Source organism: Pelobates fuscus, chromosome 1 (assembly GCF_036172605.1).
Source record: "Pelobates fuscus isolate aPelFus1 chromosome 1, aPelFus1.pri, whole genome shotgun sequence".
In the NCBI taxonomy this organism is placed as follows: Eukaryota; Metazoa; Chordata; class Amphibia; order Anura; family Pelobatidae; genus Pelobates; species Pelobates fuscus.
The window spans coordinates 33403533-33547711 of record NC_086317.1 but is presented as its reverse complement, the minus strand read 5'-3'; the positions used below and the strand labels follow the sequence as shown (position 1 = coordinate 33547711).

The 144179-nt window shown below is 42.9% G+C and overlaps 3 protein-coding genes and 1 pseudogene across 3 annotated transcripts; 3 read left to right on the top strand and 1 right to left on the bottom strand.

The window, feature by feature from the left end:
• Positions 1 to 63856: 63856 nt before the first annotated feature.
• On the bottom strand, positions 63857 to 83026 carry SETD4 (SET domain containing 4). The gene is made up of 11 exons (XM_063442588.1): positions 82864 to 83026; positions 79613 to 79734; positions 73805 to 73900; positions 68810 to 68847; positions 68543 to 68631; positions 67835 to 68264; positions 67511 to 67685; positions 66661 to 66742; positions 65915 to 65995; positions 64918 to 65041; positions 63857 to 64025 (listed from the first exon to the last, which is right to left on the bottom strand). The coding sequence occupies exons 2-11, from the start codon at positions 79683 to 79685 to the stop codon at positions 63891 to 63893; spliced, it is 1323 nt and encodes a 440-aa protein (XP_063298658.1). The 5' UTR covers positions 79686 to 79734; positions 82864 to 83026; the 3' UTR covers positions 63857 to 63890.
• Positions 83027 to 91717: 8691 nt separating this feature from the next.
• LOC134586768 (carbonyl reductase [NADPH] 1-like) lies at positions 91718 to 97216 on the top strand. The gene is made up of 3 exons (XM_063442575.1): positions 91718 to 91820; positions 94397 to 94504; positions 96692 to 97216. The coding sequence occupies exons 1-3, from the start codon at positions 91733 to 91735 to the stop codon at positions 97126 to 97128; spliced, it is 633 nt and encodes a 210-aa protein (XP_063298645.1). The 5' UTR covers positions 91718 to 91732; the 3' UTR covers positions 97129 to 97216.
• Positions 97217 to 99944: 2728 nt separating this feature from the next.
• On the top strand, positions 99945 to 115485 carry LOC134602485 (carbonyl reductase [NADPH] 1-like). Its single transcript, XM_063447413.1, has 3 exons — positions 99945 to 100308; positions 113562 to 113669; positions 114782 to 115485. Exons 1-3 carry the CDS (start codon positions 100023 to 100025, stop codon positions 115216 to 115218), a joined length of 831 nt encoding a protein of 276 aa, XP_063303483.1. The 5' UTR covers positions 99945 to 100022; the 3' UTR covers positions 115219 to 115485.
• A 5159-nt stretch (positions 115486 to 120644) lies between these two features.
• LOC134602493 (carbonyl reductase [NADPH] 1-like) lies at positions 120645 to 136820 on the top strand (annotated as a pseudogene).
• The last annotated feature ends 7359 nt before the right edge of the window (positions 136821 to 144179 follow it).

Genomic DNA, 144179 nt, shown 5'->3' with positions numbered 1-144179 from the left:
CCTCCATTGTGCTGGACAGGCCATGCGGTCAAGCAGGAAGTTAATTCTTATTTGTATTGATTGGTCAAGAGAATGTGCGGGTGGAGCTTAATATGGGAGGAGTTATGTGCCTATATAAGGAGCCTGCACTATTGTCCGGGGCTCAGAACTTGTTGTATTTTGGTGACGTTAGTCCCTCTGAGTCCCGATCGGTGATCCAATAAAGAATCTCTTCCTTCCTGAAGAAACCTGTGTCCATCTCTCTGTGCTTCGCTTCCGTCAGTTTCTCCGGTATCAACGTGGTGCCTTTCACACCCAGGAACGCACCAGGCAATGAGTGAAGAGACCCTGATAACCCAAGCCTAACCCGGGACGGTCAAACACCTCTGCAGCGTCTAATGTTGTAACCTGATTTTAGTTTTATCATTGTTATGTTAAGTTTGCGTTTTCGCTCTCTTCTAATGCATGACCTCAATTAACGAGGACCTACCCGAAACATCTCCCCACTAAGCAATACACGATGGCTGTGCCCACCTATAATACGACCTCCCCCTCCCCCAGGGTAATGGGGCTCTAAAGCAAGCCGGTCATTTAATTGAATAGATTAATATCCCTACAAACAGCCCACCTACCGGTACAGGCCTAAACTGAACGCCAGACCTGACTTGATTAACGCATCCTACCACTCCTATGACTACCCTAGCAAGTGCCAGCCTGGTATTGTTCCCATACCTCCTGTATTCAAAAATTTGTGCTGTTTTCTTATTTCGTTTGCTGGATAACCGTAAATGTGATTTATTATCTTAAATATGTAACCTATCCATGATATCTTGCTGCACGTCAAAAATAAAGAATTTAAAAAATAAAAAAAATACATTCAGCAAATTTAGTAACTGAGATTGTAGTATATCAATAAAGATATAAAACAGAGACCAGAGTAAAAAGCAAAAAAAAACAGGCAACCATGTGGTTACACCTCCCATGTGTGAAAATAAATAGTACAGTAAAAATCCGAATAAAAGGATGTTAATATTAATTAGCCTCATCTTTAATAGTATAAAAGGTATGGATACTAGTTAGAATCCAGATATATGTTACTCTTATGGTGTATTTTGATAATATTTTATAACACTAGGGAGTATTGCCACAAAATAAAAATCTCTTAAAGGGAATATCCTAGTTTTCAAAGATTAGGAGCTAGAATATTCCCCTTTAAAAGATCTGGGGCGCCTGACCAGACCCCTGTTTAGAGATACCCATTGGGAATCGGAATACTAATTTTGTTCTTGCGGAACGCTAAGGGTTCTGCGGAACACTAATTGGGAAACGCTGCCATAGAGGATTAGGGAAGTATATACTAAACAGCTGAAAGAACATCATTAAGAAAAGCTTGAGAATGCATAATTTGATTCAGTAAAAATAAAAAAAGTAAACGTTATTGGACGATATTAATACAAGCCGAATTTCTCAATGGACGAAATTCGGTTTGTCTGAAACAAAATGTTTTTTCGGATGAATTTCATTTTTTTGCTGTGTCCCAGTCTGTTAGGTTAATCAAGGCAAAACAGTAATGTTATAAAAATCACCAGTACAGGTATAGTATTCTCAGAGAGAAAGGAGAGAACACACAATGGCCTATCTGAATTTTAATGACTGCTGCTACATCTTTGGGTACGCAAATTGAAGACAATATTAACAGTATTAAGAGTGAAGTTTTGGTAAGATTGTTTATCTGCTAGTTTGTTTTCTCTAAGATATTTTGCCTTTTGCTACTTTGATGGCATTCCAAACACAATAGAAATAGTATCTATTTTCATTGGTTACAACAATCACGCAGGGACAAATGGGATACAGTTGGAACAATTTATTGCAAAAGTCTCAAATCAATTTCTCATCAGTAGTCTCGCACATATACAAAACCATAAAAAAAAATAACATAAAACAAATCACCAGATTTCCCCCAGATTTACAATTTGGACACTATAGTCACCTAAATTACTTTAGCTAAATAAAGCAGTTTTAGTGTATAGATAATTCCCCTGCAATTTCACTGCTCAATTCACTGCCATTTAGGAGTTAAATCACTTTGGTCCGGTTTATGCAGCCCTAGCCACACCTCCCCTGGCTATGATTGACAGAGCCTGCATGAAAAAAAAAACTGGTTTCCCTTTCAAACAGATGTCATTTACCTTAAATAATTGTATCACAATCTCTTCTTTGAACTTTAATCACATACAGGAGGCTCTTGCAGGGTCTAGCAAGCTATTAACATAGCAGGGGATAAGAAAATCTTAATTAAACAGAACTTGCAATAAAGAAAGCCTAAATAGGGCTTTCTTTACAGGAAGTGTTTATGGAAGGCTGTGCAAGTCACATGCAGGGAGGTGTGACTAGGGTTCATAAACAAAGGGATTTAACTCCTAAATGGCACAGGATTCAGCAGTGAGGCTGCAGGGGCATGTTCTATACACCAAAACTGCTTCATTAACCTAAAGTTTTTCAGGTGACTATAGTGTCCCTTTAAATATATAGAAAGAAATCAGAATTGTCTGGAATTAGAAGTGAATTTTATATTTAAGACCAAAATAGCTCATTAGAAAAATTATCTAATCCAGAAATGCTTCCAGTTCAGATATTTAAGTCTAAAGTTTGACATTTACTTTGAACTTTGAATTTTCTCTGAATGGGCACATATACAGCACAACATCTGGTTTAGAATATGAAATTCACAGCAAGGAATCCACAACAAAGTATAGAATTCATCAAATATTGAAAGAGTTCTAAATTCCCTCAAATATGTTCCAGTAGGTGGAAGATTCGCAAAATAAATTCAGGCGAAATTATAGAAATCTGTAATATTTACACACTGGCAGCACAAAAAGCCAGAGAACAATTTGTTAGAAAATAAATTAATTAATAAAACTAAACAAATCGGGACCAACAAACCACGTATTGGCATGAGGGACCCAAAAATATGGTGTCTTTTAGTCTCTTACACCACAGCAGCAACAGAAGGGCTAATATTAGATCAGGAGTTGCTTTAATAATTACCCTGATGTCGCCATTTCTTTCTATATATTTAATAATATCTTTTTAAATGACTTGCGTTCTGTATTGTACCGTAATCGAATGAAAACGTCATATTTGTTATATGTTGTTGCCATTTTCAATTATAATAATATAATCTTTTGGTAAAATGCGGATGTAGCCAACTGTAAATTGGGAAATAGATTATAGCACTTGGTACTAAATAACCGAACTCCACATGCTGGAGAAAACGGCGGCCATCTTGTCACACGAACACAGGCAGCGGGACTTGGTCGTCGAGTGTCTGGAACTCTGTCGGACACTTGACCTTGCAAACACCGGTAAAATCATACGACCGCCTGCTTCTTTCCGCGACAAGCCAGGAGAGCGCTGTTCGATAAGTTTGTTCGCACGAACAAGGTGAACAAACGCTAGCTATGAGCCAGGGGAACCGTTCATCTTTTTGTTCATTTTGGAACTCCTGAAATTGACCGACCGCTACCACTGAATCTCTGGACTGATTTGGGCAGACGCCTCATGTGCGGTCGGTCAAAACTTTACCCAGGTGGCAATTCGGCTGTATTAGTGGAATCTGAGCGCTATTTGGACAACTTGGGCGCTCAGATCCAAGCTATCCGGGAATATAATAGTTGTGGGGGTTCCTCTATGTCTTAGATGTATTTTTAATATTTCATGTTTTATGCTTAGTCATTCTGACACAGAAATTCAGGGGAGTGTTGTGGGAGTGTGCTGGGCGTGTTTTACTGTATCTTGTCTTTGTATATAAGCTGGCCACTGAGCCATAATAAACCAGGCTTCTTGTACCCTTCATCAAGTCTAGGCTGATGTTTGGGTAGCTCAGAGCTTTAATCACTGCTTCACTTGGGATTTGGGAGAACTACAGCGGATATACTCAGGCGGAGTATAGGGGATCCATTACATATCATATATATCAGAACACTAACAAACAAAATGGCCCAATTATAATAAACATTAAATTGTGCAGAACCCATTTCTATTCAGTCCTACTGTTGAGAATTCCAGCCATTGTTACTGTTTTTGTAAATTACGCTTGCGTTCAAAAGTAGTAAAATTAATTATCCCTTCTGCTTGTTTAAAGGACAAACTGTCACCTCAAAACAATACTTTAATACAATAATCCCTTCATCAAATTTTGAAAGGAAATACATTAGTTTTTAAATGAAGTATATGTTAAAAAAAAATAGGAAATCCCCTCCCTACCTTAAGTATATAACAGGACCCTTCAGCCATATACATGTACCTTAGGTCAGACAGTGCTTGGCATTGGCATTTAATCTCTATGGTCTTCTCTGCTTCACTCCCTGCACAGACACAGGGAAGACCATAGAGACTGACTGTCGGAATGTAACCAGGGTTGGACCCAATTTGTATGTATATGGCTGAAGGTTCTTGTCATATACTAAAGGCTGGGATGATTTTTTTCGCATTTTCTAATTTTTAACATACACCTTACTTAAAAAAAAAAAAAAAAGACAGTTGACCGTTAACGTTTTGTACTTCTATATTCTGCAAAACCCAACACATAATTCACCCCATGGTCCTGTTTTGATACTGGAGAACCTAACAAATAAACTGGATGGCTGAGGATGCCAAGCTACCTGTGTCTAGGGGCATTTCATGGGTAAATCCACCCCAGTCCAAGAGGAGGAAATCAGTAAGGTGCAGTGAATAGACACTAACTGCATAGCTACAAACCTTTTACAGACAACACCTGGTGTTCTTGGCAAAATGCACAGTCTATTGTTGTATCCCTGGCTGCACATGAGTTAGGTATTAGTAACAGATAGATACAGCAGAGCTAGCTCAAACAGATACTTATTTGAATCTTTGAGTACCAGGAATAGGCAGGGCTGTGAACTCTTCATGACAGATTATTCTGTAATGTTGGTACAGTGTGTCATAAGCCGTTACATAAGTGTACTTGGCACGAACCACAATTAATGTACACCTTTTTACTTTACCAATACCCAAGAGAATTATTCAAAATATTAAAGGAAATGTTAAAAACAACAACAACAAAAAAGCAAAAGGAATATGGATTTTTATACATTAAATTATAACTGAGTACCTTTTCCTTTCACCCGTCTTCCGACCATATTCCATATTGAGGAAGGATGTGTAATGTTATCAGATAACAAGACGCCAGTTATGGATTGTAATGAAAACCATTTTTAATGGGATAGAAAGCTAGAAACATAATTACCATTTCATAACATAAACCTTAAAACGAGCACAAAGAACACATAAGATATATCAGAAAGCACAACGAGAATAAAAAAAAAAAAAAGAAAAACAACTATTTTAATTGTAATGTAAGATAGAGGGATGAATACATGTCAATGAATTTATTACACATCCATTATAATATTGTGGTATAATTAGAAAGTGCAAAGGGCTATTATGTCCAACCGGGAAGATGGTTTTGTAATATTTTAATTGTTTTCCAGCTAATGCAACACTTTCCATTAGCATTGGTCTGTTATCAATGAATCATGCTTCTGATAAGTTCTTTTTCTGGTCAGTATACAAATCATCTATAGTGTACCCGTAAAATAGAAATGCCAGTTAGAATAATATGGAAGATGCACGTACAATCCTCCTGACAGTCGTCTTTGTCAATTTTTATTTTACATTTTTTTGTGTATTGTCTCTGCAAACGATGAGTCTGTCTTTTGATACGCCAGTCATTTGGCATGCAAGTGGATAAATAGTTCGATACGCCTTTCAAATGATTTAATATTTTTGGATAAAATGATTTGATGATGTTACAAATAATTAAATGTTGATGTTTTTTTCATATATCAATATATTTTTTTAATATGGCATATTTTTATATTTTATGATCTTGAAAAATATATTTGAAAAATGAATGAAAAAATATTTAATTTAAGTCAATTTTATATGCAGTGTGCCAATATTTTACTGTAGGCTTCTCTATCCATGGGAGATGTTGCAACACGGCACTTAAATATACACTATTCAAATTGACTGTATTATCTAGAACAGGGGTAGGCAAACTTTGACATTCCAGATGTTGTGGACTACATCTCCCATCATGCTATTACAGCCATAGTGCTGGCAAAGCATCAAGGGAGATGAAGTCCACCGCAGTGCTGTTCTAGATACTAACCTGTGCTTGTCTGCCAATGACTCCAAGTTTGCCTCAATAGGATTTAAAAAGGTTCTCCCATATTATCTCACAGTCATAAAAGTACTAAGTCTACAGGTTTCTTTGGTAAAAGTTGCATAAATCTACAGCTATGTCTTATAGGGTTATTATTCACTGGGATGACTTGAGTGAATTTGGTATGCCCTATTCTGGACATTTTGACTTTACTTTCAAGGTGAATTATAGGAAAATGATGGTACACTGGGCACAACGTTTTGTGATTTTTTTGTTTTGTCAATCTCTGTTTTGCGTCAGACCAGTGGGGCCCGGATAATCCCCACCGGTCCAAAGGAGGGGGAAACGGGACCGGGGAGACCTTTCTTTAAGGAGCTTCACTAGGGCAGTCAGAGGGTAAGCGAGGCGGCGGCCATCCATCTCATCTCTCTATCTAGTAGGGAGCAGACTCCGGGTGCTCAATCTCCCAGCAGGGCTACACAGCGTCTTAGTAAGGTTCTTCCAGGCGTAGCAGAAGTTTTGTAGGACTAGGCAGTCAGCATTGGAACCCAGAAAGTGGTGATTTTTCACATTTTGTGAATTATGAGAAATCCATCTCCCTCTTTAGGGAGACATTCCACACATTCTGTCATTTTCTGGTCCTTGGCTCCACGATTATCTCTTTTTATTCTCAAGTTAATATAACTCTTTATCTCATTCCAAATTACCTCCCAGATCCCTTCAGCTAAATGAACAGTCATATCTGCATATATTTAAAAATACCAGAAAACTAAAGCAATAAAGACGTTAATTTTGTGATTCCGATACCTTTGACTGATGATTTCACTGCTTCGTGTCACAAATCTCGCATGAGCCTAACGTCTGTCAATTTACCATTTTAAAAGGTTTTATTTCTGTTATGTTCTAAGCATGATTAAGCTCTGTTCTTGTAATTATGATTTGCTTTCTCCACCGGGAGTTTAGCCAATGCCCAGAGAGAGGACCAGTGATCATAAGTGGTAATGTCAGCAAACCAACCAAATCCTCTGACAAGAATTCAGCTTAAAAAGACTAAATGGAATAGATTATTACTCTATAGCATTTTGCGATACATTTCGATACTCTTGAGATTTGGAATGCTCTGAAAATGGAGTAAAAACCCCATAGAGTCTGGGTGTATGGTGCAATTTACAGAAAGAATGTCTGTCCAGAAGCTGAGAGAGGAGAGCTTAGAGATGCAATGATGTCATTGTGTATACATATGTGTTTACTAATTAAAGTACATTACAAAAAAAAAAGATGAAAGCCGTATTTGAAGATGCTATCTGAAAATTAAAGTTCAGCCAAAAAAAATGCTTAAAAGGAATATTGAGGGAGAGATGCAATTACAAGAATACATAATAAAATACATTTGAATAGCCTGGAAATATCATTAAAATACTTGTAGCTGAAAACTGTCAAAATAATAATAAAAGTACAGGAGAGAACTGGAATAACAATAATAATAAGAAACACCATTGTGAACAACATCAACAACATAAGAATTCTTCATCAATGTGTAATTAGACTGACATGATATGAAATATGATATACAAGCAGGACATCTAAAGCGGAAAACACGTATTTGCATTTTTATGCATGGCATTCTGGGAATGTTAGGAAAATCCCTTTCCGAGCTGCTTTTTTGAGAATTTACACGCGCGTACCAGTCCTAAACCCATCACAAGCTCCAAGAGAGATGGAGAATGATTGCAAGCTTATTCAGAAGAGAAGACAGACAACATAGTTGACTAGAGCTGTCTATGTTAGGAGAAGGAGGTCATAAGAACATAAGTAGCTTAGAGTCCCACGTTTTCACACCAGCTCTGCCTGGATCCAGTTTCAGTGGCCAAATAAGGTAACACTTTACCTCCGTAGAAGCTGAAGAACCTGGTGAATTCCCTATTTGTCAGTTATCTCCAAGCTTCCTCAAACTTGTCCACATGAAGTCCCCATTCACTTTAATAGGGACTATGTTCATGGCCTCCATTGCTTCGTAAATGTTTAGTACTGTTATGGATACTTCCTTTCTGTCACATCCTACTCTGTTCTGTGGAGATGTCTGGCCTTGGCTTCTAGTATCCAGTACTCTTGTTACTTGTTACTTCTTGTTCAGGTTTTCTTGGTTTTTGGTTTTCTATTCTATGTCTGGTTTTCTTTATGCTGGGATTTCTGGGTTCATTCCTGTAATCCATCCCTGGATTTCCCAGTCTCTTGGATTCATTTAAATGTTTGTTTTATGTTGCCACACCCGTTTGTTTTCCATCATCAACTCTGTTTCAGTGTTCCTGCAGGCAGCTCCTCAAGGCTTCTGCCCTTTCTTGCAGGTAAGTGCTATATATGTCTTTTGGTTGTTTTAGCATACATTAGGCAGTGTAGGACCTGCCAGATATGGGGTACATTGGTGTTGTTGGCAGGCTTATGCAATGTATGATCATATAGTGTGACTAAATCCCCATAATTTCCATATGTAGTACTTAGTTATTTCTCCTCTTGTTTTGCCTATGTTATCCTGTCTTGTTTTAGTTTGTATACCCAGTCCATGTACAGTCCTGTTCAGTCATGCCCAAGTTATGTTCATGTTTTCCTCATGTCTTGTGTATATGTTCTGGGTTTAGCTTACTATCTTTCTCTGGTTCCGGGTTCTTTTAGTTCTGTCTTGTTTTCATGTTTGGTGCCTATCTCTAGTCTGCCTTGTTTCTAGTACTGGATACAATCTTGCTGCAGAGCCTCCCTATTCAGCTCCTGGGAGTCTGCTAATTTCCATGCTCCTAGTTCCTGGTATCCGCTTAAGCTGAATCAGGGTCTTGGTATGTGGCTGTACAAACGCTGGTGCTCAACACAAGGGGGCGTGCAGTTACCCTGCACCAGACCCTGCTAATCCACCTCCATACTGTGACTCCTACTCTGAACATCAGGCATACTGGGTCCCGGTCCTGCACCGCCGCCCGGACAGCGTCTGGGTCCCGGGCACCGGACCGCCACCCTGACAGTATGGCCATAGGCCCTTGGAGTTCGTGGAGTGGACCCTGCAGCTTTCCTGATCTGTTCTGTCTGTATCCTGTCCTGCCTGGATTATGCAGCATACAAGAGTACCTATATCTGGACCAGTCTGCTGGAGATGGCTTCCTCATTCCTGTTCAGTCTGTCTGATTTCTGTCTTGGAGGGGGGCGATCTGCTAAGCAGTTTGGTGGTCTCTGCAGGTGTCATCTTGTTCTGCTTCTTGTTCTAGTTCCTGTTTCGGCATGCAAGAGTTCCTGTATCTGGACCAGTCTGCTGGAGATGGCTTCCTTATTTTTGTCGTGGAGGAGGTCGATCTGCTAAGCTGTACAGTGGTCGCTTCAGGTGTTCTCTTGTGATGCTTGGTTCCTGTTTCATAGTAGTGCTCCTTTTCTGGTGGTTCCTATGCAGGAGGCCTTTCGTCCGGCGGGGGATCCTTGCCTTTGTGGAAGTCAAGAGGACTTCGTTGCAGGATCCGCTCGCCATTCCTGGTCTCTGCCTGGGAGCTGTTTGGGGCATCTGGAGTTCGCTCCTTAAGAGGGGCGTTGGGTCACAACCTGCTCTGATTCTATTTCCTGGTAATGCTTCTGTTTTTTAGTGGACCTTCTTTCGTTGCTGGTGGTTCCTATGCAGGAGGCCTTTCCGGTGGGGGATCCTTGCCTCCGTGGAAGTCAAGAGGACTTCGTTGCAGGATCTGCTCACCATTCCTGGTCTCTGCCTGGGAGCTGTTTGGAGCGTCCGGAGTTCGCTCCTTAAGAGGGGCATTATGTCACGTCCTGCTCTGTTCTGTGGAGATGTCTGGCCTTGGCTTCTAGTATCCAGTACTCTTGTTACAATTCTTGTTTAGTTTTTCTTGGTTTTTGGTTTTCTATTCTATCTCTGGTTTTCTTTATGCTGGGATTTCTGGGTTCATTCCTATAGTTCGTCCCTGGGATTCCCAGTCTCCAGGTTTCATTTAAATGTTTGTTTTATGTTGCCACACCCGTTTGTTTTCCATCATTCACTCTGTTTCAGTGTTCCTGCAGGCAGCTCCTCAAGGCTTCTGCCCTTTCTTGCAGGTAAGTGCTATATATGTCTTTTGGTTGTTTTAGCATACATTAGGCAGTGTAGGACCTGCCAGATATGGGGTACATTGGTGTTGTTGGCAGGCTTATGCAATGTATGATCATATAGTGTGACTAAATCCCCATGATTTCCATATGTAGTACTTAGTTATTTCTCCTCTTGTTTTGCCTATGTTATCCTGTCTTGTTTTAGTTTGTATACCCAGTCCATGTCAGTCCTGTCCAGTCATGCCCATGTTATGTTCATGTTTTCCTCATGTCTTGTGTATATGTTCTGGGTTTAGCTTACTATCTTTCTCTGGTTCTGGGTTGTATTAGTTCTGTCTTGTTTTCATGTTTGGTGCCTATCTCTAGTCTTGCCTTGTTTCTAGTACTGGATACAATCTTGCTGCAGAGCCTCCCTATTCAGCTCCTGGGAGGTCTGCTAATTTCCAAGCTCCTAGTTCCTGGTAATCCACCTCCACACTGTGACTCCTACTCTGAACATCAGGCATACTGGGTCCCGGTCCTGCACCGCCGCCCGGACAGCGTCTGGGTCCGGGGCACCGGACCGCCACCCTGACACTTTCAAGATCACCCATCTCCAATGTAGCAAGAGAACCTTTGAAGTTGTTTCTCACAAATCTGACCCTGACAACATTTTGTAAAGTATGAAAGAAAATTTGGTTTGTATATGAGTGAGCACGCACTTTTACACGAATATTGCATAACCTAAAATTTTTTTAAAAATAATCAAAATCTTCTTTTTTTTTTTCTTCTTCCAAACTGTTTGCCACGTTTCCCTTATTAAATTATTGTCCCACCGTGGGATTCAGCGAGAATTGGCAAGATTCTCAGACGCAATTAATTTGGTAAATATTAGCCCTGTGTTTAGTTAGAGGGATGAGTCTAGCAAGCTGGTCACAAGTTCTGGCTCTGTGAGTGACAATTGTATGGTAGGCTCAAAGCTGCGTTTCAGTGAAATTTATATTTGTATCTGAATGGAAAACAAATGTTTTATTTAACATATTAATAGCAGCATTTACAAAAGGAGCCAAAGGATATGGGTTTTATAAAGAAGTGTATAATTCTTTCAGCAGATTTGCCATATTAAGTATTACACAATTACTTATTAAATTCTGGTTATATTAATGTGTTTTTAAGTTTATTAATAAACATATTAAACAAGGCTGTATCATTGATTAAATACAGACAGTACAATACAGACATTACAGTTGAAAATGAACACAGGGCCATCTCTGTGAGCTAAAATTGTCAGGACTTTTCTACAGAGTGTATTGGAAGAGGTCTTGTGAGCGTACTCATATTACCTACCAAGTGTCTCTATTTAGGAGAGACAGTGCCTATAATTGGCCCAAATCTCTTTTCTAGGAGCTCCATATTGTTGTAGTGTCTCATTGTATAACAGTGCTCAACAGAAATTATACTCCCAGTAGTGTATCTTTAAACTACTTAAAGGGACACTGTAGTCATCAGAACTACAGCTTAATGTAGCTGTTCTGGTGTCTATAGCCTATCCCTGCAGGCTTTTTTAATGTAAAGGCTACCTTTTTAGAGAAGCACTGCATTTTCAGAAGGCTACTAGAGGTGCTTCCTGGGTCAGTGCAGCACAATGTGCAGCACTGACATTCAGTGTCTTCACGCCCTGCCTGGAGGCACTAAACACTCCCCATAGAGATGCAATAATTCAACACATCTCTATGAGGAGATGCTGATTGGTGCAGCACGGTGTTTTGCAGATCATGCGCAATAGCCTTCCTATGCTTTCCTATGGGAAGCATTTGATTGGCTGAGATCATCAAGTTTGATGATCTCAGCTTTGGAGGCGGAGGCAGGCAGCGAGACCGGTGTGACATGGGAGAAAAGGTGAGGAAAAAACACCTTTTCAAAGCAACTCAAAGAGGACCTGGCTCCTAAACAGTGATTTTACCACTATTGTGTCAGGAATACATGTTTGTTTTCCTGACACTATAGTGTTCCTTTAACAATGTGTTTAGAAAGTTTCTGTGAACATTAGACACATTGTTCTTGGTGCTAAATTGCATTTTAGTTGCATAAATAGTTTTTAGTATGAGATCTGAATATTCTCCGAACAGCCCCGCTCCTGGCTTCTTTCAAACCCTTAAAATTAAAGTGTCTCTCTTTGTCTATTTGAAATGCTGGGAGGTATACTAGTATGGCCAGTGTGAGTAAGACTGTGTGTATTAGGAGCTAGAATACCATTACCATCTGTAAGGGCCCCGTGAAAGATCGTTTTCAGCCTCCCTCATCTACACAAACGCATAAATGAATAGCTACGCCTACATAACAAGCCACTAACAAACAGCTAATTATCAACACCAAATCCATTTTTAGAAATATACATTCACACATATCAAAGGTAAATGTACGTTTTTATAAATATTAATAACTAGCAATTTCACACGCATAACTGTCACACACCAACCTAATTAGAAAAACATAAACATATTTAGCACATGCTAACATAGACCAATATAGATACACGTTACCACACAGATGCATGCTAGCACACACATGTAAACACACACACACACACACAGACAGTGTTATTGACGACCAGAGGCAGAACTGGAAACCAAAATTGCCCTGTGGCCTCCCATATACGTCTCACCCCCCCTATCTCCCACCACCCCAGGCCTTCCATGTGTCACACTCACGCCCCTCAATGTGTCTCATTCATAAAAACACACACTGACATACACGCAGATGCGTACCATATAACACATACAGTTACATACACGGGCACACACGCTGCTGATACACAGACACACATACACACACGCACATGTAGACACACAAACTAACACATAGGTACACAGACATATATATATATATATATATAGTTTCTGCAAGTCTGAGTTTTAAAAGATCACTTCTAGCAAACCTGAACAGTGCTCAGATCACCGACAGCTGGAAGGAAAAGGCCTTATGCATGTCTGAGTTTTTGCAAGGTAGACTATGGAGGAAACTATCTACCCTTAATACTGGACACTATAATTGTATTGAATTCTAACCACTTGCATATTTTTAAACTATGTATCTCTAACCTCCATTTATTTGTCATTGTATCTTAACTGGGTGTGCGTGTTCTTTAATATATGTCTGTGTGTATATTTATATATATGTGTGTGTGTGTGTGTGTATGAGTGTTTGTTCATACATACATATATTCTGCAGTTTGTCTTGTCCTGCATGCTAAGGCTAATTGCTCCCTGCCCTGCTCATCACTGTTTTTTTAACTTAAATGTTATTCAACATTCTGCTTATCTCTAAAGACTTTCTCTGTTATTTCTGCTCCCCCCCTTATTTTATTGATACCCACCCGAATGTCTTGCTTGACCAATCCTCACCTCCTCTGTGCATCTCCATTCCATAGCTTTTATTGCAGTCCTGTTTTGACACTATCATCTCTGTCTTCCACAGTCAGAGTTTTAAAAGACCACTTCTAGCAAACCTGAACAGTGCTCAACTGTCCTGCAACTGTCAGAAATGACCTACCAAGCACTCAATAAACCCTTCTCTAACAAACTATTTAATTCCCCTACTTTAACCCTTTGTGTCACTATACCCCACTCCCTCTAGCATGTAAGCTCATCGAGCAGGGCCCTCAACCCCCTCTGTTCCTGTACGTCCAGTGGTCTGATCTCAATTAAGTGTCTGTTAGTCCACCCATTGTACACCGCTGCGGAATTTGTTGGCGCTATATAAATAATAAAATAATAATAATAATAATATATGCACATACACAGACACACAGAATTACACACTTTGAGATACACAGAATGACACTCCTATAGATACAAACACTGACACAAATACAGATATACAAACACACACTGACACATGTGGATACACAGACACATACAGACAGATACACAAACACTTAAGGACAAACATTCAAATACACAGAATGACACTCATACAGATACAAACAGTGACACACATACAGATGCGCAGGGCACACACTGACATACAGATATGCAGACATACAGAGTGAATTTCAAATGTAAGGAAAGAGTAGCCAAATTAAAAGCATACCTGGCTTAGAGATAGCTACTTTTACCTTAAATTTGAAATTCACCTTAAATTCTCACTTTTGTAAATAACCCTTAGAGACGTTTTAAATCAATTTGGAAAACACAATATATTGTGTAAAAAAAAATAAAAATGTATAAGCCAAAATGGAAAACACATTTATCCTTCAAGAAACTGCATTATCAGTTGGCAATTACTGCAAAGTGAAGGAAATTCTGTTGACCTCTGTCGATATTGATTAAGAATGACCATGTGGCAATCACAACACAAAGCAAATTTAGTGGCTATGGGGTTAACTTAGAGCCAATTGCTGTTGAACTTGAGGTTATTAAGCAAATATGAAAATGAATATCATTTAAAAAGGTAACACAGATTCCATTATCAGTACGGTTAACCGCGGCCCAACCATTCTCCTGAATTTGTCATTCTTTCCTTGCTGTAACGCTAAATGTTTGCCTGTCTCAAACAAACAGAATTCTGCAGCAAGAACAACAAATGTTCGTACAAAAGAAAGTTTCATAAATAATCGGTGATATTTATCTAGGTATTATTTTCGGACACCTGCGCTAGATTGACAAAGACGAAGGGCGGGTTTAAAAAAAAAAAAAAGAAAAAAGCCTTTTGTATTTCCAAGCTGAAATGTTGCTGAGATACCAGAAGCTGTATTCAGCACAGGGGATGGACTTAATTGTTTCCTTTCTTGCACTAAATGCCAGGATTTTCAAATCAGATCATATGTCTGAACAATGCTAATGAACTTTGTACACTCCAGCTCTTTTTGCGGTTAGCTAGAAGCAGCTATTAAAAAAAGAATCAGAGCACTAGAGATGCATGCATTGCAAGGAAACAAAAAAAACAATGTTTCCAAGAAATATATAACATGTATTAAAATGTAACATCTATTGCCTTGTTTTTATAATTTATTTATTTTTATACGAATAGTTCAAAAACAAAAGATAAGAGCAAGTGATATTAAAGGGACACTATAGTCACCATAACAACTTTATCTAAATGAAGCAGTTTTGGTGTAAAGATTCCCCTGCAGTTTTACTTTTATAAATTAATCTTGTTACAGAACCTAAGGTTTCTTATTTTATGTTATAATAAATGCTGTGGCCTGTTTCATCCATATTAAGTTGTCTGTTATTATTGGGGGGGTTGAATGGGGTTAGTTTATGTATTATGCTGCATCGAGATTCCCCACTATGTACATACAAATCCTGCTACCCTTGTTGACTAGAACTTTAGACCATACTTTGATATCCACATTAATGAATGTCCTTCCCTTCTTTATGAATGACTAAGTGGGGAACTCCGAATCCCAAATTAAATTATTTCGGCCATCAGGCTATTCATTTGCTTGGTTATATGTGAGAATGGGGCTTCGGAGATATGGAATTCGACTGAACCATCGATTTGAAGTGTATAATCTGTAAATACATTTTTATTTATTAATACCATCTTCTGGACTGGGGGTACCAAGATTTGACTATTTACTACATAGTACAATAAATTCTTAATTTAAAAAACAGCATTGCTTTTATTTAAGGTAGACATGGCAGGGCATTTATATAATAGGTAACCTCATAACAGAACAACACTCAACCAGCAGGAAGGATAGCAAATGTAAAATTGTGATCTTTAGATACAATATTATATAGTAATATGAGGGGCAGTGGGATAACATATAAGATGATATAATTTGCACATATATGCCCACAGGTTTTCTCTTTTGTCTGTGCCATGATGCCATGTAGTGGTCATCAGACCTGGAGACACCCAATATAAGCTATGTGTAAAGTGGCGTTGGTTTCCATATGTTAAATCTAGACCTGTTTTAGATGAGAGTCTAAAGCTATATCTCAAGTAAACCCACCATGTCCGTGCTTCAATGTAATAATAATATATATTTCAAGAAAATGTCCAATTAGGTTAATCAATTCATTAGATATACGTTATTTACCCTTTTGAAAGTCTTTTATAAATAATAACATCCAATTCTATCCACCAGAGTAGACTTTGGAGGAAACTATTTAGGACAAAAGTTGATGATATTGGAACATACCCCAATATCAAATGCATATTATTTTTTTATTTCTGCCTCTGTCCAGTTCAACTCAATGACTCCAATGGGAGCTTGGCCAGCAGTTCAGCTGAAAAAAACCTTCCAGAACCAGGTTTAGTAACAGAAAGCTTTAAATGTATTCTGCATTGAATTTCCAGGTTCAACGTTTGCAAACACCATGACAGTTGGCCCATTATAGACTTTAATAAATAATCAGGATAATAAATCCTGATATATCCTGTTAACTGTCTGTATTTTCATATTGACATGCTACTGCATACACTGCCCATAATGTGGAATCATTTCAGCATAAAACATATACCGGTATATGAAATTACCCACTGATCATCAAGCCTTGAAGTCTTCACTGCAACCCATGTGACCCAAAGCTTCTTAATATCCAAACTGTTGTCATATGTTTAATATATCTTTAACTATGAAGGAAACTGAGATGACACCCTAGATTTGCCAAGTTGTCTCATTCATAAAGATGTCACATACTAACGTACGGATGGTCAGCAAGATTGTTTGGTTGGGTTGAACCATGAATATAATTTGACAAGTCAAGTGCAAAGATTCACAATTAGACAATTACCTAACCATAGACATCAACAGAAGGATCCCTAGGAAATATTACACTTGGTAAACCAAGTGTATGGATGTTGGATGTTGGATGGTTCTTGCAGTCAGCGACATGACTAGTACGACCATGGGATAATTTTATGTTACTGCTTCCGTGAGGGATAATGTGAGAAAAATTACATGGAAAGCTGACTCCCACATTTTTGCAGATCTATGTAAAGCAGTCTCCAATTTCACATACATCAAACAAATCAACAGACTCCCATGGGGTGGAATATTTCAGTGAATGATAAGTGCTATAACACAGAGTCACGCAGAGAAGTGAGAGGTTGCTCGCTCCCGAGAGACATTGAGGAAGTAACAATTCTACTAAAAAGGTTATAGGTCACATTTGATATTTTCTAATTGGAACTGGTAAAGATTAAGACAGTATGGAAGTGTGCAGACAAAAAGAATAGAAGTCCTGTCCCTTTTAAACATGTAAGTAGGATCAGATTACACGCATGATAATGGGAAGGTCAGACACTGTTGATAAGAGATGTCCAAAGGCTAAACTAATAAAGGCCTATTGGATTTAAATATATGTATTTAGACAGGATTCGGTGAAACTAGCAACATAACTTTGTAATAAATGCAGAAAGTATTTTTATTAATATGTATATATATGTGGCGAAATTAACCTTGCCACTTGTGCCTTGAGAGGACTACTTTCCAGCCTCTTGCCATGTGATTATGGTCCCTGGGAGGTTTAGCCCTTTAAATACAAAATTTGGGCATAATGGATTTGTGTTGTGCTGCTGCTGGCCCTTTAAGAAACATCTGGGGACATACTGTGACTTTTGGGAACAATGCCCCTTTAAAATTATTTTAGCAGATTGGATTTTAAAAGACTTGCTGCCCCTTTAAATTGTATTGGAGCAGTTCTGCAGCTCTAAATTGGCACTTCGGATGCAGCCGAAGTAGTCGAAGTGGCCGCCATTCGACAAACGAACAGGTGGCGGCGGCCATCTTTGTTCATTCGAACGAGGTCAGCGGTATGTGTAGCCAAATCCATGGAACTGGAATCGGCTACACATTTCAACGAACACTGCTGACCCTTACCTTCTCCTACACTCCGTTTTCAGCTGCAGAGACTAAGTCCCGTTCGGCAGTTTGAACTCACTGCTATACTAAGCTAAATGCACAAACGGCCCCGTTCGTGCATTCGAATGGGACTTAGTAATTTTTCTGTGTAAAATAGACCGACCGCACAGCCCAAATCTATGGAAGGACTCCCAGCTAACTTTTTATCTACTGGGGGGATTTGTATGATTTTTGGTTATGTTTATATTTAAAGTATGCTGATTTTGAATATGTATGTTTTCTGTGAATATGATGCATATTTTTAAAGTTACAGTGTATGTATAAAAAGTGTATTTTTCCTGCCTGTGATAAATTACATTAACCCATTGTGTTCAGTAACTATATCACAGGCAGAGGGGAGGGATTGTATGTTGGTGCTGGGTGTGTTTTACGGTTTTCCTGTAAATTATTGGTTGTACTGTGTCCCACCCTGTGGGATGTCCCCTTGCATGGGGACTTGCATAAAAGCCAGTGTGTGGTCATTAAAATCAGATCATCTTGTACCTTTCTTGAAGCCTTGGCTCATGTTTGGGGGATTGGAGAACTACACTCTGGGGATTGCTATAATCACTATACTCCCCAGGGTATGATCACTAAGCTCTTCTAAGAGATTGTTCCTTTTCCTGTTCCTGCTCTCTGGGGAAAGAGAGGTTCCCCCACTGGAAGCTGGACCCAGGCCTTGGGTCCAGGGTGGGTGAAGACGGCGAGACACCGGCGCAGCTGCATCGCTGGAAGTGGGGTCTGCAGTGCTGATGGTGTCGGTTGGAGTGCTTGGAGTCCTCAGCGAGCACTAGGCGCATCGATTGGCGGAGGTACTCAGTCGGAGTGCCAGCGGTCCGTCACAATATATATATAGTAATCATTAGTCTTTTAGGTATAGTCTCCTCCATAATGGAGAGTAGGTCAAGTTACCTGCTATGTTTTATCCATCCTCAATGTTTTTTAAATTCAGTTTTACCTTGAAATTATTCTTATCCTGAGGGTTAAAAAATGCTATAATTTTTTGAAAAAATGTAATGGAAAATGGATTTAGGTGTTTTATTTCGGGGCAACGAGTTTTATTTCGAGAAAACTTAACAGAAGGATCTCACATATAGTATGGCTTGTTCATACAATGCATCAATATTAGGCGCTACATAACTGTTAATAATAATAAGTGTATACTTCGGTTAATATTTGAAAAATATAATATGCAGAACAAATCAAATGCATACCTGTCACCAGTATTTGCCCATAGCTGCCATGCAACACTTCGTTATCAGAAGACTGACATAATTTTATCAATACATCTTGCCTAACAATAATTTAAAATAATTGAACTGTGTGTTTTGGCTGTTCTTGGGCGCTGATTGGCATCTGATTTTTAGCTCTGTGACAATAAAGTAAAGAATGCAGTTAGCAAATTCCTGTATAGTAGGATTTTATCATACGTCACTACGAGAAGCCCCAAGATAGTTCCTTTAATTGGAGTCAATTCAATCCAAAGTACAGACAGCTGGTTTTGCTCTAAAACAACATGTCACAGATAAACCCCTATATCTGTCAAAATAGTGAACTCAGATCTGTTAACTTTACAAGTAATGGTTTTAGTTCTTTTCTACTGGGTGACAATCATTTCTACTACTGTTCCACCTGAATTCAAAATTAAAACATTGTTTTGACTCGTGGAGAAAGTAGTGTTTTGACAAGTCATGAGTTAGAGGAGGACATCTTCATGATGGCCAAACAAGTCGGAATATTGAAAGCATCGCCGAGGTAGAATGTGGAACTTTGGTGATAGCAATAAAATGTTACATTCAGGAAATAATTTCAGAGTTATATGTATATATATCTTTTTAGATATTATGTATTATTCTAACAGCTTTAAACCCATTAATTGCATAAAAGAACCCTTGTTGCAGAGTACCATTCAGTAACATATCACAGGCTTAAATAAATTGTAGTTAGAGTAGTGGTCATAAGCAAAAAGAGAAAATGAGGACTGAAATAAAGAAAACAATCCCACTCAGTGGGTGTAATCCAATCTCGTTCTCAGTTATATACCTCCAATTGTAAATGTCACATGTAGAGAAGGGGGGGGGGGGAGAGGGGAGGTTTTTTTTGTTTAAAGCCTTTATTACAGTATAATAAAAATTAGCAACTAGTTTCCCAATAAGTAATAGAACCTGAAAGGTGGGTAAGTAGAGTATAGTCAACGTATTTTAGTTCGTGGAGCAACAGGTATGTCCAGGATGCAAATGCCTGGATAGGTAGTGGATGGGAGGAACGATAGTAGGAGGGGAGAGGGAAAGGGGGTATCTATATACCGAAGTATAGAGAGATGCCTGGTAGCGGTAGAGGTAGCTCAGGGAGTCGCTATATAAAAAACCAAATGGTGCACTTGTCCTGAGGGAATATGGAGCATATATATGTAGGAAAATACACTTAGTGTTTCCTGGTATTCCTGCGGCTCTGTAACATTAGCCGTAATATCCCTTGATATTAGAGCAATACCCTCTTACCTGCACAAATCGTATGCAGGAATACCAGGAAACACTAAGTGTATTTTCCTACATATATATGCTCCATATTCCCTCAGGACAAGTGCACCATTTGTTTTTTTATATAGCGACTCCCTGAGCTACCTCTACCGCTACCAGGCATCTCTCTATACTTTGGTATATAGATACCCCCTTTCCCTCTCCCCTCCTACTATCGTTCCTCCCATCCACTACCTATCCAGGCATTTGCATCCTGGACATACCTGTTGCTCCACGAACTAAAATACGTTGACTATACTCTACTTACCCACCTTTCAGGTTCTATTACTTATTGGGAAACTAGTTGCTAATTTTTATTATACTGTAATAAAGGCTTTAAACAAAAAAACCCTCCCCTCTCCCCCCCCCCCCCCTTCTCTACATGTGACATTTACAATTGGAGGTATATAACTGAGAACGAGATTGGATTACACCCACTGAGTGGGATTGTTTTCTTTATTTCAGTCCTCATTTTCTCTTTTTGCTTTTGACTTTATTTGGGGTCAAGCCCCTCTATACCTCTGGTAACCTACTCGGAGCCTGTGAAGCTAGCTAGTCTACTTTCACTTCCTCCTCCTCTTGATCTAGAGTAGTGGTCATGTCAGTGTCTTGGAACTTCGAATAGAGTCCTAAAAATGTACCTTGCTTACATTATACACTCATGGTTTTAATCCAGTCATTGTACTAAAAATCTTTGTATTGTATTAAAGAATCATTTTAACATGTTTTTAGCATTAAGGTTTCCCCTGCCTATTTAGATTACCACCCCCAGTAAGAGTAAAATAAAGAATATTTACTTAAATTACATGCTAAACTGCTCTCGTCACATCTGCTGCTACACTCCCCCCCCCTCCCCCACCCCCCCCCCCCCCATAGAAAAGCATTGGGGTCCTAATGCGTGTCAATCGTTAATTCAGCACCTCCCATTTGAGATAACGAATTTTAGTGCTTTCCTATGGGGGGCTTTTGTTGTCTTCATGCTGAAGAATCACAGACTAACACATTTGCTGTTGAAAACATTTTAAAACTTTTTTAAACGTCAGTAATGGCGGGTAAGCGGGACGTAGCTTTGTTTTATTTAGCAGTTACCATAAGACATTATGCGTCCCATTACTCCATGAATTGTCCAATCATTATTTAAATGCCCACTATTCAGATATAAGTCCACCCCAACACCCCCAACTTGTAGGTCTTCTATTCTAATGCTTCAGTGACAGAGGTATATCTGGGAAACTTGTTTTCTAATTGATTTAATATCTTCCATATAATCCACAACCCTTTTTGCAATTTTATTATTTTAGTTTTTTTTGTATTATTAGTGTGTTCCTAGTAAATATAAGGATTATTGTAGTCAAACCGTTTATTTCATCCTCTTTACTAGTATTATATGCAGATAGTGTACGGATAAAAGTAACTAAAGTGATGTTAGCGATGGCAAACAATTGCTTGGGTAATGGAGGGAAAGTGGGGGGGGGGGGGTAATTAAGTCAGTTTTAGGAGTGATACATTCCAGGAGAGGATATTAGGACGTGAAAAATGGAAAAGGTGGCTGATAATATTGTAAACTGTTGCGGAATAAGTTGGCTCTATGTAAATGCCAATAATAATAAAGGAGGGAGGTGAATTTGACTGTCTTTAATATAGATGTGACAATTTAGGCCCTTTTCAGACTTAAAACTAATTAAATTTCCATACATATCTATCAGAGGTTTATCTGCTAAATAGTTGAGTTGACAGCATTTTTAATGTAGGTTTTTCTGGAACACAGCAGCTCCCGATAGAGAAAAGTTATGTGCCCTCCTTTGCACACTAACCCTGAATGACTGAAGTTGACAGACAAGAATTTAGATTTTAGACAAATTCCTTCGCCATTATACATTACATCTGATTGTCTCATCCAGAAATATGTTGGAACACGTTGAAGATCCATCTGCAAGCAATGCGTAGCCTCCCCGCTGAATGCTCAGCAAAACGGCTACAGACAGGTAACAATATCATCGCTTATCGGAATCCTGAGTGAGCGCATTCTATGTATCCTGTAGGTAAAACACTCTATCTGCCTGAGGTTTTTGTGGTAAGCCAGAATTAAATGTTTCTACAGTGTTCTATCAAGGTCTGACCTCAGTTTATTTTGTACCAACGTGCTTGTGGTTTGATGTCTAAACAATCCCGTAGATAAGCAAATATACATACGATCTACTTCCACACTTTTTATTATTATTTTTTTCAGTTTTGTTTCAATGGCACCTGTTTCAAAGCACACACTGCTATGACATGATTTATATTTTTCTCAAAGAAATGATGACGTGCAGGTATAATTCACTGGCACTTTAAGGATCAGTGTAGGCACTATAACCACTACATGGTGCGATATGGCTAATGCTGCCATTAGGCACAATCTGACATTAAACAGTTTGGCCAAAACGGGGGTCTTGAGGCACCCATGACTAAGCTCCCAGATCGTTTATTTCTTTTCAAATATTTTTATTAATTTTTTTGATACACCATATAATATAATAATAAAAAAAGTATATAATAAATTGTATAATTTGACACAGTCGATCATATATGAATAAAAGAAACAAAAAAATACAAGAACTAAGGAATATTGACAATACTATACATGTATTAAAGAATTAAGGACACAACTTCTGAAATAAAAGGGAATCATGACGGAATATTTCCGTCATGTGTCTTTAAGGGGTTAAAGAATTAAATAAAGATTTCCACTTTCACATTAGCAATCTCAATTTAATCCAGATTTTGACAGTATAAATAGGCTGAGCAGGTCATTTGATGCACTCGGCCAATAAAAGGAGTACCGAAATCGACTGCAAAGGCAGAAGTGTAAGCCATTGGTGCCTGGGGGAAGCCCAGTTTTGGTCAAGCCACTCAAACACCATTCAATCCAGACCCAGGTACTTGCAGTCAAAAAGTACCATAATCACTACGTTGGCATATAGTGGTTATAGTGCCTACACTGACCCTTTAAAAATGTACTCTTTCATTTGTGGTTATTACAAGGCTAATCGCAAATTCAAACCTGTGCTGAAAACACATGATACAAGAACATTCTAAAATAAATAAATGTATGATTTTTTTTTGATTTTTTTTTAAATGTCACTGATACATTTTGAATTGACCTAAGAGGTTTTGAGTAACATCAAGGGAGTTATAGTACAGAAGGGCTGTTTTGGTCTAGCAGTATTAGTAATTTCATTAGTATCAGTTATTCGTTCACAAACGGCCATGTTGAGATGTTTTGGAAGCCATCATTTAATCAGTGACAGTTATTGGTCAAAGTGCCACACGCAGTTGTGCACCTTTTTTTGCACAATTTATTAAATCTGTTTATTTTTTTCCCCACATTTTTTCTTTTTCTCCCTAACAGTAATTTTTGAATATAAACCATTTCCATTTGTTAGTGACGTTAGGGATTTCCATGATTCATCATAATTTTTTTTTACCAGAAACGTTTGTTTCACTTTTCTTTTTTCCTCTATTCTAAATGTGGCGTCTTTCCTTGAATGAATATTTCTTTGAAAAATAGTAAAATATTGAGCACAAAAAAATGCTAACATGTTTGAGACTAAAGTTCACAAAAATTAGCGAATTACATAAACTAATTCTTATCTGCTAATGAAAATGTGGAAGTAATATATCATTTTATGGGTCATCTTTCTAAATTATGACATTTAAAAAAAATGAATGAAAGATAAGGATTCACATATATAGTGGAGATTTCAAGTCGAACTGATGAGTCCACCTGGATGTTTGATTAAAGGAACATGAATTACTTGAAAAAATTTTTTTAAAACCTGCAAGCAAAGCACCACTTGACGAGGTTAACAGACACATATTGGAGGACTCAGAGACACACAAGGGGAAATTCAGAGATACATGGTGTACAACGTACATTGGTGTGTTAGTAGGGGTAGGGGGTGTTAAGATGTAAATGAGAGGGTAAGGAGGCTTGTAAGCCTATGTATAACGCATTTCGAAATGGTACCATACAAAAAACAAATTACCAAATACCAACTTACCACGAATGGAAAAAAGAGCATAGATTTTCAAATTTAGGTATTCACGGCATTTCACAGAAAACATATTTCATGTGAATTCTGGCATGAGGCAACAAAGGTTTTCTCTTTGGGGTATAAAATTCTAGCCATCCCTAAATGTAATTATTAGCCCTTTTTCTCCTGTAAAAATCAAAATCTGATTTCTCACAATAGGGTATAAAATTGGGGTTTAAAATTCTAGCCGTCCCTAAATACGATATTTTATTAATTATTAGCCCCTTTTTCTCTTGTAAAAATCAAAATCTGATTTCTCACACTAAGGTATTTCTAAACTGACAGAAAACTTGAATTCTTCTAAAAGCAGAGTTGTAGATCTTTATCATATCCCATGACAAAACAGCCGTGATGTGACGTTTGTGTCATTTTGTTTCTTTGTATGATCGTACGAAGGTCAGATGTCAATCCAATATTTCCCAGTCTAATATGTCTAATAAGTGTTACTGCCTGGTTGTATGTGAGTTGGAGTGTAAAAACACAAACATTATACACTAGAAGCCAAAATATATCTAAATTAATAAAACCGTGTTTTGATCATCTTGAAACTAAACACCTGTCTGCTTCGAGATGAGGCTTTCAGACAGAGAGACTTCACCAGACCACTGTAATCCACTCAGGTCAGGTTTCCCCTTCAAAGGTTACACCATGTAAAATTATCTGCTTTTTAAGGAAAAGTAAGTTATTGGATGGCAGGCCTTCTAAAAGCATGTTTTGACTTTGATTAATTTGTGGCCACGAGAGAGCGTAGGTCGGGGAAAGTTTCTATGTTCTTAAATGCCAAACAAGTCCTTGAAATTCCTTGTCTATCTGATAAACAAATAGAAACCAGGGACAGGTATATGTATTCATTATTCATTATTACATTATACCCAGCATGTTAAACTGAAATAATATAACATGAAGGGCTGAGTCAGCAAGCTCAGACCAAAAATATCCATGTTCGTGCATATACCATATTTGTTTTTGGTGAATCAGAAATGTGTTGCAAATGGAAGGGAAGAATAAACAGATATAGTAACATGCTCATGTGGATTATAGAAATACCATCATGGAATTAATATTATTACTTACTTTAACTTCAAACGTAACCTTAAATATTGTGTAGCCCCACAGGTAGAACTAAGGAACTTTACAGGCCAGGACTGTCATGGACAGTTTGTTTGGTTTTTTTTTGTCTTTGCTGCCTCATGAAGATGTCTTAGACAAAGGATTTGTAATTGATGTCATGGTTTTAAGAGCAGGGGCTTTCCTATTCAAACATAGAGAATGTCCTGCTGGAATAGACAGGAATCAAGAGAATGCTCTGCATGACAATTCTCTATCCAGAGGATATGTGACACCAGGAAACTAAATCGGGACAGCTGGGCAGAATCCCAACATCAGGAATGTCCTGCCAAAATTGGTAATGTTGGGAGGCCTGAAATCGCTAGGTTTAAAATTTACATAGAATTAGGAAGTATCGGGGCTAGCACTTAAAATAATACCGAGGGACGGGCAAGACCAAGCTCAGAGTAAAAGTCAGGATTTCTTTTCTGACATTGGATAAAGTTACAGTATCACTTGATTTAATTCATTCTTTAATTCATTCCACATCTCATGGGACCTCATTTATGGATGCCCCCAAGTTCTTACGCTATCACTAGTAGTGTGATTAAAAAAACTATTTAATACAGGGAGACATTAGGGACTTGCTCGGTGCGAGAGAGGAAAGACCATGCTTCCTACAAGGGAAAAGATGACCACATCTGTCGCCAGTGTTATGTGTGCACTGCAGATAGACGTAAAGTTTGCACAGAATTAACATTTGGCAGTCAGGAACAGAATTCTAGGCTGCTAAAGTGTCACATGTGCCGGGGGGGTAACCAGCCAGTAACACAAAAGTACAAATATCTCGGTATATCTCAGAAACGCTGCCCATATTGACTCCTACCTTCAGAAGTGGTAATTGTGGTTGAAGTAACCCTTTACATTTTTAATTCACCTCTTTTGGACTAAAATTTTAAATTAGTTTTATACTTTGAATTCCTGACAATTAATACTTTAGAGAATTTCCCAGTCATTTTGCAAATATTTGGTGGGTTATAGATAGTATCATGTTACAACTCTCGTAAGTGTTAATTTCTTAGGTTTTGAACAGTTTTAACAATTGGTGCAATTAGCTATTTCAACAGCTAAGTAGAATGAGGTTTATAGTTACATAGTTACATAGGCTGAAAAGAGACATGTGTCCATCAAGTTCAGGCTTTCTCACATTAGTTTTTTGCTGTTGAAGGCAAAAAAACCAATTTGAAGTACTTTCGATTTTGCAACAAACTAGGGGAAAAAATTCTTCTTGACTCCAGAATGGCAGTCAGATTTATCCTTCGATCTAGAAGCTATTACCCCACTAATTAAAAATGACCACAACGTGTCCCTGTCCTCAAGTAGACATGTAGAAAGGAATTATGTTGCTATTAACAACAAGAGCAACTAGGTAAAAAAGTTCTTAGGGAGACGAAAAATTGGTAATTTTTTACATTACGGTATTGTACACAAAATCACAGCACAAACAAAACACATTTTCATAACAACCTTCCTTTAGTTTGTGTTGAAATCGATAAACATGGCCAATATAGGACTAATTTTACAAGAAATGGTCTGAGTGATGACAGGACAGGACAATGAATTAGATTTTACAGAGAGATGCTTATATTCCGAAGAGAATTAAATGAGTACTATTCAAGGCTCGCCAATTTTTTTAAAATAAAGTTCGTATAATCCTTACAAACTCCTTTGGCAGTTTGTTACACCTAGTGTCTTCTCTCGTTCATTGAACCAGCCCCCGCACACATAATCCTTTATTTCATCTAGATTTATTTCACGCCACTAGCCCCCGTGCTAAGGTGTTAGGAAAGAGCTGGACTGATGATGTCACTGGCAAATTATGCAGACTATGGAAGTAGCCAGAACAGAAATAGCACAAGAATGTAATACTACACGGCCTAGCTCTTCACCTGCTAACACAGACAATACATGCAGAAACCCTACCTCCAGCACTGTGTTAGTCACTAGCATCAATCACCTGTCCCTATTGTCAGCAGAATTTAGTCCAAGCTTTTTTATTATTTTAATTTAATATTTCTTTTTTTCTTGGTTAAATGACAATAAAATACAAAAACAAAACAAGTTCATTTCTAAGTCATCAGTTATAAGAATTCCATACTTCTCATTCTAAATGTAAAATAGCTCGTTTAAAGGGTTCCTCCAACCACTATAACCACTACCCTCTGCTGTCTTGGTTATGATGGTAGAAGTACACTGGCTCTATTCCCCAGTAATGGGGCAAACATTTTACAAATGGTTTGCCCTCTTATCTGGGTCCACACCAGGTGCTAGATCTTCTCTCCTGCTGGTTTACGACATCTGGCTTCCACAGACCTACAGAAGTCAGATGCCGATCCCGCCAGCCATTCATTGGCTGAGAACATCAGTTGATAGTTCTCTGCCAATGTATGACATTCTGTGCATAATTATACCTCCAGCAGCAAAGAGGATAAACTCAGTACGTACAGCGTTTCATAGCAAAATGTTGCACACACAGATTGCAGCACCGTGACAACTTCAAATCAATGATTGGCACTTGGAGTAACCCTTTAATGTTCCCCAGCTCTGTAAGTATGATATCTGGGCTAATGAGCTTGAAAACTGATTATAAGTAAATGTATACAGCATTCACCTGAGATTAAGTGCAAAAACAGACGTGTGAAAATCTGAACTTGATGGACGCATGTCTCTTTTTAGCATTGGTAACTATGTAACAATAATTGTGAGCCTTTTCATTTTAATGGGTTTTGGCAAGGTAAAAAAACAGTAATAGATATACATATGCTGAAACATGGGTAGGTGATGTCGCCAAAGTTAGCAATATCTGCTGATAATATAATTGTCAAAACTTTGGAATCGCCTTTCAGGTAACAACTACAAAGAAATGTATTTCGGCCAAGCCAATTTTTCCAAAAAGAAAAAAATATTAGATACGGATAAATTTCGTCCATATGTCAGTTTGACTCAGCAGAATTTCAGTAGCAAGAAACTGATTGGGGAAAACGAAGCTGACGATCCAAAAGGGAGTGAAAATGGACCAATCCGTGTACTGCAAAATAGAGACATAATATAAATATGATGTATTTACTGTATCTGCAGTCCACTGATAGGTGCATTCTCCAATCATTTGTTTCACAGATCAAGTGAGAAAAAGTAATCAATCGACGGAAAAAGAAGAGAAGCAGTAAAAATATATATTTATCTATTATATATTTTTTATTAACCTTCTTAACGCCGTTAGGGCGTACTATCCACCCCGCATTTAGTAAGCCTAAACGCCGTTAGGGCGGCATAGTACGCCCTAAATGAACGTTAGCTCCGCTGTCCCTGCAGACTTACCTGGACCAGTGATCTTGAGACAGGCAGTCCCCCTGCCTCCATTCCGGCCGTCCAGGGCCATGTGATCGCAATGAACGTCGCAATCACATGGCTGCAAAGCAGTCTATGAGACTGCCTGAATGGGGAATGCCTGAGTGTTCAGGCAGTCCCCCTAGCGCCTAAAATTAAAAAGAAAAAGTTAGAATAACACATTCGAATAATATATTATACATGTATAATATATTATAAATGAATTAAAACACCTGATTAGCATATTATGCATATATAAAACATATATAATTTAATAATAAGTGTATTTTGGTATTAATCTATATATTAATACCAAAATACACTTGGAATTAAATTATATATGTATTATATATAAAATATATATGTATATTTATCTACTATTTTTACATAATTAAGTAATTGTATTAATTAAAATTCAAGGGACCTGCCTGACAACCCAGGCAGAAAGATCGGCGAATTTAATTTACAAGCCCTATAAAACCTGTAAATATGGGGTACTGTTATACTTTTGAGACTTCGTTAAACACATACCGTATATACTCGAGTATAAGCCGAGTTTTTCAGCACATTTTTTGTGCTGAAAAACCCCAACTCGGCTTATACTCGAGTCAATAGTCTGTATTATGGCAATTTGCATTGCCATAATACAGACAGGGGCTGTGGGGGCTGCAGAGAGCGTTACTTACCTCTCCTGCAGCTCCTGTCAGCTCTCTCCTCCTCCGCCGGTCCGTTCAGCTCTTCTGTCAGCTCACAGTGTAAATCTCGTGAGAGCCGCGGCTCTCGCGAGATTTACACTGGGAGCTGACCGAGGTGCTGAACGGACCAGCGGAGTAGGAGAGAGCTGACAGGAGCTGCAGGAAAGGTAAGTAACATCTCTCTGCAGCCCCCACAGCCCCCTCCTACACAGTGCCCATCCACTGGACCACCAGGGAAGGAGAGCCCCCCTCCCTGGCCAGCTAGCAAGCAGGGAGGGGGGACGAAAAAATTTATATATAGCAATAATAATAAAAATAATAAAATAAAAATAATAATTAAATAAAAAATTATAATAAAATAAAAAAATAATAATAATAAAAAAATTTAATGAAACAAAAAAAATATTAAAATAATAAAAAATAAAAATGCCCACCCCCCACCAAGGCTCTGCATCACACTCTGCATTACACACACACATACACACACTGCATTCATACACACACACTGCACTCATACACACACACTGCATTCATACACACACACTGCACTCATACACACACACACTGCATTCATACACACACACTGCACTCATACACACAGCATTCTCATACACACACACTGCATTCATATACACACACTGCATTCATATACACACTGCACTCATACACACACTGCACTCATACACACACTGCATTCTCATACACACACTGCATTCTCATACACACACTGCATTCTCATACACACACTGCATTCTCATACACACACACTGCACTCATACACACACACACTGCATTCATACACACACACTGCACTCATACACACAGCATTCTCATACACACACACTGCATTCATATACACACACTGCATTCATATACACACTGCACTCATACACACACTGCACTCATACACACACTGCATTCTCATACACACACTGCATTCTCATACACACACTGCATTCTCATACACACACACTGCACTCATACACACACACACTGCATTCATACACACACACTGCACTCATACACACAGCATTCTCATACACACACACTGCATTCTCATACACAGACTGCATTCATACACACACACTGCATTCTCATACACACACACTGCATTCTCATACACACACACTGCATTCTCATACACACACTGCATTCATTATATACACACACTGTAAATAAATATTCAATTAATATAATTTTTTAAGGATCTAATTTTATTTAGAAATTTACCAGCAGCTGCTGCATTTCCCACCCTAGTCTTGTACTCGAGTCAATACGTTTTCCCAGTTTTTTGGGGTAAAATTAGGGGCCTCGGCTTATATTCGAGTATATACGGTATATGAGTGTTTTAGAACACTTGAACTTGTAATGATGATGATGTCATCAGTAAAAGTGCATTTTTTGTGTGACAAATGCAAAAAAAAGTATGTAAAATAACTTTGGCTAGAGTTTGTGACTAAGTGGCTACTACATAAGACCAGACTCACCAAATTCTGAATACCGTGGGTTGTCTATTTTTATAAATAGTATGCCATGATGGGTGTTATTCTCATTCCTGGGCTGTGATACGGTCTCAAAGGCAGCATGGACCCAGTAAACCAACCAGGCAAACAGAAATGGGAAAGACCTAGATTTTTCCCTGTTACTTTCCAAAACCTCATAAACCCTGTACATATGGAGTACTGTTGTACTCATAAGACTTTGTTGAACACAAATATAAGTGTTTTAGGAAACTAAAACTTGTAATGATGATGATATCATCAGTAAAAGTGTGAAAAATACAAAAAAACACAAATATAAAGGCTAACTTTGGCCAGGGTTTGTGACTAAGTGGCTACTACAAAAGACCGGACTTACCCCATTCTGAACACCCTGGGTTGTCTAGTTTTATGAATAGTATGCAATAATGGGGGTAATTCTCATTTCTGGGCTGCCATATAGTCTCAAAGGCAACATAGGCCACCTAACCAATCTGGCACACAGAAATGGAAAACCCCTATATTTGACCCTGTAACTTTCCAAAACCCCATAAAACCTTTACAGGAGGGTACTCTTTTACCCGTGAGACATTGCTGAACACAAATACTACTGTTTCAGAGCAGTAAAACATATAATGATATTGGTATCATCAGTGAAAGAGCATTTTTTTGTTTTCAGAAAAATGGAAAATGAATATTAATGCTAATTTTGGCCTGGGTTTGTGACTAAGTGGCTACTAAAAAAGACTGGACATACCCCATTGAATACTTGGCTTGTCTACTTTTGCAAATGGTATGCCATGATGGGGGTATTTCTCATTCCTGGACTGCCATACGGTCTCAAAGGCAACGTAACCAATGTGGCAAATTTCAATGTGTAAAAAATGAAATGGACAAGCCCTATATTTAACCCTGTAACTTTCCAAAACCCCATAAAACCTGTACATGCGGGGTACTATTTCACTCATGAGACATTGTTGAAAACAAATATGAGTGTTTTAGAGCAGTAAAATATGTAATAGCGATAATATCATCAAAGTGCTGTTTTTGTGTGTAAAATGCAAAAAACTAAAATGAACACTAACTTTGGCCACGGTTTGTGACTAAGTGGCTACTAAAAAAGACTAGACATACCCCATTTTGAATACCCCTAAATGTTTACTTATGCAAATGGTATGATGGGATTAATTTTCATTTCTGGGCTGCATACGGTTTCAAAGGCAACATAAGCCCAGCAAACCAATCTGGCAAATTTCAATGTGTAGAAAGGAAAAATGGAAAAGCCTGATATTTGACCCTGTAACTTTCCAATACCCCATAAAACCTGTACATGGGGGGTACTGTTGTACTCGTAAGACATCGCTGAACACAAATATGTGTATTTTATTGCATCAAAAACTACCATTCACAGTTAAAATGTCATGCAGAACTTAAAAAAATAACAAAATATCTTAATTTCTCAAGTTCTTAAAATTGTATTTCATATTAAATTATGTTTCAAATATAAATATTTTAAATGAAATGAAAGACCTGTTTCTCCTGAACAAAATGATATATAATAAGTGTGGGTGCACTTAATATGAAAGAGGAGAATTACGGTTGAACAGACATATAGCACAAATTCCAGGTTTTGCTTACGTTTTGATCAGAACGTGTACAATTTACTAAATTTTTAAGGAGTTAAATATATAAATATAGATTGTTGATTGCTCACTTCTCATTTGATCGGTGAATAAAATAAACATTGAGTGACTGTCCCCTAACCATCAATCATCTTGGGTTTTTTTTTTGCACCCCGGAATTCAGAATCACAAATCAAAATGATATGTTCGGTCACTGCAAGCTTCATTATCCAGCTACATTTCGGCTCAGAGTTTAGGAATTATTAACTAACTACAGCGATTTAAAGGGACACTGTAGTTACAAAAACAACATTATCTTAATGAAGCAGTTTTGGTGTATATTTCATGCGCCTGCAGTCTCACTGCTCAAGTCTCTGTCATTTAGGAGTTACATCACTTTGTTTATGCAGCTCTAGTAACACCTCCCTGCATGTGACTAGCACAGCTTTCCTAAACACTTCCTGAAAAGGAACCAAGGTATTCTAGTTTTTTTGTTTTTTTATTGCACATTCTTTTTAATTATTTTTTAACTCTTGTACTGTCAATAGCTTTCAATGGTCTGCAAGAGTCTGCTGTCTGTAAATAAAGTAAAAATTACTGAGCTGAAAATAAAAACTTCTAAAACAAGTTAGCATCTGATTAAAAATGTCATGCAGGCTGTGTCAGTCACAGCCAGGGGAGGTGTGGCTTGATCTCCATTAACAGAAAAAAAAGTGATTTAACTCATAAATGGCAGAAAATTGGGGCTGTAGGGCCATGATCTTTACACCAAAACTGCTGCATTAAGTTAAAGTTGTTTTGATGCCTACAGTGTCCCTTTAATCAGATTACAATATTTTACTTAATCTTCTCATCTGACCTCTGAATGACCATCTGAATGTTCTTTCTCTCAGCTTTAACTCAACTCTCTGAACTTTCCACTGAAAAGACTTTAAGTGTCCTTCATTTGTAGTCATTTAATAAATGCTCCCTAATGCATCCGGTTCTATTAGATAGAACAGTTCTCCACTGTGTTCATTAGAAAATGGAATGAAGTGATGGGGTTTCAAGGGAGGGAGGGAGGAAGGAAGGGAGGGAGGGAGGGAGGGAGGAAGGAAGGAAGGGAGGGAGGGAGGGAGGGAGGGAGGGAGGGAGGGAGGGAGGAAGGAAGGAAGGAAGGGATGGAGGGAGGGAGGGAGGGAGGGAGGGAGGGAGGGAGGAAGGGAGGGAGGGAGGGAGGGAGGGAGGGAGGGAGGGAGGGAGGGAGGGAGGAAGGAAGGAAGGAAGGAAGGAAGGAAGGAAGGGAGGGAGGGAGGGAGGGAGGGAGGGAGAGAGAGAGAAAGGAAGGGAGGGAGGGAGGAAGGGAGGGAGGGAGGGAGGGAGGGAGGAAGGGAGGGAGGGAGGGAGGAAGGAAGGAAGGAAGGAAGGAAGGAAGGAAGGAAGGGAGGGAGGAAGGAAGGAAGGAAGGAAGGAAGGAAGGGAGAGAGAAAGGAAGGAAGGAAGGGAGAAGTGATGGAGGGAAGTAGGAAGGGAGGGAGGATGGAAGGACAAGATGGAGGAAGGGAGGGAGATAGGAAGGGAAGAAGTAATGGAGGGACGGAGGGAGGGAGGAAGGAAAGAAGAAAGGAAGGATGGGATGGAGGAAGGAGGGAAAGAAGGTAAGAAGTAATGGAGGGAAGTAGGAAGTGAGGGAGGAAGGAAAGAAGGACGGAGAGACAGGAGGAAGGAAAGAAGGACGGAGAGACAGGAGGAAGGATTTTATATAACATATCCTCTGTCATTAAAACAAATATTACAAGTTAATAACCGATGACTTACTCAACATTTCACGCACTTAACTTGTTATTTTAAATAAACGATATCTATGTGATTTGTTAACATGTAAAAAAAAAACAAAAAAACCTTTAACTGATTCTACTTGTAGATCCATCTATCATTGCAGCCAGCGTTTAATCCATTAATCTCACTCAGCTTGATCACAGGTGTAAATGAGTAGGGCCAAGACGTCTCAATCTATCATGACACGACTCTTCTCCCCTACAGAGCTTGCCTTTATAAGCCATTAGACACCCTCATGCATGTACATATTTAATCACTGTGTCTTGACAGCAGGCTGTAAGCATTTCACGATGCCCTGAAGGTGTACATGACTTGAAGATATATTTATATATATATATAAGAGGGGAGAAGGTATCCATTATCATACGAACGTTCACCTGAACTCTGCAATGTTTGGAAAATTGCATTATGACAGACACTGTCTGCTACGTGCTCCGACACATCACTTCTAAGAGGTTACACATCACCAGAGGGGCCTCCAATAGCGAAGTATGCATCACGTATATCTTGATTTTAAATGTTTCTTTATTACAATTTAGTTGGTTTCTAAAACATTAAAAGCACACTGTAGGCACTGTAACCGCTTTGTCTGACTGAAGTGTTTATAGTGTGTGTAGACCCGTGGCGCTGTCCTTACATTCAGTGTTAAACTGTTTTAATGTTAATGCTATTCATACAGTTCAACTATATTATCCAAGAACAGGGGTAGGCAGCCTTTGGCACTCCTGATGTTGTGGACTGCGTCTCAGATATTGCTCTTACAGCCATAATGCTGGCAAAGCATCATGGTAGGTGTAGTCCACAAAATCTGTTGCCTATCCCTGTCTTAAAGCGTGCCATTTTTTTATTTAGTAAAAAAAAATAATGAAGAAAACCTTTGTATTTTATAAGTGATCCCTTTCTGATATTCTGTTTCGACCTTTAGTTCAACAGCCCCATACCACAAGGGGTATCACAATACCTACATTTGGCCCTCGATTTGGCTTGTTTGCCGGAATCGGAATCGTGGGTACTTGGATTCATTATTCAGATCTTTATATGCTCCTGATTAAAGCAAAATACAGTGCTTCCCCTTTAATCAGTTTGTATTTTAAAATAAAGCTTAATTTAAACATTTGGTTGCAAAATATTTTTATAAATGTTCCTTATGATAAAGCAGCAATTACCGTATTTTTCGCTCCATAAGACGCACTTTTTTTCCCCTCAAAAGTGAGGGGAAATGTCTGTGCGTCTTATGGAGCGAATAGGAAGCTTTACTTACCTGTCTTGCAGCGTTGGCCGGCAGCACAGGGCGCACCGCGGTAGTGGAACTTGAATTTCATGTTCCGGTTTCCGGCGGGACTGAAAGGAAGTGTGCACAAGCTGAGTGCGCACTTCCTTTCAGTCCCGCCGGAAACCGGAACATGAAATTCAAGATCCACTACCGCGGTGCGCCCTGTGCTGCCGGCCAACGCTGCAAGACAGGTAAGTAATTATGGGACAAGGGGAGGGGGACAGTATGGGAGAGAAGAATATGGGGAGGGGGATGAAGTCTATGGGGGGGGTGGATGAAGTCTATGGGGAGGGGGGGAATGAAGTCTATGGGGAGGGGGGGATGAAGTCTATGGGGAGGGGGGGGATGAAGTCTATGGGGAGGGGGGGGATGAAGTCTATGGGGAGGGGGGGGATGAAGTCTATGGGGAGGGGGTGGGTGAAGTCTATGGGGAGGGGGTGGGTGAAGTCTATGGGGAGGGGGTGGGTGAAGTCTATGGGGAGGGGGTGGGTGAAGTCTATGGGGAGGGGGTGGGTGAAGACCATGGGGAGGGGGTGAGTGAAGACTATGGGAGAGAGGAGAAGACTATGGGAGGGGGGGACACTATGGGACAGGGGAGAAAAAAAATATTCTGTACAAACTGTCCCATAGTAAGAAACACTATGGGACAGTTTGTTCAGAATATTTTTTTTCTGGGTTTCTTCCTCTAAAAACTAGGTGCGTCTTATGGTGAGGTGCGTCTTATGGAGCGAAAAATACGGTAACTATTTTAACTGGTTAAAAAATATATATATATATATTTGAGAAATATTGTGGGCACCCACCCTAATGAAATGTGTTGCAAAATGTCTGTGGAATGGCATGACAGCCGTGGTCCTGAACTCCCAGTAATCTGAGCCACAAAGTTATTCACTAAAGTCAAAATATCCAAAATTTCGAAGTGAATTCCAAAATTTAGGCCACAATAGACAAATTAATAAAATTTAGCCAACTCAATCGTGTTTTCAGTTCGGCTATTTTGGCCTTAAATTGTATAATTATTTAGAATTCCTGATAATTCTCTCTTTAGTAAATAATCCTGAAATGTTTTACATTAAAGGCACCCAGACCACTTCACCTCATCTCATTGAAGTGGTCTGGGTACAGTGCTCCTGTCTTCTTAACCCTGCAATGTCAATTATTGCCGTTTTTGAGAAACTGCAATAATTACCTTTAAGGGTTAACTCCACCACCAGTGGCTGTCTACCAGACACTTTGCATGTGGACATCCAGTGTCAGCTAAAACCCTAAGTCCTAATGTGATCGCGGTGTTCGTCATGCATGCGCATTAGGCCACCCCCATCGCCTGACGGCAGAGGCGGAGCCTGACCCAGCGCCAAGGGACATCGGCGTTGGAATCATGTAATTGATAAAGGGGTTTTAACCCTTTCAGCACTGCAGGTGAGAGCGGGCCACTTGGAAGGGGGTGGGCAGAGGGCATTATAGCGCTATAAAAATAACTTTGTATTCCTAGGACATTAGTTTCCCTTTAAACATTTTGGTAGCGTGCAGTGGATGCCTGAAAGTCGAAAATGTTTCTTTGCTCTGCACAGAAACTTCATTTGACATATGAAAAATAAATCACGTAACATGATCTTAGAAAACAGAATTAACAAAGTATACATTAATGTCTGCAATCACAAAGATAAAACATAAAGTACACATGTCAGCAGGATTTTTGCACTGCTAAAATATCTCAACCTATGAACCACAATTTGAAAAATGTTATTAAACAATTATATGAAGAGTTCAGAGTGTTTTTTTTTTTTGTTTTTTTTCTTGACCCACTGCTGGGGTTAATTCACAGACATAACTGTAAATTAATACGAAATTTCACTTCCTATAAGTAGGTCTTTCTGGGGGAATAAGTATCTTCATGCTAAAGAATGCAGACATACATCATGTCTCAAAGTACAATAAAAAGATCAAATGTAATATTTTCTTTCAACGCAGACAAATGCTTTGAGAGTTTCCATTCAGACGGCCTTGAATTGTGCCTGCAGCACTTGCCAATTACTTCTGACAAATACCATTTGGTAGAGAGCAATGTTGATGCTGAGAAAAACTGTGTGAGAGAAGATAGTCCGATAAAAGGAATTTTGTTTGGCGGCTCAGAAATTACTGGAAGTGTGGCGTGTTCACAAGACAGAATTTATGCCTTCTGTCATTGTGTCCATGTGATTCTGACAACGTCAAAGAAAAGCGTGACAGCTTTGAAGCTTTTATTCCCACGCGTTAAAGGGTGGTTCTAGATTGTAAGTGGCCCTAAACTATCAGATTTAGAAGGGCACAAATAGTGCTCACTGGTAAAAAAAAAAACTTAAAAAGAAATAAAATAAGCTACTCACAAAAGGGGAGCAAAAACATTTTTTTGCTCAATCCCAATCGCATAGGTTTGAAAAGAATGTTGTATTTATAATACAAGATTTAATATCTTTTCACACCATTCTGGACCATCCTGGAAGTTTTTTAGGAAGACTTTATCAAGAGTAAAACTTCAGCTATATCCTTGGCTTCGATTATATCACCTATGGGATTGAACAAAAAAACTTTTTTAGCTCCCCTTTTGTGAGTACCTCTTATTTTATTTCTTTTTAAGTTTGATTTTATACCAGTGAGCACTATTTGATGTATAATTTTTGTTCCATACAAATCTACCACGGTGACCCACTGCTTTCAAGTTTGGAGATACACATAATTTCTACTGCGATGAGATCCAGATACAACACCTGCCAAGGCCCTACAGGACCACCACATCCATAGGCAGGGATTATACCCCCCAGGCGCTACCATCTGTAGCTGATCTATAGCTCCTGATAATTGTAAGTGTGTTTTTATACTCTTTTCACCAACTTTCAGAAGATACTACACTATACTGTTTTCTCTTGGTTCTTTTCTCTCGACATATCCACTGACCATCTCCTGGATTATAGACTATCTACAAGGCACTACTCCCTCATTTCCACACTGAACTGTACTTTTTACCAGAAGGAAGAGACTCAGGTTTGGGTTGGTTTAGCTACCTACTAATACTCTTATTAGCGCTAGTAATCCTTTATTTGTTTTATTGTTCTGTATATAGAATGCTTCTTACAAAGAAGGATTGCATCCAGTACTTCTCTACGAGAATCCTTTGCATCAGCTTTGAGCGAGCATTCTTGCAAAGTGAGGAAGAAAATCCAACCCGATTTCTGATTAACAGCCCGGATGGTGTAAATAAGGAGATTTCTAAAAGTGCTATTTTTTATATATTTTTTTTTAAATAAGAAAGAGAGGACATCTATTTTACACATTAAGCACTTAGGAAGCTACGATGCTGTATGTGTTTCAAGTGCTCCTTTAATATTTTATTGTTGTTTTTTAGTAGATAGGTAATTGTTCTAGATGAAGAATATTTTGCAGAATTAATTATACACAAAAATGTTTTATACAAATGGATTATGAAAATAACATTTATTTTTCATCAATATCATTTCTATTTTTTATGCTTTTGTCCACTTGTTTGCCACACGGTTATTTCTATTTCTCAAACAATGTGATTGCAACTCACAAAACCAGATATTGTTCTTTTAGAAAATGCTACAAACCCAGATCACGAAAACTGAAAAAAATAAAACAAAATGCAGAACCCACCCAATGTACTCATTTACTAGGACAAACAGAACGATAATCAGTCTCTCGTCAGTCTCGTCAATCAGTCAATCGGCAATTCAAAGAGAATTCAAATTAAATGTCAAAATATCGGATTTAGAAAAATTCTCTAATTCAGCAATGCTTCCAGTACAGCTCTAATTATTTAATAACTGTGAATGTTGCAACATTATTGGTATCTCCCTCAAGTCTCGATGCTTCTCTGGTATCTTCCTCAGCACTAACGCCTCCTAGGAGGTTGGAGAAGCCCGGATACTATGGACTGTAACACGCATCACTCTTATGAAGAAAAAAGTCTAAATTATCTGGTCACATGCTGCTGAAATAAACATCTTATATATATATATATATACATATATATATATATATAACACCCAAAGGAATAAACACTGTTTGTATGTTACAAATTATTATGGTCCATGCAGGACAAATAAAAGAAAAATCTATCTATGATGGAAAATTGAATGTTATTATATTCCTGTTCAGATAAGAGGTTCTGCTTTTGTCTTTACCAATACTGGAGCAAGACTCTGAGATGTAAGACCAAACCTCTACCTGCTGTAGGTGCTTATCAATGGTGTCCAATGAACAACATACATTGCTGGACTGTCTTGACATATAAATACATATCTGATAGAAGCCACACAGCTGTAAGAGAGGCTAACTGCAGGGGTAGGCAACCTCCGGCACTTGTTGTGGACTACATCTCCCACAATACTCGTACAGCTATAATGCGGGAAAAGCAGCAAGGGGCAATAGTTTACTTTACAGCATCTTGAGCTTGAATGCCAAAGGTTTCCTACCAATGGACTAAATTATTTAAAAAGGAATTAACAATTCCAGTGTTTTTTAACCCCTTAACCCCTTAAGGACACAAATTCTGAAATAAAAGGGCATTATGACGGAATATTTCCGTCATGAGTTCTTAAGGGGTTAATATTATTGCTCATCCTATATTTAATAAATATGTATTTGTGAGGAATGAAAAATAAATTGAAATAAAGCACTAAGATTTCTTATAGGGAAACCCCCCCTGGGGGGTTCTGTTTATTATTTATTTATCAAATCCAATGGCTGTCAATGTATGAACGAATGAATCGATTAGTTAAGCCTTACTTCAGTAGTGGGGAAAGTGATGGAAACCATGTTAAAGGATAGGATTGTTGAACATCTAAAAACACATGGATTTCAAGATAAGAGACAACATGGGTTTACTTCAGGGAGATCATGCCAAACTAATCTTATTGATTTTTTTGATTGGGTAACTAAAATTATAGATCAGGGTGGTGCAGTAGACATTGCTTACCTAGATTTCAGTAAGGCTTTTGACACTGTTGCACATAGAAGGCTTATCAATAAACTGCAATCTTTGAGTTTGGATTCCAATATTGTTGAATGGGTAAGGCAGTGGCTGAGTGACAGGCAACAGAGGGTTGTAGTCAATGGAATATATAGGAAGCTTGGGCTTTTCATCAGTGGGGTACCTCAGGGATCTGTACTTGGACTCATTCTCTTTAATATTTTTATTAGTGATATTGCAGAAGGTCTTGATGGTAAGATGTGTCTTTTTGCGGATGATACTAAGATATGTAACAGGGTTGATGTTCCAGGAGGGATAAGCCAAATGGCAAATGATTTAGGTAAACTAGAAAAATTGTCAGAGTTGTGGCAACTGACATTTAATGTGGATAAGTGCAAGATAATGCATCTTGGACGTAAAAACCCAAGGGCAGAGTACAGAATATTTGATAGAGTCCTAACCTCAACATCTGAGGAAAGGGATTTAGGGGTGATTATTTCTGAGGACTTAAAGGTAGGCAGACAATGTAATAGAGCAGCAGGAAATGCTAGCAGAATGATTGGTTGTATAGGGAGAGGTATTAGCAGTAGAAAGAGGGAAGTGCTCATGCCATTGTACAGAACACTTGTGAGACCTCACTTGGAGTACTGTACACAGTACTGGTGACCATATCTTCAGAAGGATATTGATACCTTAGAGAGAGTTCAAAGAAGGGCTACTAAACTGGTTCATGGATTGCAGGATAAAACTTACCAGGAAAGGTTAAAGGATCTTAACATGTATAGCTTGGTGGAAAGACGAGACAGGAGGGATATGATAGAAACATTTAAATACATAAAGGGAATCAACACAGTAAAGGAGGAGACTATATTTAAAAGAAGAAAACTACCACAACAAGAGGACATAGTCTTAAATTAGAGGGACAAAGGTTTAAAAATAATATCAGGAAGTATTACTTTACTGAGAGGGTAGTGGATGCATGGAATAGCCTTCCAGCTGAAGTGGTAGAGGTTAACACAGTAAAGGAGTTTAAGCATGCATGGGATAGGCATAAGGCTATCCTAACGATAAGATAATGCCAGGGACTAATGAAAGTATTTAGAAAACTGGGCAGACTAGATGGGCCGAATGGTTCTTATCTGCCGTCACATTCTATGTTTCTATGTTTCTATGATATGAACGAATCAAAATGATCATCCATAGATCGAATGTCATTTGCTTTGTTTGACTAATAGGGATTTGTGCACAAGTTTGTTGGAGAGATCTACCCATTTCCTTAACACAGATTGTTAAGCTAGCTCATTTTTGCATTGGCTTGGCCCCTTTTTGGACAAGTGTCCCATCTGCTTCCACCCAGGACTGCTGTACCTCATGTCTAAGATTAAGTGACTTATATAGTTTAGGAAAATCAAATTTTTCTTACTTTTTTTTTTTTTTTTCACCAGACCATAAACACTTTTTTTTTCCTAAAACAAAAAAGAAACGGAAGCTGTAAAACTGTGGACAATTGCTACAGCCACAAATTAATTGTGATTTTCCTTATTCTTAAACAGTGAATTTACACTAGTTCGCAAGCATATCAGCAACCAGGTTATCCATCTCCATCAGGTCTGGCAGCCAAGGGGTTAATCTGTCCTGGGGTCTGTGGTTTTATGTCCTTACATTTATCACTTAGCTATAATTAGGTTTTGAAATATTTGGTTTTCCTTGCAATCTGTTGGATAGAGAGCCTACATGCTGCTACTGTGATCAACAGTTATTACAGCGCAAAGTGAGTGTCAAACGATAGCGACTTTTGACCCAAGTTATATTTTGTATAAACCACGAATTAAGAGGTCAGTTTATTCTGTGCGGAGGGGGGTGGGGGAGAGATGCATACATCACAAGCAGGGAAACAGGAATCGGAAAAACACGGGAGAACTAAAAGTTCCTTGGCAAAAGTCACTTTGAAGGTTTTATTAGCCAAATAGAAACACCCACAGAAGCGCTAGGCCATACATAAACAGAGTGTGATAACGTGATCTAAAAAAAACTATACTTTCTAAGGAAAAAAAAAAAGTCTAAATATTATTTAAAATGTGATCATATACCGTAAAAGAACTACGGTATATAGAAAAATGAGTAAGAATCGCAGAAGATAAGCTACACAAAATGTCTTCATGAGTGTCACCTTTTTAAAAACAAAATGCAAAAACATACATGGGCAATTAGGCATAAAATGGCTGCTCAGCCAGGAAAAAAAAGTTACATTTTCTCACAATATCAATATACATAATTTTACAACAAAAAAAAAACATTATTTCATTAAATGTAATAAACTTTTTTTTAAAAACGAGAAGTGGAAATTTGATGAAAGTTGTAGTTAAAGTAAATTTTAATTAACAAATATAATAATAATAATAATAAAGATGGTAACGTGTGCCATATCGGAGACAAACATTGGCATAGGGATGGAATTCATTGCATTTATTTTTACCAGCATTGCAGAAGGCCACCGCTAAATGACCTCAGACTGGGCTAGACTGAATTGGAACTGTCTCAAGATGGCAGCGACTAGCTCATGAAATGCTCTGGAACCGATCCCCAAACAGTTTTCTAAAGACTCCTCAAATCTCTTAAATAATAATAGAAAGTCAGACTTCTGGCTGCACAATCAACTAGCAGGCAACAGGTGGTTGAAAATAAATTAAATAATAAAAAAAAAAAATTCACAAGCTAAATAAAATTAAGCAATCTCCACCACCACTCATATAAAATACATTCTTATGGCTCTTGGAGTGATCTTTTAACTAAAATCAAAGAATGGTTAATCTTTTTTAACCCTGTACTTTCTAGTGGACTACAATTCCCATCATTTTTCATAGGTCTTCAACTGGCTGAGGTAGACCAGAATTGTCAATCGACAAATTCTGAAAGGTCAAATCGGCTTTTAATATGTCAGAGTCATTTCTGGATAATTTTTATTTTTTTTTAAATTCTTTATTTTTGGTGCAAAAGATTTTACATGCAGGCCCGTGTAGCCACGACAGCAGGTACAGGCAGGTTCATGCAGACATATTCGTGGTGTTTTACATTTGCACAATTATTTGTTAAAAATGAGTATAACAGGCTGATAAACATTGCTTAGATATAATAACATGCTAAAGTATTTAGGCATATTAATAGTTAAACGGAAGAGTAATAGTCCGCTTTGTCTATTTGGTATGATTCTAATAGGTTAATACAAGTCGAGTGTTCATTAAAGGTTAAACATGCTTATCGGTTAATTGTAAAATTACAAGCTTTGTGACATTAATAGTCGTATTAAACATTCTACGCTAGACATGCATGTGGTAAAGTTAATGATCGATGAACAATTTCAGTTACATTACGTTGAGTATGCTGGGATAACATTAGCAAGAGTAACATTAGTAAGGGTGGGGTAGACTAGGCTGCATACAAGCTAGGTATAGGTAACTAAGGTAGCAAGTTTGTTTGGCTGTTGCAGGGAGGATTAGGTTATGGCCCTATAGCCCCGAGTTAAACTCCCCTTTCCCAGTATCAGGCCACCACCTGTTGCTGTAAGTAGCTTTGTGGGTCTATGCCCCCAGTTAGTTTCAGTGGGCTGCTGATATCAGGAACCGGTTCGGTTGCCTTTAAATACTGCTTGGGAAAGCTTGTAATGGTGACTATGTGGCAGCGGTCTGATCAGAGGTTACCAGGAGTTTCCCTTCTTATTTAACAGTAATTCGCCTCGTCTAGTTAGCTAGGTGAAAACGATTAATTAACAGAGACATTAACAATTACAGTCAGGCTAAACAATCCTGGTGAAGGCTGGCACATGAATACCAGGCTAGGCGAGAACAGGCTCCTTGACTTGAGACATCAATCAAACCATATAAAACAATGCATGAGACCCCCCTGTGATCCCCTGTATGAGCCAACATAATAGAAAATAAGGAGTAAAAATTAAAAGTAATCTGATAATATAAACTGGTTGCGGATATTCACTTGAGATACAGTGAAAACGAGTGTCCGTGGGTGCTTTGCCTTGCCTTAGCCGATGCCTCGTCTTAGCTGGGTGCCCCCTTTCAGTGTGTGTGGGCTCAGGGCTCCTGTGTTGGGCGGCGATGTGGTGGCCGGTGAGTTTAGAGCCCGTCTGGCTGCCTGTTGCGCTGGCTTCTCATGCCTGGCGTGAGTCCCTGGCTGTGGAATCGTGTCTCGGTGGTCGGAGGTTTCCTGTGCAGCTGAGTGGTGAGTGGGCTCCCCCTGGTGTGTGTGGGGTCGGTTGTCGGCGTATGAGGGACCAGTTGCCTCTTCCTGCCAGTTTGTTCGCTGCTTCTGGCTGGAAATCGCTCTGGGGGCTCGAGGCAGGTATCTGCCTATGTGGCGCCGGATGGTCGGGCGAATCCATGCCGCTATCACCCTCATTGCTTGGTGGAGGGATTGGCCCATGTTGTTAAACTGTGCCTTTAGGCTGTTACTTAGCCGGGTAATGAATTCCAGGGTGTCCCTGGGTGGCTTGGAGAGGGGGCTTTTTGGCGCCGAGCACGCTCTTACCGCCATCTTGCCTGGGCCACAACCGTCCCGGTGAGGTGCAGGTTTGGTCATCCGCTTAGGCTGCTGTGCTGGGGTAATCGCCCCCAGTGAGGACCGGGATGACCCCCGCTGGTCCAGAGGGGGGGGGGGGTAGCAGGGCATCACTCAACGCTTGTTTTCGTGCAGGTCTCATGCTGGAGGGTCGGCCGCCTCCTGCAGGCCTCGGGTCCCGCTGCTTTGTAGGCCTCGTGTTTGGTAAGAGTGTTTGCATCGTGTAGTGGAGCTGGCTGAGCATCCTTCTGTTCCTTGTATGTTCCTGCACCTTTCTTGGGGTCGTTTGTGCAGCTATATTGGTTGGAGTAGTCGGGATTTGCAATTTTTTGCTCAGTTATGCTCAGTTATGCAGGTGCTCTCCAAGAACACGTCCGGCCATCTTGGCTGTTAGGCCCCGCCCCCCATTTCTGGATATTTTTGTGAATGAGCAATTAAAGGGACACTGTAACAGACAGCTGAACTACACAACCCATAAATCCATTCAGAATGCTCACATTGAACTGAATTGAACAGGTGTTCTATCAGATAGGTATACTTATCAGATTTCTATACAGACGTCACTTCCGGTGCACCGGCGTCACCGGAAGTGACCAAAGATCAGCTGCCCACATACTCTGTCAGATAGAGGATGTGAGGTTGTAGAGTGACAGTCAGGGGATCACCATCATTAAACCCCCATCCCTGTGTGTCACACCATTAAACCCCCATCCCAAGTGTATAACCCCCCTATCCTGTGTGTCACCCACTCCCATCCTCAGTGTATAATCTGATTAACCCCCCATCCCAGTATATAACACCCATTAACCTCCCCATCCCTGTGTGTCACAACATTATCCCCCCCATCCCAAGTATATAACCCCCATTAACCATTCTATATCTGAAGGACGTGCCGTGTGAATGCACGGTACACCTTTCAGGTTAGTGGACCAGCTGATCCAGCAGCATTTCAGGCAGCAATGGAGGCGGCGCCTCAGTCCGAATTCAATCAGAATTCTATAACCCGAGACCTGTTAGCGCGCATGCGTAACCCGTATAGAAATCTGATACATATAGATTAATGACACCGGTGTTCTATCAGAAAATTGTATCTATCAGATTTCTATACGGACAGCACTTCCGTGCGCTGCCAGGTTTCTGGGTATAGAATTCTGATAGAATTCAGACTGAAGCAATGCGCATGCACGCCACCTCCAATGACGTGGGATCTGCTGGGCCACTAACCTGAAGGGTGTACAACGCATGCACACGGCACATCTTTCAGATATAGAAATCTGATGGGCGTACTGCGCATGCGCCACGGCACATCCATCAGCTATAGAATGGTTAATGGGGTTATACACTGGGGATGGGGGGGTTAATGGGGTTATACACTGGGGATGGGGGGATAATGTTGTGACACACAGGGGATGGGGGGGTTAATGTGGGTTATACACTGGGGATGGGGGGGCTAATGGGGGTTATACACTGGGGATGGGGGGGTTAATGGGTTATACACTGGGGATGGGGGGGTTAATGGGGTTATACACTGGGGATGGGGGGGTTAATGTGGGTTATACACTGGGGATGGGGGGGCTAATGGGGGTTATACACTGGGGATGGGGGGGTTAATGTGGGTTATACACTGGGGATGGGGGGGTTAATGGGGTTATACACTGGGGATGGGGGGGTTAATGTGGGTTATACACTGGGGATGGGGGGGCTAATGGGGGTTATACACTGGGGATGGGGGGGTTAATGTGGGTTATACACTGGGGATGGGGGGTAATGTGGGTGACACACAGGGGAGGGGGGCTAATGGGGGTTATACACTAGGGATGGGGAGGTTAGTGGGGTTAATATACTGGGGATGGGGGGTTAATCAGGTTATACACTGGGGATTGGAGAGTATTGGGGGTGTGTGACACACAGAGGATGGGGGGGTTATACACTGGGGATGGGGGGTTAATGGTGTGACACACAGGGATGGGGGGGGGGGTTAATGATGGTGATCCCCTGGACGTCACTCTACAATCCAACATCCTCTGTCTCTCACCCCATGAACCCCCCAATTCCCAGTGTGTCACCCCCTAACACCTGCCACCCCATCAACCCCCCAATCCCCAGTGTGTCACCCCCTATCCCCTGTGTGTCACACCCTTAACCCCCCATCCCCAGTGTATAACCCCACATCCCCTGTGTGTCACATTATAACCCCCATCCCCAGTATATAATCCCCATTAACCTCCCCATCCCTAGTGCGTCACCGCCATAATCCTGCATCTCAGATATTTCCACTGTGTTATTACACAGTAAAAAGCTGTAGTATAGAAATCTGATTGATGCGCAGTACACCCATCAGATATCTATATCTAGAGGATGTGCCACGCGCATGCGCGGTACCTCTTCAGATTAGAGGAGCAGCTGATCCCGTGCGGCGCCGCCGTCAGAATTCTATACCCCAAGATAAGCATGCACACATACACGCAGCTGATCTCGCGTCACTTCCGGTGACGTGGGTGCACCGGAAGTGATGTCCGTATAGAAATCTGATTAGTATACTTATCTGATAGAACACCGGAACTGATTGGACCAGATACCTTATTAAAGGTACTACTGCTAAAATGCAAATCCTGGATATTTGCAGCAATTGTAGGGAATTCAAATGTGTTTCTGTAATTCTTTTAAACTCTTTTAAATGGATTATCTTTGGCATTCCATAAAATGTGAGGGGCAGTTCCCACCAGCCTGGAGAGACCACTTTACTTTCCAGGCCACCACTTACCTGAACCCATCACTTACCTGAACCCATCACTATTACAGCAGTATTCCATCTACAGCAGATTGGCTGACACTTCACAACATTTGCAAATGGTATACCGTGACTTCATGCCGCGTACAGTGTATATACAGCTGTAGATGAAGTGTTAGGTTCCAACTTGCCTTTTCACTGCCAGAGCTCTTCAGTCTGGGTGTGATTTATTTAACACATAAACTCTTGTCCCTTCAACCACAATTGTCTAAAATAGACCACCCATTGTCTCATTCTTTTCAGTCAGAGCTAAAATCACTCATAGGAATTAAGCATGTCACCTGAAGGCATCTATTAAACGTGCGTTACAATTCACAAATACGTTCTTGACTCTGAAATGCACTGCATGTTATGGTAACAGAGAGGTGTACACATGCCCTGCTTTACTTTATGGGGACTTGCCCGAGCAGTGTTTATAATCCGACAGTAAACTAAAAAAAGATATTTTGGGGATCAATTCATTAAACGGTGAGCTGTCAACAGAAATTTAATTTAAGGTGAAATAATTGAGTTGGAGGGAGACCCCACTTCAGCTGAACTGGAGAACTGTCCCGACTCAATTATTAATTGCCTACATTGTATAGGTCCGTTGCTAACACATCAAATCAGACTCACTAGCGTTATTTACTATACTGAGAATTCTAAGTGAAGCAAAGTGAATTTCAACCTTTAGGTACGAACACGAAGCCAAGCTGACTTCGAGAATTTTTCCAGGTTGGCTGTTTTGGCCTTAAATGTAAAATACACTTTAACCCCTTAAGTACCAAACTTCTGGAATAAAAGGGAATTATGACATGTCACACATGTCATGTGCCCTTAAGGGGTTAAATTCACTTTAGTGAGCAATGGTGTCAGTGAGTGTTAACGTGTCATCTGCTGGGAATTCAAGGTGAATTTAAATTTTTCGATTTCCGTGTATGCTGTTGACTTGATTTTTATGCTCAAATGTCCTGAAAATTCCATCGTAGCAGTTTTAGAGGAATTTAGCACGTATAGTTCACCGTCAAACCTAAACATTATTCCAAATCAGAATCGTTAAATGTTACCTATTTCGTGAACCACGCTCTACAAGCATACAGTTTACTTGGTGAAACAAATATCTTCAGTTGTGATATAACGTTCTTACCAACCCAAAAGCAAATGTTGGTCTTGCACTTCCAGCTATTCCTAGATATTATTCTACTGCTCACCTGAGCCAAAACCTAGATTGAGCGATTGCTCCTATCCATAAATTATGTATTGACATTGAGAACATGTTTGTTGGCTCTACCCTTTCCTTTTTGGCCTGGACCTCTCCCTCTGCAGTTCCCCTAATTGGCCCATAATCATTCCCTTAGGGATTAAACAGTGTATGGAACAACTATAATCAGTCCACCTACCCTTCTCTTCTGTTGTCACTCTCCAACATTCCAGAACTTGCAGCGGATGTTCTTCCAACATTGCTCAGAAAGCTAAATTATTCTCGGACACTATGTGCTTCGTACATGATGTTGGGTAATGTCATTCTCACACAAGATTGCATACAACCTAAGGAACCTCAGTCAGCCCTAGAGGCATTTGACATCCACACTACTTAAAACCAGACCATGCAAACACAATTTCTTTCGCTCTCTAACCCCATCTGAAGACTTGGGAAATAATGACATATTGTACCACAAATCTCTCACGGTAGTGATTTTGGACCATGGCCCACCATTTAAGGGTAGATGGGAAATGTCCCTCAAGTTTATTTTGCATCACAGCTCTATAGCAGTAGAGCATCCAGACATCAAGAACTGCTACATAAGCTGCTTACTTTTTGATACTGGTACCAATGGTATCTAGAGGGTAACCCCCACATGTTGGAGGTGTGGAAAGGCCCTGGGTACATATTAGATCTGTGCACAGCAAAAGTTTTAAGTTCTCTTAAAATAATACAGTTCTGAATTGTTTTAATTGTTTTGCTCTGAAGAATTTCGGTTGAACATTATTCAGTTTGATTCAAAACATTTCAGATCAAAACTAAAATTGCAATGAAGACCCCACATTGGAGGGAAAAAATACCTATAGCCTAAAGTGTCCCTTTAACAAAAAAGAAATCTCAAACTGTAACTTAGTGATTCAAAGTAGAACGAGAACAATTTATCATAATTCCAAATTGATATGGGTCGGACTTTAGAAATTTTTTATCTCCAAGTCTATTACATACCTCCGTATCTGATGGAATTGCCATTTAATCCACCGGTTTTTGAAAATGATCAATGACACTATATGTCAAGTATATGTAGGTGGCTTGGACTTTCAGGATGGTTCCACTGCAAACAGCTTTTATCACTCTACCGCCTGTTTTATGATGATTACGGCACTCTCTTTGTGGATGTCCCACATGGAGGAGTTGCGGTCTCTCTAGAAGCTTACTGCATCCACCAACGAAAGGTATGTCTAGATACACAAACACATGGACTCATTAGACACTGTGAAAGCACCTTCGTCATTGAGATTTTGGAGAGGCCTGCCTCTTGCACTGTGACTATGGACCTGTGGTGAACTTTGGGGCTAAAAACCCTGTTCTTGCCTTTTCCATTCCATGGTGCAGTATATGGAGCTTACCGAATAGATTAGGCTTATGGTTTTCATTTATGGTTTTTGAACAAACTGTCGAACAGCCGGACCACCCGCAAATGGAGAGTGCAGCCTGTTAACTTCCCAGAAGCGGTGATTAACCGCAGCTTAATTGACGAACGGCTGGGTGGTTGCCGTTCGTATAGTCGAACACGTGGCAGCGGCCTTCTTGTTTAATCAAACGCGGTCAGCTGTGTTCTGCCGTTGAGTTCATGGAACCGAAATCGGACACTTGATGGCACAAACACCACTGGGACTTCCACCTCCATCTATGTTCGGCTAAATATGCACGAACAGAGTGCCATTCGGTAGAAATAATCTACCGAACACACTTCAACACTGACTTTGTGCACGAACGGTCCCGTTCGTCTATTTGAAGTACACTTTAATCATTGAAAATCGAGTGGCTGCACAGCTTAATTCTCTGGAACTATTTTGGACATGAAGCCATGCTTGCGGCCGGTCAAAAAGAGACTTCCATGAAACTTTTGAACCCCTGCTCTGATCTGGTTGATTTTTGGATATGTTGTTCACCCAGATAAGGGCTATCAGGGGATATGTTGTATTTTGTGGTATTTATGAGACTTTGTAAAATATATGTTTTTTATGCTTAGGGATAATTACATTAATACATTATCTACCTTAATTGTATCACAGGCAGAGGGGAGGGATTGTGTGCTGTATGTGGGAGTATCAGGCATTGTTACATTGTTTCTATTTGTCTGTACAGTTTGTGTCCTGTGCCCCGTCAGGTACAGTGGGGGTTCTTCTGGCCTGAAAAGTTGTATAAAAATCCAACCTGTACCATTAAACTCTCAGATCATCTTGCACCTTCATGAAGTCTTGGCTCATGTTTGGGGGATTGGAGAACTACACTCTGGGGATTACTATAATCACTATACTCCCGTGAGTATAATCACTAAGCTCTTGTAAGAGCTGTTCCTGCTACGCTCTTGGGACTAAGAGAAGCCTGCCCACTGGAAGCTGGATCCTGGTCTTGGGTCCAGGGTGGGTGGAGGACGGCGAGACCCCAACCAAGCTGTGGCGGTTCGTGAGGTTTACAGTGGTTATGGTGTTCCAGTGCAGTGCTGATGGTACTCGCAAGTACTAGGAAGCAGCGATTGACGGAGGTAATCAGTCGTATTGCCTGGTGGTCCATCACAGACACTCTGTTCTTCCCCTAAACAATTCAGGTCCCACGTAGAACAAGTTATTCTCTTCTAATCAACTCTAACTTTTCTTTTTTTCTCTTCTCCACATAGGATCATGGGCGCCCAATGTTCACTGATGAACACGAAGGCTAGCCCATCTGGCCCAATCACACAGAAGAGCTACTGTAGCTCAAATTGCTGAAAATCTTAATTCTGGCCATGACAGAAAGATGTCTGAATACACAGTGCGTCGCAGTTTGCTGCGTATGGAACTGCGCAGTCACAGACCAGTCAGAGTGCCCATTATGACCCCTAACCACCATCTAAAGCACTTTCAGAGGGAACATGAGCATCAGAACTGGATCATGGAGAAAGGAAAGAAGGTTGCCTGGTCTTATGAATCACAGTTTCTTTTAGATCAGGTGGATGGCCAGGTGCATATGCATAGTTTACCTGGGGAAGATGTAGCAGAAGGATGCACTATAGGAAGAAAGCAAGCTGGTGGAGGCAGTGTTCTTCTGGGAAGCCCTTGGTCTTGTCATTCATGTCCCTGTTACTTTGACATGCATCACTAACCTAGAGATTGTTGCAGACCATGTACACACCTTCATTGCAATGGTGTTTCCTGATGGCAGTGGTCGCTTTCAGCAGAATAATGCACCCTGCCACACTGCAAAAATTGTTCAGAATGATTTGAGGAACATGACCAAGAGTTCAATGTGTTGACTTGGCATCCAATTTCCCCAGGTCTCAATCCGATTAGGCATCTGTGGGATATGCTGGAACAGCAAATCCAATCAATGGAGGCCCCCACCAGATACCACATGACACATTCCGAGGTTTTGTGAAGTAAATGCCATGGCACATCAGAGCTGTTTTGTCAGCACAAGGGGACATACACAGTATTAGGCAGGTGGTTTAAATGTTGTGACTGATCAGAATATCTTGCCGAGGGTCCTTACATATCGTGACAATTACCTTCCCCTCTTTCCTTGGACTTTTGATCAATATATTTGTACCTGTAGTTTAGACTTTTTTCTGAAATTTGTCTTACATTTTGGAAGGAAAAAATAGTGATGATAATGTGAAAAGCGGGCACTTTCTCTCTATCTTCTACAGTGGCCCTGGAACTACACACAGTCTTTGAGCAATGTTTTTGCTGGTTTACCAGGACTGTGCACCCTTTAATCCTCTCAAATACCCCCTTAACGTGCGTTGTTGTTGTAAAAAAGCACAGCTCCAATTTGCATACATAAATCTCACTGTTTTAGTCATTTACTTTTGCAGAGCTAGTTTGGCAGGAGATTTTCAGTTTTTCTTAAATAAAAGCCTTATTTGTTTAAAGATGAAAGGATCTGATAAAACAAAGTCAAGGTGCGATATGGCAGATCAAAAGAACACGACAGACTCCACACGTTTGCAGCTGATGTTCCTCTCTTAAACACAATACACAAGGAAAGAGAAGATTCTGTCAGGAAGAAAATAAATTTAACTTTTTTTTTAGAGAAGTCAAACATGACTTCATCAAGTTGCACGTAAACAATAACAAATCACAGTACACTCTAGCCCATGCCTCCAACATACATGTGCGCGTCTTGTAATATGTTGTATGTTGCTAAAATTTGATTTATTGGAAAGAGAATTTTAACATTTTTACTTGACAGATAGTTGCAGTATATTGAAGTTTTTTCTTGTATTATATGATAGTTTAAGCATTAATGTTTAGACAATTAAACACAAAAAATAGACAAGACAATTAAACATATGCTCTACTTAGTGTTACATTTTGATTTTGAGTGCTGAAAGCCGTGTTCAAAGAGCATGCCCCAATAAAATCTACAAGTTTCTTACACATGAGGACAGACATTGTACACACAATGCAGTACAAACAAGAAGTCTAAAGTGCGTGTATTTATTAGGGTTTCTTACAAACCCAGATATTGAGTAATATACCTAATACAGTCGCACAGAATCAAAAAAGGTATGCAAAACATTCTAAGTACATTCACTGGAGGTATCCTGGGATCAGAAACACAGTATGCATGTTATAAAACTGTATGGTATGTTGGAATTGTACACTCTCTATAAGTATGCACCTTCCTGCCCAGCACATTTTGTTAATGATGAATCTACAGTTTCAGGGCTCCTTAAAATAATTTCGCTAGATTTGTATTTGTCACCGAACAATGCTATAATAACTCTATTAACATTTATTTATACAGTGCCAGTAACGTGTGAAACATGTAAACTGTTCCAGCAAAAATGAATTAAAACCTCAGTATGGACTTCTAAGTACTGAATCACTGCGGTGTGGACTCCTTTCACTTCAAGTGAATTTTCAGTACAGGGTGAGTACATGCGAAATGCGTTGATTCTAATTTCTGATCGGTAGATGGCATTCAACGTATCTGTCTGAATTTAAGTGTAAATATTGTTACATTTAGTAGTGAAGTCATTTAAGGCATATCTAATAAAGCACATTTTTTTTTTAAGTCAATGGGAGTCCATACCAAGCAGATAATTCACTTTTATTGGAACAAGTTTTGTTTTTCGGGCAGGGAGGAAGTGTCGCTTGAAAGCCTGTGGCTTTACAGTCAGTTGGCAAGCTGTTAATACAATCATATTTTTGGTAACATATATCTAGTTACTTTGTCACTCCTGAGAGTATCAAGTAATTGGCACTATTTCTGGCAAGATGTTATGGATTTTCTCCCGCGCATAGGTTTTTGTATATTGTTACTGCCGTTCAGCTTGGATGTATATGTGCACTCATATGTGTATACTTTAAGGATCACTTTTCATTTGCAGTTCATGTCACCTCTTAATGTAAAGCAGCAGGTTCTAGACTCATCAATAAGTGGAGAATGCAAACTACAACAAATTGCGGAAATCTAGGAGTTACTTTCTTTTTTATTTCCTTAATTTCATGTTTTCATAAAAGCGAACATTGCCAAAACCACACAATTAAATTCTGTAGCACGTTGAGCCAGATAGACTGGATTCAACCATAATCTGGAGGCCTGGGGCTGTCCAAGGTCAGAAATTTGGAATCACCTTTTGACACCTTTGGTTTTATTCACTAAATAAGGATTGGTGAAGGAGTGGCAGAAATGGCACATTTCACATCAACATTTTTTCCAATTTGGCTCTTTTCCCAGTTCAGCTATATTTTGCTTACAATTTGCCCTTCATTGTCAATTCTTCACAATTATCGATGCTGTGATTAACTCTAACAGAACGTCCCAAGCTAATGGAAAAGGCTTTTTGAGATCTACCGAAATGCGGCCTTTTTATCAAACTCAAAACCATACCACGTTCGGAGCATGTTTTTCATGGAATGTTCATCAAATGTGAAAGTCTTTAATTCTATTCACTGCTTGTAGGAAGCTTTTTACATCAATTTCTCATCCACCGGTAAGACATATGCTTACTGTACGTTCATGCATGGGTTGGTAATTGCAGATGCTCCCATACAATTTATGATTCGGTATTAGTTTTCCAGTACGTAAAAAAAAAGTTTCAAAAAAACAACTAATCAAAATAAGAGGTGGCGTTTACAATAGCCAAGGGTCGTGGAGTAGGTCAGTGTGAATTCTGTACATTTTTCAATGCGTTCCAAAGATGAAATCCACAGGTGTTCAATTGTTAGTTCCTCTGGTTTTGCACGCACCCAGTTCTGCATGCCAAGTTGTGTATTTCTGACCGAGTGCGAGATTTTAGCTATCCAACAGATTCAAACTTATTGTCGTCTTTTTATGGATGGTTCGAACAAAGTTATGGCATTTATGTAAAAAATAGTAATTAAAAAAAATGATATATGCATCATCAATTATGTAAAATGGATCGAAATACTGATATTTGTTGTGTTTTATAAGTTATTTTGAATATATATTATTAATTTCACTTCAACCTCCTCCATGACGGTCATTGTAAAAAGACAAAAGTATTGGGCACTACGCTTAATTTTTGAGTTTGACTCGGTTCTCACAGCGGAAGACAGATATTTAAGGAGTATTAAAGGTGTTCAGCTTGCTGAACTTCTTGGATTTTTTTTCAGTCAATCTATTTTTCATTGAGGTATTGGTACGACAGAAGTATTGGTACAACAAATTCTATAAGTATGACAGAGCTATTGCAGGACATCAGCATATGGTTCTCACATATGTATGAACAGCACAAGAATAATGCAGAACATAATATAATATAATCAGACGATCTCCGACATACACAGAGTTATTACTCCGCATTTTAAATTAACGAAAAGGAAAATTACATCAGATTAAACATACTTAAGTAGGGGGGGCAGAGCTAAGCAACCAAGCAGCCCAGACGTGCTCAGCAAGAGCTCCCATGTCTGGGGACTAAAATCGGGGTAATATACCCAAAAATCAAGATGTTCGAGCCGCAGGCCACGACAACAGTAGCCAGGTGAGGCTGCTGCATCAAATGGTGCCTCTCTCAAGCGCCAGCACAGCCAACCAGACACACTGAGGCTTGCGGCCTACCAGAGACAAAGCCACAGAGAGACGGCCGCTCTCCGGGCACAAGTCCAGCGACTGGATCCTCGAACTCACCCTCCTCCCCCCCCCCCCCGTCCGGTGGGGGTTATCCCGGACTCCACAAAGAACGGCAGAGGAGAGCAAACTGCACAGATCGAGACACCAGACTCACACAGAGCACCCAAACACCTGACCACATGGCGCGTCCAAGATGGCGGCTGTCAACTCACCACACACTCAGAGCCTGCCTCCAAGCCACAGACCCCATCAAGGAACCGCCGCTGACTCCCTGCAATGCCTTGAGGAAATCTTCCTCCGATTCTGGGAGAAACTCGACCAGCGGGTACAGGCACGTGCCGGTGAGCAAGGGCGCAATCAGCGGGGAGCGGGGAGGATACCCTCGGGCGCAGCAACTATGCATCCATGCACCCCTACTCTCCATAGCCCACCTGGGCTGAAGGCCACCAGGGCTAATGCCCGGAAGCATCTTCCACAGCGGCGGAGGCTCAAGCGCCGTATACGGCAGCAGACCACCAGGCCCCCTTGGCACTCCCATGCAAGGAGGAAACTCGGACTCCAGCAGTCACCGAGTTAGTGGCACAGTGATGCAGGCCTGTTAATCAGCCTGGGGCATAGCCCATACACTCCAGACCGGCTATATAGTGTTATACTTATCACTTGTCTCTAACACACATGCAGACACGACCACACTTTAAACCACCCTGTCACTAACAGAACACAATTGCACACGCCAACCAAGCTCCTGATACACACAACATCTCTCATATCGAGCTAGTCTCGTTGTCAAACACTCTTGCTCTAATGTCACGACATTCCCGAAAGGCATAAACGCTCATACCATGCCACTACTTAGTCCACTTGGCTATACTCAGTCTGCCAAAAATGTTGTATTATTGTATTGATGTCCGCAAGTTTGCTCTCTAAGCGCTGGTTTCACGTTAAGATATATATGTCTAGCTTCACTCTACACGTATTACTATGAGCTACCTCAATATCTTATTATTTAAAAAATGTGCATGTAATCTTTCATACCCCTCCATTATAATCAATGAAAATAAGCGTGAGGATTGCCGTTGGGGTACCCCACGTGTGTTGTAATACCTTTATGCACTGGAAAAAAAAAACATACTTAAGTAAATAAAATAAAAAAGATAAAACCGCTGAAGGGACATAGTTGATACAGAGAATTATCACAAGAATCTGTAACATCACAAAAATGCCTATCCTGTCTATGGTAGATAGCAACGACTTGTTAATTGTCAGAAATAAGACTTTTGAGTGCTATCAGCATGGGTAAAGGTTCGTCATCCCCTTCCTATACCAAGGAGATTGACGGAAACAATGTCACAGTGGATCCTGAATTACCCTATTCTCAGGGTAGGGAGAAATGTAGGTGGAAACAGTTTTCTCAATCAGCCCAGGGCACCAGTGCAGCCCACATACTGTACCTACAGATCCTGTGACCAAATCTATGCCTATGTACATTGTGATAGTGTTGACGGGGGACCCTCCTAGATTGTGAGTTGCATTCAGCAAACAAGCCGCCTTCCAGCCCAAGAGATAGACTCGAGAGGTTCATGTCAGAGACCCGAAGGTGATTAGACGGCGTTGCATTACATCCTGCTTGGTCAGGTTTCGCCAAAAAGTGATCAATAACTTGGGACAATTGTATTCTGACATTGCAGTAGTGAGGAGCTAGCTCTGTAGTGTAGGCCAAGAGGTGAACACCATTTTCATAATCGGACCTCTTACTGTAACTGAGCAAAGAAACGAGATGCTTTGAGGTAAGTAGTAAAATCCACTTCAGTGGGGACTGGAATGACACAGACCGGTCCAAATGGTGTTGGGGACGTAGCCCAACCAAATGGTCAATCTGTTCAGAGCTGGGGATCAGCCGCCTCCACTTCTTTAAGTAAGTCAGCAGGCCACAACCTGAGCACTCCTGGGAAACATCCAACCTTTCTGGCAAGATTCTTTTTAGAGGCAATTCAGGGGCTGGCCTGGGCTGATAGATCTGCAGAGAACAGCTACAACTACTGGATTAGCTTGGAAAAAGAGCTTACTTTAATAAAGAATCAGAAGAGCTCATTAAACTTGCGACCGCCTGTTCAGGAGTCAGGCCTCTTCTCCCAACTTCTTTATGTTTATGGTGTCTGCCCTTTTCTTGACAATTCAACAGAAATCTGCCCTTTAATAACTGGGGGCAGAAAGACCAGCCATCTGCTATAATCGGGCGTGGAAATATCTTCTATCACTGTCACTCAGACAGCCGGAGAGGTACTACAGAGCTAATGTAAGCAGCAGGTGAGCTGTGATGGTGCTCGCCTGCCTTCCCCTTTCCCAATAAATGCATTTTTTGAACGGAGTGTTCCTTTAAGTCCTTTTCAGCTACTGTTTTGAGAATATTTTATTCAGTTGAAGGGCACCATCCAGTGGACACTTTAAGGAGTTAGACCAAAGTAGCACACATCGTTCCCATGTTACTCACTTGCAAATCAGGGGATTTCCTCAAACATGTGCAGCTTTAGATCACTTACACTTAATCATCACACATGAGCAACTAGTCGACGTGGGTGCTTAGATTTCTTTGAAGGTATCTGCTTAAATGTGGCGTGGTGTTCTTACTCTAGATGGGTACTGTCCAGATTTCACTCTAGAAGGTAAAATATCTCTGAGAATTGTAAGGAGGAGCACTGGTTGCAGTTAATTTGGTGATAGAAGATGGTGGGTTTTCTCACAAACTTTCCTCATGATCCATGTCATGAAAGTTAGAAAAAAAGAGAACGGTAGGATTTAGATACATAATTACCATCACTTAGCCATTTTTCCCCCAGGAAACTTGGACATTCTGTATTGTCCTGCAGTATGTGAAACGCGCGTGCATCTTTCTTTTTTTTTTTTTTTATTCTTTTTTTTTCTTGTGCAGTGGTAATAACACAGGTATGCAGTGACATATAGTATATCCATGAACAGTAGGAAGACAAAAGTAATTTACATGTCAAGGTAATCTGCACAATTTTTTTGTAAAAGTAAAAGGAAAAATAAACATTGTAAGAGATCACAATAATGCATCAGGAAGCACAGGTTTAGGTTGGATATGCATGAGTAGTCATCTGATGATTAACGAGATAAATCGTACCTAGATGTGTTATAAAGTTTAAACACGTCAGACCAATTATGCATAGGACATGAGGATTAACCACTAGTTGTAACATTTGATAACCAGAAAACACCCTTAGCTAGGCTGATTAAGTATGGTACAGATAATGCATATAGGTAGACAATAACTTGCCCGCAAGATTGATAAAACACGTTGCCTAATGAGACGCATATTCTAGTTTCGCGTTATATGGCGTTCTTAATGGTTCTGCACTATTTTATTATGGACATTCGTCTCAAGCTAGGTATACTGTCTGCACTAAATAAGTTATGAGTGTACAAAAGGTGAAATGTCCTAGTAATAGGGTGATAGTCTGCGAGATATATATTAAAAAGGTTTGTAGACATATGTTTATTGCTCGCTGGTGAATACGTTAATTAACCGCTGGGATACAGGCTAACTAAGACGGTATGGTATCGCATTATAAGAAGATGGTGTCCATCAATAGTATAGGGGACTCAGGGATTAGTTGCTTAGTCCTCTGTCCTCGGGGAAACTCCGGCTCAGCGAATCCCCAGGTTCGGGAAACTCCCAGGGCACACCGTGGGGCAAGTGGTACCTATGAGGGGTCTCGATGCTGGATGATTGTCCCGTTTGATGGAGTGGCTGTTTGGGGCACTCCGCTTGGTCTTTGCTTGTTCTGTAGGGTCAGAGGTAGGTCGGTAGCTGGAGCTCTTGTACAGGAGGAGTCTGACCTCCCTCCGCTGCTTCTCCGTTTTCCTCTGCTTTGTGGTACGTTGCTTGGTGGGTGGTAATGTGGCAGTGCCTTGCCCAACGTCTGCTTGGGTTTTGGGGCTCTGTAGCTTGCAGGGTGCCCTCTGGATGGTTGGGCGGCAGGGCGGGTGCACCTCCGTATGGATCCCGTGCCCGAAGTGAGTCTGGCAGGCAGCCTCTGGTGCATGCTCTTGCTTTTCATGTGGGGTTTGGGATGAAGATTTGTGCTGTAGTCGCCTCCAGAAGGCCCTGCAGATTTGATCGAACCGGGCTTCAAATCGCTGTCTCCAATGTTGGAGCCCCGGGTCCTCTGTAGTGTGTTCAGGATATAGCGTGGCGGCCATCTTAGGTGCCTCGTGCGGCTTGCCGTCGGACTGTAGTTTACCCTGTGGCAGGTAAGTGTGAGTCTCCAGCGGGGACCGGGATATCCCCCACCGGTCCATAGGGGGGGGGGGGGGGTAGCAGGGGAACAGCAGAGCTGCAGTGCGTTGCTGACCCTCCGTCGGGAGATCGGCCGCCTCTCCCGGCACTCAGGTTGCTGACCCTGTTAGGCCTCAAATGCTGATCCCTGTAAGCCGGTGTAAATTGCTTCGTGTGTGGTATCAAACTGTTCAGGTTAGCTTCATTTACCCGCCGGTAGCTCATTTTATCGCCTTTTTGGGCTAATTTGTGCCTTTTAGTCGAGTGAAAGGTTGTGCTGAGCAGGAGCTGTGCTTGCATGCATGCATCTTTCAAGCCATGACGATCAATTCATGTGTCCCAAAAATAAAACGGATGGATGCAGGATGTATCCTTGGGTTGAGCCTGTTGGGTTGCAAGGTTGTCCAGATGTCTCTCCAGATGTTGCTGAACTACAACTCCCCTGGTTCTCTGGATAGCTATTTCACTCAAAGAAGCATGGGAGCTGTAGTTCAGCAATATCTGGAGGTCCAGAGTTTTGAGAGCAACAGTTTAGAGCACTCAGCTGACGCTCTCAGTCAATGAGAGAGACCTTGTGTAGCTCAGTGATGCAAAACAGATTCTCCATCAGAAGAATCCAGAAAGCAGTGATGTATGGGACGGTCATGACCTAGGTAAGGTGTAAAACCATTCCTAAAAGATTTAAGAACCTTCTCTGAGAGCTGGCTGTAGTGGTTATGGTGCTTGGGGTGTTTATTATTATTGTGAAGGCAATGGTCTATTCTAATAGTAGTGTAGCAGTATAGTTCTCTACCAGGCTACTTAGGGGAAGCAGACTGCTCATGGGTAGAGAGATGGGAACATAACATTAAAGGCGAGGATAGAGCTTAACATATCCTCATCTGTCATATTGTAGGGGGTCTTTGAATTTTCCTTTGTTTGCAAGTCCCAGGAGGTCCTGGAGAATGACCGTTAAGCAACAAAATGTGAAAATCACTGCTTGCTGGAAGAAGAGGTTAAAAAAGAAAAAAAAAATTTGAGGAGGGGGAGGGGGGTTGTGCAAACATCCAATAGAAGAAAAAAAAATGGGATGAAATTAAAACAAAATGTGTTGGTTTAAAATATCTCTTTTAAGATTTTAACTTTTGACACAATTCTCCGTAACTGCCAAATTAGTAAATAAACCACAATTAAGTTAAGTTTTGCAAAATAACTTGTGATGTTGTTCTACAACTCCTACAATCCTCATCGAGATCGCGTTGAGAGGGGATGCTCATCAAGAGCTTATGGGCCCCTAGGGGGCCAGCCCTTTTATAAATAACATTAGAATTTAAAGAGGTAAGGCGCTGTTGAAGAATAGGAGTTAAATCCCTTCACTTCGATACATTTAATGGTGTAAGACAGATTAGTGACAAGATCTGTTTTTTTCCCCTATTACACGCAGGACTTCATGCATGCTACACTCACCAACAGACCAGCTACCAGTCCCTGCCAAGTACAGGCTTAGTCATGACACACTCTGCCGTGAAATACGGGAACGCTCAGCACAGTTTATTACTCAAGCTGACCTCATGGGAAGTCTAGAAGGTTTGCTACATGCTTTATAATGTGTGAACCATTTCCTCTCATTACTGCTCATAAATTCTAAGAGTTCAAAAGTTACACAATGTGTGTGGGTAAAGAACGAGTGAAAACCCTAGTGTACAGTGACATCTAGAGGACAAAAACATGACAGCAAGACACTAGGCCTTTTCAACATGTAATTCAAATTGTGAACACTTACTCAGTGTAAGGAATAACATCAAAGTTAAAAGAACACTCGTGTGTTAGGAATACAAATATGTATACTAGCCATTTAGATTATTGGACCACCCAGTGGTAATAAAATAAATATATTTACTTACCTTATTTCCCTGGAGGTCCAGTATGCAGAGTATAGAGACTTTGAACGTTGGTCCTGCAATGTTTGCAGGACTTTAAACAGGAAGTTCCTCTTGTGGCTGGCTGAGTGACAGTGACTAGAGGTGGTGTTAGAAAAGACTGTTTACTGTAAACCATGCCATTACATTAAAGGGTCTTTTTAATACTAGTGTATCCTCAACTGATACACAATGCTTTATTTAGACACAGGACTTGAAGAATGTATAACAAACAACTAGTGAAGCAACACAGCAGTAAAACACGGTTTATTAACTCCAAAATAGGTCAATTAAAGAATGCAGGGATAGACCAACAATCAACACTCCAGGACAAAAGTTTAAATTGCAGTCTCTGGCAGTCAGTATACGCACATAATTAAGCAAGAGTTTATTCACTCTACCAGGAATTGTGGAATATTGGAAAACATTATAATGGAGGTCTACGTTCTGAATTATCAGGGTGGCTACTGAGGGGAAGGGTGTACTGATTAGCATCCATTACCATCCATTACCTCTTGTTGCACCATAACCAGTAAAATAACCGGATGTTCAGCTGCCAAATACTGCATATAAATTTGTCAGAAATTGAGAAGATAATACTTCAAGAATAGTGTTAGTATGGAGTGTCAGAGTGTGAGAATGAAGTGGCGTATTTGAGAAGAGTATCAGTGTGTGCGTATACACAGCATCCTGTGAGTGTGCATGCATTGGTGTATTCTCTTTGGACTGACAATGTTCATCATTTAGTGAACACACATGGTACACCTGCACCTCTTTATTTTACTATCACCCCTCCTCCCCCAGAGCTTTGCCTCCAATTTGCTCCACCTGCCAGTTTATTGCCCTGCAGATATCACACGACTGAAATTAGGTTTAAAAAAAAATTATATATATATATATATATATATATATATATATATATATATATATATATTTATTAGTTTTATTTTTTGGTTTATGATCTTGTGTTGCTCACTATTACGAATGTACACTCAAAATTATAACACACAGTTCTATCATGTCATGTCCATGTCAATTTGCTCTACGCTTGTTTTATTTTATTTTTGTCCACACACATATTTTCCATAATCTGAATTTCTCTTCACCGAGAAGCACGATGCATATTCTCTAAGATATCTGCTGATGTTTGAAGAATTTTCAGTTCATCCAACCTTAAGGCCTCAACTAAAGCCAAGTGTTTTTCCACTAATATGTTCTTACTTGTAAAAGAAGAAATCTAAAATAAAAAAAATAAATAAAAAACATATACTATACAAACAAACACAAAAAAAAAGCTACAAAATTAATAGTTCATGGAGATCTCATCAATATGTATTATCACTGGTGGCTACATTTAATGGGCATAAATAAACCCCACTCCCGTGTTGCAAAAGAGGTTAAAAACCCTGTCACTTATTTGGGTCCATCGCCGATGTCCCTTGGCACTGGCTCAGGTTCACATTCTATCCTCTGCTGTCGATGTCAGCCAGGGCGGAAGACCTTATGCACGTGTATTAGCATTTCCCCATTGGAAAGCATTATCCAAGGATTTCCTATGGGATTTTGAGTGACACTGGACGTCCCCATGCATAGCGTGAGGATGTCATGAGTCAGGTAACCAAAAGTTGCCTAAAATCCTGGAAGTCCCTCTAGTGACTGTCTGGCAGACAGTCACTATAGGTAGAGTTAACCCTAGCATGTAATTATTGCAGTTTCTTTATAACTGCAATAATTACCTACTCGGGGCTAAGGGACCTGGAACACTGCACCCAGACGACTTCAATGAGCTGAAGTGGTCTGGGTGCCTATAGTGTCCCTTTAACCCCTTAAGGACCAAACTTCTGGAATAAAAGGGAATCATGACATGTCACACATGTCACACGTGTCCTTAAGGGGTTAAGCGTTTTCTGTGAAGCCTGGGGATTCCTTCCTAAGTAACAATATTTCACCTGTGGGTTGACAATTTTAAGTCTTTGCCGTTTGCATTGAATAATAAATATTGTAAATCAATGGACCTATTCCATAGGCATTGACCTGGAACTGCAGCCCTATGTTAATTCGGCCCTGGATAGAATACACCACAAGTACCACTGCATCCTATCCAGTGTGTACAGAATTGCTGGACTCACCTCTTTCAGGATGAGTGAGGTTTCCTCCAGAAGGTGGAGGCAGGTTTTTCTCACCAGTTCTAATCCAGAGTGTTCATTGGACACAGAAATTACATTTCCCAGGAGCACTTTCTTCCAACACATGCTAAAATGCCAAAAGTGAATACATCATTACAATTCACACAGACACAAAATACATAATTAGAATGCACACACACACACACAGGATCGGGCTGTTATTTTAACGTGCAGATCAGGTTTTAGACTCCTGTATTGCACATATAGTGATGTAATCCATGCAATTAGTCCTTGTTAAGATTAGAAATCACCTCCATACAGTCTGGGGCCCTAATCTCAAACATGATCAAGGCAGGCTTATGTCCAGGACTGCCTGAGATTAGTGGGAGTTAAATCCCAAAGGGGAACCTGCCGCCATTTTAATGACAGCAGATGAAAGAGCTGCTGCCTAAGATGCCAACTCACACTAATCTCAGGCAGCACTGAGACATGTATGTCAAGGTGCTGCCCTCACAGTAACGTCCTACCCTTAACCCCTACAAAGCATTAACCACCAAAACTATACTAGCACTAAACATTAACCACTACAGTACACTAACACCAAGATGAATACAAGATACAAGGGACCCTGTATTTCGAGGAAATAATTCCATCTTGGGGTTCTGGAAACATTTAGAAACCATGTGACTTTTAGTCTACTTAACCCATATCAATTACACATGTCCGAAAAGGATAAGGAGGGGGAGAGGGGGGAAAGGTAGACCAAAAACCACAACAATAAGAATTAAAAGTTCCCCAGAAAGAAGACCGTAATTGTGGACAATTTCTGACTGGAGGATGGAAAGGAAAAAGAATGGAAGGAGATCAGTCAAAACATCAAAAACCATCACGTTGTTCTACAAACACAGAGCTTTTTCACTAATCACTAAAATATGAACTAAAACTGAACTTATATCGTTACTCAATAAGGGAGATTTCCACCCAGGAACAAAGTACATACAATTCCTCGGACCCAAGACACAGTAACTTTGCGACTGTTAGAAGCCTCCAGGATGGACCGTCTAATCCAAATGTTAGATTCCTTGAGGGGAGGAAAAACAGAGAGAGAGAAAAAAAATGTAGGTTTTTGATTAGATTCGTCTAGAGACAGTGTGTACATCCCTATTCTCACCAACTTTCACTTTAATGACCTGAACTTCCTCTGTCAAAAGACATTAATAAAACCACCAGGAAGTGCATTGCTTTACACTTGGCGTGAGCATCTCTGCCCCACTCCTGGTAATACTGGACTGTGGTTCCCATAATTCCTGGAGAGCTACAGGAACTGTATTCTGACAGAAGGGTAACAGAGGTGCTTTAAACCCTTCAGCACATGTAGAGTAACATTATTGCACACAATAAGCCAGACAGGTCACGCTTGGAGATTCCAAGTATGAAAAACATTCCACAGCGCAGTGTCCAAATTATTCTTCATTGTGAAACAAACAAAAGACTATTTTATAGTCTATTTTTGGCTTGCTACATATGTTGCATCTTTGAGAGGAGCTGAAATCCGTTTGGCATTTTCACCCAAAATTAATCACAAGTATTCAAAAAAATTACAAAATAAATCTTACTATGTAGGAGGAAATTAATCCAAACTAATGGTAATGTTTGATCCAATATTAAATCAAAGGGCATCAACCCAGCACATTGTCCTCCAAAATGAACCTCGGCTCGAATACCAACAAATAAATTACAACTTACTCTAGAAAGCTGTTCTCATGCAAAAGGGAGAACTTTTTCACCATCTGTTTGTCTTTGCAAGAGACTTGCCGAAGGAGGACTTCTAAAATGTAAAAATACATAACATTTCACAAATTAAAAATAATCATTTTAAAGGGCTGTTCTATGCTCCATAAACCTCTTCCTCTTACCGGAGTGGTTATGGTGCAGTGACCCAGTACCTCCCACCTTTCTTTTAATTCTAGAGATAAATGCCTTTACCTCTGCATGCTGACCCAGAAGACCTGGACACGCTGACCATGGCTTGACCCATTACAGACAGTGTTAAATGTCCTACTGTTTAACACACATAAACTACACAATCCTCTCTGTTTGGAATTCAAGACCCATTTAATTGAGTGCAAGAAATATCCTAACTCTGTTAGACTACAACTCCTATCATGCTCATTCAGCTGAGGCTGGATGGAGTTATAAATCTGATGTAATGGGATAGCGAGGCAATCACTTGCTAAACAGCTCATATGGAATATAACTCCCATCAACCTCTACCAGTGGTTAGCTGAGCCGGATTACAATTTTAGTCGATAATGGCAAGTCTCGATTTTATAGGACATATACGATTTAATACAGCTTCCTATAAAACCCAAAATGTCCATGTTTGCCCCCCTAAGATTCCAGAATAGTTGATTAGAATGCAGAACCAATTCTAGTGAACTTTAAGTGGCATAATGCAAGCACGACATGAGTTAATACATTTACAAATCCAACATGTAAAATGTATTAAAGAAACAACCATCTAATCCAAGTTACAAATAGATAAATATACAGCCGAATCCAAGAAACAAGTTACATGCCATTATTATACACATACCTTTTGTTACATAAACACTTTGGTGAGGATTGCTAAGGGCCACAAAGCCATACTCAAGAAGGAGCCGCTGGTTATCGTGAGGTCCGTAACATATAAACACCTGCTCATATTTCCTACAACTGACATTAGTCCTAACCTCGTAACTCCGGTTCTTTAAATTGAAAGCAGCCTCGACCTTTTGGAAAAAAATGAGAAAGTGGTGGATCTCACGGAAAAAGGTTAGCACAAGATAGAGGTGATTTTCAAAGCTACATCTAATTATGCCGTTTATAGACCGTTGCCTTTACATGGCAGTCAACAGTTGGCTTTCAGATATGACATTACCTGTACCCCTGGGCTGTGATTCAACAGGTCCAAGTATGGAGCCAACGCATAGATGTCTTTATCTGATGAGAAGCAGTCCTTCTGCTCATGCTTCATATACACAGTTCTAGTATTGACTGTACACCAAGCCCATCGTAGGGCTTCATAGGTCAAAATATTGTCAATGTTTTCACCAAACAGAGGTTGTAGTGACTTAAAAAAAGGCAAGGAAGACATGTAAAAATCATGAAGTTCAGTCTTCTGTTCCATGGCTTTTTGTTTGACAGGTTGAGGTAAAAATGACACTATATCATCTTCCCAGTAAGCAGGACAGCTGTAGCTATTTGGTAGCAAGGTCAGATATGGCTTCCAACAGGACTTGTGACCAGCATGACGTTCCGTGACTAGGAAAGTGCAGAGAGCCAGCAGAGGAGAAACCGGCGGGCTCCATCTGAGGATGAAGAGATTGGAGAATAATATAAAAACTTATTTTTTTCTAATACGTTTACATTTTAATTTAATAGGTTTCTGAATTGGTGATAATGTTATATTAACGGAACACTAAGAAAAAGATTTTTTTTTTTTTTTTTTTTTTAAAAAACAATAAATACATATTTATTTTAAAAACGCCATTGTTCAAGTCTATTAATAAAGAACCAATCCATAAAAAAAAAAAAATCACCAAAAAAAAAAAATCAACAAGTTATTTGCTGTGCATCAAAAACTCGCCTTTTGATATATTTCCCAAGGTAACTGTGAAGGACAGTGTCTGTGGTGATCAAGCATTTTTCCGGCAAAGAAATAATCAGCTCACCAGGCTGTGGAAATCAATAAATAATATATCAGACTAAGGCAATTTTCTCCCCTTATATGACTTGCAGTATATTCGGGACATAGTTTACACATTTTACATCTTTATATTCACTGTACACAGAAGAAGTCAAATTGAAAAATTTCTGTAAAGTCTGGAGAAGGTGCCTAGACAGATTCACCAACCTGTAGCGATTGTGTTGTCGCCAACCCTCGTCCTGTATCTGAAAGAGCATAAAGAATAAATCTGAATGTTGCATCTTTATTCAAAAATCACTGAACTTTGCAGGGATCAGTCTGGCCATGTTTGCTCTCGGAAACCTGAAAAAGTGACTTACTTCAACGTTATGGACTACGTTACATAACAAGCTGAGAACTGGTTTACGGTCATCCAGTAGTTATACATATGAAGGTGACATTGTGTCAATAGAACCTTTAGTTAAATACGAAATAACAGTATTTTCAATTTGACAGTTTTTTATTTTGTCATACGCAGTATATTGGGGGTACAGAAAAAAAAAAAAAAGAGGGGGAGGGGGAGTTAAACAGTATATGTCAGCACTTGTACAATACTTATCTTTTGCCAATTGTGCATTATATAGTGATAACAAGTACATATCAGGGGCATGTTAAGAACATGCAACATTTTAAACATTTCACACGAACAAAAAACAAAAGAGAAGAACAGTTGTAATTCAAGACATTATAGTTTCATGTCTCGTTGCGTGTACGTGGTGTGGCGGGGTACTCTTCCCTGAGGCAAATAATGGGGAGGAGCTGCCTGTGTTGTGTGATAGGAAGGGGAGAGGGGAGGGATGGAGATAACTGGGGGGGAGGAGGGGGGAGTTATTGTCCAGCCGATTCCCGGTACAGAAGAACAGGAACTTACTAATATAGAAGCTTTAAGCTCTGTATTCAGGTCAAAAGACCGTCTCATATCCCTAAGCTAAGCTGAAAGCGACCTGCACTCCCATGTCCATCATATAAGTGGGATAAGGAAGTCACACCAGTCTCAAGTTGGGTGCTTCAACTCCCAGCTCTCCCATACTTCATGTCTCCAACCTTTATTGGGTGGGATTAGGGATAGGTTCGATTCGTATTTCCCAATTTGGGAGAGGTGTCGGATCAGCTCTCGCATTGACGCAATGGTGGGTGACAACCAATTTTTAGCAATAAGGGTTTGGGCTGCTATGAGTATGTGGAGAACCAGGTATTTTATTGGTTTAGGGTATTCGGCTTCAAACATGAGTAGGAGCAGGGAGGTCGGAGAATTCGGTATATTGATCGAGGTGTGTTGGTGTATTAGTGAGATAACCTCTTTCCAGTAAGGTTGACGTTTCGAACATTGCCACCAAGTATGTATAAACGTGCCCAACTCCTTTTTACAGCGACAACAGACTCCAGAAGCTTTTGGGTCTATGGTGGCTAAACGGGTGGGGATCATGTACCAGCGGTAGAAAAGCTTTCGGGTAGTTTCTAAATGGAATGCGCAAAATGTGAGGCCTTTGGTTGCGTTAGCCGAGGCTAAGCAAGTCTGTTCTGACAGAGTGCGGTTCAGGTCTAATTCTCAGGAGCGCACGCATGTGAGGGATTTTATACCTTTTCTGGGCAGTAGCAACGCATATATAGTGGATATAGGTTTTTTTGCCGGCTTGCCTGCCATCATGATATTTTCTAAAGGTGTGAGGGCAGTGGCAGTACTTGACATAGGGTGCGGTAGATGCGTTCTCCACCATGAGGATATCTGCATGTAAGAATGGTAGGCCGTGTTCGGTAGTGTATGGCTAATTTTCAATTGGTCAAAAGTGGCCAGCTGGCCTCTATCCAACAAGGAGTATAGGTGGAGCACCCCACATCTGTTCCATACTTATATAATTAAAGTCCGGTATGAAGTGCGCCAGGGCCTTAATAGGAGTCGAGAGAGGGATTGGGTGGCAGCCACACAGGAGACTACGGAATTTGTCCCAAAGCTTTAGGGTTGCTAAAGTGGCTGGAGGTACTTCCCCGTAGGAGAGGTGGCAACCATATGTCTGTATTGAGATCCTGAGTTCGCAACCAATGTTGTTCAATGGAAACCCATCTGGGAGTGGAGGCAAGTTGGGAGATAGGGAAAAGAGTGGCTAATACTGCTGCTTTATGATAGAGCTGCACATTAGGAAGGTCCATTCCTCCTGTCTTCACCGGCCTGTATAACGTAGACAGGGCTACCCTTGGTCTTTTACCCTGCCCTATAAATAGATTAATCTGCTTTTGGAGAGAAAGGAAATAAGTATTCGGTATCGTCAAGGTAAGCGTTCTAAATAAATATTGTAATTTGGGTAATATCACCATCTTTACCGCTGCTATGCGGCCTGACCAGGATATAAATTTATGTCTCCAATTTAAGAGGATGGTGTTTAGTTCCTTACCGAGTTTGGTATAGTTTAAATTGTATAAGTCGGACATATTGTATGGTAGTTTGATCCCTAAGAATGTGAGAAAGTCTTTTCTCCAATCATAGGGAAACTGACTGCGTAAGTCATGTAAATAGCTGTCCTCCATCCCCACCCCCATGGCCTGCGTCTTGGACAGGTTCAGCTTATAATAGGAGCAATTACTATATTGCTGTAAAATTGCATGAAAAGCTGGTAGAGATCTATGTGGGTCAGTTACAGTGAGCAAGACATCATCAGCAAAAAAAGAGTCAGTTTATGTTCCGTTTCTCCCACTCTCACTCCTGTAACTGCTGTTTATAAGCGGATAGTTTCAGCTAAGGGTTCTAAAGCCAAAATGTATAGGAGGGGCGATAGGGGGCAACCCTGACGGGTGCCATTAGTGATAGGAAAGGGCCTAGATTGGAATCCGGACGTGAAGACCCGGGCCTCCGGATTGCTATATAGAGATTTGACCATGGAAGTAAATTGCAGAGGAAACCCAAATTTAGTCAGGACGGCCTGCAGGAACGACCAATGCAGGCGGTCAAAAGCCTTTTCCGCATCTAATGAGAGTAAAAGACTATCAGGATGGTTTCTATGCATGGTATGTAGTAGTGCAATAGCTTTACGTGTGCCATCTGCTCCTTGTCTGCCCTGCACAAACCCGACTTGGTCCGGATGTACAATCGTCGGCAGGATTGTCATTAGCCTATTGGCGTAGATTTTGGCCAGGATATTCACGTCCGAGTACATAAGGGAAATTGGTCTAAAATTGGCACAGTGAGTCGGTGGCTTACCGGGTTTAGGCAAGGTAGCTACATTGGCCTTGAGCATGTCCTGCGGCATGGATTCTTGCGTAATGGTGGAGGTAAAGAGTGACACTAGACGGGGGGCAAGGATGGAGGAGAACTTCTTATAGTACAGATTTGGCAATCCGTCTGGGCCAGGAGCCTTGTTCAATGGTAGGTTTTGTATAACCTCAAGTACCTCTGTTTGCGATACGGGTTCCATCAGAGATTCCCGTTGCGAGGCTGAGATCATGGGCAAAGGGACTTTGTCCAAGAAGGCGGCTATTTCTCCTTTAGTGGGCTGGTGTACTGTAGGGTCTTTATTTAAGTTATAGAGTCCGCTATAGAAGTCAGCGAAACAATCACTAATTTCTTGGGGTTTTATGATTTTTTTTCCCATCTTGTGTAAGGAGGTGCGCTATTTTGGTTTGTGCTTCTCTCAATCGATTGGCCAGTAGTGAACTGGCTTTATTGCCTAGACTGTATTCCCTAATCTTCAGTTTCTGGAGAGTGCGGGTAGTGTTGGCTATGTTCATGTCATTAAGATCAGATTGTGCTTGGGCAATTATGGCAGCGTCCTTCGGGTTTGGGTTAAGTAAATGGGATGTTGATGCGTCCCTCAATTTCCTCAGGAGTTCTAAAAACCGTGTTTGGGAATTCTTTTTTAGGAAGGAGGAGCGTTGTATAAACAAGCCACGTACTACAGCCTTATGGGCTCTCCATACCAGTGTTGGTGATGCCTCCGATGTTTTATTAGTGGAGAAATAATGCTGGAGTTCAGATTCATATATCTGAACGAAATCTGTTGTTCTGTAGTATGGAGTATACTTCTAAAAGCAAATTCGTCCCTGAACGTGGCTATTACTGGTGCGTGATCCGACCAGATGATATCACCCATTTGACATGTTCGAAGCAAATTAAGAGAGGTTCCCAGTACAAGTATTATATCTATTCTAGAGTACGTCTTATGAGGCTTAGAGTAGTAAGAGTACTCCCTATCGGAGGGGTGGAGTGTCCTCCAACAGTCATACAAATTAAATTTCAACAAGAGTCGCGTTATGGCTGAAATAACAGTATTTTCAATAAGAGAATGTTATTCACTATCTAATTCGGAATAGATTCCTTACAAGGCAGTTACGGTTTAGATATAAAGATGTTCTATTTCGGATTGATTCCCTAAACTCCAAATTGTAGTTAATTAAAAATCAGAATGGCAAAATTAAGGCTAAACTAACCAGGTTGTAACTATAGTGGAGTTGGAGTTTTTTTCTAAATCAGATACTTTTGTCACCCAGATAAAAAATATTCTACTATTCTGAGCTTAATGTGAGTAACCGTGCCAGCATCTAAGATCTGAAAAGTTTTCTCCCGCCAGGGAACGAGTTGATTCCAGCTCTTCAAGCATTAAATCTGCTTTGCTTCAGGACAGATGTAAATCCAACAGTCACCATTCAGTTCAAATTTAGAACTTTCATCAGAACACGTCCTGGTGAAAGTTCTAAATTTAAACTGAAATATTGACTGTTGGATTTGTGCTGGGATAAAGAAGACTATTTTCTTAAAGTCCTAGAGTGCTAGCTTATCTTCGATTAGTATTGCTAAGCATCGGTCTGAATTCATCATATTATAAGATTGGTGTGCAGGTCTTTTTGTGCTGTGAGATATAGATATGGAAACACACACACAATCTATACCTAGATTGGTGTCAGCTACACCTCGCTGACGAGGCCCAAAGGTGGCTGAAACAATAGTCTGAGGTTGCTGTGTCTCATTCCAAGAAAGCTTGCCGACATTCCAGTTTTGGACTGTCCTTGTGGGCAGGATCAGTCTGCTATGTAAATGATATAGATGTACTCTGTAAGGGCACAAATGAGCAAAAACGATTTTGAGACCTGAGCGCGGATGTACCGAACCGTAAGCTTCTCTTCAATCTCAGAGTTCTCCTATTCTCGTTTTTGCTTCAAAACAAACATACCTACCTGTAAATTCTACTGGCCGTAGGTAGTTGTTCTGAAATCCTCTCTCTTTCAGCCACTTGCACAACTGTATGTACTCATATTGATGGCTCCGACTCTCTGCAAGTAGAAAATATAAAATATAAATACTGTATTTTAAAATATGCCTATTTATTACATGGTCTGTTTTCACCATTGTGATGTTCTCCTTAAAACACCAGAAAATAAATGAATAAATACAATTGTATACATACCCTCCAAGTTGAAATCTAATTTTCTGTGATTTTTTTGGTGCAATTTATTATATTTTTTTAATAAAATCTGCTACACTTTGTCTATTGCTTTTTTTGCATCCTAACCGTTATTTGTGACAGCTCACTTTAAAAATAAATATATATCAAATTAATTATATTTTCCTGATTATTATTCATGGCAGCATTTACTCATGGGTTAGCTCCTCCCCTCACAGCAAAAAGGACAGGAAACAGAACTCTGAAACTGGTATAAATAGATCCTCCCCCTTCTCATCAGGCAGTCATTTTTCCTGTCCTTCCCAGTAGTTTGGAGTCGGCTTATGCAGGCCTAGATTTTTATTTTATGCTCACCAGGCAATATTTTTGTAGCCCTGCCAGGGTTCAGCCTCTAAGCCCTGAAGAGCCAGCAATGCACTATTGTATAAGTGGCTAGCCTGGGTACCCCCTTTAGTGACCGGGGGTCGGACCCAATCTCTACCTGAAAGGGATGAAAATGGTCCACTGCATGCCAGGGTTCAGCCTCTTAGCCCTGAAGACCCAGCAACAGCACATATCTATGAGTCGCCAGCCTGGGTAACCCCTCAGGGGATGAATGTGATCTATTGCCTACATGAAGCCAGGCCAGGGTTCAGCCTCCTATCCCTGAAGACCCAGAAAACAGCACATCTGTAACAGTTGCCAGCCTGGGTTCCTACTTCAGCAAACAGGGGTCTGACCTATCTCTCTCCCTGAGGGGATGACAGCGGTAAACTGCATGCATGGTCCACAGCCGAGTCTAAGCCTTTATCCCTGAAGACCCAGCAAACAGCACATCTGTAAGAGTTGCCAGCCTGGGTACCTCCTTCAGCAATCAGGAGTCTGACCTATCTCTCTCCCTGAAGGGATGACAGTGGTCCACTGCATGCATGGTCCACAGCCGAGTCTAAGCCTTCATCCCTGAAGACCCAGTAAACAGCACTTCCATAAGGAGACTACCTGGGTATGCCTCTTCTATGTATTCCACCTTGTCTTGGGTTTGGTTTAAACCTTCTCCCACTGGTGATGACGAACGGCATATGGGGTACAGATGGAAGCCTATAGTTTACACAGTTTAGGCTGTCCGTTGTTCAAATCCCCATTTGGCCGCTGAAACACAGGCCTGCAGCTGTTCAGGTAAGTGCATTAGTAATTTAGATTAAAACTAGTACCTGGGTCTCTGTTCTTTCAGTCCCTCCCAGCTGCTTACATTAGGCTTCCTTCTAACAAATAGGTCACATTTAGGAGGTTTGTGTGGTGAACATTTAGGTAAGTTTATACATGAAAGGATGCATTGTACAAAAGAGTGCTGATAATGCAAGGAGGCATTGTGCTCTGGAATTGGTTTAGATTATTCTTTAGAACTGAGTAAATTTCTTTAAAGGGAAACGATCAGTTTTCCTGGCACTGGAGGGTCCCTCTCCCTCCCACCCCCCAATCCCCAAAAGCTGAAGGGGTGAAAACCCCTTCAGTCACTTACCTGAGGCAGTGGCGATGTCCCACGCCGCTGTCTCCTCCTCCGCGCCACTCCTCCTCTGTATTGCGTCGGCCGGTGGGCGAGACTGATCCCGCCCACCGGCCGAGGAGACCTAATGCGCATGCGCGGCAATGCCGCGCATGCGCATTACGTCTCCCCATAGGAAAGCATTGAAAAATAATTTCAATGCTTTCCTATGGGGAAATAAGCGACGCTTGAAGTCCTCACACAGCGTGAGGATGTCCAGCGACGCTCTAGCACAGGTTTCCTGTGCTATGAAAGAGGAAGTGACCTCTAGTGGCTGTCTAGTAGACAGCCACTAGAGGTGGAGTTAACCCTGCAAGGTAATTATTGCAGTTTATAAAAAAACTGCAATAATTACACTTGCAGGGTTAGGAGTAGTGGGAGTTGGCACCCAGACCACTCCAATGGGCAGAAGTGGTCTGGGTGCCTGGAGTGTCCCTTTAACCCCTTAAGGACCAAACTTCTGGAATAAAAGGGAATCATGACATGTCACACACGTCATGTGTCCTTAAGGGGTTAAAGCATTATCTTTATAAGTTGTTATATTCAGTATTCTGTTATTTCATCCCTTAGGGACCTGGAGTTTGGCAATCCTTTTAATATGTCAGGGGTGGCATGCTTTTGGTTCTTAAGGGGTTAAGGACCAGAATTGCCCACAGATTCCCCTGTTGTGAATGGGGACATTATAATTTCCTTTCTGCAATAAAATGTATTATTTTAGGATCATGTGCTCCATGTAACTTAGATGATGGGTATTGGACATTGGAAGGTCTTTCCAGTCCCCAGACCATTCTACCAGGTTTACTATTTCTGGTAAAATTCACCTGCTACCAGAATAAAGGAAATCCCGGACATGAAGTTCTATTATGGCCCTCTGATGTTCATGGGGATTCTTCTAGGTGTCCTTATATCTGGAATTTGCAACCAATGTGCGGTTTAAGCGGTTGCGTCATCCTGTATAATATAATATTGTAGTTTGTTGATGACAAACATTTGACTGATATGTTTTACATGGTCTCTGTACCTAGATCCGTATAAGTGATGGTGACGCGTAACATTGCATTGATGTAATACTTGTGGATTATATGCTTGGACTGGTGTTGATATCTTGCAGATAAAACCAGCTGCTTATTATCACCATAGGCTCTGCCATAAGTACTTCATCACTATCTGAAGATAAGGTCAGATTTAGTATACGGTTGTTGTTCTCATAAGGATAACTGAATACCTTCTACTATCCTGCTTATTATGTGTCTGTTGCCACAATGGATCATGTGCCTCTGGTTACCACCTTCTCATCAGTGTCCTGCCTATTCCATATCTCCTACTTATATTGCACAACAGTCTCTAATCGTTTTGATTCTACTGTTTGGCATTATTTGTACTATTTATAATATTTTTTACTTTCAATGTAGGTACTGACGTGGTTGGCTTACATTGCCTAGTTATAATTTAGTAGTTGCCACAATTTCTACGGTTCATACCGATGTGTTTTTTTTTTTTTAAACTAATCTTTATATGATTCTTCTTGCCTTTGCCTAGTAATAATATCTATTTGTGTTATTAGTTTCTACCTCTCCTGTAACTCCCGGCACTGGAGAAAGGTAAGCCTTTAACCCCTTCCTCCCCCTAGAGCCCGGCGCAAGGGGGGCCATGAGGGTGGGGGGGGACCTATTAACACTATAGTGCCAGGAAAACAAGTTTGTTTTCCTGGCACTATAGCGGTCCTTTAATTCCGATCTGGCTCTATATTTCTCCAGGATTTTTCAGACAATTGAATGTCAGGGGGTTTCTGACCTTGCAGCCCCTAGGGTAAATTAACTTATCTGAACAGATTTTATGACAATATCCTATTAAAGTCTTCTAAGGTTTATGCAGCCCAATATTGGTTTTATAGCTATTAGCTGTTTTTGATCTCTGTCCCTCCCTCTATATATATTGCTTGGGTATTACCCATGAGTAAATGCTGCCATGAATAATGGTCAGGAAAAAGGAAAATTTGCTTCATACTTACCAGAATTTTATTTTCCTGATCATTATTCATGGCAGCATTACGTTCCCACCCATGTGGGAAGCTATATAACAAAGACTGCCTGATGGGAAGGGGGAGGATCAATTTATACCAGTTTCAAAGTTCTATTTCCTGTCCTTTCTGCTGTAAGGGGAGGAGCTAAACCATGAGTAAATGCTGCCATCAGGGCTCGAGTCCTGCAGGAACGCGTGGGAATGGCGTTCCTGCACTTTTTCCACAGCAGGAACGCCGTTCCCATTACTATTCCTGCAGGACCCAGGGCTGGCACAAGCGGCTGCCAGAGCAGGGGGAGCACAAATCCGAATCCCCTGCCTCTGACTGGGGACTCGGATTTTTAAACTCACCTCTCCCCCTGCAGTCAGTGGAGTCGTCCGGCCTCTCCTAATGATGTCAGTAGGAGGGGGCGTGGCTTCCTCTGCTCTTCTCACAGGACCGCTGGGGAGCAGAGGAAGTCACGCCCCCTCCTCCTGACATCATCAGGTGAAGCCGGCTTACTCCACTGACTGCAGGCTGCAGGTTCCAGATCCTGTCCCACCCCTCCTGGCCCAAGGTAAGCCTCAGGGAGGGGGGAAGGCACTTTAGGTTTTTTTTTTATCCCTTTCCTCAGTCCCTGCCCTCCCTCCCCAGTCCCTGTCCTCCCTCCCCAGTCCCTGTCCTCCCTCCCCAGTCCCTGTCCTCCCTCCCCAGTCCCTGTCCTCCCTCCCCAGTCCCTGTCCTCCCTCCCCAGTCCCTGTCCCCCCTCCTCAGTCCCTGTCCCCCCTCCTCAGTCCCTGTCCCCCTATTTAAGGCCCTGTCCCCCCTCCTCATTCCCTGTCCCCCTCCTCAGTCCCTGTCCCCCTCCTCAGTCCCTGTCCCCCTCCTCAGTCCCTGCCCCCTCCTTAGTCCCGTTCCCCAGTCCCTGTCCCCCTCCTCAGGCCCTGTCCCCCTCCTCAGGCCCTGTCCCCCTCCTCAGGCCCTGTCCCCCTCCTCAGGCCCTGTCCCCCTCCTCAGGCCCTGTCCCCCTCCTCAGGCCCTGTCTCCTTCCTCAGTCAATGTCCCCCTATTTAAGGCCCTGTCCCCCTTCCTCAGGCCTGTCCCTGTCCCCCTCCTCAGTCCCTGTCCCCCTATTTAAGGCCCTGTCCCCCTTCCTCAGGCCTGTCCCTGTCCCCCTCCTCAGTCCCTGTCCCCCTATTTAAGGCCCTGTCCCCCCTCCTCAGTCCCTGTCCCCCTATTTAAGGCCCTGTCCCCCCTCCTCAGTCCCTGTCCCCATATTTAAGGCCCTGTCCCCCCTCCTCATTCCCTGTCCCCCCATCTCAGTTCCTGTCCCCCTCCTCAGTCCCTGTACCCCTCCTAAGTCCCTTTCTTGAGTCCCTGTCCCCCTATTTAAGGCCCTGTCTCCCTCCTCAGTCCCTGTCTCCCTCCTCAGTCCCTGTCTCCCTCCTCAGTCCCTGTCTCCCTCCTCAGTCCCTGTCTCCCTCCTCAGTCCCTGTCTCCCTCCTCAGTCCCTGTCTCCCTCCTCAGTCCCTGTCTCCCTCCTCAGTCCCTGCCCCCCTCCTCAAGTCATGTCCCCTTACTCAGTCCCTGCCCCCCGCCTCAGTCCCTGCCCCCCTCCTCAGTCCCTGCCCCCCTCCTCAGTCCCTGCCCCCCTCCTCAAGCCCTGCCCCCCTCCTCAAGCCCTGCCCCCCTCCTCAAGCCCTGCCCCCCTCCTCAAGCCCTGCCCCCCTCCTCAAGCCCTGCCCCCCTCCTCAAGCCCTGCCCCCCTCCTCAAGCCCTGCCCCCCTCCTCAAGCCCTGCCCCCCTCCTCAAGCCCTGCCCCCCTCCTCAAGCCCTGTGGGTGGGGAGTGGGTCTTGGGAGAGTTCCTGCACTTTTTTACCCAGGACTTGACCCCTGGCTGCCATGAATAATTATCAGGAAAAGAAAATTACGGTAAGTATAAAACAATTTTCCTTATTCCTGATCAATCATGGCAGCAAGTATGAAGCAATTTTCATGAACAATTAAAGCCATAAAATCCTGACGTATCCTAAGTGACTAACTTTCTCCACTGTACCTCCACTTGCATTGGATCCATGCTCTGCTTTATTCTTTCTCCGTCTTCCAGTCCGACCACATTTCGATCTCATATTTCAAGTTTTCTCTGATTTAACCCGGTTTTCTTCAAATAAGTCATATCTATAAGAAAACGAATTGGAATATGTTTCTTACAGGTGATAAAAAATAAAATAGCAGATCCAAACTGCATGATAGTATTTTGTTTGATTTTTTATCATTGCTCAAGACATTCCTTCGCACAATTTATTTTTGTGATATGAAAAATATTGTACAAACTATATATCCATGTATTAAAAAAATAATTTGTTTATCTATGGAATGTGTGCTATTTTTGAGGAAGTATTTCCATGTAAATTTTTCTAAAACAATGATCTTGAGATGCTAGAGAAACATAACATTTTTATTGCAAAATATGTGTAATTTTTTGTGATTGTATCAATTCGGAAGTATGATTTAACAAATAATACAAATTTAAAAAATAAAATAAAAGAGGGTGCGTAAAACATCAACACCAACACACTGTGAGATATACGTAATCAAAGACAATTCTTGGTGGTAAACATCTGATTCATCTGTAAAACAAAATAATTCACATATTTTTGTTTTAAAGGACCACTATAGTGCCAGGAAAACATACTTGTTTTCCTGGCACTATAGTGCCCTGAGGGTGCCCCCACCCTCATGGTCCCCCTCCCGCCCGGCTCTGGAAAGGGGAAAAGGGGTAAAACTTACCTTTTTCCAGCGCTGGGCAGGGAGCTCTCTGCCTCCGATCCTCCTCCGTTCCACCCCGTCGGCTGAATGCGCACACGCGGCAAGAGCAATGCTTTCCTATGGACGCTTGCGTGCTCTCACTGTGATTTTCACAGTGAGAATCACGCAATCGCCTCTAGCAGCTGTCAATGAGACAGCCGCTAGAGGCTTTGGGGGAAGGCCTAACCCATTTATAAACATAGCAGTTTCCCTGAAACTGCTATGTTTTTTAAAAAAATGGGTTAACCCTAGCTGGACCTGGCACCCAGACCACTTCATTAAGCTGAAGTGGTCTGGGTGCCTAGAGTGGTCCTTTAAAATACAATTATTTATCATCTAGGTAATGGGTTACTCACAATCCTTAGAACCTCATATATCTCTGGTTATGTTGGCATATAGATATTGTAGCTGCTTAGGTATTGATATCCAATCCTGGAATGTCTTCTCCCACAAAACCATAAAGGAGACTTCAAGTATGGCAATACATAAAAGACTATTTACTTAATAGTATAAGTAAAAGCAGATACAGGAAATAGCAGCAAACAAAAAATATCGCAATAAATAAAATACTTTTTACTTAAGAATACCAAATAATAATAATAATAATAATAAAAAACTAATTTTGCGGACACGATCCTTTAGAAATCAAACAGAGGCATGGACCAATTATGCACTTTGAAGAAGACCATAAGGTTGAAACGCGTTGTGCTTTTCCCTAATTGTGGAATGATTTATATCTTGATGTTTGCTGCTATTTCCTGTATCTGCTTTTACTTATACTATTAAGTAAATAGTATTTTATGTATTGCCATACTTGAAGTCTCCTTATTGGTTTTGTGGGAGAAGACATTCCAGGATTGGATACCAATACCAAAGTAGTTACAATATCTATATCTTAACACAGAGACTGGTGTATATGGCTCTGGAAATTGTGTGACCCATTACCTATATGAGTAATCATTATATTTTAAAACAGTATTATGCTATGTGAATTATTTTTTGTACAGAGTAAAGGGATTCTCCAGTTCCAGGAAAACAAACCCGTTTTCCTGGCACTAGAGAATCCTGGAGTGCCCCCCTCCTTCCTGCCCCCATCCCATGTCGCTGAAAGGGGTTAAAACTCCATTCAGACACTAACCTGAATCCAGCGCCGATGCCCCTCGGCACTGGGTCAGGCTCCATCCACGGTCTTCCACCGCTCTCGTAAGCTGGTGGGGGAGACCTAATGCGCATTCCCCATAGGAAAGCATTATTCAGCAGCATCAGGCAGCCACTGCACCCCAAGTAGAAAACAGGAGGGTGACTAACATTTTTAACAATTTGTGTGTGTGTGAATATCTGTATCTATATATCTGTGTGTCTGTATGTGTATCTATTTGCATGTGTGTCAGTGTGTGCCCTTATGTGTCTGTGTGTCAGTTTATATCTGCATGTGTGTCATTGTGTATTTGAATGTTGGTCATTAAGTGTGTCTGTATCTGTCTGTGTGTTCTGTGTCTGTCTGTGTATCTGTTTGTCTGCATGTGTCAGTGTATCCCTGTGTGTCACTGTTTATATCTGTAGGCGTATCATTCTGTGTATCTGAAGGTTTGTCATTAAGTGTGTCCGTGTATCTGCACGCGTGGCTATATGTGTCTGTGTATCCGCATGTGTGTCTGTGTGTTCATCGGTTTGTCTGCATATGTGTATATGTTTTACTTTATGTCTGTATGTGTATCTGTTTTCTGCCTGTGTGTCTGTATGTATATCTGTCTGCATGTGTGTCAGTGTGTGTATGTGTATCTGCCATTCTGTGTATGTGTATCTGCATGTGCCTATATGTGTGTCTGTATCTGTATGTGTATGTCAGTGTTTGTATCTGAATGTATGTCATTCTGTGTCTGTGTATTAGCATGTGTCTCTGTGTATGTATGTGTGTGTTAGATTATACAAATAGAGGGGCGGGGGGGGGAGGGAAGACGTATGGGGCTCTGTGGTTTCTAGTTACACCTCTGCTTCTACTTTACTAATATTATTATTATTATATTATTTATATAGCGCCATCACATTCTGTAGCGCTGTACAATGGATCCGTTTTATTCACCGAGGGCATTGATTAGCAGAGGTTGCTGGGTTAAGGCTAGTTGTTATTGTTATTATTGCCATTTATATAGCGCCAACAGATTCCGCAGCGCTTTACAATATTATAAGAGAGGGGGATTTAACTATAAATAGGACAATGACAAGAAAACTTACAGGAACGATAGGTTGAAGAGGACCCTGCTCAAACGAGCTCACAGCCTATAGATTCTACAACTGCTTTCTACATTGAGCTGGCATGCCCCAGGACACCTGCAAAAATGGCACACACACACAAAAAAAAAAGTTCTATAAATACAACCAGTGGAAAACATACAAAAACTGGCTATTATTATACTACCATACGTACTATTATAATTATTATTATTATTATTATTATTATTATTATTGCCATACCTACTATTATAATTTTTAGCATACCTTCACCACAGGGTGATAACCTTCAGAGAATGCACCAAAATAATAAGCCATGCTGTCCCAGGAGGCTAAAAGCAGAATTCTAACTAATTATGGAAATACAGTCCTATGGTCCCCAAATCAAGGTCTGTCATTTAAAAAGCAAATGTCAGAGACAGTGCTAACAGCCCACGTGGGACAAACACTGCTCACTTCCGGGTTCTTTAAACACACCCCTTGCCTTGATTGGATCTACTTCAGTGACATCACCAGCAGTTAACTGTTTGTCTGCCTGTCTAGGGGAGAGCATGCCTGTGATGGTACTGGTGGGGAAATACTAAATGAATGATAGTAAATGAATAATGATAATAATAAATAAATGAATAAAAATGGTAATTACATGTATGGGTTTATTTGGAATAAGAAAACATAGCCACCCCTATAATATCACTTATTTGCTGAAAAAAAATGTTTTTGCAGATATGTATTGTATTTTTTTTCTTTTGGTATGGCTAGTAATTTAGATTTTTTTTTTCTGCCAGTATATATTATTGTATTTTTGTTAGTTGATATACAGTGAGCAGTTGATTTGCTTGGTGGCTGATTTATCATGTGGGTTAGTTTGGGGATGAATTGAGGGCCCTGTGTGAAGAATTCAAAGAGCAAGTTTTGTTAGGGCTGCATGATCTTTATTTGCTATCAAGTTTGGATATTTTGTAGCATACAACTCCCTAAGCTAGCCATGTGGAGGTTACATATTTAGTTTACTTGTCATGTAGCTCTCTCTAACAGCCACTAGGTGTCAGTGTGAGACCTAAAGTAACAGCCTCACTGGAGAAATAACTTTATAACAGGAATCAGATAATCAATTTCACAAACATTTGAAGGCCAAGGATTAGGGCTCTAAACTGGAACGTCCTTACTCTAAAATCTACATACGCAAAAGTCATAACCCTAAAAATACTTGAAAATAATAATTAATAATAAAAAGCAATAATTCGTAATTAAACTCCTTAACCCCTTAAGGACCAAACTTCTGGAATAAAAGAGAATCATGACATGTCACACATGTCATGTGTCCTCAAGGGGTTAAAGGGCACTTAAAGCGATACACTCACCCATTCAATGCCATCTAAATGTGGATTAATGTTGAATGCGCTAATGTGGAAAGTCAACTTCTGTGTTAGCAATATAGAGGTCAATGGGCCGGAATTCAGGTGCCTGAAATTAACAGGTAGCCAGCTACTACCATAACCACTGTAATGGCAAGTAGATATTATAGTGCTTAGAGTACCACTTTAACTCTGAATTCCATAGTCTAAACAAATATTCCTAACCTTGCAATACCAAACCATATCAAGTTTAACTGTAAAACCACTAAACGCAAAGTTCTTAAATCTAACTACGGTAAATGTTTAGGGAGCTGAAAGTACATAATAAATTAAACATTTCATTAAAGAAATCTGGAACGTGGCACACATTGGAATTCTGGATACGATGATGCTTGTTTTTTAATCAAAATATTTGAAACTGAATCACCGTATAGATAGTAAATTAAAGTCTTATAGCAGCAGTGTCACTCCATCCCCTCCCCCCAAATGAGCATTTTATAAAGATAAAATCTTGAATGAATTGTTCAAAAAGAACTGTGTTGGGATTTCTAGAAATATCATAAGACAGAGCAGGAGCTTCTTGGTCTTATATATTTTTACAATGCTTGACAAAAAGGCACAGCTACTGCTGTTAAACCCCCTTCCATCACTAGTGACGGCTAAAGGGAAAAAGGCTGTGTCCACAAAGATTCCTGTGGTCTTGCAGCAGGCCCAAAAGTTCAGACCTGACATCGGCTCCTGGTAGATTAAGCAGCAGTAGCTGAAGAGGATGCATGAGATCAAGATGGGGGTGATAGTGAGGGACAGGTTTAGATGAGTAGCACCCACCTTCCCCTGCACCCCTGGCCACTGCATTGCAAGCAGCCGAGTCACCATCGGGGGTCTTTGCAAAATCTGTGATGACCCAGAAGGTGAAAGAGACACTTTAAAGGGACACTATAGTCACCCAGACCACTTTAGCTCAATGAAGTGGTCTGGGTGGCAGGTCCCCCAGGTTTGAACCCTTCAGATGTAAACATAGCAGTTTCAGTCAGTCTTCCTGACAGCCGCTAGAGGCGCTTCTGCGACGCTGGAAGCGCATTCCGCTCCACTCGGGAGATGACGTCAGCAGGGGAGGAGAGGTCACCAGCGCACAGGGAGCCTGGCGCTGGATTAAAGTAAGTAACTAAAGGGGTTTTAACCCCTTCAGCGCCAAGGGAGGGGGACCCTGAGGGTGGGGGGTCCTAAGGATGCTATAGTGATCCTTTAAAATTGCACCCTCACCACCATAAAACTAGTCTTTATAGAAAACAGGCTTATTTCCTAAAACAAGGATTCAAAGTGAATTTCAATTTCAAGGTCAGTTTGCCAAGTTTGACCTTAAATGTTAAATCCTGACAATTCCTAATTTAGTGAATAATTCCGAACGTTCTTTTCTGCTCCCAAGCACCCGGGTCAATATTTCCTTGGTTCTTCCAAGCAGTGACCTGCAGAGATCCTGAAACTGGAAGGAAGACAAGAGCTGCTATCGCCATTATTTATTTTCTTCCTCCTACCCAACGTTTCTCCAATTGGAGAGGACTAAAACGTTAGGCACACCACCTATAGTATACCTATTGCCAAGCACTGTACTTGGCAACATCTGGCATTCTTAGTGGGACTCACACTTAGGGACCCATATACAGCCCGATTCTGAAAACAATACAAAAGTAGGGGGTTATAGCAACAAAAAGGGAAAAAAAGAAGTTTAGGAAAAGTACATATTTTGAAAATGTATAAAACTCTGCAATAGTTACAGTTTAGCCATGGTGGCATTCATTTTGCTATTTGGCTTTCAATTTACTGCGATTTAATGGTTAAACCATTATTTTAAAAAAAAAATCAACTAGTTTAATTGCATGATTTTGCTATTACATGACGAAAAGTCATGATTTTATTAAAGACACGGAGGCGAGTATTGCATATCCCTTTCTTTACTGTTGACAAATAGCAGCAAAGGAAACATACAGAATGAAAAAAAAGAATGAACATGTGATAACGTAGGCCCCTCCCCCTCAGGTCCCAGTATAACAGGCAGCACTTCCCTTCCATTTCCCTCTTTCTGCAGATGCGACCAAAGAACAATGTCCATAACTAGAGTAATGCGAGAATAAAGTCCCAAGGTAATAACAGAAAAAACCGAGGAGGTATAACATCACAAACTGGGAAGTGTGGCCGTAGAATTCATAGGACCGATGGAGGACAGCGGGAGGAGGCCAATAAACCGGACCCTTGCTAGACGTCTTGCCAGATTAAGCTGTGGAGACATAAAGGACAGGAGCCAACAGGTTAAAGTCGATACTTGTAACTAGTACAAGGTTACGCCAGTGAGAACAAAGACCCTTGTATATACAATCCCACAAAACAATCAATGTTAACATATCCAGTAATATTGAAAACAACAAGTATAAGGACGGCCCCACTTACCGTCCCAAACTATAACATGTGGTGTATCGTGGTATGAGTAATATGGGTGGGGAGATATATACTTACCAGCGTGAGAGTAACAAAAGGGTGGGGCAATACTCGCCTCCGTGTCTTTAATAAAATCATGACTTTTCGTCATGTAATAGCAAAATCATGCAATTTTATAACAAGACACGGAGGCTCATATTGCAAGTTTAAAGCTGATCCATTATTACAGCGAATGTGTGTGGGGCCGGCCGAAAGTAGAATTCTCGGAAGGTAGATTCCCTAGACCAATCAGCTGTTCTCATAATGTCTTCTAGGCGGGCGCCCGCAGACATCATAGAAGAGGCCGAAGCCCCTCGTACTGAGTGGGCGCCGAACACTGTAGTGTCAATGCCCGCTTGGGCCAGCAGCCATTTCACCCAGCGTGATAAGGTAGTGCTGGAAACTGGGTGAAAAGGGGGGCGGAAGGATAAGAACAACTGACGGGAGGCAGTAGATCGGTGTGGTTCGGTGCGAGATTCGTATTCACGAAGGCAGGTCACTGGGCATAGCGAAGGAGAGGCAGGGAAACTAGGGTAGGATACCGCCTTGATGGAAGTCTTAGTGCGTCTGCTGATGTTAAAAGTTACCCCGTCCGGGGTGTATGACTTGGCATCGACATCCAGTGCACTGACATCCGAGACTCTCTTGCATGAGATGAGACAGAGCAGGCACACCAATTTGGCCGACAGCTGTTTGAGGGAGAGTCCTGCGTAAGCGGGCCAGGATGAGAGGAAAGTCAATACAACTGAAACATCCCAGGTCGTGGAGTAGCGGGGCCTGGGTGGCCTTGAAAATCTAGAGCCCTTGACGAGTCGGCACACTAGAGGGTGTTGTCCCGCGGGGCGGCCCTCGAAGCCTTGGTGAATCGCCGAGATAGCGGAACGGTAAAGGTTAATGGTCCTGTAAGCCTTACCGGCTTCGAAGAGAGACGTCAGGAACTGCAGGATCGTTGTTACAGGGGCCGAAACGGGATCCTCGTTCCGAGCCATGCACCAGCTAGCCCAAGCTCGCCAAGCTGACCCATATGCCCGTCTAGTGCCGGGAGCCCATGCTGCCGCCAATAAGAGTCTAGTTGCGTCCGACACTCCTTGGATTTCCCAGGGTCCCCGGAGATTCGCCACGCCAGAAGTGGGAGAGAGCCCTCCAGCCGGAGGGGATGATAGCGACCCGTCGGGTCTTGTAGCAGGTCGTGGCGATCCGGCAGGAGTCGAGGGTAGTCCAACGTCATCTCGAGCATTTGGGGAAACCAAGACTGCGTCTCCCAGAATGGGGTGACCATGACTAGCTCCGCCCGGTGTTTGCGGGTCTGCAGGAGTGAGCGAGGGATCATGGAAAATGGGGGAAAGGCATAGAGGAGGCCTCCCTTCCACTCTTGTAGGAAGGCATCCACTGCCTCCGCCATTGGGTCCGGCCTCCAGCTGAAGAAGCGTGGGAGTTGAGTATTGAGCCGGGAGGCGAAAAGGTCTATGGTAAATGGCCCCCAAAGAGATGATATGTTGGAGAACACCTTCCTGGCTAATCTCCAGTCGCTGGTGTCTGAAAGATAACGTGAACCCCAGTCCGCTTGGACGTTGTGCAGGCCAGGTAAGTACTCTGCGTAGACCATCAGGTTCCGTTCCAGGCAGAATTCCCAAAAATCTTTCGCCAACCTGGCCAGGACCGCCGACTGTGTACCACCCAGGTGGTTGACATATCTCACCGCCGAAACATTGTCCATGCGGAGCCGAATACATGATAGGGCACGGTCCTTGGCGAAGCTGCGGATGGCGAAGGAGCCTGCCAGAAGCTCCAGGGCATTGATATGTAGTCGGGTTTCGGACTCCGACCACCGGCCCCCAGTTGAGATGCCCTCGCAGTGGGCTCCCCAACCGTGTAGACTCGCATCCGAGTCGATCGTGAATTCCGGCGTTAAGCCGAAGATGGCTTTGCCATTCCACGCAGACAGGTTGAGAATCCACCATCGCAACTCGTCTTTCGTCTCGTTGTCCAGGGAGACTAGGTCTGCGTAGGATGCCCCGGCTCTTAGGTGAGCGATTTTTAGGCGCTGTAGCGCTCGGTAGTGGAGTGGGCCTGGGAACACGGCCTGGATTGAAGAGGCCAGTAGGCCTATGAGGCGTGCCAATTGGCGTAAGGTGAGCTGGGGTCGGATAAGGGCCCTGCGCAATTCTTTGCGGATGGAACGAATCTTGGATATCGGGAGACTCAGCGTCGCTGCCCCCGAATCCACTTGGAAACCTAGGAATTCCAAGCGGGTGGCGGGGGTCAGGCATGACTTCTCCCAGTTGATTATGAAACCTAAGCGTGACAGGAGGTTTATGGCTAGTCGTAGGTGTGAGAGGAGGGTGGAGCGCTCCTGAGCCATGAGTAGAATATCGTCTAGGTAGACGATTAGTCGAACACCTCGACTGCGTAGCCAGGCCATAACGGGCCGTAGAAGTTTTGTGAAACACCACGGGGCTGAGGATAGGCCAAAGGGCAGACAGGTGAATCGCCATATTTCGTGTCGCCAGTAAAAGCGTAGGAGGTCCCGAGAGGCCTCCGCTATTGGCACTGTCAGGTACGCGTCTTTTAGGTCTAGTTTCGCTAGCCAGTCTCCGTGGAGGAGGAGATCCCTTAGCAGGTGAATACCCTCCATCTTGAAATGGCGGTACCTGACTACGGCATTGAGGGGGCGCAAATTTATGACTGGCCTCGATTGGCCGCCTTTCTTTTCCACTAGGAAGATATTGCTTATTACGCCCGCAGGGCTGAGGGGTGCTAGTTCGATAGCCCCTTTGAACTGGAGGGATGAAAGTTCTTCGTCGATCCGACCGCGATCCTGGATGGAAAAGCGGATCGGTCGAGGAGGGGGAATGTGTGTAGGGCGGCAGGTGAGTTCTATATGGAAGCCCTGAATAGTGGCCAGTACCCATGGATCTGAAGTGATTTGTGACCAGGCTGGGAAAAAATGTTGGAGTCTGCCCCCTATGTAACCCGGAGAAGAAATGTGTGGTAGAAGGCAACTCACCGTATGGTCGTCTGGAGTTTGGGTTACTCCGAAGGCCTCTGGATCGCCATTGACGTCCACGGGATGGAAAAAACATGGGGCGGGAGGTCTCCTGGTATTGGTGATACTGTTGAAAGGAGCCTCTTCCCGTGCCACGGGATTGGGGATAGTTGCGGCCGGACAGACGGCTCCTGCTTCTGCCGGCCCTGGTAGAGACCCGCCCCTGGAATACTCGCCTCATGGAGGCCTGGGCCTTGTCTAGAGCCGTGAATGCCCCCACAAAACGCCCCAAGTCTTTGATGAAGGAGTCTCCGAAGAGGAGTCCTTGGGCGTCTTTGCCCGCCTCCGTAAGGGCGAGGTTGGCTAGTTTTGGCTCAATTTTGAACAATATGGCTTTACGCCTTTCAATAGACAGGGAGGTATTTACGCTCCCAGCAATACAAATTGCTCTCTGGACCCAACCTCTAAGGTCTTCAGGGTCGACCATGCGGTTCTCCGCTCTGGCGTCTTCCGCCAAGTCAAATAATTTGGCCAAAGGCCCGAATATGTCCAGGTGCTTGTCCTGGCAGGACTTCAAAGCGGACTCTAGTCCTTTACGGGGGTTCCAGCCCAGTTTAGTGAGGAACTGGGTCATTTTTGGATCAACCTCTGGGGTGTCACACACCTTGTTAGGCACCAGAGGCCTAGGACACTCCGCCCTTAATTTGTTGCGGGCCGCCTTGCTTAAGGGTTTTCTGACCCAATTTTCCAGATATGTGGCAACGTGGTCGGCTGGGAGCCACTCCGCCGACCTCGGATGATGCAGGTCATCCGGGTCGAAGAGTGGGACCCCCGAAGGATCCACGAGGGATGGCCCCGCAGCCGCAGGGTTCCTGGTCCCCGTCTCGCCTCCGGGCATCTCTGCCTGAGCAGAGGAAAGGAGGTCGAGAGCGCCATCGGCGGAATCCGCATCAGAGTCGGAATCTGACTCGTTCATAGCCTCCTCATTTGACCCGATTTCTGAGTCGGTGCCGCTCTCAATCTGTGCTCTAGCACATTTCCAAAGCCGCGCCCGTTCTGCCTGGCGCGGAAAGGCTCTTTTGCGTGGATGGGACACGCTTTCTGGGGCGACCGAAGGTACGCCAGTCATGGTGTTTCTGGAGGCAGAGGAGTGTTTAGATTTACGGGCAGCCTTTTTGAAGTCCCCTTTAGATACCTCTCCCTGGGGTGTCGAGGTGCCCGAGAGTTGCTCGTCTGAAGGACGGGGCAAGAGGGCTTGTGAAATGGTGTGGGAGAGGGTGGAGGACATAGACCCCATAGCAGCCATAATGGCGTCTGTCACCGAGCGCTGTAGCGCCAGAAACTGTGGTCCATCGGGTTGGGTAGTCCCATCCGCCATAGAAGGCGAAATATCTGAGGTGACAGGGGCCTCAGTTCTGATTGCTGGGGAATCCGACTCCCCAGAGTGAGCGGACCCAGTAGATAGTCTGGGTTTAGGCATGATCAAGGACGTATGGGTTAGTCACCCAAACAAACTAAGCAAAGGAAAAACGCTCTCACCAGGGCCCAGACCAGCGACACACTAAGAGGTAGGGACAGAATGACAGAAAATGGCCGCCGGGAATCTCGCGGGATTCGCGGCACCCGCAAGCTACGCGGAGGAATAATGAAACAAGAAGAAGTGCGCAGAGAGGCGCTCGAGCAGAAGAAACAGACAAGGTTACATAAGCAGGGGAGGTCTGGGCCCTGAGGCTAGTGTATAACGACACAATTACTAACCTTCGAAATAAAAGACTAAATAAATACAAATTAAATAAAAATCCATTAAATTATCAATGAATAGTATATAAGAGAAAATATGGCATGTACTTATCTTTGTGTCAGAGCAGCAAAGAAAGAGGGAAATGGAAGGGAAGTGCTGCCTGTTATACTGGGACCTGAGGGGGAGGGGCCTACGTTATCACATGTTCATTCTTTTTTTTCATTCTGTATGTTTCCTTTGCTGCTATTTGTCAACAGTAAAGAAAGGGATATGCAATATGAGCCTCCGTGTCTTGTTATAAAATTGTATTTATTGTACTGTATTGTATTGTAAGTTGCTGTAAGTTGTTTTTTTTAACTGCAGGTGGCGGTGTTTGATAAAAAATAATTCCTAGATGACAGCAGGAAGAGAGGTATATAAGGGGAGTAGACTGTGCTGTTTCTGCCTCCCATTCAGGGTGGTTTTATATCTCAGCCCGGCCTTATGGGTGGGATCTTCAAACCAAGCTTGTTATCTGTTCTGCCAAGTACAGTATCACTCAGCTCCTGTTCCGTGTTTGTAGCAGCAGCTCAGGATTACATTATGGCCAGTATAAAGGTTGCAGTAGTCACAGGGGGCAATAAGGGGGTTGGGCTGGCTGTAGTCAACAACGCTGGCATTGCTTTTAAAGGTGGGTATGGCTGCCCTGACTGCCCCTGGGGTAACAGGAATGAATGCACTGTGCACACACTGCCGTCAGGTAGCAAAGAAACTACTCTGCTGGGGACAGAAGCAAGTTCAGTTCTCAAATGGTTAATGCCAATAAAAGAACAAAGAGCATATCTTGGGGGGAGACTTTATGTGGAGCAGTTGGTATGGAAACCAATTACTTACCAGTACCTTTGCATCAGTACTAATGTTTTATAATATCTTATAACTCTGGGCACAATGTATGATTCATTGTAAAACAGTGAATGCCACTGAAAGAAATACTGAATATATATAATATACATATATATAACTGCAAAATAAAGGATAAAGTCGCCAAGCTGTTACTATAGCTGTAGAAAAGGGGTGCTCAAAAGGTAGACCCCCAGATGTTGTGGAATTACAATTCCCATGATGCTTTACATGGTTTTAGACTGGGCAAAGTATTGTGGAAGCTGTAGTTTTAAAACATCTGGGGATCTACCTTTTGGGCACCCCTGTTGTAGAGTATAGAATATTTGGACAAAACTGGACTGTTTGTGACTTATTGACTGAAATGAGAATAAAGCAGTGAGGTCTATGGAGGATCCTCCACAGACAGATAAAATTCCCTGCCTCCATCACTGGTGACGGCTGACTGTATTGACACTTAGACTCCGCCGTGAGTCTAAGAACATCAGGCGGAGGAGAAATAGAATACATACAAAGAGTCCCTACTTTGTCTCTGTATATCTCTTGATTGGGGTCGAATTTCAGTGAAATTGGAACAGTCATAAATATATATATATATATATGTGTGTGTGTGTGCCCAGCGCAGCAGCTGAACTATGTGCCCGCATGCTAAGGATACTCATAGGGTGGCTGGTGCACTTAGGGCCACCCGATTGGCATTTGTCTTTAGGGGCCTGGTCATGCACTGTGGCTTGCTAATAGCACGATCAGGCCCCTTTAAAGGGAAACTATGTGTAACTGTACGTCAGTGTGGGTATCTGTGTGTCTGTTTGTATCTGTATGTCAGTGTGCACCTGTATATGTGTCAATGTGTTTTTGTGTGTGTGTGTGTGTGTGTAACTGTGTCTGTATAACTGTGTATTTGCATGTATGTCAGTGTATCTGTATGAATGTCAGAGTCTGTGTGTGTGTCTCTCACTACACACAAATGCACACCTGCATTCCAAAGCCAACATTCACACACACATACTCGTTACAAACACATGCTTACATTCAAACACTGCTCAGTGCCAAATACAACCCAGCAAGTATGGGCAAATTTTAGATCCCCACCTGGCAAAGCATTTTGGCCGCCCTTGTGCTAGAAGGCACAAAAAAAGTCTTGCACTAGGGCACTCTCTACGTTAGTCTCACCACTGCCCTTGCAGGCCCCGGCAGCATGTATAGTGAAGAGGGGGCACAGCATATGTAATTTTCAACTTCCAGAGACTCTCTCCAGCTCCTACAAGCCCCCAGCCACTACACACATCATCCACAAGACACCTACTCTGCATCCACTACACAAACACACACATACACTATATCCACTACACACACACTCTGCGTCCGCTACACATACACTATATCCACTACACACACACGCACATAGGTGTGCGCAGCCTATTGCATAAGGGTGTGCACCCTAAAGCACAAACACACACGCGCTATATATATATATATACACACATGTGTGTGTGTGGGAGGGTGCGGTGTGTGTTTGTGAGGGTGGTGTGTGTGATGGTGCTGTTAGTGTGTGTGTAAGGGTGCAGTGTGAGGGCGCGGTGTGTGAGGGTGCTGTTAGTGTGTGTGTATGTGTGAGGGTGCTGTGAGAGTGGTGTGTGTGTAAAGGTGTTGTGTGTGAGGGAGCTGTTCATGTGTGTGTGAGGGTGCTGTGTGTGTAAGGGTGCTGTTTGTGTGTGTGTGTGTGTGCGTGTGTGTAAAGGTGCTGTGTGTGTGTGTGTGTGTGTTGTTAGTGTGTATGTGTAAGGGTGATTTATGTGTGAGGGTGCTGTTAGTGTGTGTGCTGTGTAAGGGTGCTGTGTGTGTGTGGGTGCTGGTTGTGTGTGTTGTGTGGGGGTGGGGGGGCCGTTTAGTTAATAGCCCCCCTCCCTTCTTACCTTTTGTAGATAGGGGGATCGTGCTGCTGCCATCCCTGGTGGTCCAGTGGTGAGTGAATTCTCGCCTCGCGAGAGGAACCCAGCAGAGCTGCTTGCAAGAGCTCCCCGGGTCCTCTCCTTCCTCCCTCCCGGCCTGTGGGCTGGTGAGACATATCTTTGATCTCCCCACCGGCCCATGGATTCACATAGCGCGGGTGGTGGGGATTAGGGTGTGCCCAGGCACACCCGGCACACCTTGTGCGCACGCCTATGCACACGCACACTCTGCAACCACTACACACACACACTAGATCCACTACACAAACACTTTGCATCCTTGTGGGAGGACTCGGGAGTGGGCCCCAGACCTTGAGCTGTGTCAGGGGCCACAAAATGTCTAATGGCAACCCTGCACACTGTTATTTCAACTAATTTAAATATAATTATGGTTTTGTTTTGTTTTTGCCACCAGTTGCTGACAATACTCCATTTGGTACCCAAGCCGAAGTCACAATGAAAACCAACTTCTATGGCACTAGGGATGTTTGCAAGGAACTGCTGCCACTAATTAAGCCACACGGTGAGATTGCCAGGATAGCTTAGCCATGTAGTAAGAAATGTTGAAAAGAGATTTAAATTCCAACTATGATGTTGATATATGAAGGTGAAAAAAAGTGATTTCCAAATGTGCCACAAAATGGGAGACAATTATTTTACTTCAAATAGCAACTAAATTCCTCCTTGGGTCAACAAGCTGTTATCTCATATATTAGAGTAGTACCACCATTTTCTTTAATTATTATTATTGTTATTATTATCACCAATTTCACCAATTCCTAATATTATGTTTACTTATCCCATGTACTTGGCAAATGTATGTTTGAGAGGTGCAAAAAAAAAAAAAAATACATTTAGAAATCAACACATCTCTGTCCTGAAACTGGGCGCCTCCATCTTAGCTCCCTGTCAGTCATTGTTATAAGCGTTAAAAATTTTTTTTAAAAAGCTTGACAAAGACCTGGGTACATGTTGAAAACGTTGTAACGTTGCAGTACCATTAAAGCTGCTTAAAGGTGATTGCCTGAGATTTTCTTCCTTGACACATTGTTATAAGCATTGTCCTTTGCACCTGGCTGTCAGCATAGAGAAAGCATACAGAGAGAAATATACAATCCTTGTGCTTCTCCTCATTTGCATTGTGTGCCTGGGCAGTGCCTCGACTGAAATAGATTATGAAGCCATTTACTAACTGTTAAAGGATCACTATAGGGTCAGGAACACAAACCTGTATTCCTGACCCTATAGTGCTAAACCCACCATTTTGGTGGCTTGCCACCCCTTCGCTCCGCTATAAAAGTTTAAAACTCACCTTATTTTCAGCGGCGCTGGCTCTGCCCCCTTTGTGACATAATCAAAATGGCATTGGATTGGCTAAAATCAGCATGGGGCGGGGCCAAATGCCATTTTTGCCAATCAGGACCTCCTCATAGAGATGCATTGAATCAATTCAGCTTCTCCATGCAGAGCGTGGAGACGCTGAACAGCAGGGCTGCTTACTGAGCAGTCCTGAGCCAGGAAGCCCCTCCAGTGGCCATCTAAGGAGTGGCCACTTGGAGGTGTCCCTAGGGGCAATGTAAACACTGCCTTTTCTCTGAAAAGGCAGTGTTTGCATGAAAATTCCTGAAGGGAGCTATTATACTCACCAGAACAACTACACTATGCTGTAGTTGTTCTTGTGACTATAGTGTCCCTTTAGCTATAAACTGAAAAGAAAACACAGCACAAATTAGTATATATACCCGCCTCCCCCCCCCCCCCCCCCCCCTCAAAGAAAATGTGCATGTATTTGTGTCCATACGTTTTATTTGGGGAAAGATTAAAATCAGCTTTGCGAGTACTCTGCTCTTTCCCTTTCTCTGGCTGAGCAGGACTTAGCTCAGCAGCTGAGATTAATCAGAGCTTATCTCAGGAGAGCTAGCGGAAGCAGACCCTATGTAAGAAGTCAAACTGCTATAGTGGTTATGGTGTTTGGAATGTTCCTTTGAACGATTGGTCTGTGATAATACTTTGGAAATGTAAATCTCCTTGGTTAAAGGAACACTATAGTCACCTAAATTACTTTAGCTAAATAAAGCAGTTTTAGTGTATAGATCATTCCCCTGCAATTTCACTGTTCAATTCACTGTCATTTAGGAGTTAAATCACTTTGTTTCTGTTTATGCAGCCCTAGCCACACCTCCTCTGGCTATGATTGACAGAGCCTGCATGAAAAAAAGACTGGTTTCACTTTGAAACAGATGTAATTTACCTTCAATAATTGTATCTCAATCTCTAAATTGAACTTTAATCACATACAGGAGGCTCTTGCAGGGTCTAGCAATCTATTAACATAGGAGGGGATAAGAACATCTTAATTAAACAGAACTTGCAATAAAGAAAGCCTAAATCGGGCTCTCTTTACAGGAAGTGTTTATGGAAGGCTGTGCAAGTCACATGCAGGGAGGTGTGACTAGGGTTCATAAACAAAGGGATTTAACTCCTAAATGGCAGAGGATTGAGCAGTGAGGCTGCAGGGGCATGTTCTATACACCAAAACTGCTTCATTAAGCTAAAGTTGTTCAGGTGACTATAGTGTCCCTTTAAGCACATGCTTAAATGAACTTCAGAGGTGATGGTGCACAGAGAATCCTGAGCCTCCTCTTACCGCTGAGAGTGGCGTAGAACTGCAGTAATATTAATAATATAATCAATGTTTCTATTCCCTTAGGGAGAGTGGTCAATGTGTCCAGCATAGTTAGCTACAATTCTTTGGGACGTTGCAGCCCAGAGTTACAGAAGGTCTTTCGTAGTGAGTCGATCACAGAGGAGGAACTGGTCAAACTTATGGAAAAGTTTGTAGAAGATGCCAAGCAAGACATACATCAAAAAGAAGGCTGGCCAAACACTGCTTACGGAACATCTAAAATAGGAGTGACTGTGCTCTCCAAGATCCAAGCAAGAGAGTTAGACGCAACGAGGAAAGGGGATGGAATAATACTTAATGCCTGTTGCCCAGGGTGGGTGAGAACCGATATGGCCGGTCCAAATGCTCCAAAGTCTCCAGATGAAGGTGCCGAGACTCCCGTTTATCTGGCTCTCCTGCCGCCTGATGCAACGGCACCTCACGGGGAGCTAGTTAGTGAAAAGAAAGTGGTGAAGTGGTAATCATATGTGTTGGCTTACTAGTGGGTCATATGAGCTCTGATATGGAACTACGGTGTTTATATGCTAATTCCCATAAAACTTTATCAGCCACTTTGTGTGTTCATAACTACCTTTATTAGTTTGTGGGTACTACAGTCAAATATTGTTTGATTGCCTCTTTGCTAAATATACTAAACATCCTTGCATTTACTCATTGCGCTTTGATGTGTATACATTTATTTTGTTTTATTTATTTATTTTTATGAAAAAACAAATACTTAAAGGGACACTGTAGGCACCCAGACCACTTCAGTTAATTGAAGTTGTCTGGGTGCTGTGACCCTTTTGCATTTAGTGCTGAATTTTATGTGTTCCAGAAAACATGGTGGATATCAACGTTGCGACCCTCATGGATCTTTATTAAGATACATACAGCACCAAATAAACAAATACTTATAGGTATATATGAATGGTAAACTTAACAAATATGTAAAAGTGACTCCCAGTCCCTGAGTGTGATCAGTGCAGCGTGACATCATCGTATGAACGTGCGTCAAGACCCCATACTGTGATTGAGTGTGATGACATAAGCGTGCGTAATGAAGTACCCCAAACTGTATCCATAGAAATACCGCGTTACCCTAGTGATAAGTAACATGAATAATAATTACAGTGCTTGAAGAGGATACTAACAAGGAGAACTCAAAGTACAAAAAAACACCAGCCTGAGAGCATGATAAAGGAACAATGTCAGACAAAAATTGTAAATGAAGAAATAAAGGGGTGAATAAGAATATCACTAGAGGAGGAAAAAATAAATATATATTAAAAATAACAAATAAATAATTTTAAAAATTCAAATGTATATTTTTTAAAATAAACAGTAAAAAGAAACTGAAAAAACAAAAATAACAATAAAAAAATGTGAGAGTTGGAGCAATATGTGAGTGAGGATGTGTAAGTGTGAGGAAACAAAATAAAACATAGTGCTTTAACAAATAAATAATAAACACACAAAAGACGCCAAAGGAAAATCACTTACACAGTTTAGAGTGTCCGTGTATGTCATGTGTGTATGTCTATATGTGCAGACATCTTAAAATCTTGCCAACACTACACACAAATACACTCATGCATTTCAACGTCAACACTACATACAAACACACCCCTACATTCACTCACACATACTCCATACAAAAACATGCATACATTCAAAGACACAAACAGTGCTAAATACATAAAAAAAATGTTGGTTGTTTTTTACATTTAAAGTTATGGGGGAGTGCCAAAAATAGGACCCGCCCCGGGTGCCAAATGCTCTAGGTACGATCGTGCAGATACAGATACAGACATGCGCATACACAGACACACAGAATGACACACATGTGCACAAAATGACACACATTCACATATACAGAATGACACTCACAGATGTAAACACTGACACACATACACAGACAGATACACAGGGGCACACGCTGACAGACATGCAGATACGTCATGATCATATGGCCAGAATAGCAAGCTAAAGAACTGCTTGCAGGGGTATTATGTGATTTTTTTAAATTACAATTTGAGGGACCTGAATGCAAGCTCTATATTTAGACCTGTGATTTTCCAAAAAACTAAAACCTGTACATGTGGGGTACTGTTATACTCGGGAAACTTCGCTGAACACAAATATTAGTGTTTCAAAATAGTAAAACTTATCATGTTGATGACATTACCAGTAAAAGTGCAGTTTTTGTGTAACATGCAAAAAAACAAATATGAACGCCAACTTTGGCCAGGGTTTGCGACTAAGTGACTACTTAAACAGACTGGACATACCCCATTTAGAATACCATGGGTTTTTCTATTTTTTTCAAATATTGTGCCATGTTGGGGGTAATTCTCATTCCTGGGATACGTTAATGGGCAAGTCTTATATTTGACCCTGTAACTTCCCAAACACCATCAAACCGTAACATTTGGGGTATTGTACGCGTGAGACATTACTGAACACAAATATGAGTGTTTTAGAGCAGTAAAACATATAAGGCTGATGATATTATCGGTGAAAGGGCAGTTTATTTGGGAAAAATGCAAAAAAACTGATATAAACTCTACCTTTGGCCAGTGTTTGTAACTAGGTAGCTACTATAAAAGACTGGACATACCAATTTTGAATACCCTGGATTGTATACTTTTACAAATGGTATGCCATGATAGAGGTCATTTTCATTCCCTGGCTACCATACAGTCTCAAAGGCAACATATGGCCAACAAACCAATCTGACAAATTTCAATGTATAGAAACTGAAAACGGGGAAAGCTGTGTTTTTGATCCTGTATTTTTCCAAAATACCATGCAACCTATACTTTTGGGGGTTCTGTTATATTCGTGATACATACCTGAACACAAATATATATTTATCTTTGATGTGAAATGAAAGTCCTGTATCTTCAGAAGAAAATGATATATAGTATGTGCGGGTGTACATAATATGAACAAGGTAAATTATGGTTGAACAGACATATGGTTCAAATTGCAGGTTTTGCTTTAATCAGAACTTGTAAAATTGGCTTTATCCTTAAGGGGTTAAAAAGAAACAATGAAACTGTGAAATACACTGACTGCATGGCAATAGTGCCAAAAAGGCATCTCAAAAGAGCCTAGGACGGGTCTTAATGAGTTATACTGCAGGTGGCGCTGTTGGAGAAGACAAAGTGATACAATGTTTGGAGAATAGAACGTCAACATTCAGATTGTAGGGGAGTAGTCTGTACTGTTTCTGCCTCCCATTTAAGGTGGTCTTATATCTCAACCCAGCCTTATGGGTGGGATCTTCAAACCAAGCCTGCTCTCTGTTATAATAAGTACAGTATCCCTAGGCTCCTGTCCCTAGCTTGCATCAGCAGCTCAGGATTACATTATGGCCAGTATAAAGGTTGCAGTAGTCACAGGGGGCAATAAGGGGATTGGGCTGGCTGTAGTCAAATCCTTATGCAAGCAGTTCAGGGGGGATGTTTATCTCACAGCCAGGAACCCAAAACTGGGGGAGGAAGCTGTCAAGGCCCTGGAGAAGGAAGGATTGTCCCCCCACTTCCACCAGTTGGACATCACTGACCTGCCCAGCATCCAGGCTCTCAGGGATTTCCTAAAGGACAAGTATGGGGGCATTGATGTACTCATCAACAACGCTGGCATTGCTTTTAAAGGTGGGTATGGCTGCCCTGACTGCCCCTGGGGTAACAGGAATGAATGTACTGTGCACACACTGCCGTCAGCTAGTAAAGAAACTACTCTGCTGGGGACAGAAGCAAGTTCAGTTCTCAAATGGTTAATGCCAATAAAAGGACAAAGAGCATATCTGGGGGGGGGGGGAGCTATAATTCCCATGATGCTTTGCATGTTTTTAGCATGGCAAAGCATCGTGGAAGCTGTAGTTTTAAAACATCTGGGGATCTACCTTTTGGGCACCCCTGCTGTAAAGTATAGAATATTTGGTCACTCTAAGCGTCACACCTACCTAATGAAGTTCAGTAGTTTGTTGTGGGTGGTTTTGTGCGTAGATGTTGTGATACCGGAGAAACTGACGGAAGCCAAGCACAGAGAGATGGACACAGGTTTCTTCAGGAAGGAAGAGATTCTTTATTGGATCACCGATCGGGACTCAGAGGGACTAATGTCACCAAAATACAGCAAGTTCTGAGCCCCGGACAATAGTGCAGGCTCCTTATATAGGCATATAACTCCTCCCATATTAAGCTCCACCCGCACATTCCCTTGACCAATCAACACAAATAAGAATTAACTTCCTGTTTGACCGCATGGCTTGTCCAGCACAATGGAGGAGGGGGAATACTATATCCTGTATTCTTGCACATGCTCCGTACACTACTGATCGTATCTTGCCTCGTGCAACCAACTGATCGATACGTCAGCATATGCACGTACACATGCCACGTGGTAATCTCGGCCTACTAAATTTATTTTTACCGAGATTCCACCACATTCCCCCCTTTGATGCCTCTTGATATTTTACAATTACTTGAGGCATCACATAACCTTGGTTTGCTTACACCGCAAGTTACCTTGAACCAGACCAGACTTATCTTATGATGTGAATCTTTTAACACTCATCTTCCTGCATTGGTTCTCCTTGGTCTAGAGCCTTATATTTATATATCGCCATTATCTGTGCAGCAGCCTTCCTCTCTGCTATACTTCCTATCAGGCTTTGCACAGACCTAACTACTAAGGGTATAAGACACGGTAGGAGTAGACACAACAGTAAAATCAGTAGGACTCCACCTACCACTGCCTTAAGCCCTCCAAACCACTCATACCAGCTACCAAACCAACTACTTGGATTATACCCTTTCCATACCTGAGTAGGCACATGCGCTAGTTTAACCATATGGCTAGTAAGCTCAGCTATTGCTTGCCCTTCGTCATCTATTTGAAGACAGCAATTGCTTAGGTTAAACTTCCCACATACACCTCCCTCTACTGCCAATAGGTAATCCAAGGCTAATCTATTTTGGTAGACTGCTGTCCTCATCCTGGTGTTATGCTTCGCTAGAAGATTGAGCGCTTGTGATGTCTCATTAGTGATAATCTCAACCACCGCCTGTAATCTTATAATGCGGTTGAGCATATAAATAGGGGTTCTGTAACCAAAGGTACCATCCTCAGCCCACGTGGCTGGCCCATAATAATCTATGATACGCTGGGGAGGCCATTCATTATCTTCCCAGGTGCCTATCTCTATGGGTCCCCTTTTCTTCCTATGATTCACATCATACACTTTAACACCTAAAGTCTCACCTGTTTCAATCGGTAACAAGAAGAAGGATGGTTTGAGCATACCCAACACACATGCCCCTTCCCAGTCCTGTGGCAACTCCGAATAGGCCTTCTTACCACAGATCCAGTACAAATTTGCTGGGGCTCTCCAGGTTGATGTGATGGATAGATCAAACCACACGTCCTTTAAATTGGCGTATCTAGCAAACGGGTTTGATGGTTCTGAGACATTTGAAGCCGACCACCAAGTTGTATTCTTTGTATCATCATCATAAGCTTTTTGCCCTAGACAAGTTAACTCTCCTACAGAAGTGTTATACATTATTCCTTTCCTTGCTATGCAAACATAACCTATGATGGAGGTCTTTAATCTCCACTCAGATTTACCTCTAACACTCATATGATAATCGGCTTGTGTAGATATTAGTTGGTCAACTGCCTCAGAACCGGACATTACCTCCTTTGCTTCCCATGGCCATTGGTCTCCCATGTTAGTACCTCCACACACATAGCAGTTGGTAACATTAAGACTACCGGCAATACTTTCAGCTAGGTCAATGAACAGGTTTTTAGCGTTATGGGGGATCTTATTATCTATACTCATCTCTTCATAAAAGGAATGGTATACTTGATGAGTCTGGGAGGATACCGTATCAGTCTCTATCCCTATAAACAATAATGTCCCAGGATCTAAACCCGTCCCGTATATTTGAAACCCAAATAAATTGCCATACTTATCTAGGAACTTGTCGGGGTTATTAATAAGTATATGGATGGGATTACATTCCATGGACCTACAATATGGGCTAGTCGGCAACTTCGTCACTATCATGTCTTTGTCTACTGTCTGTCCCCAAGTCGCCCACCCCACACAAGACCAATATGGACAAAAGTTATAATCTTTATTTGGGCATCTAGGACTCACATATTTATTTTTACTACTGGGACAAATATATTTATCATTAGACCCATACGTCCTCTCCCATCTAAGATCCCCACATACATTCCACGGCTTTCTACCACTCGATATCGCTTTACACGCATCAAATAGCAGAACACCCGAAGAATGTACGGATTCTAACACCGTCTTATTAATTAGGGTCCCCTGAGGATCTCCATTCCTGAGAGTCAACCAAATTGTACGAGGTTGATACTCTGGACTGAAGCACTTAGGTTCTCCTACTCCTAAATGGCACACACTATAATCTATATTTAAGTATCTACATCTCGATACATCTCCTTTACACTCGTATTGTGAATGCCAAATTAGGGTTTGGGAAATATGGTTACCTGTTCTCGTAGTCTTAATGCATACCTCACAGCTAGGAGTGTCGGTACCTCTACCTTCCTGAATATAAAAACACATGTAAATAAACACAATCAAAAGCACATCTTTCGCCGTCATCCTCAGTCTTCGTCCGTGCGATGGAACCTCAGCTTCCAGGATGTGAGGGCTGCAGGGAATGGAGTTCTGCTCGTCTTCACAGGTGTCCCTTCGAGACTTTCCTGGCTTATACACTATGTGATGGTAAGCGGACAGGCTTTATTATGGCCTTCTCACTCACACCTGTAACAATAAAATTTGTAATCCACAATAATTCCTCGTTACTCCGACTGAGTAGTGCGTTTCAACCGGATCTTGCAGGGATTCTCTGGATCTGCTGTAACTTGCCAAGAATCGACTGCTGCTGGCTTAACCCTGGAGTGATGTATCCACGGAGTCACTTCTGCTACTTTTATCGCTGTAGGGGTAGACAAAAGAACAACATAAGGACCTCTCCACTTGGGCCCTAACAGTACATTATTCCACTCTTTAATCCACACTTGGTCTCCTGGATGATAACTATGAACAGGGGGATAAATATTCACAGGTAATCTATCTTGTACCCATTTCTGTACCTCCTCCATAGTCTTACCCAACTCTACAACCTGCTGCCGGGTAATTCCTTCTCCCAACTGACTCAAGTCCCCCCTTAAGTTACCAAGTACGGGAGGTGGTCGCCCATACATGATTTCAAAAGGAGAGAGGCCCATCCTTCTGGTAGGGGTACTGCGGATTCGCAATAGAGCTATGGGTAAGAGAACGTTCCACTTAAGTTGGGTTTCCTGACACATTTTAGCCAACTGGTTCTTTATAGTTCTATTCATTCTCTCTACCTTACCAGAACTCTGGGGTCTATATGCAGTATGAAGCCTCCACTTTATACCAAGCATATGAGTCAGTTGTTGTAGGCACTGATGAACAAAAGCTGGACCATTGTCCGATCCTATAGAACAGGGTAGTCCATATCGGGGTATTATTTCTCGTAGCAGGAATCTCACAACTTCTCCTGCTTTCTCTGTACGAGTAGGACATGCTTCTACCCAGCCTGAATAGGTGCACACAATTACCAACAGGTAACGATGTCCACCCGATTTAGGCATCACTGTAAAGTCTATTTGTAGATCGGACATGGGGAGTCCCCCCATAAACTGGACTCCTGGTGGCTTTACTGGTCCTTGTCTTGCATTATTTTTAGCACACGTTACACATCTTCGTACAATGGCCTGAGTCAAGTTGGACAATCTTGGTATGTAGAAATGTTTCCTAAGAGATTCTTCAGTACTGTCTCTCCCAGAATGTGTCCCGTTATGATAATTTTGGACAATTCCTACTGCTAGTGATGCTGGTATGACTATTCTTCCATCTTCTAGCTGATACCACTTGTTCTCCAGATACTTTCCCGGTTCAGTCTTTAACCACTCCTCTTCTTGAGCTGTATAAACTGGAGTCCATTGGGACAGTGGAGTTGGTATAAGAGCAGCTATATGCCCCACATACTCCTGTCTTCCTGATTCAGCAGCACGCTTAGCTGCACTATCTGCCATCCGATTTCCCTTGGTTACATCACCATCTCCTCTTAGATGCGCTCGACAATGAATAATACCGACTTCTTTCGGCTCCCACACTGCTTCCAATAGTTGTAGGATTTCAGCTGCGTATTTGATTTCTTTGCCTTCTGAATTCAGTAGTCCTCTTTCTTTATACAAAGCTCCGTGGGCATGAGTGGTTAAAAACGCATACTTAGAGTCCGTATAGATGTTTACTCTTAAACCTTCAGCCAATTGTAACGCTCGTGTCAGTGCTATCAATTCTGCCTTTTGTGCTGATGTTCCTTTCGCCAGTGGCCGAGCTTCTATCACCTTGTCTATTGTTGTTACTGCATATCCTGCATAGCGGATCCCTTCTTTCACATAACTACTGCCGTCGGTGTAATATTGAACATCGGGGTTCTGGATGGGAAAATCACGAAGATCTGGTCTACTTGAAAATACTTCATCCATTACTTCCAAACAATCATGTTGACTTTCAGTAGGTTGTGGCAAAAGGGTAGCTGGATTTAAGGTGTTTACAGTCTCTAAATGCACTCTTGGGTTTTCACACAACATTGCTTGATACTTGGTCATACGGCTGTTACTAAACCAATGATTTCCTTTGTAATCCAACAACGTCTGTACTGCATGTGGGACTCGTACATAAAGTTCTTGACCCAGAGTGAGTTTATCGGCTTCAGCTACTAGCAGGGCGGCTGCAGCTACGGCTCTTAGACAAGGTGGAAGTCCGCTGGCCACTGCATCCAATTGCTTAGACATGTAGGCAACAGGTCTTTGCCATGATCCCAAGTACTGTGTCAATACTCCCACAGCCATTCTTCTTTGCTCGTGTACATATAAGTAGAATGGTCGTGTGTGATCAGGTAGACCTAATGCTGGGGCACTCATCAAAGCCTTCTTCACATCTTCAAATGCCGTTTGCTGTTCTTGGGTCCATAAGAAGGGGTCGTGCTCTGTACCTTTGATAGCTGCGTACAGAGGTTTTGCCAGTATCGCATAGCTGGGAATCCATATCCTACAGAAGCCTGCTGCCCCCAAGAATTCTCGCACTTGTCTTCTATTCTTGGGTATTGGTATTTGGCAGACAGCTTCTTTTCTCTCTGGCCCCATAATCCTTTGACCTTCAGAGATATGGAATCCCAGATACTTGACAGTTGGCAAACACAACTGAGCCTTCTTTCTAGACACCTTGTATCCTGCCTTCCAGAGAATGTGCAGTAGATCGTGCGTTGCTTGCTGACAGATTTCTTTTGTAACTGCTGCTATCAACAAGTCATCTACATATTGTAACAATACACACTCTCCTGGGATGGACTCGAAATCCAGTAGATCTTGACTTAGGGCTGAACCAAATAGGGTAGGTGAATTTTTAAACCCTTGGGGCAGTCTTGTCCAAGTCATTTGGCGTTTTGAGCCCGTTACAGCGTTCTCCCATTGGAAAGCGAAAATACATTGACTTTCTGCGGCAATTCGGAGGCAAAAGAAGGCATCTTTGAGGTCTAAGACTGTAAAGTAAGTAGCCCCGCCCGGAATTAAAGCAAGCAGGTTATATGGATTGGGTACAACTGGATGTATGCTAACAACCGCATCATTGACTGCTCTTAAGTCCTGCACAGGTCGATACTCATCTGTACCGGGCTTTTGAACAGGCAGCAATGGGGTGTTCCAGGGGGAAGTACAGAATTTTAGGATACCATACCGTATGAACTTATCCAGATAGGATTGGATGTTCTTCTTAGCCTTCTGCGGAATGTGATATTGTCTTAGGCTCACTGGATAAACCCCATGTTTCAGTTCAATTTTTATAGGTGGAATATTGCGGGCCAGTCCTGGTGGGTTGTTCTCTGCCCAAACTCCTGGTATATTAAATAATGTCTCATCACTCCTAGGGTTTTGGCTAGTCAACACTGTATAAAGTCGCCACTCTTCTTCCTTTGGTACAGATAAAGTCATAATACCTGAAGGTCCATTAAACTTTAAAGATGTTGTTCCATTTGGTAGGAACGTAATCTGCGCTTGTAATTTTGATAGCATATCACGTCCCAGCAATTGGACTGGACATTCAGGCATATAAAGGAATTGGTGTTTTACTACGTGGCCTCCCAATGTACAGAGTCGACTTTTAAGAACCGGTTTTTCAGCACTTCTTCCAGTTGCTCCTATCACAGTAATAGTCCTTCCAGATGGAGGAGCAACCAGATTAGTCACCACTGAATGTTCAGCACCAGTGTCGATCATGAACGCGCTCCTTTTTCCCCCTATTGATACATCGACCATAGGCTCCGCTCGACCAAGGGGGATGGAGCCCGGTCGGTATCAATAGTCCTCCATGACCGTGTCAGCCAATCCTACGAAGTCCCTACCTTCTCTATCGCGGGACCTTTGCGCTGCTGGAATATACCTGTCCTCCCTAACACTTCCTCTGTTCCCATTACTCCCTCTATAACCATTACTCCCTCCGGGGCCTCCTCTACCTCTCGCTCTGCCTCTAAAATTTCCATAACCTATCCTAGGTCTGTCTTTCTCAGACTGTTCCCTTCGCGGACACTCATTTCTCCAATGCCCTTCTTCCCTACAGTAAGCGCACTGATTTCTACTTAGAGGTTCCTCATTCCATCTACTATCGCCTCTATCTGGGCCCCGTCTATCTACGCCTGCGATCGCTACCGCTAGCATATCAGCCTTTTTACGCATCTTGCGCTCTTCCTCTTTCTTACTTTCTGTATCCCTGTTCATATAGACCTTATTTGCTACCTCCATTAGTTGGGTGATGGACATACCTGCAAACCCTTCTAACTTTTGTAGCTTGCGCTTAATATCTCCGTATGCTTGGCTGACAAAGGCGGAGTTAACCATTCGGGAATTGTCTGCGTCTTCCGGATTAAAGGGGGTGTACAAGCGGTACGCCTCCAATAATCGGTCATAAAAGACACTGGGCGCTTCATCGCTTTTCTGGATCACCTCAACTGTCTTCGACATGTTAATGGCTTTCTTTCCTCCTGCTTTCATGCCAGCAATTATAGCGTCTCTATAGGCTCTGAGTTGAACCATATCAGCACCATTTACGTTCCAATCGGGATCAGTGTTGGGATAATGTGTTGCGGCCCATGCTGCTGGATTAGCTTGGTTCAAAGCACGGGCTCTATCTTCTAATGCTTTAATGGCTGCTTGATTTATTCTTGTCCTTTCCTCATTGTTAAATAAAGTCATTAGTAACTGCTGGCAATCAGCCCATGTCGGATTATGCGTCTGTACTATTGAGGTGAACAGATCAGTCATGGCTTGTGGTTTCTCAGTATACGAGGAATTATGGGTCTTCCAGTTTAAAAGGTCGGTAGTGGTAAATGGGACATATACGAAGACTGGGTCAGCGTGTGCCATTTGACCTGCGGCATCGATATAAGCTGACCCGGGATTTAGGCGAAGAGGCATCTGATAGTGCTTTAATTGTTGGGCACCAGTCAACTGTCGGGTTTGGATGGGGCTACGTAGAGAGGCGTCAGTCATGGGTTCCGGTCGGGGAGAGATAGGGTATGGGGATGTGGGAGGTTGGTTTTGGGAAAAGGTCGTAAATAAAACACTTCGAGCCGAGCTAGATGAAGCTTGACCGGAAGTCTGAAGTGGCGCCAAATCAGGATATTCGTTTTTAATGGGGGTTGGCCTATCTGGTTCCGGAAGGGGAGATTTAGTACGAGGGGGGGTGGATCCTGTACTGGAGGAGGAAGCGGAAGTGGATGGGGGTAGTGAGGAGAGGGTTGCAGGACTTCCTGTATTTGCGTCACTTCCTCTTAACGGAAAGTAAGGGGGCGGCAAAGGGATCTCGGACTCAGGGGGCGTGTCCAAAATGGGCCTAACACCAGTCCTAGTGGACGAACAAGTCCTAGCTACCATGAGGCGACATTGCTCCTCGTGGCATGTCCGGAGCCATTTACGGCCTGTCTCCAACAGTCAATATAAGGAAACTGGCCGTAAAGTTCAGGCCTACCCGATACAGCCACGTGTAAGCGCTGTACCAGAGTTGGATCCAAACTGCCACGTGGCGGCCATCCCGCAACCAAAGTAGGCCACTCCCTAGTACACAAAGTGACCAAACGTACAGGAGACATCTTTACCCCAAAATCACAAATTTTAAATCCCTTTTTAAAATTCTTAACCATACATCCTAAGGGATCCGGAATCGTTGACTGCGACGCACCCATATTTAACAATGGAACATCGTCGTCGACAACGATTACTATACACGCGTACTATTCAACAGTCACACCCGTTTCCTCTGGCAACAGCACCACGTGGTACGGTTACCAAGTGAAACGTACACAATAACAATAAACACTCAGGGAATTCCCGTACACACACAGCTGTTACACCAGTCACTATATAATCAATATTATGCCCTTTGGCGTAACTGTACAGTCACCCACGCTATAATTCTCTATATACGAATTACCCGTCTATAACACACCCCAGTAACATCGTCTTTTACAAATAGCGGTTACAGTACGGTTAGCATAGGCCAAAGCACAAGTTAAGGTCACAATACAATTATTAGTGGTTATGGTGTTAAACATGCAATGGACGACAATGATTAGTACTTATTATACAATGTCAGTAAATATACAGGGTTATGGTACCGTGCACTATAATACAGCAACACACTATTAACACTCTCGCTAGACGGCTGAGCTCGCGCTATCTAACAAGATATACACTTTACTAAACAATCGCTAACACATTTACAATTCCCAACTAAACTATTGGCCAGTACCTTGAATGGACTACCTAAAAACAATCTACATACGTTTTGGTTAGCCACACTGCCCAATCACCACATATATAGCGAGCTAGAGAACCGAATTTACACAGACGCCTCTTAGTCGCACTATACAACGAGCTAGAGGACCGAATTTACACAGACGCCTCTTAGTCGTACTATCAAAAGTCTAGTGGGTTCCAAATTTACACGCCTTCCCACTTAGCCCAGATAGGATGAGAACTAGCGAACCGGATTTACACAGACGCCGCTTAGTCTCCCGGTCCCTCCGACCTAGCGAACAAAATATACACCCTAGAACGCTAGTCTAGACAAGACACCGGTGTCCGGCTAGGGCTTATTTTACACCAGAGCGCCCTGCCTGACTAACCAAATCAAACGGTCTGACTAAAGAGCGTTCGATCGAGCGGTGCGCCTTCGCTCCTTCCCTCCGACAGAGGGGGCAGATACAGATTCAAAAACCCCTTTGGGCCTACCGCACAATCGGTATACCCCTAGCGGGTCCTGCCGTCTAAAACAGCAGTTGTCTTACCTCTTCGTTCCTGAACCTGAGTTCACACTCATCGACGGGGACACCCCAGCACTTCTCACGTAGAGGCCGATGATCTCCTGGACAACAGACCAGTGGCGCCGAGACGAAGGGAGGTCCACGCAGAAGTTCAGGGGTGCAGCCGTAGAGAACGTGGGCAAAGATAGACCGTCTCACGCCTCTGCCTCTCAGCTACCGTTGAACGATGAGCTTCCCGGCCAATGCACCAAATGATACCGGAGAAACTGACGGAAGCCAAGCACAGAGAGATGGACACAGGTTTCTTCAGGAAGGAAGAGATTCTTTATTGGATCACCGATCGGGACTCAGAGGGACTAATGTCACCAAAATACAGCAAGTTCTGAGCCCCGGACAATAGTGCAGGCTCCTTATATAGGCATATAACTCCTCCCATATTAAGCTCCACCCGCACATTCCCTTGACCAATCAACACAAATAAGAATTAACTTCCTGTTTGACCGCATGGCTTGTCCAGCACAATGGAGGAGGGGGAATACTATATCCTGTATTCTTGCACATGCTCCGTACACTACTGATCGTATCTTGCCTCGTGCAACCAACTGATCGATACGTCAGCATATGCACGTACACATGCCACGTGGTAATCTCGGCCTACTAAATTTATTTTTACCGAGATTCCACCACAGTTGGCCCATTTAAACATGGAGGATTACTTTTACTGTAAAATAAATATATTTATATTTAATGTTAACATTTTCCTTTTAAAAATGTAATACTTTGCTAGAAAATTATATGAGATACCGTTATTATGAACGACAATTGTTATATTACCATAGGTGACAATATTAAAATGTGCAGGTAACAAACATGTCGGTGTCAGTAGGATTGGCATCTCACATGGTAGTTAATGCCAAGCAAAAATAGAAAATCAGTATTGTCACTTTTCATTACAAGGACACTAAATCAGGGGTAGGTAACCTTCAGCACTCCAGATGTTGTGGACTACATCTCCCTTGATGCTTTGCCTGAATCATTGTTAAGAGCATCATGTGTGTTAATTGTAGTATCTGGAATGCTGAAGGTTGCCTACCCCTGCCCTAAGCATATATAAGCAATGTATGTCCCAGAGAGACACCTTGATAAGATAATACATAACTCCCAATATTTCAAATAGACAAAATTCATTTTAGGCCAAAGTCGGGGCTATTGTGAGACATTTTAGGTGACTTACTAATAACAATTTATATAATTAAAATGTAATATAGAACAAGAACTGATTTTTTTTATTTACAGATTTCTAAACACATTTATTGTAGTTTAAAGACACATTGCTGTGAGTATTATCGCTGTGGAGCTCTGTTATACACTCAGACACATCGCTGTGAGTATTATTGTTGTGGAGCTCTGTTATACACTCAGACACATTGCTGTGAGTATTATTACTGTGGAGCTCTGTTATACACTCAGGCACATTGCTGTGAGTATTATTGTTGTGGAGCTCTGTTTTACACTCAGACACATTAATGGGAGTATTATTGCTGCGTTGCTCTGTTATACACTCAGACACATTACTGGGAGTATTATTACTGTGGAGCTCTGTTATACAATAAGACACATTACTGGGAGTATTAATGTTGTGGAGCTCTGTTATACACTCAGACATATATATGGGAGTATTATTACTGTGGAGCTCTGTTATACACCCAGACACACCAGCAACACAGAGCTCCTAGAAAAGATAGGCATTAAGATAGAAGAGGGACAGGGTGATTTTTTTTTCATTTCCACAATTCTCACAATCGTAATATTTGTTTGTTCCAAATGTTCATTAGAACATTGTACCAAAAAATCGTTTCTGCACATCATGATAAAATTATTACATTAACAGGTGTGCCCATTACATCCACATCAGCACTCAGATTCCATAACTGGGATTTCTCAGACAGGTCCCAAGCGCCATTAGTGTACCAAATTACAGTGTTAGACTAATAAGAACAAGTCATTAACTGCAGGTGGGGTTTATTCATTAAGCAGTGAATTGATGTTGAACAAAACAGTAAAGCGAGACGAACTGCTTCTATTACGCTGTTTTTTACATCTTAAAGGATCACTATAGGTTCAAGAACACAAACATGTATTCCTGACCCTATAGGGTTAAAACCACCATCTAGCCACCTTGAGCCCCTCTTGCCTCCCTAAATATAGAAATCTTACTTGAATTCAAGTCTGGAGCTGCTTGCTTTGTCCCTGTTTCCTTTAGACCTGCCCACTGCCTGCTGACATCAGCAGAAGTGGTACCCTGATCCAATCACAGTGCTCCCCATAGGATTGGCTGAGACTATCAAGGAGGCAGATCAGGGGCAGAACCAGCATGATTCAAACACAGCCCTGGCCAATCAGCATCTTCTCATAGAGATGAATTTAATCAATGAATCTCTATGAGGAAAGTTCAGTGTCTGCATGCAGAGGGTGGAGATACTGAATGTTTGGATGCATTTTAGGCAGCCATGACCCAGGAAGGATCTCTAACAGCCATCTGAGGAGTGGCCAATGAAGTTATCACTAGGCTGTAATGTAAGCACTGCATTATCTCTGAAAAGACAGTGTTTACAGCAAAAAGCCTGAATGTAATGATTCTACTCACCAGAACAAATTCAATAAGATGTAGTTGTTCTGGTGACTATAGTGTCCCTTTAACAATTTTTCATACATTTTCAAATTTCACTGCCAATTCACCTCTATTCTGTAGTGTGAAGTGGTTAGCAGTAAGCCTGGTCAGTAAGCAGGCAGTCAAACTTCATTCTGAATCCAGAGCTAATACTGGCAATTTCCTACCCAATAATTTTGCTTATGGCTACATTCAGAATTTAAAGCAGCACTGTCACTGTCTGGGAACTTTGCCACTGGGCGTCCGGTGGCTGAAAGGGGGCAGGTAAAGGTCAGATTAATTTACGTAGAGCCATCCTTTGCGGGCCTGGCCATCTTGATCCAGCAGGTCCTCTCCAGTTAACCCCTTAAGGACCAAACTTCTGGAATAAAAGGGAATCATGACGTGTCAGACATGTTATGTGTCCTTAAGGGGTTAAAGGCACTTCAGTGCCAGGAGCCGACTTTACTCTAATTCCACTACTCCTCCTGCAGGCCCCCAGCAGCTTGTATAGTAAAATGGGGGCACAGCACACGCGATCTTCAGCTTCTAGAAGCTCTTTCCAACTCTCTCGAGCCATGGCCACTGCACACATCTTCCACAAGACACACACTTGGCATCCACTACACACACACATACACTGTATCCACTAAACAAACACACTGCATCCTTGTTGGTGGGCACTGCGGGCGGACTCTGGGGTGGGCACTGCGGGCGGACTCTGGGGTGGACACTGCAGACGGACTCTGGGGTGGGCACTGCGGGCGGACTCTGGGTTGTGTCAAATGTCTGATGGCAGCTCTGCAATGTTCTTGTAACTCATTCTAATATAATTCTGGTATTTATTTTTTGCTACCAGTTGCTGACACTACTCCGTTTGGTACCCAAGCTGAAGTCACAATGAAAACCGACTTCTATGGCACTAGAGATGTTTGCAAGGAACTGCTGCCACTAATTAAGCCTCACGGTGAGATTACCAGAATTGCTTAATCACATAGTAAGATATGTTGAAAAGAGATTTAAATGCCAACTATGATGTTTATAATGTTGATACAAAAGAAGGTTAAAAAAAAAAAAAAGGGATGCCCAAATGTGCCACAAAATAGGGGGATAATATTTTACTTCAAATAGCAATTTGATTTCTTCTTAGATCAAAATCTGTTATATCATATATTGGAGTACTACTGCCATTTCGTTGGATTTCTAATATTATGTTTACTTATCCCATGTACTTAGCAAATGTATGTTTGAGAGGTGCATAAAATTTAAATAAATTTAGAAATCTATACAGCTCTGTCCTGAAACTGGACGCCTCCATCTTAGCACCCTGTCAGTCATTGTTAACCCCTTAAGGACCAAACTTCTGGAATAAAAGGGAATCATGACATATCACACATGTCATGTGTCCTTAAGGGGTTTTACAGCATTTTCCTTTGCACCTGGCTGTCACCATAGAGAAAGCATACAGAGAGAGAGGAAATACACAATTATTTTGCTTCTCCTCATTTGCATTGTATGCCCTGGCTGTGCCTCGACTGAAATGGATTGTGAAGCCATTTACTTAATCTTAACTATAAGCTGAAAATAAAACAGAACATCACATAAAAATGTTAAAGGAGTACTTCATTGGAAATGTATTTATATTTTTTTAACTATTTAGTAGATATGCCCTCTCCCTCACCTCCCCCAAGGAAAATATGCATGTATTTGTCTCCCTATGTTTTCTGTGGGGGGATATTAAAACCAGCTTTGCAAGCTCTGTTTTTTTCCCGGCACAGACTCTCTCTGGCTTCGCACTGCTTAGTTCATCAGCTGAGATTGATCAGAGCTTATCTCAGGAGAGCTAGCTTAAGCAAATCCCATGTAAGAGGTCAAACTGCTATATGGTGTTTAGAATGTTCCTTTCAACGATTGGTCTGTGATAATCCTTTGGAAGTGTGAATCTTGTTGGTTAAGCACATGCTGAAATGAATTTCATAGGTGATGGTGCACAGAGAATCCTGAGCCTCCTCTTACCGCTGAGAGTGGCATAGAACTGCAGTCATGTTAATAATATAATCAATGTTTCTGTTCCCTTAGGGAGAGTGGTCAATGTGTCCAGCATGATCAGCTACAATTCTTTGGGACGTTGCAGCCCAGAGTTACAGAAGGTCTTTCGTAGTGAGTCGATCACTGAGGAGGAACTGGTCAAACTTATGGAAAAGTTTGTAGAAGATGCCAAGCAAGATGTACATCAAAAAGAAGGCTGGCCAAACACTGCTTACGGAACATCTAAAATAGGAGTGACTGTGCTCTCCAAGATCCAAGCAAGAGAATTAGACGCAACGAGGAAAGGGGATGGAATCCTACTTAATGCCTGTTGTCCAGGGTGGGTGAGGACCGATATGGCGGGTCCAAATGCTCCAAAGTCTTCAGATGAAGGTGCCGAGACTCCCGTTTATCTGGCTCTCCTGCCGCCTGATGCAACAGCACCTCATGGGGAGCTAGTTTGCGAAAAGAAAGTGGTAAAGTGGTAACAATATGTGTTGGCTTACTAGTGGGTCAAATGAGATTTGGAACTACTTTGTTTATATGCTAATTCCCATACAATTTTATCAGCCACCTCGTGTGTTCATGCCTGCCTTTATTTGTTTCTGTGTGCTGCAGTCAATTATTGTTTGATTGCCTCTTTGCTAGTTTTACAAAACATCCTTGCCTCTACTCATTGCTCTTTGATGTGTATAGTTTGTTGTCTTGTTTTTAACTTTTTCATAAAAAAAAAATAAAGAATACTTAAAACAGTGTTTTTAATGTGAATTAACATTTTGTATATTGGGCAGCCCCTAAAAATAAAAAAAAATTAAGTCTAGCTAAATGGACACAATAGTCACAGAACAACCACAGCTTAATGAAGCAGTTTTGGTGTATAGGTCATGGCCCTGCAGTGTCACTACTCAATTTTCTGCCATTTAGAATTTAAATCTCTTTGTTTATGCAGCACTAGTCACACCTCCCTGCATTTGTCTTGCACAGCCTTCCTAAACACTTCCTGTAAAGAGTCGTCTAATGTTTACACTTACTTTATTGCAAATCCTGTTTAATTTAAAATTTGTTATTTCCTGCTCTGTTAATAGCTTACTAGACCCTGCAGGAACCTCCTGTATGTAGTTCAAGTTCAATTTACAGAGCAGAAGATAAAAACTTTTAAAGTAAGTTAATATCTGATTAAAAATGAAACCATTTTTGTTTTCATGCAGGCTGTGTCAGTCACAGTCAGGGGAGGTGTGGCAAGAGCTGCATAAAGATAACATAAACAAAGGTGATATAGCTCCTAAATGACAGTTAATTGAGCAGTGAAACTTCAGCGGTATGATCTGTACACCAAAACTGCTTCATTAAGCTAAAGTTGTTCTGGTGACTATAGTGTTCCTTTAATTATTCAGAATTAGTTCTAACTGATTCTCTAGAATGAACCCAGAAGATACAACAGGGCCTAATACATTCACTAGGCAGCTAATTTCCTAGCTCGTGGGTGACACTATCATTAACTGTACTTCTCATGCCAAAGACACTTAACATTTTGCACATGATACACAGTGAAACAAGTGTGTACCAGACCAGAGCCTTTTTGATGCGTCACGCAGACATTTTTATTTTAGACATTTCTGTCAGTATTGATGAGTTTTACTGCAATAAAAAGATTTCACAGGTCAAAGTTAGAGACTTGCCCTTTGAGTTCTCAAACTTGGTGTTTTGATTAATTTCCTAACTTGGAACTATACAGTATATCCGCACACCAATTTGGTGCCAATGGAAATTTATTCAATATTTAGTTGTATTTTTATTGAATTTGTTTTGCAAACATTGCCGTTTTGCTGTGAATTTTGATATCCTCCTTTATGCTTCTAGGACACATCATACTAGTTTTTACAAATTGAAGGGCACCATACATGCATGTATGTAGAAGTCAACATAATGAAATGATATGTGTTCCCGAAAATATGGTGCACCCCTCCTAGGTATTTGTTAAGCTACATACAGCACCAAATAAACATTTAAAAGTAAATTGTAAGCTTATCGAATCTGTGAAAAGGTGGCTCCCTTTCTGTGAGTGTGATCAGTGTAAAGTGACGTCATCCACGCCATTCTGTGGTTGTGCTTGATGATATAAGTGTGCGTAATGACGTGTCCAAATCTGTGTATCCAAAGAAACCAAACACCATGTTATCCTAGTGATAAGTAACATGAATAATAATTAAAGAGCTCGAAGAGGATACTAACAAGGAGACCTCAACGTACAAAAACAAAAAACAGCCAGAGAGCATGACAAAGGAACAATGTCGGACAAAAAGTTTAAATGAAGAAATAAAGGGGTGAATAAGAATATCCAATAGGTATCACTAGAGGAGAAAAAAAAAACAACTTTTTTTTTTAAATGAATAATAAACAAGAAAAAAAACGACACGCGGCCTGCTACTGCTACGCAGGATTCGCGGCCTACTCTGCTTGCATCCACATCCTGACCTCAGGCAATGGAATGTGGCCCGGCGGCGGTGGGAGGCGGGCCGCACCTCTCCGGCGACATTCAAGATCCCCCGCAGTAGGCGAAGCTGTGTCCAGGGCCTCGGTGGTGAGTAGGCCCTGAAGGCTGGGGGGAGGACCACATACGAGTCGAAAGCTTTCTCTGCCAATGAGGAAGGCTCCCATGGGGCTCTTTCCCCTGTCTCCCCTTCTGTCTCCCCCCCCCCCCCCGTTCCCTGGTCTTTCACTTGTGTCCCCCATTTTGCTTTACTTGGGTCCCCACTTGCCTCTGGAAGGGCCCCCTGGTTTCCCTCCTTCTTCCTCCGATCCCTCTACTTCCTTCCCCTCCTCCTGGGTCTTCTCCCTTCTTCCTTTCCGCCCCCTGCTCCCTCTGGGTCCCCTCTGGCATTTCCCCTGTTTCCTCTGAGTGAGTCCCCTCTCTCCCTTACGGTAACTTACCTTGGCTTTCTCCTGTGGAGCGTGGGATTGCTCTCTTGGTTAGTTTGTGTGAGTCGTTACCCGAGGTTTGCCATTCTGTCTTTGAGGCCCGTCTATTTCGGCTGGCGTTTTCCCTGGCATTCTTCATGGCCGTGTGGATCGGGGAGCTGGTGTGCCCTAGTCATCGGCGTGTGGGGGGGTGCTTTTTGGTGATGTTACATGCACAGTGGACCATATTTCATTTAGGATTCGTCGCTCGCAGACTGATGTCTTTTGGAAAGGCAAGTGGGTCCGCTTAGGTGTGGTGCCAGGTTCTGGCATTTGCCCCTTTTTTTCGTTCGGTGAGTATTGTTCCTTCCATCCGGCTTCTCCACCCCCCTCTTTTAGTTCACGAGGACGGCAGTTTTCTCTCCCACTTCCAATTCATAAGGGTCTTCCGCTTGGGGCTCGAATTCCTGGGAATTGATAGCAGGGAGTTCCGGGGGCATTCATTCCGTATAGGGGCTGCTACGGAGGTCTCTAGGCTTGGTATGCCGGCGCAGGTGGTTCAGAGGATAGGAAGGTGGAAGTCGGGGCGTTATATGTCCTATGTTCGCCCCTGAAGGTCTCCTAAGTTGATTTCTCTCCAAAGATCCAGTTACCCCAGAATATGGATCATGGGGCACTCCTATGTCTATTGGGCCAGGAAGCGTGCGGTGGTCCGGCCTGGAGGCGAGCAGTTGGGTCTTACGCCTTCTGAAGGTTTGGTGGTTTGGCACCAGAGGTATGAGGTGGGTGCAGCTCATCCCCGACTTGGTTCAGTTGTCCCGCCTCCTGGAGGTCCTAAGTGTCCTTGTCATCCATCTGAGGGGGAATGGCTTGGGTTCAATGCCCTTATGAGATTTAGTGTCTGCCATTAAGCGGGACATGGCACGCATCCTAGTTTTGTTCATGGATGTACGCCTGGTTTGGTGTGAGGTTATCGCCCGTAATTTCTGGCAGCGAGCTCATAATCAGAGTGCCATGAAGCGCTGCCATCGGAAACTGAACAGGAGGGTTTCTAGATTTGTTTTGAGTGTTCGGGGAATTCCAGTTCGCCATAGAGTCTCTGAGCGGGATGCTGTCAATCTATTTTGGAGGGATGGGGTGCACTTGACGGAGGTCGAGCTCGACCTCTTTAATCTCGACCCGCAGAAAGCAGTAGAACAGGCCTTGAGTGGTTTTGGTGGGGTCCCCTGCTGATTTTAGGTGTAAAACAGCAGGGTTGTGGGTGGGGGTATGTCCTTGCAAATTTAGTTTGAGGCGGTTAGGTTAATATGTGAAATGAGGTGGTCAGGTTTCAGGTCTCAACATCCCCTGCTCTGAAGGGTTAACAGCTGGTGGTAAGCATTGGAAGGAAAATTAATTTATGCCGAGGGGGAGGTGAGAAGAAGTGGTACATAATCTCTTGGTCAGTATATTGGCAAGGACGATTGGGTTATACTGTATGACACTATATGTTAATTTGTTAAATTATGGTTATTTATGTTTGACGTTTGGTTATATCAAGTGAAGAAGAATATTGAAATAAATTATGGATGTGTTATACAGTATTTATCATATAATGAATGCTGTGGCATGTTTCAACCATACTAGGTTATCTGTCATTATTTGGGTGGTAATTGGGATAGTTCTATGTTAGTATGCTGCATCACGATTCCCCACTACGTACATACTAGAATGTTTCCTACTGTAGTAACAACCTCGAGCGATCTCCACCTGTAGGCAGGGCTGGATTAACCCAGGGGCTGATGAGGCTGCAGCTCCAGGCACATGGAATAGATTTTTAAATCTTTTTTTTTTTTTTTTTTCTTACTACTCTTCACATGTGGTTGTAGGTAAACAAAACTGGTGTGGACTGGCTGAGAATGAAATTAGTTAATGTAAAGCAGACTTTGCCCACTATGCCAATGCTCTTGCTGCTTCAGTATCTCTAACACTGTGGCATGTTCCCTTTCTTCTACACTCACTTTTTCTCTGTCCCAGACTGTATAACAGGAGCTTCTGCCTGCTAGTAAGAAGGTAAGGAGAAGAGTGGACCAGTGAGTGCTAGGGGACAGTCGCTTGAAAGCATAGAGCTAGCGCACCATGAAATGCATTTATGCAGAGCTCAGGGTGCTGTCTGCATAGTATGCCCTTAATTGGCAAGCCTGCATGATTGGCAGGCAGCCTGACATGCATTCACGCCAGGCTGACCTAATTCCTTGGGCAAATTTTTTGGGGGCATGATTGCGGTTCTGGTTACGTGATTTGCATCAGTGGAACACCCTTTTACCTCAAAATCCTGCTTCACGGGACACTGCTATTAGGGGGTATGGATTTACTTGATGGAAGCGAAACATTAGCATAGGGTATGTGTTTTCTGGTAGCTATATCCTGTGATACCACCCCCAACAGATACATGACAATTGGGAGATATGACTGTTTTAATGTTTTCTGTCGATACAATTCTATAATTAGGCCCATCATAATTGTCAGCACCAAGCCCAATTGGGCTCTTAATCTGGCCCTGCCTGTAGACAGAGGGAGGATTACACCGATAGCAATAAACTTGAGAGTGGAGAGTCTGTCTTGGAACTGAAGAAAATGCTTAGCTGGAGGTTTTTCAGTTTTGCCATCTCTAAAAGCTGTCATGATAGCCGACCCGTGGACCCTTAATCTGTCTCTCAGTTAGATCAGTTTTCCCAACATAGGAGGTCCACATTGTGGTACATTGAATGCATGGAAAAAGGGCCAAAAAAGGCATCTCAAAAGAGCATAGGACATGTCCTTAAGGAGTTATACTGCAGGTGGTGCTCTTGGAAAAGACAAAGTGATACACTGTATGGAGAATAGAACGTCATGTGAACATTCATGTTTTAGAGGAGTAGTCTGTGCTGTTTCTGCCTCCCATTCAGGGTGGTTTTATATCTCAGCCCAGCCTTATGGGTGGGATCTTCAAACCAAGCCTGTTATCTGTTATAATAAGTACGGTATCACTCCAGTGCCTTGTTTGTAGCAGCAGCTCGGTATTACATTATGGCCAGTATAAAAGTTGCAGTAGTCACAGGGGGCAATAAGGGGGTTGGGCTGGCTGTAGTCAAAGCCTTATGCAAGCAGTTCAGGGGGGATGTTTAGCTCACAGCCAGGAACCCCAAACTGGGGGAGGAAGCTGTCAAGGCCCTGGAGAAGGAAGGATTGTCCCCCCACTTCCACCAGTTGGACATCACTGACCTGCCCAGCATCCAGGCTCTCAGGGATTTCCTAAAGGACAAGTATGGGGGCATTGATGTACTCATCAACAACGCTGGCATTGTTTTTAAAGGTGGGTACGGCTGCCCAGACTGCCCCTGGGGTGACAGGAATTAATGTTCTGTGCACACACTGCCGTCAGCTAGTAAAGAAACTACTCTGCTGGGGACAGAAGAAAGTTCAGTTCTCAAATGGTGAAAGTGAAACGCGTTTAGCTTGAGTTTGGACTTTTATACTTGGACTTTCTTTCATTTTGCTTATATGCTTTTGAGAAGTCTAGTATTGTTTTTATTATTATTTTTTATCTCTACAATAAATCGTAATTTTTTTTATATTAGTCCATATAATCCTTTCAAGCCTCCAGGAACACTATGTGGGGAATGCTATCCCAATAAATTAGCATATTGCCAACAAACCTCAGAGCCAGGAATTCAAGGCTCTGTCTAAGGTGAGCATAATCATTACTATCTCACTATATAGTATACACTATCTGTACAATACCACCTATGAGGTTTTTTCTCTCTGCTTGTTCCATATCTTCGGGAGAACATCGTTTAGGATAAAGGGGTGTGTTGCTGCCTCAAGAGCAAAAAGGAGTTACTTACGGAGCCAATAGCTTATAGGCTCCAACCCACGTGAGTGGTTTCAACCAATTGCTACTATTATTCATTTTTTATTTTTGTAAATCATCTGCACTATATTCTCTTTTTTTTGTTGTTTTACTTCGTATGTACATTTGGACACATTGTATCACTATGTTGGAGGGGTGAGTATACCCAGGGCCGGCCTTAGGCATTTGGGCGCCCTGTGCAAAAAATTTTCACAGCGCCCCCCCCTCCCCCACTCCTTACCCCTTCCCACACACCCTGTCACACACACACACAGGCAGACAGCCACACACACAAACACACAGAGGCAAACAGCCACACACACACACACAGACAGTCAAACACACACAGACAAACAGTCAAACACACACTGTCAGACAGCCACACACACACAGTCACACACAGACACACACACACACACACACACTGGCAGACAGTCACACACACACACACGCAGACAGTCACACACACACACGCAGACAGTCACACACACACACGCAGACAGTCACACACACACATGCGTAGACAGTCACACACACACACGCGCAGACAGTCACACACACACGCGCAGACAGTCACACACACACACGCGCAGTCACACACACGCGCAGACAGTCACACACACACACACACACAAACATAGGCAAACAGTCACACACACACAGGTAGACAGCCACACACACACAGTCAGACACACACACTCACTAACAGACAAACACACTCACAGACACACACTCACAGACACACACTAACAGACACACACTAACAGACACAGACACACACTAACATACACAGACACACACTAACAGACACAGACACACACTAACAGACACAGACACACACTAACATACACAGACACACACACACACACTAACAGACACAGACTAACATACACACACACACACACACACACACACACACTCACCCACACACACACACACACTCACCCACATTAACACATTTTTTTACATTTATTTAGACACCCCCCCAGCCTCCTTACCTTTGGGAATGCTGGGGGGGGTCTCTTCCTCCCTGGTGGTCCAGTGGCTGCTGGGCTGGGCGGGCAGCGCTGGCGGGCGGCTGGCGAGGGAGCATTTCCTCTGAGCTGTATGCTCAGCTCCCTCGCGCGCCGCAGAGTGAGGCTGGGAGCCGGAATATGACGTCATATTCCGGCTCCCAGCCTCACTGTGCGGCGCGCGAGGGAGCTGAGCATACAGCTCAGAGGAAATGCTCCCTCGCCAGCCGCCCGCCAGCGCCGCCCGACCGCCCAGCAGCCCGCCCAGCAGCCCGGCATGTCTGTTAGCCGCAAGGCTAACAAGACATTTGCCTTGGGCATTTGGGGGCGGCTTTTTTTGCCGCCCCCTGGAAAATGCCGCCAAAGGCAAATGCCTTGTTAGCATTGCGGCTAACAGACATGCCGTGTGAGCTATGCGGCCGCAGGGCGCCCCCTGCACCATGGCGCCCTGTGCGGCCGCACAGCTCGCACACCCCTAAGGCCGGCCCTGAGTATACCCCTTCATTATTTATATCTATATTCATTATAGCGCTCCACTCGCTGGTATATTGTTTATACCTTTCTTTTTCTTGTATTTTGCACTTTATTGTGGATTAAGGTATTCCACTTTTTGTGTTGAGCTGCTTTTATTCAGGCACTTTAGTATATCACTCACTATCTCAGTAAGGGATAGTTATTGTTTTCTCTGATAGTTTCTTCTTGGTTTAGGGTGTCCAATGGCACCCGTAAAGGGTGCCTTTTGACACCTATGTTGTATGTCATGTCCTTGAAGCAGCTAGAGGCTCCAAGGACATGACATACAACATAGGTGCCAAAAGGCACCCTTGACGCATAGGCACAGGCATCCTCCGACACTCCAGATGTTTTGGACTACACTTCCCATGATGCTTTGCCAGCATTATGGGTGTAAGAGCATTATGGGGGATGTAGTCCACAACATCTGGGGTGCCGAAGGTTGCCTAGCCCTGCTCTAGCTCAAAGTATTAGGATGCAGGAGGGGAAAGAGGGCCTTAAGTTAACATTTCGTATAAAGATTTATTTATTTGCAGATGATATAATACTAACCTTTTTAAATCCTGTGTCCTCATTAAAAAATTTTATGGGAGAAATTGAGACATATTCGCCCCTCTCACTACACAAGTTAAATGTGGATAAAACACAAGCACTCCTAATAAATACAAGGAAGTTCTTAGAAATACATATCCTTTCAATGGAGAGAGAAATCTAGCTATTATTTATGGATCGATATAACTTTTTTTTTAAATGATATTACAAGGATTAATCTTGCTCCTCTGTTGGTGGACGTTAAAAATAAACTGAATAATTGGAACCCCTTATATATATATATAAGGCAGTCAGACTTCATTCTGAATCCCAAAGTAACTACTGGGTATTTCATACCCAATAATTTTACTCATGGCTACTTCCAGAATTTAATGTTGAACAAGGTTATTGTTACAAGTTTTGCACACTGTTCTTGTAACTAGTGATGTACCGAACTGTCCGCCGGCGGACAGTTCCCGGCGAAATTAGCTTGTTCGCGTTCGCCGCGGCGGGCGGACACATGCGCAGTTCGATCCGCCCCCTATTCGTCATCATTGGGCAAACTTTGACCCTGTGCCTCTCGGTCAGCAGACACATTACAGCCAATCAGCAGCACTCCTTCCCTTCCACACCCTCCAACCTCCCTCCCAGCATCCATTTTCGATTCATTCGGAAGATGCATGCTTAGTGAGAGGAGGGAAAGTTTAGCTGCTGCTGATTACATAGGGAAATTGATAGCTAGGCTAGGGTATTCAGTGTCCACTACAATCCTGAAGGACTCATCTGATCTCTGCTGTAAGGACAGCACCCCAAAAAGCCCTTTTTAGGGCTAGAACATCAGGCTGCTTTTTTTTTTTTCTTCTTCCTGTGTAATGTAATTGCAGGTGCCTGCCTGCCAGCCTGTGTGTCAGGCTCACAGCATATACTGTGCCCACTTGCCCAGTGCCACCACTCATATCTGTTTTAACAATCGGTTAAGCTTTACATTTAAAATAAATATTTTTTTTTCACTGTAATAGAAGAGCAGTTGCCTGCCTGCCAGCTTCTGTGTGAGGTTGGATGCCTTGCTCATTTGCACAGTCAGTGCCACCACTCATATCTGTTTTAACAATCGGTTAAGCTTTAGATTTAAAATAAATAATTTTTTTTCACTGTAATAGAAGAGCAGTTAGTTGTCTGCAAGCATCTGGGTGTCAGGCCTACTTCAGCGTGTGCCCTGCACAACCCTGCCAGCGTGCTTTGACAGTTGCCAATCATATCTGCTGTCTCTTTAGCGTGCTTTTACAAAGAAAAAAGGTTTCCAGTGTAAGCTAATAGCAGCCAGTCAGTGTCCTTCAAGCGGCTCTGTCAGGCCTTCCTTCAACGTGTGCCCTGCACAACACTGCCAGCGTGCTTTGACAGTTGCCAATCATATCTGGTGTCTCTTTAGCGTGCTTTTACAAAGAAAAAAGGTTTCCAGTGTAAGCTAATAGCAGCCAGTCAGTGTCCTTCAAGCGGCTCTGTCAGGCCTTCCTTCAGCGTGTGCCCTGCACAACCCTGCCAGCGTGCTTTGACAGTTGCCAATCATATCTGGTGTCTCTTTATCGTGCTTTTACAAAGAAAAAAGGTTTCCAGTGTAAGCTAATAGCAGCCAGTCAGTGTCCTTCAAGCGGCTCTGTCAGGCCTTCCTTCAGCGTGTGCCCTGCACAACCCTGCCAGCGTGCTTTGACAGTTGCCAATCATATCTGGTGTCTCTTTAGCGTGCTTTTACAAAGAAAAAAGGTTTCCAGTGTAAGCTAATAGCAGCCAGTCAGTGTCCTTCAAGCGGCTCTGTCAGGCCTTCCTTCAGCGTGTGCCCTGCACAACACTGCCAGCGTGCTTTGACAGTTGCCAATCATATCTGGTGTCTCTTTAGCGTGCTTTTACAAAGAAAAAAGGTTTCCAGTGTAAGCTAATAGCAGCCAGTCAGTGTCCTTCAAGCGGCTCTGTCAGGCCTTCCTTCAGCGTGTGCCCTGCACAACACTGCCAGCGTGCTTTGACAGTTGCCAATCATATCTGGTGTCTCTTTAGCGTGCTTTTACAAAGAAAAAAGGTTTCCAGTGTAAGGTAATAGCAGCCAGTCAGTGTCCTTCAAGCGGCTCTGTCAGGCCTTCCTTCAGCGTGTGCCCTGCACAACCCTGCCAGCGTGCTTTGACAGTTGCCAATCATATCTGCTGTCTCTTTAGCGTGCTTTTACAAAGAAAAAAGGTTTCCAGTGTAAGCTAATAGCAGCCAGTCAGTGTCCTTCAAGCGGCTCTGTCAGGCCTTCCTTCAGCGTGTGCCCTGCACAACCCTGCCAGCGTGCTTTGACAATTGCCAATCATATCTGGTGTCTCTTTATCGTGCTTTTACAAAGAAAAAAGGTTTCCAGTGTAAGCTAATAGCAGCCAGTCAGTGTCCTTCAAGCGGCTCTGTCAGGCCTTCCTTCAGCGTGTGCCCTGCACAACCCTGCCAGCGTGCTTTGACAGTTGCCAATCATATCTGGTGTCTCTTTAGCGTGCTTTTACAAAGAAAAAAGGTTTCCAGTGTAAGCTAATAGCAGCCAGTCAGTGTCCTTCAAGCGGCTCTGTCAGGCCTTCCATCAGCGTGTGCCCTGCACAACCCTGCCAGCGTGCTTTGACAGTTGCCAATCATATCTGGTGTCTCTTTAGCGTGCTTTTACAAAGAAAAAAGGTTTCCAGTGTAAGCTAATAGCAGCCAGTCAGTGTCCTTCAAGCAGCTCTGTCAGGCCTTCCTTCAGCGTGTGCCCTGCACAACCCTGCCAGCGTGCTTTGACAGTTGCCAATCATATCTGGTGTCTCTTTAGCGTGCTTTTACAAAGAAAAAAGGTTTCCAGTGTAAGCTAATAGCAGCCAGTCAGTGTCCTTCAAGCGGCTCTGTCAGGTCTTCCATCAGCGTGTGCCCTGCACAACCCTGCCAGCGTGCTTTGACAGTTGCCAATCATATCTGGTGTCTCTATAGCGTGCTTTTAAAACCAAAACTTTGTTTCCACTGTAATAGAAGAGCAGTTGCCTGCCTGCCAGCTTCTGTGTGAGTTTCACAGTGGATACTGTGCCCTCTTGCCCAGTGCCACCACTCATATCTGTTTTTACAATAGCTTAAGCTTTAGATTTAAAATAAATAATTTTTTTCACTGTAATAGAAGAGCAGTTAGTTGTCTGCAAGCGTCTGGGTGTCAGGCCTACTTCAGCGTGTGCTCTGCAGACCTGTGCCAGTGTGCTTTGACAGTTGCCACTCATATCTTGTGTCTCTATAGCGTGCTTTTACAACCAAAATTTGTTTTTCACTGTTATAGATTGAATAGCAGTTACTTGTCTTCAAGCGGGTGTCTCAGGCCTACTTCAGCGTGTGCTCTGCAGCACTGTTCCAGTGCACATTGCCAATCATATCTGGTGTCTCTATAGCGTGCTTTTAAAAACAAAATTTGTTTTTCACTGTTATAGATTGAATAGCAGTTACTTGTCTTCAAGCGGGTGTCTCAGGCCTACTTCAGCGTGTGCTCTGCAGACCTGTGCCAGTGTGCTTTGACAGTTGCCACTCATATCTTGTGTCTCTATAGCGTGCTTTTACAACCAAAATTTGTTTTTCACTGTTATAGATTGAATAGCAGTTACTTGTCTTCAAGCGGGTGTCTCAGGCCTACAGTGTGTGCTCTGCAGAACTGTTACAGTTCACATTGCCAATCATATCTGGTCTCACAGTAGCTTGCACGCATAGTACCACTAATCCCCCAAAAAATGACAGGCAGAGGCAGGCCACCCCGCAGGGGCCGTCGTGGTCGTGGTGCTGTGATTCCCTTTTGCCCTAGAATAATGCCCAGTTTTCAGAAGCCACGTACCCTGAACTTGAAAAGTTCTGAGGACATAGTTGACTGGCTAACACAGGACACCCAATCTTATACAGCCTCCGCTCGGAACCTTGACGCACCATCCTCCTCCAGCTTAGCTTCAGGCACCTCTCAAGATAGCACTCACCCGCCTGCCGCCACCACCAAAACTAGCACCACAGCCGCTTTACTTGGTATGTCAGAGGAGTTATTCACACACCCGTTTGAAGAAATGAGTGATGCGCAACCATTATTGCTAGAGGATATAGATAACAGGGATATGTCTCAGGCAGGCAGCATTAAACACATGGAGGTACGGTGTGATGATGATGATGATGTTGTACCCGCTGCTGCTTCCTTTTCTGAATTGTCAGATACAAGCGAAGCTGTTGATGATGACGATGCGTCCATGGATGTCACGTGGGTGCCCGCTAGAAGAGAAGAAGAACAGGGCGAAAGTTCAGATGGGGAGACAGAGAGGAGGAGGAGGAGACCAGTTGGAAGCAGGGGGGGGTCGTCGCAAGGAGCTAGTGGCACAGTCAGACAGCATGCATCGGCACCCGGGGTCAGTGTCAGGGTTTCTTTGCTGTTTTAAACAGCAACCCTTTCTGTTTCAGTGATTGAGTTTTCAGCTGCAATTACTATGAGCTGCTTCTGCTTGTTGCCACGGTTACTCACCTGTGAGTAGTAATCAACCCTGCTGCTAATCAGTTCTGCCTATTTAAGCAGCTAAGCCCAGAACCTCCTTGCCCTTGCGTGGTTTCCTGTTCCCCAGAAGTCTCCTTGTTCCTGTGTTTCCTGTTTGCTCCTGGTTCCTGACTCCGGCCTTGTTCCTGACTCCGCTGCTCTCCGTGCTCCTGATCCTGGCTTGTCTGACTACCCGCTCTGGTGACTGACCCCTGCTTGATTCCTGGACTTTGCTTTTGTTATTTATTTGTTATTTATTAATAAAGGTGTGTTTGCATCTACTTCTGTCTCTGTCTGGTTCCTGGTCCCTGACAGTCAGCCCGACAGCACGCCAATCAACGCATGCTGTGTCCACCACCAGAATGCCGTCATTGCAGAGCTCAGTAGTGTGGCATTTTTTTTGTGTGTCTGCCTCTGACAACAGCGATGCCATTTGCAACCTGTGCCAAAGGAAACTGAGTCGTGGGAGGTCCAACACCCACCTAGGTACAACTGCTTTGCGTAGGCACATGATCTCACATCACAAACGCCTATGGGATCAACACATGAGTACAAGCAGCACGCCTACTCTAAGCCGCCATCCTCCTCCTGGTCCAGCATCTTCAGCCACGTCAACCACTGCTGTCCTTCTTGCCCCCTCTCAACCATCCGCCACTCCGTCTCCCGACTTGAGCAGTTCCCGCTCATCTGCCCACAGTCATGTGTCTGTCAAGGACATGTTTGAGCGTAAGAAGCCAATGTCACCAAGTCACCCCCTTGCCCAGCGTCTGACAGCTGGCTTGTCCGAACTATTAGCCCGCCAGCTTTTACCATACAATCTGGTTGAGTCTGAGGCGTTCAAAAAATTTGTAGCTATTGGGACACCGCAGTGGAAGGTACCCGGCCGGAATTTCTTTTCACAAAAGGCAATCCCCAACTTGTACTCGATTGTGCAAAAGGAAGTCATGGCATGTCTGGCACACAGTGTTGGGGCAAGGGTCCATCTGACCACTGATACCTGGTCTGCAAAGCATGGTCAGGGCAGGTATATCACCTACACTGCGCATTGGGTAAACCTGCTGACGGCTGACAAGCAAGGAATGCGTGGCATTGCAGAGGAGTTGGTGACACCGCCACGAATTGCAGGCAGTCCTGCTGCCACCTCCTCTACTCCTCCTACTCCATCCTCTTCCATAACCTCCTCGGCTGAGTCCTCTTGTGCCGCTGCTTCTTGCTCCACATCAACGGCACCCCCCCAGCTCCCCAGGTACTATTCCACATCCCAGATACGGCAGTGTCACGCCGTCTTGGGTTTGACTTGCTTGAAAGCAGAGAGTCACACCGGACAAGCACTCCTGTCCGCCCTGAACGCACAGGTGGAAAAGTGGCTGACTCCGCAGCAACTGGATATCGGCAAAGTGGTGTGTGACAACGGAAAAAATTTGATAGCGGCATTGAAGTTGGGCAAGTTGACACATGTGCCGTGCATGGCACATGTGTGTAATCTGATCGTACAACGCTTTGTGCATAAGTACACAGGCTTACAGGACGTCCTGAAGCAGGCCAGGAAGGTGTGTGGCCATTTCAGTCGTTCCTACACGGCCATGGCTCACTTTGCCGATATCCAGCGGCGAAACAACATGCCAGTGAGGCGCTTGATTTGCGACAGCCCTACACGTTGGAATTCAACACTCCTAATGTTCGACCGCCTGCTCCAACAAGAAAAAGCTGTTAATGAATATTTGTATGACCGGGGTGCTAGGACAGCCTCTGGGGAGCTGGGAATTTTTTTGCCACGTTACTGGACGCTCATGCGCAATGCCTGTAGGCTCATGCGTCCTTTTGAGGAGGTGACAAACCTAGTCAGTCGCACCGAAGGCACCATCAGCGACATCATACCATTTGTTTTCTTCATGGAGCGTGCCCTGCGAAGAGTGCTGGATCAGGCTGTAGATGAGCGTGAAGAGGAAGAGGAAGAGTTGTGGTCACCATCACCACCAGAAACAGCCTTATCAGCATCGCTTGCTGGACCTGCGGCAACGCTGGAAGAGGATTGTGAGGAAGAGGAGTCAGAGGAGGATTGTAGCTTTGAGGAGGAGGAGGAGGAGCAAGACCAAACACAACAGGCATCCCAGGGTGCTCGTTGTCACCTATCTGGTACCCGTGGTGTTGTACGTGGCTGGGGGGAAGAACATACCTTCAATGACATCAGTGAGGAGGAGGAACGGGAAATGAGTAGCTCGGCATCCAACCTTGTGCAAATGGGGTCTTTCATGCTGTCCTGCCTGTTGAGGGACCCTCGTATAAAAAGGCTGAAGGAGAACGACCTGTACTGGGTGTCCACGCTACTAGACCCCCGGTATAAGCAGAAAGTGGCGGAAATGTTACCCAATTACAACAAGTCGGAAAGGATGCAGCATTTGCAAAATAAATTAAAAAGTATGCTTTACACAGCGTATAAGGGTGATGTCACAGCACAACGGGAATCTAACAGGGGGAGAGGTGGAAGTCATCCTCCTCCTCCCACGACCACGCCGGCAAGGACAGGACGCTTTAAAGACGTGTTGTTGATGGAGGACATGCAGACCTTTTTAAGTCCTATGCATCGCCACAGCCCTTCGGGATCCACCCTCAAAGAGCGACTCGACCGACAGGTAGCAGACTACCTCGCCTTAACTGCAGATATCGACACTCTGAGGAGCGATGAACCACTTGACTACTGGGTGTGCATTCTTGACCTGTGGCCTGAGCTATCCCAATGAGCTATCCCAATTTGCGAAAGAACTTCTGGCCTGCCCCGCTTCAAGTGTCCTGTCAGAAAGGACCTTCAGTGCAGCAGGAGGTATTGTCACTGAGAAGAGAAGTCGCTTAGGTCAAAAAAGTCTAGATTACCTCACCTTTATTAAGATGAATGAGGGATGGATCCCAAAGGGACTGACACTGGGCGATACATTCGATTAAAAAAGGCCTGATGAGATGAGCTGCCTTGGGCTAAAAATTGTCCACACGCTGCTGTATTTTAGCTCAGAATGACGTTTGACTTGCGTGACTTATCCGCCACCAACTAGGGTTCAAGCCGCCATGTTCTAGGGCACTTTCTGCCTGTGAAACAAACATCAATTTTTCTGGACGCTGCTACAGCAGCGGCTGCAACAATACCAAATTTTTCAGGCATGTGTACATGCCTAATTTTTAGGCCCACTGGTGCAAGTGGACTGATTACAATTACAGGGCCTCTAAAGAGTCCTGTATTGTTATTTGTCGTCACTACCTTCCCGCGTCGGGAGTGGGTCATTTGCGCCCCTGCTGCCTTCCTTGCATGTGGTAGCTGTTTGTCAGGGATTTGTCAATCCATATCTGCCAAGTGACCCTATGTAGGGGGAACAGTCCCTATTCTGCTCTGTGTCAGTGTGTATCATGGTCTCTGTGGACAAGGAACAGTCTCTATTCTGCTCTGTGTCAGTGTGTATCAGGGGTTTTGAGGACAGGTGTCAATCCATATCTGCCAAGTGACCCTATGTAGGAGGAACAGTCTCTATTCTGCTCTGTGTCAGTGTGTATCAGGGATCATTAGGATAGGTGTCAATCCATATCTGCCAAGTGACCCTATGTAGGAGGAACAGTCTCTATTCTGCTCTGTGTCAGTGTGTATCAGGGATCATTAGGACAGGTGTCAATCCATATCTGCCAAGTGACCCTATGTAGGAGGAACAGTCTCTATTCTGCTCTGTGTCAGTGTGTATCAGGGATCATTAGGACAGGTGTCAATCCATATCTGCCAAGTGATCCTATGTAGGAGGAACAGTCCCTATTCTGCTCTGTGTCAGTGTGTATCAGGGATCATTAGGACAGGTGTCAATCCATATCTGCCAAGTGACCCTATGTAGGAGGAACAGTCCCTATTCTGCTCTGTGTCAGTGTGGATCAGGGATCATTAGGATAGGTGTCAATCCATATCTGCCAAGTGACCCTATGTAGGGGGAACAGTCTCTATTCTGCTCTGTGTCAGTGTGTATCAGGGATCATTAGGACAGGTGTCAATCCATATCTGCCAAGTGACCCTATGTAGGAGAAACAGTCTCTATTCTGCTTTGTGTCAGTGTGTATCAGGGATCATTAGGATAGGTGTCAATCCATATCTGCCAAGTGACCCTATGTAGGAGGAACAGTCCCTATTCTGCTCTGTGTCAGTGTGTATCAGGGATCATTAGGACAGGTGTCAATCCATATCTGCCAAGTGACCCTATGTAGGAGGAACAGTCCCTATTCTGCTCTGTGTCAGTGTGTATCAGGGATCATTAGGATAGGTGTCAATCCATATCTGCCAAGTGACCCTATGTAGGAGGAACAGTCTCTATTCTGCTCTGTGTCAGTGTGTATCAGGGATCATTAGGATAGGTGTCAATCCATATCTGCCAAGTGACCCTATGTAGGAGGAACAGTCCCTATTCTGCTCTGTGTCAGTGTGTATCAGGGATCATTAGGACAGGTGCCAATCCATATCTGCCAAGTGATCCTATGTAGGAGGAACAGTCCCTATTCTGCTCTGTGTCAGTGTGTATCAGGGATCATTAGGACAGGTGTCAATCCATATCTGCCAAGTGACCCTATGTAGGAGGAACAGTCCCTATTCTGCTCTGTGTCACTGTGTATCAGGGATCATTAGGATAGGTGTCAATCCATATCTGCCAAGTGACCCTATGTAGGAGGAACAGTCCCTATTCTGCTCTGTGTCAGTGTGTATCAGGGATCATTAGGATAGGTGTCAATCCATATCTGCCAAGTGACCCTATGTAGGGGGAACAGTCTCTATTCTGCTCTGTGTCAGTGTGTATCAGGGATCATTAGGACAGGTGTCAATCCATATCTGCCAAGTGACCCTATGTAGGAGAAACAGTCTCTATTCTGCTTTGTGTCAGTGTGTGTCAGGGATCATTAGGATAGGTGTCAATCCATATCTGCCAAGTGACCCTATGTAGGAGGAACAGTCCCTATTCTGCTCTGTGTCAGTGTGTATCAGGGATCATTAGGACAGGTGTCAATCCATATCTGCCAAGTGACCCTATGTAGGAGGAACAGTCCCTATTCTGCTCTGTGTCAGTGTGTATCAGGGATCATTAGGATAGGTGTCAATCCATATCTGCCAAGTGACCCTATGTAGGGGGAACAGTCTCTATTCTGCTCTGTGTCAGTGTGTATCAGGGATCATTAGGATAGGTGTCAATCCATATCTGCCAAGTGACCCTATGTAGGAGGAACAGTCCCTATTCTGCTCTGTGTCAGTGTGTATCAGGGATCATTAGGATAGGTGTCAATCCATATCTGCCAAGTGACCCTATGTAGGGGGAACAGTCTCTATTCTGCTCTGTGTCAGTGTGTATCATGGTCTCTGTGGACAAGGAACAGTCTCTATTCTGCTCTGTGTCAGTGTGTAACAGGGGTTTTGAGGACAGGTGTCAATCCATATCTGCCAAGTGACCCTATGTAGGGGGAACAGTCTCTATTCTGCTCTGTGTCAGTGTGTATCAGGGGTTTTGAGGACAGGTGTCAATCCATATCTGCCAAGTGACCCTATGTAGGGGGAACAGTCTCTATTCTGCTCTGTGTCAGTGTGTATCAGGGCTGGGCTTTGAGGACAGGTGTCAATGTTAGGTGATGTCTGCCCTTTATGGATTAAAAGCAGACTCTGCATCAACTGTGCAATTTTCCATGGGAGTTTTGCCATGGATCCCCCTCTGGCATGCCACAGTCCAGGTGTTAGTCCCCTTGAAACAACTTTTCCATCACTATTGTGGCCAGAAAGAGTCCCTGTTGTTTTTAAAATTCGCCTGCCCATTGAAGTCAATGGCGGTTCGCCCGGTTCGCCGGTTCGCGAACATTTGCGGAAGTTCGCGTTCGCCGTTCGCGAACCGAAAATTCCGGGTTCGCGACAACACTACTTGTAACTCATTCTAATATAATTCTGTTTTGTTTTTGTTTTTTGCTGCCAGCTGAAGACAATACTCAGTTTGGTACCCAAGCCGAAGTCACAATGAAAACCAACTTCTATGGCACTAGGGATGTTTGCAAGGAACTGCTGCCACTAATTAAGCCGCACGGTAAGATTACAAGGATAGTTTAGCCACATAGTAAGAAATGTTGAAAAGAGATTTCAATTCCTACTAGTTTAATCTTTTACACAACTCTTTATGATGTTGAAACAAAAGAAGGTAAAAAATAAGTGATTTCCAAATGTGCCACAAAATGGGAAGAAATTATTTTCCTTCAAATAGAAATTAGATTTCTCTTTGGATCAAAAAGTTGTTATCCCATATACTCAGCAATTGTATGATTGAGAGGTGCAAAAAAAGAAATTTAGAAATCTACACATCTGTATCCTGTAACTTTGCACCTGGCTGTCACCATAGAAAAAGCGTCCAGAGAGAGAAGAAATACACAATCCTTGTGTTTCTCCTCATTTGCATTGTGTGCTGTGCCTCAACTGAAATGGATTGTGATACAATTTACTAAATCTTAACTATAAACCGAAAATAAAACAGAACATCACATAAAAAGGTTAAAGGAGGGGCGGGGCCTGACTGCCGACGGGATCAGACGTGCTCTGTCTGAGCTCCCGCTTCAGGGCCTGAAGAATCGGAGCCAAATAGGAGCCAAAGGCAACAACAGTTCCTTACTGGTGCCCACCGTGACCTCCAGCTGATGGGGCACACGGGGATACCTCTCACAACCATTGACTGGCATCCACAGTAACCCGACGAGGCCCGAAGCTCGCTGGAGCTTGAGCCGGGCAGGGACGGGCGCTCTCCCGGGTCTCCGGCCGGTGTCTCGCCTTCCCCCCCCTCTGGACCGGGAGGGTTATCCCGGTCTCCATGGGCTGCTACAGACATGCTAACCTGGGCCCAAACAACCGCCCTACCACAGAAGGCTTACAGGGCAGGGCCCCCCAAGATGACCGCTGCACGTCAACCATGTGCGCGACCAGCAAACACAAACAAGCTGAACGCAGACCACCCAACACCAACCGACCATCATGACAACCTGCCCCAGAGCATGGCCGGCTGACAATAACGTGCAGACCCAGGCTCATACAACCAAAGCTCAGCAGAGAAAAACGGGGAGTAAGAAGTGCGGGACACCACTGAACTAGCCTTCTAACGCAGACTCACTGCTGCACTTGGACGGCCTGCTCAAGCTGCATTTTACCCAAAAGAGCTACCTGGCACGACACCCTACTTATGCCTACAAACCCCACTACAGCCTCCCACCTGCAAAGCGATCACCTACACACCTGCCCACAAGCAAACTGGCACCCACGCAGCCGCCCAACACCCACACTCACCGGGCATGGCGCCAACGCAGACCCACTCACCAGCCTCAGTGCGGCTCTACCACACAACGGTCACCCACGCTCCTAACTCATCCTGGCAAAAGAGACACGTGCTACAGCGCCCACCACAGGCACGGAATCGACCCAGGGGAAATGGCCCGGGACAAGAACCTTGCTGCCCGACGGCTGCCATGATGCAGCGGTGTAAAGGACTTTGGGACTGGCAGCACATGTGCATAAAACAGGGAGTACCCTTGGTGCTCTGGGGTGGTAGCCTACCAGCAGTGGGCATCAAATGAGCCACCCAATATACAAACTGTCAGGGTAGTGCGCAATAGTGAAGGGACAGCTAGGCATAATGCGGCTAACCTTTCAGCTTAAGCATCCCCGCTGACGAAACCTGATAGTCCACATCACCTTATTTTAAGCTCCTACTCACTAACATGTTGTCAAAATTAGTATTTACCTGGTCCACTGTAGACATGTGCAAACCACGCAGTACAGTAGTGCAGTCTAACTTGAGGGTAACTTGCGAGACGATTCTCAGACATTAGACCAACCCTATAGCCTGGAAACCCTTGTTAACCCTGCAGAGTCAATCCAATACCACAACACACTCCTGCGTATATTTAACATGTAAATGTACAGTACCCGCTTTAGCAAATGCAGGAGTGAATGGGCTAGCATGTAACCTCACATTTAGTTTAGACTCCAGCAGTCCCATCCAAGCGTTGCCTATATTACCTGATTATACTACTACTTAACAGCTAAGAGATACCAAAGTGTGAATAATCCTACCAAACTGCTTATTACTTATAAAATTGTGCATGCATCAACATACCCCTTTTTGTTACAAATGTTTATAAAGAAAAAGCATGAGGATTGCCGTTGGGGTACCCCATGTGCGTTGTTAACTCATATGCACTGCAAAAATAAAGAATATATAAAAAAAGGTTAAAGGAACAACAGCTTTGAAAGCTAGCTAGCTTATCGGCTGAGACTGATCAGAGCTTACCTGGGGAGACTTAGTGGAAACTTCTGTTAGGTAGCGGTGTCTGACAGACCCCATCATGTAGTGGTTACAGTGCTTGAACAATTGGTCAGTGACAATCCTTTGGAAATGTGAGTCTTGTTGGTTAAGACCCCTGTGCCTCCTCTTACTGCTGAGAGGGGCTTAGAACTGCAGTAATATTCATAAAATAATCAATGTTTCTGTTCCCTTAGGGAGGGTGGTCAATGTGTCCAGCATTTTTAGCTTCAATTCTTTGGGATGTTGCAGCCCAGAGTTACAGAAGGTCTTTCGTAGTGAGTATATCACAGAGGAGGAACTGGTCAAACTTATGGAAAAGTATGTAGAAGATGCCAAGCAAGACATACATCAAAAATAAGGCTGGCCAGAAACTGCTTAAGGAACATCTAAAATATGAATATGAATCAAGGCAGTTTCTTCAATACTTTGTTGTATTTTTCTTAATTTAAAAAAAAACATTGAAGTACTGCTGTGGATTTTGATATCCTCGTGTAAGCTTCTAAATATATATAAACAATAATAAATCTAAAATAATTATAGGTTCAGATTTAGCAACCTGTCTATCTTATTTTTTAAATGAAGGATTTTCGATGATTCACTGGGCTCATGTACTGTTCTGCAATTCCACAATTCAGATTTACTTCCGAAGCCAGGTGAGGACTGATATAGGGTCGCGGGGGTTAGGGGGCAATTTGTGGTAATGCAATCGTGAGAAGCAGAGTGTACATCACTTAGGCATGTACATATCTGTGAATGTTTCCTCATGCAGTGCAGGTCATACTAATATATGGTCCCAATCTCCCAAAATCCTATCAGAGTAAAATACCAGCTTTTGCATTGCCAGTATTTTTGCAATACCGGCTACAACCAGGAAGCCTCAAAATACCAGCTGTGCCGGTAATAATATACCAGTTAAGTAACAATCCAACATTGCCAAATAGCATCCCTAGTAAGTAAGCAAAGAAACATGTAAAAGTTAAAGGACCACTATAGGCACCCAGACCACTTCAGCTCAATGAAGTGGTCTGGGTGCCAGGTCCATCTAGGATGAACCCTTTCTGCTGTAAACATAGCAGTTTCAGAGAAACTGCTATGTTTACCTATGGGTTAATCCAGCCTCTAGTGGCTGTCTCATTGACAGCCGCTAGAGGCGCTTCCGCGCTTTTTCACAGTGAGAAGACGCCAGCGTCCATAGGAAAGCATTGAGAATGCTTTCCTATGGACTGACTGAATGCGCGCGCGGCGCCTTGATGGGGTGCAGCGCCTTGATGAATATCTTGAGGTAGTTGTAGTCTCAGAGGTAATGGAATATGTAAAAATGGAAGAATACAGCGGAATATAGTGTAGTATATCTTATGTAATGTAAGAAAATAACAAAGAGAATAGAGTATGAAGAGCAAAGGTAGCTCTGTCTGAATGCGCATAGGGGGGTACAATCCCATCTAGGGATATTCTGTGTCTTCTTTAAAGCGGCACTGTCATGGCCGAATCCCGTTTTTTTTAACCCTCCTCCCGACTCCACTACATCTAATTGCCCCCGTAGTCACCCCCAAATGACCCTAGTCCCCCCATATTACCTATTTTTTTATCTTAATTTCGTGCCCGGACCTAGGCCCTGGGCACCGCCATCTTTGTGTGGGCAAATGAAGGCCCTGTGGGACATATCATCTGCCCACACTAGATAGCGCTGTGAAATTCCCACGCATGCCCAGTTAAACACTTGGGCATTAGTATTGTCCAAAATTCGGACGGGAATTTCGTCTATTCGTTCGTCAGTAAGACAAAGGAATGAATAGAAATTTCAGATGAACAAATAAACACAAAATATCGGTGTTCGTTTGTTCGTTCATTCAGTTTATTGCAAGGAGGGAGCTACCGGCTTGCAGCTCCCTCCTTGTAATATGTAAAAATAGAAGCGGCAGGGGGCAGTGCTCCCCGCCACTTCCTAAGGCCCCCCATGTCCTCCCTCACTCTATGGGGGTCTATATGACCCCCATGTTAGCAAAAGGGAGATTAAATCTCCCGAATGCCCCTACTCGCTATGCCGAGAGTAGGGGCATGTCTACTAAACAGTGAGCAGCCAGTGGCAGCTCACTAGACATGTGCAATTCGTTTCAGTCCGAATATGAATTCAGACGAATTTCAGGCAATTCGGACGAATTTCGGGCAATTCGGCAAATTTCGGGCAATTCGGACATTCGGGTACTAATATACTTACCCAGTGAAAGAAGAAGAATGTTACATTGTATACAATTTTAAATAAAAAGTATACAAACATAGCCAGGATTCACCTGTAAGCATTTGCAACACTTACAACAATCAAGTAACATACATTCATATAAAATGTAAGTTATTTAGCCAGTCAATGTAATGACAGGAATAAATAAGTAGATAACTCCCTAATTCCCACGGTATTAGGGAGCTATCTACTAAAAGGCTGAAAGACCTAAATTGGTCTTTCAGCCAAATTTACTAATACTAAGTAAGGATTACTTAGTATTAGTAAATTATGCCCCTACTCACTATACCGCGAGTAGGGGCATGTCTATTAAACAGTGAGCAGCCTGTGGCTGCTCACTGTTAAAAAAAAAAAAAGGTCCCCCTTCCTGAGCCCCCACCCGCGCTTTTAAACTAAAGGGGGGACCTAATGTCCTCCCCCCTGGCCTCCACCCCTGAGCGGTGGGTGGGGGCCCTAAATACTAATAAGGGGGACCTAATGTCCTCCCCCCTAGCCCCCACCCCTGAGCGGTGGGTGGGGGCCCTACATTAAAATAAGGAGGGGGGACCTAATGTCCTCCCCCCGGCCCCCACCCCTGAGCGACGGGTGGGGGCCCTAAAAAAATGTCCCGCCCCCCCCTTTTCCAGGTGACTAGGGGTCCCCAAACCCCTAGTCACCCTCTCCTCCCCAAAAAAAGATCCCCATAACTACCCCCCTCACCCTAAAAATAATGAGGGGGGGACCTTTAACTAAGAACCTGTAAAAAAAAAACTTACCATTCGATGTTTTCTTTCTTCTAAAATCTTCTTTTTTCAGCTCCAAAAAAGGCCAAATAAAAAACCATAATAACCGACGCAATAAAAAAAAAAAATAAAGAGTGCAAAAAAAATAATCCATCTTCACCCATGGAGGGCTCCGCGCAGACTGAGCTCTGCAGGGCGGGGGAAGGCTTATAAAGCCTTGCCCCGCTCTGCAATTAAGCTCAGAGCACTCTGATTGGTGGGTTTAAGCCATCCAATCAGAGTGCTCTGACAGGTAAATGAAGAGACTGACAGGTAAGTCTCTACATTTACCTGTCACAGCACTCTGATTGGTTTGTTTGAAATCCACCAATCAGAGTGCTCTGTGTCATTTTACACAGCGTGGGAAAGTTCTTTGGAATTTTCCCACGCTGTGTAATTTGACTCATAACTCTCTGATTGGTTACTTAAAATTACACAGCGTGGGAAAACTCCAAAGAACTTTCCCACGCTGTGTAAAATGACACAGAGCACTCTGATTGGTGGATTTCAACCAACCAATCAGAGTGCTGTGACAGGTAAATGTGGAGAATTACCTGTCAGTCTCTTCATTTACCTGCCAGAGCACTCTGATTGGATGGCTTAAACCCACCAATCAGAGTGCTCTGAGCCTAATTGCAGGGCGGGGCAAGGCTTTATAAGCCTTCCCCCGCCCTGCAGAGCTCAGTCTGCGCGGAGCCCTCCATGGGTGAAGAAGGATTATTATTTTTTTGCGCTCGTTTTTTTTTTTTATTTTTTTTTTAATTGCGTCGGTTATTATGGTTTTTTATTTGGCCTTTTTTGGGGCTGAAAAAAAGAAGATTTTAGAAGAAAGAAAACATCGAATGGTAAGTTATTATTATTTTTTTTTTACAGGTTCTTTGTTAAAGGTCCCCCCCTCATTATTTTTAGGGTGAGGGGGGTAGGTAGGGGGGATCATTTTTTTGGGGGCGGGAGGGGGTGACTAGGGGGTTGAGGACCCCTAGTCACCTGGGGGCGGGGGGGACTTTTTTTTAGGGCCCCCACCCGCCGCTCAGGGGTGGGGGCCAGGGGGGAGGACAATAGGTCCCCCCTATTGGTATTTAGGACCCCCACCCACCGCTCAGGAGTGGGGGCCAGGGGGGAGGACATTAGGTCCCCCCCTTATTAGTATTTAGGGCCCCCACCCACCGCTCAGGGGTGGGGGCCAGGGGGGAGGACCTTAGGTCCCCTCCCTTTTTAGTATTTAGGGCCCCCACCCGCTGCTCAGGGGTGGGGGCCAGGGGGGAGGACATTAGGTCAGCCCCTTTATTAGTATTTAGGGCCCCCACCCACCGCTCAGGGGTGGGGGCCAAGGGGGAGGACCTTAGGTCCCCCTCTTTTTTAGTATTTAGGGCCCCCACTCGCCACTCAGCGGTGGGGGCCAGGGGGGAGGACATTAGGTCCCCCCTCTTATTCCAATTTAGGGCCCCCACCCGCCGGTCAGGGGTGGGGGCCAGGGGGGAGGACATTAGGTCCCCCCCTTATACCAATTTAGGGCCCCCACCTGCCGCTCAGGGGTGGGGGCCAGGGCGGAGGACATTAGGTCCCCCCCCTATTAGTATTTAGGGCCCCCACCCACCGCTCAGGGGTGGGGGCCGGGGGGGAGGACAATAGGTCCCCCCCATCATTATACTTAAGGGCCCCCACCCACCAGAGGGGGGGCTTTTTTCTTTTTTTTAAACAGTGAGCAGTGTTTACTGTTTAATAGACATGCCCCTGCTTGCGGTATAGCGAGTAGGGGCAAAATTTACTAATACTAAGTCATTTTTACTTAGTATTAGTAAATTTGTCTGAAAGACCAATTTAGGTCTTTCCGCCTTTTGGTAGATAACTCCCTAATACCGTGGGAATAAGGGAGTTATCTACTAAGCGGCTGCAATAGAAGTGCCGAAGTCCCGAAATTCCAAAGTTCCGAAATTCCAAAGTTCCGAAATTCCAAAGTTCCGAAGTGTCAAAGTGCCGAAGTTGCCGAAGTTCCGAAGTGCCGAAGTTCCGAAGTGCCGAAGTGTCGAACTGACAAAGTGCCGAAGTTCCGAAGTGCTGAAGTGCCGAAGTTCCGAAGTTGCCGAAGTTCCGAAGTGTTGAAGTGCTGAATTGCCGAAGTCCCGAATTGCGAAAATTCCGAATTTCGGAATGCTGAACCGAACCGAAAATTTTCCCCATGAACATGCCTACAGCTCACTGTTATTAAAAATAAAAAATAAAAATGACGCCCCCCTTTCCAACAAATAGCCCCAATGGTGGGACATCTATTAACACAGTGCCCCCCGAGCACCCACCCAAGCCCGGCGAGTGGGGGCTATTCAACTAAATGGGGGACATAGGGTCCTCCTTTGCCTCCACCCATGAACGGCGGATGAGAGCCCTAATAGACAATGGGGGGAATCTATTGTCCCCGCCGGGCCCCCACCCGTGTTGGCCGGGGGGCATAAATGACAATGGGGGGGACCTATTGTCCTCCCCCTAGCCCCACCCCTGAGCGGCTGGTGGGGGCCCTAAAAGACAATGGGGGTAAACTGTTGTCCCCACCTGCCCCCACCCTTGTAAAAAATAAATAAAGGCTGAAAGACCAAGAAATCTTTGTCTTTCAGCTTTATGGTAGATAGCTCCCTGATACCGTGGGAATTAGGTAGCTATCACTGGTCAGATCGGAATATCATTAATTCAAATGACATTTCAAACCGACCTAAAAGTACTGAATGTCTTCTTAACATGAATGAACAAACTGTTCTCATTCTATTCAAATTAAATTTGGTCATTTCGCCGGCGTTCTGTCTAAATGACAGGACGTTCAGGAATAGTGAAAGCAGGCATCGCAAGATCACGGAGGAAATGGTGAGTATTGTGGGAAAATTTCTCTGACCGACAGGAAGTCGGGCAGAGCGGGTCTGGCATAGGAAAAATACATACCGTATATACTCGAGTATAAGCCGAGTTTTTCAGCCCATTTTTTGGGCTGAAAAACCCCAACTCGGCTTATACTCGAGTCAGAGTCTGTATTATGGCAATTTGCATTGCCATAATACAGACTGGGGGGAGAGGGGGGCTGGCAGAGCTGTACTTACCTTTCCTGCAGCTCCTGTCAGCTCTCTCCTCCTCCGCGCCGTCCGTTCAGCACCTCGGTCAGCTCCCAGTGTAAGTCTCGCGAGAGCCGCGGCTCTCGCGAGACTTACACTGGGAGCTGACAGAGGGAGCTGCACAGACCGCGCGGAGGAGGAGAGAGCTGACAGGAGCTGCAGGAAAGGTAAGTACAGCTCTGCCAGCCCCCCTCTCCCCCCCACTGAACTACCAATGCTGGACCACCAGGGAAGGAGAGCCCCCCTCCCTGCCATATATCAAGCAGGGAGGGGGGACGAAAAAAAAAAATATAAATAAAATAAGAAATAAAATAATAAAAAAAAATTAATAATAAAAAAAAAAGGGGTATAAGGACCACTATGGGAGGGAGGGGGTGGGTTAAGGACCACTATGGGAGGGAGGGGGTGGGTTAAGGACCACTATGGGAGGGAGGGGGGTATAAGGACCGCTATGGGAGGGAGGGGGGGGTATAAGGACCACTATGGGAGGGAGGGGGGGGGTAAGGACCACTATGGGAGGGAGGGGGGGGATAAGGACCACTATGGGAGGGAGGGGGGGGATAAGGACCACTATGGGAGGGAGGGGGGTATAAGGACCACTATGGGAGGGAGGGGGGGATAAGGACCACTATGGGAGGGAGGGGGGGATAAGGACCACTATTGGAGGGAGGGGGGTATAAGGACCACTATGGGAGGGAGGGGGGGTATAAGGACCACTATGGGAGGGGGTGGGATAAGGACCACTATGGGAGGGAGGGGGGGTATAAGGACCATTATGGGAGGGAGGGGGGGGTATATGGATCACTATGGGAGGGAGAAGGGGGATAAGGACCACTATAAGAGGTAGGGGGTGGGATAAGGACCACTATGGGAGGGGAGGGGGAAGTAAGGACCACTAGGGGAGGGGAGGGTAAGGACCACTAGGGGAGGGGAGGGTAAGGACCACTAGGGGAGGGGTGAGTCAGGACCACTGGGGGGGGGAGTGAAGGAACACGGGGGTGGGGAGGTAAGGACCACTGAGGGAGGAGGAGGGGAAGTCAGGACATATGGGGGGGGGAGGGGGCGGCAAAAAATGTTTTGCCTACGGCGGCAAATATCCTTGCACCGGCCCTGCACACACTGCATTCATGCACACACACTCTGCATTCATGCACACACACTCTGCATTCATGCACACACACACTGCATTCATGCACACACTGCACTCATACACACACGCTGCACTCATACACACACACATACGCACACACTGCATTCATTATGCATCAATTAATATATTTTTTTTAGGATCTAATTTTATTTAGAAATTTACCAGTAGCTGCTGCATTTCCCACCCTAGTCTTATACTCGAGTCAATAAGTTTTCCCAGTTTTTTGGGATAAAATTAGGGGCCTCGGCTTATATTCGGGTCGGCTTATACTCGAGTATATACGGTAAGTCCCTACTTTGTCTTATGTTTTAAAGAAAACTAGAATAGATAGGAAGAAACGGAGAACAGATCCTGAGAGAGGGAGAGAAGAAGAAGCGATTAGGGAAAGGTACGTTCGGCATGACAGTGCCAATTTAAGGATGGTATTCGCCCCACCTTGGGGTCCCACAGGTTTGTTGGTAGGTTGGTGGTTAATGTATAAAAACAAGAATAAAAAACATATAAATAGTGC

Coding starts and splice junctions, on each gene's coding strand:
- SETD4 (XM_063442588.1), bottom strand. CDS start 79,685: ATGAGATCGAAATGTGGTCGGACTGGAAGACGGAGAAAGAATAAAGCA. Junction 68,265..68,542: donor CTTGGGAAATATATCAAAAG/GCGAGTTTTTGA, acceptor CTTCATCCTCAG/ATGGAGCCCGCCGGTTTCTC. Junction 66,743..67,510: donor AAGTGTTTATGTAACAAAAG/GTATGTGTATAA, acceptor TTTACATTTTAG/AAGTCCTCCTTCGGCAAGTC.
- LOC134586768 (XM_063442575.1), top strand. CDS start 91,733: ATGGCCAGTATAAAGGTTGCAGTAGTCACAGGGGGCAATAAGGGGGTT. Junction 91,821..94,396: donor CGCTGGCATTGCTTTTAAAG/GTGGGTATGGCT, acceptor TTTTGCCACCAG/TTGCTGACAATACTCCATTT. Junction 94,505..96,691: donor GCCACTAATTAAGCCACACG/GTGAGATTGCCA, acceptor CTATTCCCTTAG/GGAGAGTGGTCAATGTGTCC.
- LOC134602485 (XM_063447413.1), top strand. CDS start 100,023: ATGGCCAGTATAAAGGTTGCAGTAGTCACAGGGGGCAATAAGGGGATT. Junction 100,309..113,561: donor CGCTGGCATTGCTTTTAAAG/GTGGGTATGGCT, acceptor TTTTGCTACCAG/TTGCTGACACTACTCCGTTT. Junction 113,670..114,781: donor GCCACTAATTAAGCCTCACG/GTGAGATTACCA, acceptor CTGTTCCCTTAG/GGAGAGTGGTCAATGTGTCC.